General features: G+C 45.9%; 3 protein-coding genes and 1 pseudogene across 17 annotated transcripts; 3 read left to right on the top strand and 1 right to left on the bottom strand.

Moving 5' to 3' along the window:
* The first annotated feature begins 40494 nt into the window (after positions 1-40494).
* Positions 40495-57930, top strand: LOC119566066 (growth-regulated alpha protein-like). Of its 11 annotated transcripts, none has more exons than XM_043545659.1 (4): positions 40495-40622; positions 41155-41281; positions 41374-41457; positions 56810-57930. In XM_043545659.1, the coding sequence occupies exons 1-4, from the start codon at positions 40595-40597 to the stop codon at positions 56946-56948; spliced, it is 378 nt and encodes a 125-aa protein (XP_043401594.1). In that variant the 5' UTR covers positions 40495-40594; the 3' UTR covers positions 56949-57930. The 11 variants fall into 11 exon arrangements, with proteins under 11 accessions (XP_043401594.1, XP_043401593.1, XP_043401596.1 ...); XM_043545658.1 differs by lacking the exon at positions 40495-40622 and adding an exon at positions 40697-40863; XM_043545661.1 differs by lacking the exons at positions 40495-40622; positions 56810-57930 and adding exons at positions 40697-40863; positions 42754-42888.
* Positions 57931-66410: 8480 nt separating this feature from the next.
* On the top strand, positions 66411-70356 carry LOC122465456 (annotated as a pseudogene).
* Positions 70357-76195: 5839 nt separating this feature from the next.
* Positions 76196-78970, bottom strand: LOC119565987 (growth-regulated alpha protein). Of its 5 annotated transcripts, XM_037896420.1 has the most exons (4): positions 78328-78519; positions 77854-77980; positions 77678-77761; positions 76196-77158 (listed from the first exon to the last, which is right to left on the bottom strand). In XM_037896420.1, exons 1-4 carry the CDS (start codon positions 78407-78409, stop codon positions 77140-77142), a joined length of 312 nt encoding a protein of 103 aa, XP_037752348.1. In that variant the 5' UTR covers positions 78410-78519; the 3' UTR covers positions 76196-77139. The 5 variants fall into 5 exon arrangements, with proteins under 5 accessions (XP_037752348.1, XP_043401664.1, XP_043401661.1 ...); XM_043545729.1 differs by lacking the exon at positions 78328-78519 and adding an exon at positions 78918-78970 and having other exon boundaries at positions 76196-77761; XM_043545726.1 differs by having other exon boundaries at positions 76196-77761; positions 78328-78536.
* An 18651-nt stretch (positions 78971-97621) lies between these two features.
* Positions 97622-105814, top strand: LOC114020184 (interleukin-8). Its single transcript, XM_027825282.3, has 4 exons — positions 97622-97892; positions 100994-101120; positions 103703-103786; positions 105192-105814. The coding sequence occupies exons 1-4, from the start codon at positions 97835-97837 to the stop codon at positions 105214-105216; spliced, it is 294 nt and encodes a 97-aa protein (XP_027681083.2). The 5' UTR covers positions 97622-97834; the 3' UTR covers positions 105217-105814.
* The last annotated feature ends 30118 nt before the right edge of the window (positions 105815-135932 follow it).

Genomic DNA, 135932 nt, shown 5'->3' with positions numbered 1-135932 from the left:
AACTGTCCTGCAGCAGCTTCCCCACAATGCCCCAAACTGACCGTTCTGGTCACCATTGTGAACTCTGCTGCCCAGGGGTCACAGAGACCAGAAGCCCACCCTGCCCTTTAAAGCCCCACCAATTTTTGAAATTCCTTTTCCTGGTTGTCGGCTTGTTGAGCACATCCAGCAGCTCTCCATTGTTCAGTGCCACTGCCCAGCTGACCAGGCCGGTTACACGCTCCAGATGCGCTCCTGCCTGGAGTAGACAGGAGGTATTGGATCTCCTGGGCCTGTGGGGAGAGGAGGCTATGCAGACACTGCCTAAACCAGCTGTAGAAACATCGCCATCTATGAGCACATTGCTTGGGGGATGCAGGAGAAGGGGTACCACATGTACCCCAAACTGGTGGTATGTTCTATCATTAGACTTCACCAACCCAGTAACTCCTGGTTCACTATATCAGTTTTATCACAGAATCACAGACAGACCCCTTAGGGTCTCCAGTCTACTTTGCCACCCAGACAAGCTGGACTTAGTGATAAAAGGTCACTTACACCAAAATTCAGGTTGCTTCCAGTCCCAAGAGACCAGTCACTTACCCCACATCAGTTGGTATCTTAGATCTCACACCAGAGACAACGCTTGTAGCCAATTCTATAATAACTAACTGGAGGTGTATTAACTAAGAAAAAGAAATGAGTTATTTACACGTTAAAGCAAGCAAGCATATAATACAAATAAGTTGTAGTCTAAATCCTAAGAGTGACAGAGTTGTGATCTGTGACTGCAAAATGTCTTTCTTCAGGGCTAACCCATGCCAAGTAGCATGGGAATCTCTATGCTTATGTTTAGGAATCCTTGTATCTCAGAGTCCAGACAGCATAAAAGAGATTCAGTTTCTCCTTGTCAGGGATTTTTATCCCTTCCTTTGCAGTGTTCAAAAATGGTGGGATGAATTCTTATGTAGGTCTCTCCTTCCTAGAGGGAGTTAGAAATGCAATCAACAAAATCTCTGTCCTTTGATGTTACACAATATGTCAATTGTCTTCAACTGGCCATTCTTGTATGCAGGGCAAGCACTTTACCTGTAATCAGAACTTCTTTTTCTGTTTGCACTAGTTACACAGTCACAGAGGTTTACAATGCAAGCACGCAGTATAACTTTATACCATCTGGGATATAGAGATTATAAGTGAGATCAATACTTGCGGGATCCTATAGACATTTTATAATGTCTAAAATTAAACATGTTCTTATCAACTTCATCTATAATATCTATCTTGATGATGCTAACACACGGGTAAAAAAAACTTGTTCCAAGCTACGCATTCGTAAGAGTTCAGTGCAGCCTGGGACCTTGATATGAGCTGGCACCTGGTCTGCCAGCATCATGGATGCATGACAAGAGCCTCTGTGGTCGGTTTCCTGGCTCCAAATTGATTCCGAGCTGACCGGTAGCAATATGGTGCTGCAAATTTCCACAGTGTGATCACCACTCATTTCTCCACTGTCAGCGAGGCTCTCATTTTGGTGTCCCGGTGTGAGGCACCATTTGATCAGATCATATTCTTTAGGCCAGTGTTTTGGTAGGAGGTACACCTGTAAAGTCTGACAAAGACGGTGTGCAGACTGCACTAGCAGACATGTGGTGAACCTCTTTGGGGAGTTCACCAACCCAGAAGACAGCACCTTGTACTGAAAATGGTCTCTTCCAGACCTGACCCTGATGAACTTCCTATGTCTTTTCATTGTCAAGATGGGGAATGATGCATGACAAAGATTAAGGGATGGACAAAGGTCTCACTTGGTTCTAGAGTGGATTCAAACTCCCTAAAGCCCTTGAAACCATAAGGGAAGCTAGGATAGGGTGCTGAAAAAAAATTTAAATCTTGGAAAAAAAAGTAAACCCTTTCTCTAGATGGGTGAAAGAATTCTGCCTTACTAGGGACAGATGGCACTTAAACAGAATGAGCCCATACCTCTTCCTCAGGTTCCAGAAATATTAATATGGAGGGCTACTGTTAAATTACTCACAAGTGGAAAGCTCATCAGGACAATTCACCACAGTTGCCTCCCCACCGGGCAATATAGCTTCAACTTCCCTTTGTTACACAAACTTGTTAATAACTTTTTGTTGTCTTTTCTTATACATATTTATTAGTCTTTCATCCCTATGTTAACTTTCCTCCACCAGTCAGTACAGGTTTAGTGTTAGTCCAAACCAGTCCTTTCTAGCTGTTTAGTTACTTTATTTTGCTTTCACAACGATGATGACTCTACAGTTTCTTACCCACGCACAACACGAAACATAATTACTCTGCAATTTCTTACACATACTCAGCTCTACTTATGCTTACACTGTTAAAGATTATCAGAAGAGAGTCTTAACATCTACAGTAGGCTTCTGTCAGGCCTAAATATGCTTTTGCTCCCAACATTGGGGGCTTTAAGAAAAACTACCAAATATCTCGAGATTCACAATACAGTCATGAGAATTGTAAATCTTCCAGTTTTATTAGTTCATATTAAAAATCAAACCTTTCTTTTGGGGTTGAGTATCCAGACTTATTTAGTTCTAGTTCAGATACCTTTAATCCAATGATATTACAAACTTTCAGAAACATTCATAAACTGAAAGCAGTGCAGCTTAATGGAAGGTGTACTGGACTGGGACCCCAAAGACTTGGGATCTATTTCCAGCTTGGCTTCCTGGGTGGCTTTGAATAAGTCACCTTCCCTCTCAATGTGATGAGTTTCCCCCCACTTCTTTGGGGTGCTGACTGGGATGCCACTGAGCCCGCCTGACCCCCAGCCTGGGCTCCCTTTACACTGCATGGCTGAGCCAAGCCCTCCCGCAGGCTTCAGACTTAACCAGCACACATACAGGTAGGGACACACCCAGCTGCAGCTTTACACACAGATGCTGAGATCGGCTCAGCTAAGGAACTGCCCAGTACTCAAATGCCCACCCCCCCTCTAGAGTGCAAACCCAAAATTGTACCGTCTTGCACTGCTCGGAGACTTGTACAGCGTAAGCTCATGAAATTTGTCCCCTTCCTCAATTTGGAGAGAGATACGCAACAGCTTTTTGCCCACCCCCATCCCAGTTATGAATTCCACACACTGGGTTTTAGACAAAATAAAACCAAGTTTATTAACTACAGAATAATAGCTGTTAAGTGATTATAAGGTATAGCAAACAGATCAAAGCAGATTACCCAGCAAATAAAGCAAAACACAATCTAAGCTTAATATACTAAAGAAACTGGTTCCAAGTAGCAAATTCTCACCCTAAATGGTGTTTTAGGCAGACTGCAGAGACTTGGTTGCAGTTTAAAACTTCAGATAATCCATGCACAGCCTAGCCAATCTTCTAGCCTGGGTTCAGCCCTTCCCCTCCCCCTGCCCCAGCTCAATCTCTTTGTTGCTCAGGTGTTTCCAGCAGCCTTCTTTCGTAGGTGGGGAGTTAATGAAGAATGAACCACAATGATGTCACTCCCCTGCCTTAAATAGTTTTTCTATATGGCGGGAATCCTTTGTCTCCCAGTGTGATTCCCACCCTCGGTCAGTGGAAAAATACTAGTATTATCCTGGAGTCCAATACCAGGTGACGTGGTCACCTGACCTTGCAGCCATAACTCAGAGGCTGTTTGTAGCCTCCCCAGGAAGACTTCTCAGTGGGTGATTAGCATCTTCAAAGACCTACTGTTTTCCCTAATGACCGTTACCAACCAGCCCTCCAGACTGATTGCATTCTGTCTAGTGGGCGTTCTCCAGACGTAAACACATTTGTAATAGGTGCATAGACAATATTCCTAACTTCAGATACAAAAATGATACATGCATGCAAATAGGATAATCATATTCAGTTCATCATAACCTTTTAAATGACACTTCACATGACCTATCTGGTATAAAAATATCATAGTTATGCCATTGTCATTTCATAACACTATTTCTATGAAGAATTTGGGGGCACAGTGTCACACTCAGTAACTCAGGCTCCCCATATGTAAAACGAGAGTAGTGATGTTTATCTGCTTTGAGCTCTACCAATGAAAAGCGCTAATAAGAGCTAGGGATTATCAATGGAGCAATGAGAATTTGCTTCAGCTAAAGATCTGAATCCCAGACCTTTATAGTCCTATGTACCTTTATACTTGAATTCATAAATTGTACAGACAGATTCCCCCAAAACATCACAAAGTCCTACTGGGTTTGGCTGTCTGGTGCTTCCCCGCAGGAGCTGTGACCAGTGGTGAATAGAAAGATTCCAAGCAGCCTTCTTAAGTATTGTTTAATCTTAACAGTAGGAACACAGCATAACAAGAGAAAAGGATTTTTAAAACAATGAACAGTCCTTATGCATATCTGAGCTGGGAACTTAGGCAGGCCTATCTTATCCCAGACTCTGGAGTCTGGGTGTCAGGTTGTTTCCCCAACAGCCTCTGCCTCAGTTTCCCCATTAACCATTTGACCCCTCCTTGAAAGAGTAACTGTGTCTTTATACCCTCCTGAGGCTTTTGATTCTTCCCCCACCTCCTCATAGGGACTGTCTCTCCTGGTGAGACTGTCTCCTACCCACGCCCAACAGGACGGATAAGCTAAGGCTCAGTGTGAATGGCTCCTAGTTGTCCTACAGGTTTTTGCAGAGAGGGACTGTCATAAACATACAGATAATGGTAGCATAAAATCCCTCCTGGACAGCTGTACTGAATCTTTACCTGTAAGGGGTTAAGAAGCTCAAATAACCTGGTTGGCACCTGACCAAAAGGCCCCATAAGAAAAGAAGATACTTTCAGATCTGGGGGTGGGGAGGTTTTGTTTGTGCTCTCTTTGTTTGGTCCCTCTCCGGACGGAGAGAGAAGCAAAGCAGGGACAACATCTCCTGAAAATATACCTGGAATAATCCCTCTAAGAATTACAGAAATTGTAGGTAAGGCAAGGAAATGCGTTAGGTTATCTTTTGTTTTAGCTTGTGAATTTTCCCTATGCTAAGAGGTAGTTTTATTCCTGTTTTGTAACTGTGAAGCTGAGTCCAGAGGGGAGTCCTCTGTGTTTTAAATCTTTTTATTACCCTGTAAAGTTACCTTGCATCCTGATTTTGCAGGTGTGATTCTTTTACATTTTTCTTTATAATAAATTTCTTCTTTTTAGAACCTGATTGATTTTAGTGTCCTAAAGATAAAGGGTCTGGTCTGTACTTATATTAAAAGCATATTGTTCTCAAGCCTCCTGAGGAAAGGGGGTGAAGGGGCTTGGGGGGATATTTTGGGGGACAAGGGACTCCAAGTGACCCTTTCCTGAATTTTTGTGTAAATCACTTGGTGGTGACAGCAATACCATCCAAGGACAAGGAAAGGAATTTGTGCCTTGGGGAAGTTTTTAACCTAAGATGGTAGAATATAAGCTTACGGGGTCTTTCATGCTGATCCCCACATCTGTATCCCAGAGTTCAGAGTGGGGAGGGAACCCTGGCAGGAACAAATCAGGATTCATTCATATTCCAAGGCTAGAAGGGATTACTCTGATCATCCAGTCTGACCTCCTGTGACACAACTCTATGACACAACTCATAGAACTTCCCCCCAAATAATTCCTGGAATATATCTAGAGGATTCATCTCTCCCTTCCTGGGTGCATTTCCTGACAAACCCACTAGTGAATTAACACAATAGCTGCACACAGTAAACAACACATTGATTCTCTCAAGATATGGTATTCATAAATGATGACAGGCAGCTCCAAATCTGTCACAGCACCTTTCATTATTAATTATTATTATTGGTATTACAGTAGCAGCCAGAAGCCCCAGCCACAGTCAGGACCCCACCGTGCACTGTACAAACACATAGTGAGAGGCAGTTCCTGGTCCAAAGAGCTCACAATCTACATATACAAGATACCAGTCTATCCACACGGATCACCAAACAGGAATAGGGTCCAAGGTCCTAGCTAGCCATTGTTCCGCAGCCCGGATTGAGTGGGACAAACCGCTCGAGATGAGCGGGTAGCTCAGTGTCTGTCCCAGACCACCCTCTAACCCAGGGCAGACAATAGGTGGACCGCGGGCCAAATCTGGACCACAAGATGCTTTTGAACAGATTGTGAAATCTTTTTATTTACTTATTATAATCATTATTGTTATTATTGTTGTATTATTTTATCTGGAGTCTGGACCTTGGCTATTCCTTGACCAAGTAATTTGGACGTTGAAAAAAAATAACTGATTACCCCTGATCTAGCCATTCCAAATCCACCCTCTGCATACAGCTGGCCTCTCAAACATTCAGTTCACATACACAGGAACTCAAGGCCTCTCTTGAACGCACGGAGTCTTTAAGCAAGGAACGGGTGATTTCTACCTTTAAAGGCACAATCTGCCTCAGTGCTGGATAAGCAGCCAGGCCTCAGTTTGAATCATATGGCTAGACCAGTGCGTATGCGCAAAACAGAGATATGTTTGAAATGAAATAATGGCTTTGAGTTCTGGATCCAAACACTTCATACCTCTGTAATGAATAGAATCAAATCCCTGGCTCTGAATTCTTCCTAACTTTGTGGTTCAAAATCTGGATTCAAATCCAAACTATCCAAACATTTGGGGCATTAGCTGCTAGAATCACAGAACTGGAAGGGACCTTGAGAGGTCATTTAGTCCAGTCCCCTGCACTCATGGCAGGACTAAGTATTAGTGTTTGTCTAACCTGCTCTTAAAAATCTCCAGCGATGGAGATTCCACAACCACCCTAAGCAATTTATTCCAGAGCTTAACCACCTTAACAGTTAAGAAGTTTTTCTTAATGTCCAACCTAAACTGCCCTTGCTTTAATTTAAGCCCATTGCTTCTTGTCCTTTCCTCAGAGGTTAAAGAGAACAATTTTTCTCCCGCCTCCTTGTAACAAAATTGTATGTACTTGAAAACTGCTATCATGTCCCCTCTCAGTCTTCTCTTTTCCAGACTAAACAAACCCAGTTTTTTCAATCTTCCCTCATAGGTCATGTTTTCTAGACCTTTAATAATTTTTGTCGCTCTTCTCTGGACTTTCTCCAATTTGTCCACATCCTTCCTGAAATGTGGCGCCCAGAACTGGACACAATACTCCAGTTGAGGCCTAATCAGCAAGGAGTAGAGCAGAAGAATTACTTCTCATGTCTTGCTTACAGCACTTCTGCTAATACATCCCAGAATGATGTTACACTGTTGACTCATATTTAGCTTGTGATCCACTATGACCCCAAGATCCCTTTCTGCTGTACTCCTTCCTAGGCAGTCATTTACCATTTTGTATGTGTGCAACTGATTGTTCCTTCCTAAGTGGAATACTTTTCATTTGTCCTTATTGAATTTCATCCTATTTACTTCAAACCATTTCTCCAGTTTGTCCAGATCATTTTAAATTTTAATCCTATCCACCAAAGCACTTGCAACCCTCCTAGCTTGGTATCACCCGCAAACTTCATAAAAGTACTCTCTATGCCATTATCTAAATCATTGATAAAGATATTGAACAGAAGCAGATCCAGAACTGATCCGTGCAGGACCTCACTTGATATGCCCTTCCAGCTTGGCTGTGAACCACTGATAACTACTCTCTGGGAACGGTTTTTCACCAGTTATGCATCCATTTTATAGTAGCTCCATCTAGGTTGTATTTCCCTAGTTTGTTTATGAGAAGGTCATGTGAGACAGTATCAAAAGCCTTACTAAAGTCAAGATATACCACATCTACCACATCCCCCCATCCACTAGGCTTGTTACGCTGTCAGAGAAAGCTAACAGGTTGGTTTGACACAACTTGTTCTTGAGAAATCCATGCTGATGTTTGGATTTGGCCCATTACAGAAATAGGGGTAAGCTGCCAACCAAACTCAGATCTGGATGGGGAGAAAGAATGGGAATTGCATCACGCCCATGTGAACTTCATATAATTTAAATGAAAACGGCTAGTATTTGCAGTTGTTCCCAAAGAATATTCACTTAGTCTAAAAGCAAACCTTTACGGAAACAAGCATGGTTATTATAAGCACATTAAAGAGTAGATTCTATCCAGGATAAATCCAAGGGAGAGATTACAGAAATACCACCCACTTCTGATCTTTGCCTCCCACTCAATAAGCAGCAGTCACACCCATCACTGTTTCCTGCACACACATCAGGTGCTAAAATTAAAATGTCCCTTTTCTCATCAGCCTGGAAGATGTGGCTCTCAGGCAATTGAACACCTTGAATGACTCATCGAACTTGTTTGTGAAAACCATGTGCAACTCATTGAGTTTCAGCCAGTCATGCTGGTCTTTTCCTTTTGCTTCTTGTTCCTTGAAGTCTTCTTTCCAAAATTGCTCACTGTTGTCCTACTGGTTGGCTAGTCATACGACGTAAGTGCCTTTTCTAACCCAGGTTGGAAATTCAGTTTTTCCCATAGCTTCCCTGAGTAAAAACATCAGCCTTCAGGGAAGTTATGTCCCAGAATGCCTTCTGTGACTGATTTATCTTCATTAATGGAACCGTTGCATAGCCTTGCTTTGTTTAACTCCACAGGGTTTTTTCTTACATAGACTATGAACACGGTATAAATACTCAGATAATCCATTGCCTTCCTGAAATGGGACAGTCTCTGTGGCTTTTCAGTCCTGAACCTTTCCTGAGACTGGCAATAAAGATGTCTATGACTGCCAAACCTGCTAACGGTTTTTGTGATGGATGCGTGCCCACTGGGAATAAGATTGAGACCACTAAACAGTAATGGTGGCCAAGGATCTCATGCTGTTTCCCTTGTGAGCAATTCCTGCTTCCAGGGGTGGGAGAACTCTCAGCTGCAGTCCTGCTCCTTCAAACAGCCATGCTGCATGGAGCAAGGATCCTCCCATCTCCTGTGACAGCCCCTCCCTGACTGGGAAGGGTGGCTCTCCCCCACCACGTACACTTCTTCCCAAGACGGAGCTCGGGATTCCATTGGTTGAGACTGACACCCCCACACTTCCCACAAAAGGATGTTCACATTGCTGTGTTTCTTTCCTGTGTGGTGCTAAACAGCCAGAAAGTTGAAGGCCAGAAGAGACCACCAGATCATCCAGTCTGACCTCCTGTGTACCACAGGCCACCAGCACCACCCAGCACCCGCACACTAAATCTAACCACCGAAATTAGACCGATGTGTGACAGCCTGCAGCAGACTTGATAGGTACCTCAGCAAGAGAATGGGAGAGGCCGAACTCCGCCAGTGCCTCAAGCCCCCACAATGGCTGGGAAGTAATTAAGTGAGATATACCCAGATAACGCTGGCAATTGTGGGCTATTTAACTGACACTGCTTCCTTTTCAATCAAACAAAAGGGCTTTTCCGTGGGGAACAGCTGTTGCCTTAGGGCACGTCTTCACTGGCAACGAGCACTTTAACCTGGCTTGTGTAGTCGCAGCTGAGCACTGGGAGAGAGCTCTCCCAGCACTCTAAAAAAACCCACCTCCACGAGGGGCGCGGTTCCCAGCGCTGGGGCACTGTCTACACTGGTGCTTTACGGCGCTGAGACTTGCTGTGCTGAGAAGGGTGTTTTTTCACGCCCCTAAGTGAGAAAGTCGCCATGCTATAAAGTGCCAGTGTAGACAAGCCCTTAGATACAGGACTGGGTGTTTCTTGCCAGTCATCTCTCGTGGAAGTACCGACCCCAGGCCTGTATCAGTGGCATCCGTCTGCAAAGTAAATTCTTGGAAAATCTGGATCGAAGAGGGCAGGCTCTGACTTCTGTGTGTGTTGAACTAAGTGAAAAAACCATTTACTGTGCAGCTGTCATCTTAAAAGTGATATGGTGTAATGCATGCTTTATGTAAACTTGTCATCAGTTGTTTGTCTTGGCTGGGAGGATGATAAGGCACTGGCAGTTACATTTGTTTTCAAGTAACTCCAGTGTTGTTCTTGACTGAGTTTTTCAGCCGATCGCTGAGGGTTTATAAATAACCCTGTTGCACTTTTCCCAACAAGTCCGAATTCATTTATTGCCAAGGGAAGGGCAATGCGGCCAATTAAAATCCATGACAGATTTCCTTCCCAGCAGGCTTCCAAAATCAAATTCTTCAAGTTACACTGAGAAACATTTCCTGTATATTCCACCCTCAAAATGCCCCAGCCTTTGAGACTAGAGAAGGGTGCACAGAATAATACTGCTGTCATGTCATGTCATGAGTCCTGGTGCCGTGTGGCCACCTGAATATAAACTAAATATCAATCCGGTCCTTTTCAGCTATCCAGGTCCCCTTTCCCCAAATTCTAGTACTTCTCCTGGGACTTCAACAACTCACCTTCCAAAAACAGTCCTTGGAAAAACCTTCCCAGACCTGTCAAATCTTCTGAATGGGCAGAGAGTGGCCTCCAATCCTCCTGCTCAGACATTTTAAGGTGGGGAGGTCAGGTGTCCCAGTCCCACCGATCCTCAGGTAACCTCATGGGCGGTGGGTGAAACTTTCCCTGGGGGAGGCGAGCGCCTTGTCCTGCCTCTTCTGCCCACAGCCCCGCCCACACTCCACCCCTGCTCTGCCCCAGGCCCTGCCCCCACCCACCGCTGACTTGCCACTCACCTCTTCACCGCCCTGATCCCCCCCTCCGCTCACCTCCTCGCCCGCCCGCCTGCCACTCGCCCACCTGCTGCTCACCACCTCCCCGCCAGACCCTTTCCCCACCCGCTACGAGACCCCCACCATCGTCTGCTCTGCAGATGGCTCGCCGCTTGCCTCCTCACCCTGCTGCTGTCCCCCCGCCCCGTGACACCCTCTCCCCTTTTCACCTTACAGCACTACTAACATTCCCCATGAGAACTGAACAGGCATCAGGGGTAGCTCAACTGCCAGATAGATTCTCCTCTGCGTGGCAGGGAGCTCGGCTTATGCTGTACAGAGAGAAACAAAATGCCAGGCTACCTGCGCCCACCTAAAGCCTAATCTCTCCTTTTGAAAAAGTGCTTGACGGTGACCGCCTGCATTCAGGCAGTAGTTCAAACGCTTTGCTTACACGGAATTCCCTGCCAGCCTCGCTTACTTAAACTGGGTTTGGATAAAATGACTAGTTCAAGAAATAAACTCGCTGGCTATGTCAGCTCCTCCTTGAGCCAGGTCAGCAGTTACTTCTGCTGGGTACAGAGAATAACTGAAGGGTCGTCCTTTGGAAACTGTGGGGCATTTGGCAACTCCCAGGAAGCCTTTGGCCACAGGCTTCCTGGGAGTTGCCAAATGCCTGTCAAGTGGCTTCATGACCACTTTAAAGGCTCTTTAACAGTTTCAGTGATCTCTGCTACTAGGTCTCTGGAAGGCTTTTTCACTGTGTAAAGTTACTCAGGGATCCCCTCCACTTGCCTCCTCACTCCCCCACGTCTGCCACTGACTCCCTGCTGGCATTCTCACACACACACACACCCAGCAGGGAAGGGGGATGAGGAGAGACACCACCGGCAGCTGCAGGGACCTCCGAGAGGGGAAGGGGATGGGGTGGAGGAGAGGAAAGGAGGAAGACTCCAGGCAGCAGCCTCAAGCCATGGGAGCCTCGGGGAAGGCTCAGAGCAGGGAGGGGAAGAAGCCGGGGGGGGGGGGGGGCACCATGGTCCAGGTGTCGGGCATCAGGGATGGCTGTGCTGGGGAAGCAATGCCTTCCTTTGCCTGTTATACCCGCCACCCATGGGTAACCTCTCTCCACACCTTGTGTCCTCAGGAGGGTCACCTTGCAGGGATGCTTCTCCACAATCAGGTTTTCTAGGAGTTTAGAAGCTGTCAATGCCATAACCTACAGCAGCAGGAGTAGGAAAATAGACCAGCCTCACTGCTGCTATAGGTCTGATAAACCCTTAAGCTCCATTGGCATGTAGCTACAGACATTGTGGAGATTCTCTGGCTACCATGCAAGGGCTTCTGGGACGTTCTTCTGAGTCGGAGCCAAGCCAGCCATCGGCAAGGGTGTAGAACCAATTCCTGCACCCAGTTCTGCAGGGATAGGCAGCCTCCCATCTCCCCGTCGGTCAGCAAACTTACCAGACAAGCCATCTGCATAGCTGTAAGATGAAGGAAGCTACTTTGACCTGAGAGAAGTATCTCTCCAGCTCCCTGAACCAGATTCTAAGATTAGGTAGTGGAGGTGTGGGTAGAAGTCACTAGGAAGTCCACTCCTGTCACCCAGAAGACTTCAAAACTCAAGGGAGATTCCAGGGGCCTCTCTAGGATGCCAGGGCCTGAGTATGGAGAAAGGGAGATCCTATAAGGGGGCAGGAAGAGGAAAAGAGAGAGGGATGGAATTTGGACTTGTTGGTTAAATACAAAATCTGGGAGGAGGTAATGGTCATGGAGGACTGACAACAGGGCTGAGTTTAGGGGCAGGTGTACCAGGCAACCACCTGGGATGCTAGGCTTGGGGGGCGCTGGGCTCGGGGTGCTGTTTTTGTTGTTAGCTACAAAAGGGAAAATAGAACGTTTGAAGTAAAATGTTTCAGGTATGCCGTACATGGATTCATTTTTCACTAAACCTCCTAGAATGTTTCGAACCTTTGTAGAATCTTGTGGAGCCTTCCAGACTTTCTGAGAGCTACATTTTCCTTGAACCTCCTAGAATGTTGTAGGCATGCCCCTGCGGATATACAAGGGGCGGGGCATCACCAGTCAGTCAGTGAGATATAAGAATGAACTGAATGAGCATAAAATAAAGCTTCAGGACTGCCAAGGCACAAACATGAAGGGAAGAAATAGTGGCCTCCAGGTAAGGATCCTTGCGCCGAATCCAAGAGCTTTCTTCATGCCTTGTGGCTGCCATTCCCTCAACCTGGTTGTGTCAGATGCAGCATCATCTTCTTTGGATTCAGTATCTCTCTTTGGGGTACTGTAAAGGATATACCTCCTGTTTTCAGCATCAACTATCAGGTGGAAGACCCTCATGGACAATATTACAAATCTGACCATGAAGCTAAATAAGTGACACTAGTTGGGAGAGTCGCATTGACAGCGTAAGGCCAGCGAGGTACCAAGTGGCTGAGGTTTACAATGCCCTGATGGAACTAGCACAGTCGAATAAAGCTGAGGCTGGAATCTGACACGAGGCATAAAGCCTGGCAAACCAGCTCACTGACTTCAAATTTCTGGTCTCAGTTGTGGTTTGGCAGGATATCCTGTTCCAAGTAAATGTTGTAAGCAAGGAATTACACACTCAGTTGCTGGGCATCGTAACTGCTACTACTTTGATGAAAAGCTGCCTTGATTTTGTTGTGGCCTACAGAGACAACAGATTAGAAGATGCCATCACTGCTGCCAAAGAAATACTGGAAAATTTAGGAGTTGAGCCTGTCTTCAAGGAAACTTGTACTCACCGGAAAAAGAGACAGTTTAGTTGTGAGGGCAGATATGAGGTGATGGGAAGCTCAGAATAAAAATTCAAGAGAAGTATTTTTGCTCACTCATTGACACTGCTTGAGTGTCCATCGAAGACAGGTTTGCACAAATGAAGCACCACAAAAAGACCTGGGGGGGTTTGTGTGACCTTAGTAAGCTGCCAGTGGACAAGAAAACACTCTTGAACAATTGTACAGACCTTCACCAGATGCTGACGCATGGGGAATGTTCGGATGTCAATGACAAAGATCTCTATGTCGAATTGGACAGCATCCATCACATTTTGCCATCTGGGAAGCACTCTCCACTCCAAGTTTTCCAATTCATTCATGATGCAGAATGGTCCCCCCAGCCCCAATGCCCCCAGCCCTCCCAAACACAGAGAGGGCAACCCTAGTGCCTCCATCACCACCACCCCCACAAGCACTGGGTGGCACAGCCCCAGTCTCCCCAAGTCCCAGCCGCCCTAGCCCCAGCACGCTTCCCTGAAGAGGAGCAACCTGCCTAGGCTGGGGCCAAGGGGGAAGGGCAAGCAGGAGGGGGTTTTGGGGAGAAGCATGGGCAAGGCAACGCCAGGCTGTTTGGGGAGGCACAGCCTTCCTAGCCTATGACAATAAGGTATTCAAAAGGCTAACAGATGAAGGGTGGAAGGCATTGAAGATGCTCCTTGGCTAGGACACCATTTGGTCGAGGGCTGGCCCTGAATGTCAACCAAAAATGACACAGCAAACAGAAAGGAGAGACCCTTATCTCAGTGTTTAGTTACCATTTATTGAATAATCCACTAAAGGACACTCCCCAGATCAAAGTACTTAACCTCCTTTTAACTACTACATTGGGCGAAAGTAACAGTACAGCTGACTTGATGATGACCCTGCGGAATACATGACAGTGTGCCACTGTAGCTCAAATACTACAATATAACACTGGAACATTTTTTATAACCTTAAATGACATACATCAATTAAATACACATGCATCTTCTGTCCACAAAGCAAGCAGAGACAATAAAGGTAATTTTCCAGCTTTTTACATGAGTTTACTGCAATATACTGTGCACCTTTATGTGATGTACCTAACAAGTATGTGGTGGTATACTCTATTTGAGAAACCCCATGCAAATGAAGACTGTATCATGATGCATATACACAGGGAAGCAGAGTTTGGGTGTGTAGTGAGGCCGGGTGGCCTCCCTCCGAGCGGCAGAGTGAGGGACCGTTACAGGGTGATGTCTGCATCAGCCCTGCTGCAGCCTTTTGACCTCGGGATTTATTATTCTTTGTTATTAATACTCAAGCATCAGCAGCACCCAGAGCCATGCATTGCAGCAAAAGTACTGTTAACATTTTTATGAGGATGCTAACACATTTTTTCCCGACTTCACTAAATCTGGTTTCCGTATGCAGTTGCCTGAAACATAGCTCCAAGTTTGTCAGTCCAGATGGGGATCTCTAGCAAACAAACTATTGCATAAAGAGATTCAGCTTTTGACTTAGAGATTGCCAAAGAAAACAGTTCTTGTGGATTCAGATGGTTCTTGAAGAGCTCTGGGTGATTGTGACCCCAGGCATCCCTATGTTCAGACCCTACATGCTACTGCTACACTATTTTACAAAATATGGCTGTGATGGTTGTGACACTGCATCCCATATTCTTCACAGTGATATTATTATGATATGATTATGGCATAATTATGATGCATTTTGTACAAGACGGGACATGTGAGGTGTCATTGGAAAAGCTACAATTTGTTGAATATGATTATCCTATGTGTATGCATGTATCATTTTTGTATCTAAAGTAAGGAATATTGACGATGTAGCTGTATTTCAAATGTGCTTACTCTGGGTGACATCCACAACTAGCCTTTCCGGTACAACAATGAAGAAGCCAGACCATGCTGATGGCCCATCCGCAAAGACAATGGACCTTGGAAGAATTTAACCTTCCTGTGAATGTTCCAGACAGCCTGTAAGTAACGGCTGCTATGACTCAGCAAGGTATGCAAGGGCATGTAACCAGGCCACATGACTCTGGACTCCATCTTGGGATGTCTGTTTTTCCACAAACTGAGTTTGGGAGAAAGGGTTCTCGCCCTATGTTAAAGCTGTATAAGGCAGGGAGTGACATCATCTGTTGTTCTTCATTCACCACACAAGAAAACTCCTGGAAACACCTAAGGAATGGGAGACCAAACTGGGGGAAAGTGCTGGACTCAGGCTAAAGGGATTTCTAGCCTGTGTATGAAAACCCGGGGAAACCCAAGCTGCAAAGCAAAGGTAGCTTGTATCTTAAAAATCTGCAAGCCTGCTTGTACCATCACTTAGGGTGAGAAACTACTAATTTATATCTAATCTATATTAATCTTAGTTTGTGTTTTTGTTTATTTGCTAGGTAATCTGCTTTGATGTGTTTGTTATACCTTATAATCACTTAACATCTATTTTTTTGTAGTTAATAAACTTGTTTTATGTTTTAATTTAAACCCAGTGTGCCTTTAAGTGAAGTGTCTGGGGGGAAATCTCAGCTTGGTTTAACACAGGCTTGTTGCATTTCTTCTCCACATTGAGAGGGAGGCGAACTGGATAATAAATTAATACTGGTTGGGGTTTGAGCCAGGGCAGGATGGTACAGCTCTGGGGTCCTAGGCTGGGAAGCTGATGGTTATTTTGGCTGTAGCCTCTCTATTGTTGGTTTATGCAGTGGCTGGTCACAGAGACTGCATGTAACTGCAGTTGGGTGCGTCTCTACCTGGGTGAATGCTGGAGGAAGTGGAGGACAGGGAGCACAGCCGCATGGAATGGTGTAACACGGCAGCCTTCTGGCTAAGACCAAGGACCTGATAATGCATTTCTTACATACCCCAATCTCCCACGGAAGTCAGCAGAGGTGTGGGTTAAATACAGAATACAGGACAAAGCCATAAATGTAGTATCAGTTTAAAGTTATTATGAATTATATTAGAGGAATACCTAGTGGCCCCAACCCAGGCTGTGGCTCCATTCTGCTACAAGCTGTGCAAATACGTGGTGTCTGTGTAAACAGGTGTCTGTGCACCCAGACCCGTGCTTTCCAAGCTCACCTTTGGTCGTCTACGCCCCATTGCCACACATGCCTTGCATCTGCCCTTAACCCAGGCTAGCACGTTCATACTGTGATATGCAGATGTGTCTTGTCTTGTGATTTCTAGGGACAGATCTCAGGGTTCTTAGCACCCTGGCTAGCTGCAGCTGCTCTAGGGCTTGGTTCATGGTGTATTGTGGGACAACGTGTCTGTCCATCCCGCAGCACTTGCCTGGAAGTGCTCTTAGCACACCAACACATCCAGCTGAGCCACTTTAGGGTCTGCATGCTCCCGGCAACCAGTGTCAGCAACATGGATCCAGCACAGGTGAAAGATCTTTTCCTGCTTATGGTTTCACTGCTATTTCAGGATTCCAGCACTGCATCTGTGAGATGCTGTCGGACATTTCAGTGGTAGTCTCTGTCCTTTTGAAGGCTGCTCTGAGGGGACACTGCCACGGCATCCACCACCCAGCTGATGCCTGCTGCCACCATTGCAGATTCTCCTTATGTAGATTGGCACTTCTGGAGCCGGGCTCCTAGCACAGACTGATGGGACCACATTATTGTGCGGACCTGGGATGCCCAGCAGTGGTGCCAGAGCTCACACATGAAGAAGCAGACATTCCTGAGCCTGTGTGAGCCGCTTGCCCCCACCGAAAAGCAAAAAAAGCGCAAAACAGGCAAACTATCTACCTTGGCACAGCTAGTCTCACTGGTAGTGGAACTGGATGAATTGTTCAGTGCATGGCTCATGGACCAGCCAAGCACAGAATATTGTCCAATGGCTGCATAGGTTGCAGGACATGATAGCTTGGTGGGGACTCAATGAACACCCCAGATCGATCTTGGCCGGGTGCTGAAGCTGCAGCTGGGAGTGGAGCTGGCTCTGGGGCCTGTAGCCTGGTGACCATAAGGACAAACAATCTCTCAAAAAGAGCCTTCTGCTGCACTCTGTCCCCTCTGTCAGCCTCCAGCCACCAGAGTCCCAAGCTCTGCACAGCCTTTGCCTCCTTGTGCTGAGCTACCTCCCTCTCCCTCTGCAACCTCCCCTTCTCCTTGGAACTGGGGCTGCTCATCCACCTCAGCTGCATTTTGTCCTGACTTTTCCCTTCTCTCATGTAGCCTCCCCCGGGCTCCTGGTTCCTTGTCCCCACCCAGCAGATGTGGAAGGCCCTGCCAAAGAAAATCAAGGCGTGCATTAGTGTTTGAGTACGAGAGAAAAGATTTCTACCCTTTTTTTAGGGGCTGCATAACGGCAAGGTTACAAGTTGATACTTCTTAATCATTTGGGGTTTTTTTTTTATTTTATCCTTTATTCAGCAGCCTGGTCAGAAGCTACCACAACCTACAATGCAAGCCCAGACACATTACGGTGAGCATAACACAATACAAACATTTTAAGCCCTTTTGATTCCCCCGCCCCCATTACTAGGGGCAAAGTAGACAAAGGAGGATTCCTAGCTTTGGTTTTTGCCATTGTTTCAGGCAGGACAAGCTCTGGAGGTCCCTGAGTGGTGGACAGAGCTCCTGTTTCAGGCCAGCGGAGGAGAGCCATCTGTCTATGCAAAGGAGATTTTTCCTCCTCTGGTGGCTGACCAGCATATCTATGAATGGAGTGGACATGTGAGCTACAGAGGTCATGATAAGTATGCCGTGCCCTGGAATCTAAGTAAGTGGTACAGCCTGCCTACTCTGGGAGAAGTTTGTTTGCAACACCAGTCAGGAATGGGGGAAAATTTGGGGCAAAATTAATGAGATGCTGATATAGGGTGGCGACACGTCACAACTACCTTGCAACCATGCTCAACAGAGAGCAGAATGGACAGCCCAGCTAGCATGCCATGATCAGACAAGGACCCCAGAGACTAAATACATCCACCACTGCCAGTAGGAATGATAGCCAGGCAGCCCGGGTCACTGCGGCTGTTCCAGGAGGGCGTTTTGGTGCGGCCAACTTATAAGCAGCGCTATACATGCTGAAACATGAATCTGTGCTTGATAAGGCTAAGGCTCCAACCCTCTTTCAAACGTGTTTCTAATAAAACGTTAATGTTTGCTGTCTGTTGAATTTGTTTGCCAGTCCCAGATCTTGGATCTCACATGGTGTCATGTAGGGAGGGGTTAGGTTCAGAGAAATGACGTGGCTTCCATCCTCAACAGAAGCAATATTCACCCCCAGCACGTAATTAGAATTGTATTAGTCATGATTATAATCATTTCATTTCAACTTTTTCCCCCCAACTAATTAATATACATAACACAACAGAAAAGTCAGAACAATAAAATCAAAATGGATTGTTCTGACCTCATCTAAACAAAATGTTTTGACCTTATTACAACAAAAAAAATTCAATAAGATCAAAACAAAATATTTTAGAATATTATGTTTTGTGACAAAAATTGATATTTCAATTTTTCTTCTGGATTTAGGACTAGACCAACTTTTGAAACCTCCAAATAACAGGAAATTTCAATTGGATCTGCGATCTTAAATGTGGGGAAGGTTATTTCCTGCCAGTTAAGCAATATATACTGTGTGCTGGTATCAGCCATATGCTATTAATCTTGTTGCCTTCATAGCTGTTTGTAAGTTTCCTGTTATTTTCAGCTGGAGAGAGATGCACGGGTCCTAGCACATAATGGGCAATTTTAATCTTAAATCATAATTTTAATTTTACCTTTAATGAAGATGAAATGTAAGATAGTATTGTAAGATAGTATTGTAATACTTAGCAGTCGCCTTTCTGATCATGGTCAGATTTATTTATAATATCTGTATTTTTTTCTCAAAACCCCAATGAAACCCTTTGATTCCACCTAACTAAACCTCATCTAAACCCATCCCTGTAGCAGTCTGAAAGGAATTCTCCACTCTCTTTGTCAAGGCACCACTTTGTATAATGAACAGAGTGCATTATAGGGAACTTTTCCCTTCCTCTGAAGCATGTGTCATCAGTCACTGCTGGAGGCAGGTTGCCACACTAGATGGGCTGATGGTCCAATGCAAATGAACCTTTGCTACATTCCAGAGGGTGATCTCATGTGCTCGATTTACAGTAGATACCTTACCTTCTCCAAAAATGGCAAAGTCATTTTCTTATAATATGTATGAGTCCAAGTAAAGGTATGTTTCCCTGAGGCAACTCAGCTGTTCCTTCCCTATAGCAAACCACACTCAATGACATGAACATTGTCAAAGGATGAGGGCCGTGCTGTGGCTTGCATCTCACAGGGCCATCGGTCATCAGGCAGTTCAGCTGTGATATTTTAGTACCTCATATTAAGTGCTGAGCACCTCTCAGGATCCAGCAGTATATGAGCCCCAGTGTAGACACAGCTCAATGCAATGACATGCCATCGCTTATTCATAGAAGACGTATTTGTGTCACAGTTTCTCCTGTCAAGCCTACGCCACTGAATGAAAGACCTGTCACTGCAATCACTAACCTGTCTAACTCTGGTGTACAAACTACCACTCTGTCCCCACCTCCACACAGCTAGAACTCTTGCCTAAGCCCTCATCTTCTGACATCTCGATTACTGCAATATTCTTCTTCTGGCCTTGAGAAATTCAGTCGTGCCCTCACTCCTATCCATTCAGAATGCTGCTGCAGTGGTCGTTTTCCTAGCCCGTCGTTTCGATCTTGTCACTCTTCTCTTTGAATCTTTCCGTTGGATCTCTCTTCTCTATCCCATCAAAAATAAGCAGCTTGTAGTCACTTTCAAGGCTGTTCAAAATCAGTCCCCACCCTACCTCTCATTTGCTATTGAGCTTTCAAAGCTTGCCTTCGATCAGCCCATGAAGCCAGCCGCCATCACCCACTTGTTAAATTTTCCAGCAAGCCCCTTCCTGCTGTCTCCCATGCTGCCCCCCACGCTTGGGAGGTGCACCCCATCAGTATCTGCAAAGCCGCTTCATTTCCTTCAAATCCCTCCTCAAAACTCTTCTTTGCCATGAAGCCTACAAAAAAACTTGACAAGAAGTGAAGCAGATGCTGTGCTGAGATCACAATTGTCTCATCGTTTACTTGTACGCCCCATCTGTCTGTAACCTTCTGTTGCCTCTTGTCTTATACTTAGGATGTAAGCTTCTTGGGGTAGGGACTGGCTTTTTGTTCTGTGTTTGTACAGCACCTAGCACAATGGGATCCTGGTCCATGACTGGGTCTCCTATGTAGCACAGTAACACAAATAAATGACAACACAGTTCAAACTCTGACCCGTGGCAGCCTGCACAGTGAGGGCCCCTCAGTAGCTTCATGATGAAGACAGGCACCACTACCATGGATGTTTTCACAGAACCTGAGGGGAGGAAGTTTACTCCCTTGGGGTCAAAACTGCAGGGTGGTGAGGAACTCCTGAAGGTGCTGAGCACCTTCAGTGCTCATTAAAGTCCCCGAGGGCAGTCAGCATCTTGCATGTGTGCTGAGGACCTTGGAGGTTTGAAGCTTATGCAGTTCATACACAATCACCAACCTCTCCCCCTCACTGTGGGCTGGGTTTATGACTGTCCAGCCTGAATGCGATATGTGGGGTAACCGCCGTAGCTCTAGTAGGTTGGAATGAGTGGGTTAAGCTGCACAGAGACTCGGGCACAGTGGAGGGGAACTGCTCGTTTAAATGAGTTCTTCCCGAGCCAAGCAGCTCTACATCATCCGCCTGCAAAATGGGTATGAGTTCCCCTCCTCCTCTTTACCCACCATGCCCAAATATACCCGGTCAGCCCTCTATGCAGCCTGTGTGGGCAGCCATTGGAGGTTATTATACCCCTAAACAGCCACAGAAAGCAGGGTTAGGATTTGGCTTTGACAAAATCCCATTTAACTACCTTTGTGAAGAAAAGAGCAACACTAGGAACAGAAAGGTGTAAGATGAGGGTCACCACAGGAATTTTAATATTAGCCTTTTATCTTTGCTAAGGGAATGCTAGAGCAATGTTAGCATAAGGTTTGAGCTGGTATTAGAAGCACTTGGGTGTGTTTGCTGCATGTTTGTTCAAACTCTTATTCACACGCCAAAGCAGTAATGTTATTTGGGGTTTCTGCTAAACCCCTGTTCCAAAGGGCAGTCATAACCTCTAGGATTTCCAGTGTGTTGAAAATACAGGATGATATGAGGAAACTGCCAGCATTTTCAAGGGAAATTTCAAAACTCATCACCATTTACAATAGCCCAGACATTAGCCTTAACTTCACAAAAGAGATATGAGAAAAACGAGCACGAAAAGCTTTGTAATATGTGAGCAAGTATTTGACAAAATTGAGCCAAGATCCTTCGCAATATAAATCAGACAGATGGGAAATTGGTATTTTCTTACAATTAAGGTGTTATTTACAAAATAATAAGAGTTTGGGACAGATCAAACTAGATTTATCCCCAATATGTAAGGGAATTGCAAAGTAATCAGATTTCTGGTTAAAAAAACAACAACAAATAGTCATGTTGCATGTCCTTTCATAGGTGCCGACTCCCTGGGTGCTCCGGGGCTGGAGCACCCACGGGGAAAAATTAGTAGGTGATCAGCACCCACTGGCAGCCAAGCATCCCTTGCTGCCTCACCTCCGCCTCCTCCCCTGAGCATGCCGTGTCCCCGCTCCTCCACCTACCTCCCAGCGCTTGCCACCACCAAACAGCTGTAGCAAGCTCTGGGAGGCAGGGGGGAGGAGCGGGAACGTGGCGCACTCAGGGGGAGAGGCGGGGCCGGGGCGGGGATTTGGGGAAGGAGTCGTAATAGGGGCAGGGAGGGGGCGGAGTTGGGGCGGGGACTTTGGGGAAGGGGTTGGAATGGGGGTGTGAGGGGGCAGGGTAGGGGTGGAGTGGGGACAGGGCTGGGGGCAGAGGGGGGTCGAGCACTCACCGGCACCAGTAGATGTCTGCGCCTACGTGTCCTTTCTCCTACAGAATTGCAGAGCAACGTTGAGGCCAGGTTGGGAAGAGGAAAAGAACAGGCAAATCTCTCCAGATGACTGGAATGAGACAATGCCGGCTCTTTGGGTCAGGGACTGGCTTCTTGCTGTGTGTTTGTACAACGCTCAGTACAATGGGGTTCTGATCCATGATGAGGGCTCATAGATGGTAGGTGCTACCACAGTACAGATCAATATAATAAAATAATTCTAGCCATTCTGAGCGGTACTAACTCCCCTTCAGGGAGAGAATACCAGTGGGTAACAGTGCTTGGATATTTTCATAGGCCTGTCTTGCAAAACTAAACAGACACAAAATTCACATCAAAGTGGTAGAGGGGATTCCTGGCTATCGGGAACCATCTTTGTATCTTCTGAGACCATCCCAAATTGAAAGGGTTTTCATCTGATTTTAGAAAACAGACACAAGAGTTAATTCAGGGATATATCCCTCAAACTCTTATTACTAAGCTGTTAGGAAAATGTCCTGATTTGGTGAAATTAAAGAACTGATACCTCTTTAGTGGTTCCATGACTGCAGCCAATAAATGTATATCGCTATGGATGAAAAAACAAATATCACCTGTAGAAATGTGGTTGATCAAAATAAAAGAATGACGTCAAATGGAATGACTTACTGCCTGTAAGAGATTAACAGCTGAACAACTTGAAGAAAGATGGGTCAAATGGTCTTATTCAAATAAAATTATGGATCTAACTTTAACAAACTCTCTATATACCTAGTGTGACTCATAACCTCCTTCCCTGGGGACAGCATCTTGACACAGGGGGAAGGCTTGTGTGTAGCAAAGGCCCTGAGAGCTATGCTGGCTGGAGTTTTAACTCACAGTAAGGCCATCCATGCTGGACAGGTCAAAGGGTAAAGCCTTTGGGACATGGACTGCCTTTTTGTTCCTTGTTTGTACAGCGCCTCACACACTGGGGGCGTGGTCCATGACTAGGTGTGATTGCTGACAGCCAGTAGCTGACTCAGCACTCTGATCATGTAATCATTAATTAGTTCCCCCAGAAAAGGCCTAGTGGAGAAGTGGAGTACTCATTATCTAATCAGAGGGCTGATGAGCTAAAGAACTAATAATCCCATTAGCTGAGAGGGTAGTTCAAAAGCCCTGGAAGGAAGTGCAGTGGGGAAGCCAGCAGCGCCCAGAGGAAGTAAGATCTCAGGGTGATGAGATCTTCCCCCCTTCCTCGAGGGAGCCCGGAGGACAAGAGAAAACCGTAGAGCTGCTGCACAGGATTGCGATGGTGGTTCGGTGGAGGCAATGTAACAACAGCTCATGGAGGTGTTAACAAACCAGAACACGTCCAAGGTTGTTTGGGTGGGATCTCAGGACAGGAGGGGAGCCTGACCTATTACGCTGGTGCTGTGGTAATACAATTAATAAAAAAAAGTGGTAGGGACCCGATGAAAAGCAGGGCACCAGTCCTCCAGGCTGGGGGTTGAGCGATAGGCCAATGATCGATCCTCACAAAGCTAAGGTACAGAAAACCAAGGCAGCCATTCCAGCAAACAGCATGATAGGGATGGCAGAGCCTCTTTCATGCCCTAAGGGTACGTCTACACTGCAATTACAAACTTGTGTCTGGCCCGAGCCAGCTGAGTTGGGCTTGTGAGGCTCGGGCGAAGGGGCTGTTTAACAGCAGTGTAGATGTCTGGATTAGGGCCTGAGCTCTGCAAGTCTGAGAGCCCGGTTTCCAGCCTGAGCTTGAATGTCTACATTGCTATTAAACAGCCCCTTAACCGGAACCCCATGAGCCCAAGTCAGCTGGCACAGGCCAGCCTTGGATTTTTAATTGCAGTGTAGACATACCCTAAGTGGCATCTGATGGGGCAGGAAGAATCCAGATTCAAATCTCACAGTTTACTGTAAACTATGCTGTCTTCCCTTACCATTTGTATATGCCACTGTTTTAATACTGATGTAAGAAAATGATGTGTACTGTTCTTAGTTCTGTTTACTTTCCATAAAGTTCCTAATTCAAAAGGGCATGAGGCAGACACTTACGAGTAACTTGTCTGACATCTAGTTACCTGTACTCAGACTGAAAGAGAACTACTAATTGTATGTTGTTTTGTTTTCTGTTGCTTTACAGATGGAGGGTTTTTAATATTGCAAATGCAAATTAATACCCACTGGAATTAGTCTAGGTTAAGGATCTGCTCCCATCCCCATTGATGTCAATAACATAACTCCCGTCAGGTGAGATTTTGTCAAAAGTGCTCAATGCTGACCTAACCCATTAACTTCAATGGGACCAGTATCACGCCCTAGACTGAGGAGACAAATGCCTTCAAAAGCAAGTATTTAAACTGAGAAACAAAGCTAAAACACGCAGATCTCTGAATGCCAAATATCTGACTGTAGAAATTACAGGGTACTAGGACATCATGGTCAGGGTGAATGCAAGACTGTCTTTATTTCCTGTTTACATAGACTCTGACCTTATTATATGCTCTCCAGTAGCCACCCTGAGTAGCATCTCTGATCATTCACAACTAGCCCCACACTGGCCTAGCTGACAGAATAATGGCAATGAGTCAGGTGAGTATGAACATTCTGACTAAGAAAATGAGTAAGTATAAAAAAATTCACTGCAATGAGGAAAGGGAAGAAATAACCAAATTTCTCCGGAAAATAAATGGAGCCTTTAATTGCTGAGAGCCTGGCCACTAAAGAACAGAACTGGGCTTGGGCAAGTGGACTTGGGCAAGTCTCTTAGGGTTTTGGATGCTGCTAATTTTGGTTGTCCTGTTCTTGGCGCCCAAACTGTGACATGCTGAGCCTGGTTTCCAGAAGTGCTGAGCACTCACGACTCAAGTTAAAGTCAATGGGCCGATTCTCAGCTAATGCAGCTCCATGTCACGTACGTGGTGCAGAGAGGCCTTAAAGCCGGTGTAGATGACCAGTGGAGGATTTACGCTGCACTGGGGCACTCTCCACTGACTTAAATCTGGCTGAGGTGATTCCAGCCTCTCCTGCACCACCAGCTACCACCTGGGTAAGGTGAAAGACAGGGCATGTTGAGGGTGTTGTAGGGGTTGGGCATGCAGGGAACAGGGACCAAAAGGTAAAGCTCTGCTACACTTGCTACTCCACTGCTACTATGACAGTGATGAAAGTTAGAGCGGCTCCTGTACAGCCTGAATTTGCACCAGGGCCACGGAGCCATAACCAATTCTCCATCCAGGCAGAGTTTGAATGGAGTGGAAAATCAAGGCTGATTGGAATACTTGGTCTTACTGAGCCAAGTCAAAGTGTGTTGTATCACTGTCATCAGATATCATCCTCAGATACTCAGAGCGCCTCTGATGGGGTCAAAGGGATATTTTTACTAATGGACAAATTTGAGGTGAGACTTAACGTTGTAGCATATGTGATGTGGCTGGGCTGCCCCTTTCCTCTACTTCTCTTTCCTACAGTCACCCACTTCCAGGCAGCCTCTGTCTCAAATACTGCACAGTGCTGCAGAGATTTTAAGTGGGAAGAGAAGAGAAAGTAGCCCTAAGTGCAGGCCATATTCTGCTTTGCAGTGCCTCTCCTATTGGCTCCATTTGCACCAAGCTCTCAGGATACAAAATTAACTGTAGGGAATGAGAAACCATCTAAACACTTATGCAAATACAAGAATAATTAGAGTCATGATTTCTTTTCACGTGAATTCCTCCATCCCCCCACCAAAACACTGGAAGCACCTGGACCTTGACTTAATTTTCATCCCAGAATTTTTATTCATGCTCTAAGGGCTTGTCTTCACTACGGTGCTAAGTTGATGTAGGTTACATTGCTTCACTTAAAGCTTATGCTCAAATAAATTGGTTAGTCTCTAAGGTGCCACAAGTACTCCTTTTCTTTTTGCGAATACAGACTAACACGGCTGTTACTCTGAAACCTGTCATTATGTAAACTATGCGACTGAAGTCAATGTAACCTACACTGACTTACTGCAGTGGCTACACCATGATGTTGATGGGAGACCCTCTCCCATCAACTTAGCATGTTTTAGACTTGCTAAATCGATGCCGCTGCATCGATCGCAGCCGCACTGATTTAGCCCATAGTGAAGACAAGCCCTAAGTGTATATTGCCCCTGTCTAAAATGAGACTGGGAACCAGGATCTGGGAACACTTGCCATAGCAACGATAAGATTGGTGGCGTGTGGTGGAGACAAGGAGTGTGTTATGTGCTGATCACAGTGCCGAATGTTCTAATCTATAGACGTAGACACTGTTAAAGACATGTAATACCCTTCTTGCCTTGTGTCATTTGAATGAAGATTACTTACCCACATTCTCCAGATGTAGGATGGCTATTTGGGGCTCCCAACCTCTCCACCTTTACTCACTCAAGCAGTCTTTACTCATGTGAATAGTCCCATTGATTTCAGCTGGGGCTTTCACACATGCAAGGTGTATTCACATGAGTACGAACTTGCGGAATGAAGGTCTGTTATGGGGCATCCCCTGCTCCCGTCTTCTTTGCTCTCACCCAGACCATTCACAGACCCTCCTTTTGCAGCAACCCACGTGTAGTCTATTCACAGTGCTTCACCTCACCACCTTTTACATACTCATGCAGCCATGCTATTTACAGAGTCATTCAGCTTAAATACCCCTTCTCCCAAGGACTGGGGGTGGGAAAGGACTCTCCACACAGAGAGCTCCCTTTATCAGACCTTGGTAGCCTATTTATTTCCCCCACTTGCAATGTCTTCCAGTGCTTCTTCATCCAGTCTCATAATGGGCTAATTAGCCACCCAGCCCCAATTTGTCAGGTAACCAGGAACTCCTCTCCTTATTCAGGTCCTGCACCGGGGCCAAATAGGTTAGGCGGTGAGCAGAGTGCTGATTTAGTTGCTCTCTGTGCACTCTGTCACAAGCCCATATCCCGATTTGCCACTCCCTTATCACTGATCTAAATTGCAGCACGATTAAGGAACTGACTGACTGTGAGGCACCTCCCTGTAATGCTGAGCAGGCTACAAAGTCTTTCAGTTCATGCTGTTCTGTTTCCAAAACACCAGCCTCGTGCCTTAAACGCTGGGAGACTGTGGGGGAAATTCCAGAAACAGTAACAGCTAAGGAATTACTGCAGCTGTTCAGATATCATGAATGGTCAGCCAGGCATGAAGCACAGCACAGTAGTCCTAACCCATGTGGGCAGTCGAAAAACAACTTTTTAATTGCGGTCCTCGTCTGGAAAGTGACGATGTACAAATGACAGCTTCTTGTGCAACTGATCTGTGCTCTGTGTTTATTCAGAATCCTATCTCGAGATGTTAGCGACAAAGGCTCATGGACAATTTGTGAGGGAGCGGCAGCTCCCCCGCTACAGGACTGAGGCCGAAACATTTTTAGTGTTTTTTGGTTTGTTTTTAACTATATTAGCCCTGCAGAGGCAACACAGCTAAAAGGGAGGGAAGCAGAATCTAGTTCTTCTTGTGCATCATCGAGATCTAGGGCTGGGAGGGCCCTCAAGAGACTAGCTTGCCCATTCCCCCGTGAGGCAGGATAAGTATACCTAGACCATCCCTGTCAGATGTTTGTCTAATCCTCTAACCTGTCCTTAAAAACCTCCAGTGACAGGGATTCCACAACCTCCCTTGATAACCTGTTCCAATGCTTAACTATCTGTCTATCCTTATAATTTAAGCATTTCCTGATATCCAACCTAAACCTCCCTTGCTGCAAACTGAGCTTTCTCCTTCTTGTCTCACCCTCAGTGGAAATTAATTGTTCCCCATCACCATCCCCTTTGTAATAATCTTTTACATTTTTGAGGAGTGTTATCAAGTCCCTGCCTTCCCCTGCCCCCAAGCCATCTCTTCTGAAGACTAAACATGTCCAATTAGTTTAACTACCTTTCCTCATACGTCACAGTTTATCATTTTTGTGGCTGTCCTCCGGACTCTCTCTGATATGTCTGCATCTTCCTTAAAATGGGGTGCCCAAAACTGGGCACAGAAAGGCCTCACCAGTGCCCAATACTGTGGCGCAATCAGCTCCTGTGACTTACCCCTGACAATCCTATTAATACAGCTGTGAGTGGCATTTGCCTGGCATTTGGCATCATCGTCACTATTTACGACGTGCCGCTCAGTTACACCTGTGCGAACTTGCTGCAGGCAGCAGGGCTGCACGTATGTTACTGAGAACACGTAGCTTGGCCTGCAGCACCTTTCTGACGGCTGATGATGCACACAGCTGTGTTATTGCCGTAGCTCGTCGACAACGTGCATAACATTGCCAGACTACTTAGCCACAGGTCAGCCTGTCTAACCACCATTTTACACAGGTAAAAATCAACACGCGAATGGCAGCAAACGGCATAACGGCAAGACAAAAACAAACTGGTAAAAAAAAAATGGAAGTTACACAGCAACTACAAATTGGGTAAACAATTTCCCTGGTAGTGCCAGTCGTACTTTGGATTCGTGACACAGCATCCTAACTGAGGCACGTGTTATTCAAAACAATCGTGTTCAGCGTCTGGGTGCCAATGCTGCACCCTGACACAGCAAGATTTCAAAAAAATTGGTTACTGTCCATTCAGTAGGTGATGTGGGAGACAGCATGCAAAAGAAGCAACTGGATCTACGTCAACTACTGGTGTATCGCGGAGCAATGCAACCCATGAAACAAAAAAGCTAGCCGTTCCTGTTCCCTGCCCAGTAAAGCTGATCAGAGAGTAACAACCAGCAGTAAGGGTAACCTAGAACATGGATGGACAGTCCTGTGTAATAACTAATTACAAAACATTTATATATAAAGGCCTCAGTGGTAGTGTCACCACTCCACACTTCTGTTTTACTTCTCCTGTGCATAGCACTGTGGGGCACATTGCCACAACCCCTAGCCCAGTATTTCGAAACACTCAGCCTGCTGCTACTACTAATACAAATGGTAATTGTAATTGCAGGCCCTATATTAAAATGTTACATTGTTTGTTTTATTTAATAATTCCTCCATCGGTGAGTTTTTGTATTATTGATATAAAACCCTTAAAATGCAAGGGGACTGTAGAAATTGTAGTGTGTTGCTATCGGCAATACCACAAGGGCTAAACTACAGCAGCAGATTAAAAAAGGATTGTTATGCTGGAATATAAGGTGGTGTCATATGAACACATACATGCTATATATATATATATATATACCCATATACACTACAAATATATGCACCCTATCCATATACTAATTATGTGGGAGTGCCCCAAGGCTCAATCATAAAACTACATTCCTCAATCAAGGTCCCGGGCCTAACATTCCCAGGCCCACTATAAGAGCAGACGGAGCACAAATGGTAAAGTAAGGTAACCACATAACAGTGTTTAGCCCACTGGGTCATCTTCAGTCCATGCATTATGCTTTTCTGGGACAATGGGTAAACATCCTCCCCATAAAAAGACAAAAAGTAGGGGGAATGTACTAGGAAGAGGGCCTGAAAGATAAGCCCATGTATTAGAGGCCTGGTATGAGGCCTGAGGCCTGGGTTAAAGTAGTCAAAACTGCCGATATACAACAAAGTTAAGTTGTGAGCAAGAGGCAGGCCCTGCTCACAGAATTTGGCAAGCATGGGGCTGATGTTGCAAAAACCCCATATTCCTAAAAAACGCTAGGCACAAAGCACTCATGCAAGCACATTCCAGAAGGGTGGTACCAGAGCACCCCGATAAACACATTCCCAGAGAACAGGAACCTGCTGACCCACTTCAAGGATAAAGTCTGGATGACAGCCTAACGAATAAAGATGTTTTGATCGAACCTACAGGTACAAGGCAATGGGTGGCACCCCATTATGTCAGAGGGTGGCACCCTGATACATCAAGGGTAATACGTAACCTGTTTGTATTGGTGTATAAAGATGTATCTCAAAGGAAGTGTCCTTGTCCAGCCTAGGGAGCAGTGGAAAGTCCCACCACTGACTGAGCTGTGTCCATTGTCACGGGCACACATAGCCATTGAGCCAGGGTATTAGCACCGTGCTTTGTCGGCAATAAACCTGGCTGGGCGCCTTCGTTACTAAACCAAATCTTGTGGTCTTATTGGGCAGTTCAGTCGGAGCCTGCTGTACCGGCTATCTGGCCAGAGCCAGTGCAGCACGCAGAAAGAACACACTCGCGCAGCCGAACATCTAACAACACGGGAAAGAACCCAGACTGATTTTCAGATTAGCTATTCAGTTCGCAGGGACAGCCGTTACAAAAAGGCATCTTCTCATCTGTAAAGTGAGCCCATTTGTGGAGGTGATTCACAGAACCACACAATGCCATTTCTACAGTCCCTTTGCATTTTAAGGGTTTTATATCAATAATACAAAAACTCACCGATGGAGGAATTATTAAATAAAACAAACAATGTAACATTTTAATATAGGGCCAGATCCTGCTACCCTTTCTCAGATAAAATTCTGGCATTTCCTGCCTGATATAAATCCAGTATTGAAATTTTTTGTCTAATGAAAACATTTGAAATAATACAAGCGATCTCATTCCAGTTTTGGGGGGGGGGCAGCAGGGGACAAAACAGAGACAAGGAAAGCATATAAAACCCCAGAAGGCCTGACTTTTGAAATTAAGCCTGGACAATCTAAGAAACTGGCTGGGTGAAGATTTATGTGCCCCTATAGCTTGTGAACTTCCAAACCAGCCATGGGCACATGCCAACAGACAATTTGTGCATGTGGATTGTGGCACTTTGCTTACATATGTTAGGCCTGCGCAACTGTGTGTGTGAAAACGCAGGCACGTAAACCATCTGTCCCCATCAGTGTCCTCTTGCAGAGAACCCAGTGCAATTAGGAGAGGGAGCAGCAGCCATGTAGAGTGGGCAAGGAGCTTATGCTGCTAACCTCGTAAAGACGGAGGATCTGCTAGGAATGGTTCCAGCCCTTCGAGCTAGGATGTCCATAGGAAGCAACCTGTCTTCTGGGTGATTTCTGGTTTCCCTGCCAGCACAGGTGCCTTAGGGATTGTGGCACCATTAGTTCCCGCATTGAACCTGTGGGCTGGTGCTTGCTCTCAGCAGCAATAACTCTGCTGTTGTTTCCACTGGCAAACAGTCACGCTGCAGAGCTCAACTCATGAACTTTAACAGAAGGGTTTCAGCCATCTGAGAAGTGAGGGTTGGGGGTGATCCTTTTTTAGGAGTCTGTGTCTCACATCATGGAGTCGTGGGGCCATATAGGTCTTCAGTTTTATGTCAACGGGGAGTTAATTTTACTTAAAAGCTGATGGCATTGCATGGTCTGTAGGGAGGAAATACAGGATGGAAGTTGGTTTCTAGTCTAACCCCTATTGTTGGTCATCCTCCAGCTTTTGAAAAAAAAACTTGCTTGAGAGAACGACAGCATTGACATGCCAGAAATGAAAAGAGGGGGGAAAATATTCATTAGCTACTTCCTGGTTAGCTAGGAAAATCACGGACTGTCTGCAACAAAGCTTTTTCTTGCACGATTGATGTTTTCCTGAAGTGAAGAATCCACCACAAGGGGTTTTTTGGGGGGGCGGGGGAGTGTGGCTGGAGTCATGTGAACAACATGACCACTCAGGAAGTGTTGGAAATTCCTTTGGAGAATCAAGCCATGCCACTACTGCAGTTCAAATTTTCCGTGATTCACCAGGATTGAAAGACCTGCTAAATCTCAGACATTCTGAGCACCTTGGATTTGTTTTCTGTTCATTTTTAAAGAAAATTCTTCTTGGTGGGGAAGGACGATTCCATGAGGTATTAAAAATCACCCTCCCTGTTTTAACACCTCCTTTAGCTTTCTATTTTGGCAGCCCTTGGACTTAGAATGCAGTTCATTCATCCTGCTGATTATACATAGATTTCCTGCATTCTTTTGAGTACAGAACACGCTAAAATCACACAAGTGTGTACATTTCGCCCCCGCGAGGCAAACATGGCCTCTGAAAACATACGTGGAAGGGTAAGAAAACTCTTCTCAAGAGGAAACTGAAGGTTTGGTGTTTTGAACGGGCTTGATTGATTTATAGGGGAAGAGGGTCAGTGAAACAGGCCTCCTTTATAGGGGAAAATAGTCATTGTATCAGGAATTCATCAATGCCTCTCTCCTTCGCAAGCTTGGACTATTCTATTGTAAGCAGAATGTACGTACCTAGCTTTGGGTCAGCTCATACAAATAAGGCAAATACTTACATACTGCAGCGTAGCAATACCATTCCATCATACCATACAGAGGAAATAAAAATCAATAGACAGACAAGTGACGGCTAACTTAAAATTCCGGAACAACTATCAGAATTTCATAAGCTAAAGAAACACCTGGTACAACTGTCAGTACACAGGTCCTAATTCCAAGGTGAAAGGGCTATAAACTGCAGGTTGTTGGTAAGTGGGGATAAGGAGGCCTAGGCCCTGATCCTGCAGTAGACTGCACAGGCCCCATTGACTTCTTGCGGGGGGTAGGGCTGAGTGGAAAATGGAATTTCCATCTCCAGGGAGATTCCAACATTTCAAAATTTGTTTCCCTCCCCCGAGGAATTATTTGGCATTATCAACATGAAACAAGAATGTGAAAGAGAATCGCTTAGAAATGTTCCATAGAAAATGTAAATGAAATCAGCACTTTCTTATGCCTCCTTCTGAGTTCACCAAAACTGCATTTTCCAATGGAAAATTGTTCCCCCGAGAAGTTTTAATCTCTAGGGTGCAGGTGGTGCTTTGCCTACCCAGAGCGGCTTGTAGGACTGGAGGTTAAGTGAGTATAAATCGAAATGAAGGGGTATGATCCACTAAGTCATTGGTGTCCAAAGTTTTTACTAGGGTGACCCACCAACTGCGTTTTGTCTTTTTTTGCAACTACCTCCTCCACTGCCACCTTCTCCTCCTCACCCCACCCAGTAATGACCACCCGCAGCAGCACCCCAGCACCCCAGTGCTCATCCTAGCTCAGTGTGGAGCGTGTAAGGGGCGTTGGAGAGCAAGCTCAACCCACTGCCATAGCTCCTGTCCTGTGAAGCTGGGCCCACTCTCCACTCCGGCATTGTGGCCTGGTGCACAAGGTCACAGCACCGTTTGGGGCAACCTGAGTGGTGCTGCAACCCTGTGCACCAGGCTGCAATGCCCAGAGCCTGGAGCTGGGCCCACCCTGATGGGACAGGACCTGCCATTGTGGGATGAGTGTGTGGGGTGGGCTTACTCTCCAGCCCCTCCCCACATCATGCTGGGAGAAGTGTATGTTTGCTTAGAGTCCTGGTGGTGACCTGTATACAACCTTCCTGCAACCGACCCACCATTTGGAAAACAGTACACCAAGGTACTCTCTTGTGGATCATTTCTTGGGTAGGCAAAAGTTGCATTGGTTTTGTGACACAGACCAAGTGCCAACTTATGCCATGGCCCCTAGGACTCTCTGAACACTGACAGATGCAAAGCTGGAAACCAGTCTGGCTTACCTGTGTGTTAGCATTGTTAAACAGATGTTAAGTTCATAAGAATGTGTTTAGTGTTTTGACTTTATGAAATGCTGGCAAATTGCTGCATGCTTTCATCTCGCTTATAATAGCTGTATCCCATGTTACAAGGTAATATGTAAGTGTTTGCTCTGTAACTATGAAAATGTTTGCTATAAAACTGGATAATCCACAGTCAGGAAAGAAGCATTACAAAGTGTGAAATACTAGTTTACGACAGAAGGTGTCACCTCCTGCCCAATGAAAGGAGGCCTGTAGACACCAGACCAGCCACTGTGGAACATCAGTGAACAAAGGACTTTGTTGAAGAGGGGACATGCACGAACGCTCATCATATCACAGCTGGAGCTCTTTGAGAAGGGGGTAAAGATCCCCAACCAGAAGGAATTTTATCCCTATGCTGCTTGAACTCTGAGGGGAAAAGATTTCTAAGTATAAGCAAGGGGTCCCCAGCTTTTTAGCTTGGATTAACCCTAAAGGTCATATAGAGCTTTCATATTACAGCAGTGTCTATTACCTTTTTGAAACCTAAGACTCTACTCATTTGTGTATGTTTACCTGCTTCAACCTTGTAAGGAACTCTCATTTATTTTCTTATTTAATAAACCTTGTGTTCGTTTATTATAGTATTGGCTACAGGCTTTGTCTTTGGTGAGAGATCTAAGGTACAGTTGCCCTGAGGTAAGTGACTGGTCCATTGGGACTCAGAGTAACCTGATTATGGTTGTGATTTTTGGTGTAAGGGACCATCTATCACAAAGACAAGTTTGCCTGGGTGGTGAGATGGATCAGAGTACATAAGGGGAGTGTCTGTGATTCCCTGTTAAGGCTGTTACAGTGCTTGAGGAATTCACACTTGTTATGTGGTTGGTGAAATCTAGGTCTAGACCTCACAACCAGTTTGGGGTTCATGCCCTGTTTCTTGAAAATTCTGCCCTAAGGTTGGCACACATGGTGATGAGCCACTCTAGACAGCTTGACAGGTTTCACTGGAAGTTTGGGTTTGTAACATCAGGCCTCCTTAGACTCCTTCACACTGCCTTGCACATCATCTCTGAACCTGAGCCATATTTCCTCACTGATTTTCCTTAGTCACCCGTGCACTAGGATGTACAGCAAATATTACAGGAACTCCTACAGCAGAGAAAAGATTGTCTTTACCTGCCAACTTCCACTTCTTTTCAGCAAAAGGGTGGAATAAAATTCACAGGTTAGCAGATGACCCTTAGGGATATCTTCCCAAGAAGTTAGGAGCAGTGCTGGATTAAGAGGGGGGTGAAACTGAGCGTGCTGCAACCCCAGGCCTTTGCTTTCCCGGGGGGCCTCCAATCCTTGACATATACACTATAAACAAGGGAGATTTTGATTATATTCCTCCTAACGCTAAAAAGAAAAGAGCAAAACAATCATTCATGCCCCCTGCCAACACTGATTTTGTCCCAGCTTCTTAAGCTTTCACAGCTGAAGTTTAATCAATTTCTTTCAGACTTTCAGTTGCTGGTGATGGGGGTGCAAACTGGTGATGCTAGTTACTCGTTGCTGGCTGCTAATTACAGCACTGCAATAGTATTGTTTTCAGCTCACTCCAATGAGATATCTGGTTGACAATTTCCAATCAGAGGATCGAAAAGGAAAGCTACATTAGAAAGAGAGAAAATTGTAAGCCAGTTTCCCACACTTATTAACTTTCTCTGCTGGTCCTGCTTCAGACTCATCTTCCAAAGATGCGGACCATCTTTCTTGGAAAACAATCATTAAAGTGAAGATATGGATATGAACTTGTTCCCTTAGGAGACGGCAGAAGACAAGACAAACATTCCTGAAATCCAGGGCAAAAGCAATGCGGAAAGGGTTGACCCACTTTTCCTACCTCTTGACCAAACAGAAGGTGGAAAGAACAACAGTGAGAAAGAGGATAGAGTTGCCATTAACATCAAACAAGACCTGTCTAAATGGCCTTCTTTGAGGAGGATTTTCATACTCAGGGTATTGAGAAAGGTTTACTCTATTTTCAGAATTGTAACAACAAACTTATAGCTTCCGAGCTGCAGTATAAACATCAGAAACAATCTCTCTCCCCTCTTTTCAAACAAAAACTACCAAACAGAGAATGTTATCTGAGGCATCGGTTGATGTATTCTAGACCCACAAGAGCGGAAATCTGTTTTATGTGAAAACTCTTCTCATTGCCTAGCAATCTTAGTGCCGTCATAGCCCAGGCTTTATTGATAGGAAAAAAGTAGTGGAGAGGATTTGTTCTCATGAAAACAGTGTGGAACATTGTGATGCAATGGTAGCTTGGCTAGCACATTCGCAAGGCAAGAACCACATGGACAGGGCAAGGACACAGCTAAATGGTTGGAAGAAAGTTTTATGGCATATTGTGACAGTTGTTAAGCTTCTTGCTGAACACAGTTTAGAATTTAGAGGAAGGGAGGACGCTATCAGCTCTCCTCAGAATGGAAATGATCTAGGTATTCTTGAAGCCATAGCTGAATTTGACCCTTATCTAAGTAAGCATATTAAATGCTATGGAAACAAAAGGAAAGATCACCCATCCTACTTGTCAGAAATAATCTGTGATGAGTTATCAGGGCTGAATCCCAACTCTGGCACTTCGAGTGCAGAAGGTGGAGGCCTGCAACGTTTCTAAAAAATTAATTATCAGGGGGTAGCCATGTTAGTCTGTATCCACAAAAACAACAAGGAGTCCGGTAGCACCTTAAAGACTAACAGATTTATTTGGGCATAAACTTTCGTGGGTAAAAAACCCACTTCTTCAGATGCAATTTTTTTTTTTAAAAAATTAATAACCACCACTCCAGGCTTGTATTAAACTCCCAAGGCTACATCTTCTCTCTGACCTTGGTTTGGTAAATGCTGCCACCACCCAAATGCAAAAAGCCCCCTTGGACCCAGGAAGGAGCACTTGGGAATTCCTCCCCGTGGGGTACCCTCAAGCCCTTTCACCCCTCCCCCCTGGGGAAGAGCTGAGAAAGAAAACAAAGAAAATTAGCTGTTGCCACCAGCTAATCAAACAGCATATGCACAAACCTCTTAGGACACCAAAAATCCAATCCTGTTCTTAAAAAAAGGTAAATTTTATTAAAAACAAAAAGGAAGAAAATACATCTGGAATTTAGGCTTTTGTTAAATTTTAAAAGAGCAATTCCAAAATTTAAGCACCCAAACTAGCTTTCTTGGGGGTTCAGCTTAAAGGTTACAAGCAAACAAAAACATCTGCGGTTAGCACAGAGGAGTTCCACAAACCAAAATAAAGAAATAAACCTGATCGCATCTACCTAAACATTCCCTATCCCAATGATTCCTTCTAGGTATGGAAAATAATTTTTCATACCTGGTTCAAACCTTACACATCATTTCTGCTTATAGCATTGCTGCTCCATGTCCCTGCAACCCAGAGAGAACAACAGACAAAGGTAAAGTTTCTTTCCCAATTTTTAAAAAGTTCTAGCCTTCCCATTGGCTCTTTTGGTCAGGTGCCCACTTTCTTTTCTTTACCTGAGGGACTTTTTAACCCTTTACTGGTAAAGCAAGTAGAGAACAGCTACCAAGAGGGATTTTACAACTAACTGGCTGTCTGGGTGTCCATCAAAGGGAGTTACCCCCCACCCCCTTCATTTATCACATGAGTTCTTTGAGCTAATGAGATACAAGGGTTTAGAATTCATTGTAACTGAAGTCAAACAGGTGAAATATTACTCTTTGATAGTAGACTCAATTTCTGATATCACTCATGTTGATCAATTTTCTGTCGTTTTATGTTACTGCTTACCTGGTGCCATGAATGAGTTAGGTTTCCACCAACTGAAAGCCACACAAGCAAGTCACTCTTCCAGGCCATGAAGTCTTTATCAGACGCAAACAACACTGGTATTGAAAACTGCAGAGGTCAGTCATACAATAATGCAAGTAACATGTCTAGAATGTATGAAGGTCTTGAAGCTCAAAACAAAAGACTAAACCCACTAGCTCTGTGCGTGCCATGTACAACTCATTCTCTGAACTTAGTTGGAACTTACAGCATTGATTCTTGCATGGAAGCCATAAACTTTTTCAGTTTTGTTCAGAAACTATATGGTTTTCTTGCAGCCTCACTTAGGCGATGGAAGCTTTGTGCAACAATCTTACCAAGAGCGAACAAGAAACTCTCCTTGTCCTAGAAACCCTGTCAGATACGAGAGGGTCCTGTCATACTGAATCTTGTAAAACAATTGTAGTGAACTAGGAAGACATTCAACATAGTTTGAAAGAAGACTTCCTTGTAAGAGTTTGTCACGAGCTCTCAGTCTGCACTGGAGGATTTTGAGGAGTAAGCAAAACGACTGGGAAGTGATGTTGATGATCTAACGCTGGTGCCACTCTGTACAAGGCCACAGGCATCAGCTAAAAGCTGACAAATTCACAGCTAGAAGCTGGACCAGCCCACTATGATTCAAAGTGGATGATAAAATGTATAAGAATGCGTTTAGTGTTTAAATGTCATGAAAAACTGGTGAGATGTTGCATGCGTAGTTTTCAATTATTTGTACCCTTTTATAATGTAATAGCAAACACTTGTATTGTATATACCCCTGTAACTAAGTAACCCATCAAATGAGAAAGAAGCCTTGTGTAATGCAAATGAAGAACTTTAACAGAAAAGTGCTAAATCCTATGCATGGGAAGCAAATGGTTATTGTGTGTGAGATCGAAGACTTTGAAGTGCATTCCTTCCCTCCCATCCTCTACCATGAAGAAGAGACCTGTGTGGGAACTGTTGCTGTCAGCTTGGGTTCTGTGAGAAGCTATAAATATGGACACAAGGAAAAATTCTTTATCTCTGAACTGTTTGGATTCTTACAGGGCAGAATAATGGAATGAGAAGACAATCATCCCCAAAGTTACTCTGGTTAGCCATAAAATACTTTTGGGAAACTGGCAGATCACTACATCTCTGCCACCTTCTGAAATTATAGACTGTGATTCACCTGTACATATATTTTTATCTGCTTTAACCTCTCAATAACTCTCATTCCTTTTTCTTAGCTAATCAGCCTTTAGTTGGCTTACTACAGAACTGGCTACCAGTATTGTGTTCGGTGTGACATCTAGGATGCAACTTGCCCTGGATTAGTGACTGGTCTCTTGGGACTGGGTGTAACCTGAATACGTTGTGATTTTGGGTGTAAATGACCATTTGTCACATAGTCCAGCTTGCCTGGGTGGCAAGATAGACTGTCTGCAACTCCATTTAAGTCTGCTGTGGTACTTTGGGAGTTCACATTTGTTACTGGGTTGGAGAATCTAATTATAGAACATACCACCAGTTTGGGGAGTTTGCCCTGATTGTGACAGTCTGCCCTGAGGCAGGCATTCATGATTGTGAGCCACTCCACACAGCGTGACAGATGAGTCCTACCTGAACACAAACATACTGGAAAGCAAAATCTTCCCAATGGCAAAAGTGACTTCCTTCCAGGACGAAGGAAATGTGAGGTTGAGTAGTTCTATGTTATTTAACCTTGACAAGCTAAGTACGGAACTAAAACGAATACATCTGATGTTATGCTGAACTAGCCACAAGGTCTGGCTTCCTTATGTCTCTGGATCAAGTATGAAGTGAAGAGAAGATGAAGACATGCACCCAAGAGTTGTTCTGTGCTCCTGGGGATGATCTAGAACCTGAGCTTTTGGCTACAGTGTATCCATCTTCAACACTGTTAAGATATTGTGACATGCAGGATTAGAGTGCAACTGTAGTCATCAAATTTTTGCATGACAGAGCTTAGAGTAATGTCCTCCTGAATGTTGTCATTGAGATGAGACGGTATTTGGCTGTACCCGTTGACAGCTGCGAAGCAGAGAATTGTTCTCGAAGTTTGCCTCAGTGAAAACCAGTCTTTGGTCAAGTATGGTAGAAAAATCTTCATGCTCTGGCTGTTCAGTTAGTCCAATGTGATTTCCTTTGTAAACTGTTGTTTGAGCAAATAACAACAGAATTAAAGTTTGCAGGGTGGCAGTTTAAACGTGCAGCATTTCAGGACTCTTCATGGTTTTCCTTTGTATGTTTGTCCAGCCAGCATACACTCTGTTCCCTGTGTTCAATTTCCGGTTTAGTCAGTAATATACATGAGCTTGATTTTCATAAATTAGTTACTCTTTTGCGTTCATTAATACCCTGTTCACATGAAAGGGGACCTCCAAAAAACATTAGCCCAGGGGTCTCCAATCTCTCTAACTGGGCCCTGCTTAGAAACACTACATCAGGGGGGTCCATCTGTTCTGACCGTTTTGCATGTTATCAGTCTTTACATATGATTTCGTGATTGGAGAGCAGGGGTAGAGGGGAGTTTAGAGATGGGAACCGATGGCTTCATAAAGGGACATAATTAGCTGGGAGCTCAGAGCTGGTGGCTCGCCATTGCACTGGTTCTGTATTAAAGGATTGTTAATCATAATACAGATTCATGAATATTAACTAGCTATGCATTAGCTATCCAGCTTGGAACCTGAGCGTTACATTTACTTGTCAACTGGAACCTTTGAAATGCTCATTCATGCTATTTCCCCCGGGGGAGCCCCGGGCCCTCCTGGGGCGCCGGGTGCCCAGAGAACACGACTCACTCCTACTCATGATGACCTGGCTGCTTCTCAGCACGCGGGGCCGGTGACCCCCCCGGGCAGCATGACCCCACCTGGGAAGGGCCGCGGCGGGTGAGCCCCAGGGCAGGGTGTTATTTCTCTCTCACACACACTCACAGCCTGACTCTGAGACGAACCGCGCCTGACCCATCCGCGGCCCATGTGAGCCAGGGCATGGGGAATGGGAACTCCCCGCCTCCCCTCCGCAGGTGAGTGAGCCGCGCACCGCGGGGTGGGGTTCCCATGAATTCCCCGCGGGCTCCGGGTGCTGACCCCGCGGGGATAAAAGCGACTGCGGGGCGCTGCGGTGGCTCAGAGCTGAGCCGAGCCCAGCACCCCAGCACCAGCCTCCGCCGCCAGCCCGCACCATGAGCCGCCCCCGGAGCTTCGCCCTCGGCCGCCCCCTGATGATGCTGCTGCTCCTGGCGGCCTGCGCCGCGCTCTGCCGGGGTACGGGGCTCGCTGCGCCGGGCTGGCCTTGGGATCCGGGGTGGGGGGGTCTCGCTTCCCACTGGGGCTTGGAAGGACGGATGGGAGCCAGGTGTCCGAGAGCCGGCCGGATGCGGAGGGTGTCCGGGGTGGGTGGATGGCACCCAGGTGTCCGAGAGCCGGCCGGATGCGGAGGGTGTCCGGGGGGATGGATCGGACCCAGGGTGTGGGACGAGGGATGTCCTGGGCCGCCCCCCTGCAGAGTATGTGTCCGCCGGCAGGAGCTGAGTCTTTCTCCCCCTCCCCTGACAGGGGCCCCCATGGCCGTCGAGCTGCGGTGCCAGTGCGTGCAGACCGTGTCCGAGGTGATCTCCCCCAAGCTCATCGCCCTCGTGGAGCTGATCCCCGAGGGGCCCCACTGCGGGGTGCCAGAAGTCATGTAAGTGTCCGGGCCCTGCTGCCCCCTCCCAGCCCGCGCCCCCTCCCCGCCAGCCCCGCGCTCACCCCGCTCTCCCCTCTGCCTCCCCGCAGAGCCACCACGAAGCAAGGCAAGAAAATCTGTCTGGAGCCCAGCGCGCCCTGGGTCAAGCTGATCGTCACCAAGATCCTGAGCAGGTACCTGCCCTGGGGGTGTTCCGGGTGCTCTAATCTGGGCGCTGCCTGTTGTCTCAGGGGGTGTATCGATTCAGTGAGCCGCCCAGGGGGCTAAAAGGAAAATGGGACTTGCTTCCAGCAAAAACAAACCCAAATCCCAGGCTTGGCTTCCTCATGGATTTAACAGCCCAACCCGGTGCATTAGCTGGGAGCAGAAAATAGGGTCTGGGCTGGCCCAGCGAAGACTGTTCTTTACAGAAATGTTTCCCCTCCACTTAATCGGCTGCCATCATTCCAAAATTGTCCTGTGACTTGATTCAAGTTTATTAAGAGGGGAGCTGGATTCACCCTGGGACAGTTTATGAGATGTCTAGCCTTTACAAATGTTGTGATGAGCTGCCCTGTATCATCACATGCAGCTTGATATTGGCTACCAGGTTCTCCAAAGCCATGATATAGACACGCAAGATTTTTCTCCCACCATTGTGCTGGATGAAAAATATTAACTACATTCACAAAACAATAGAAAGAAAAGTAGGAGTCTTACAAATCAGGGCTTTCTATTAATTTTCAGATATCCCCAAATCTGATTCCTGTGACTTCTTATGATTTAAAGAGCCCATTCCAGCAACCTGGTGCTGGACCCAGTTCTGCAAACTCTTACACCTCTATCTTAGTTACTAGCTTAATGAATACAATTACAAGCATATTAGCCTGTGCATTGCAGAACTGGGTCCTAGATTGCTTTCTTTGATGCTACACTAACCTTATGTATTCCTGTTCTGTTCCAACACAAATGAAGGTAGTTTTAATGGTGGGGATTAGCATATCTATATTGGTAGAAATTCATTTCCTAAAATTGACCTTATGTCTCTTGTAAACATAAAAACAAACCAAAAACAAAGAACCTTTTAATATCCAAGTGACTTGTCATCCATTCCCATTTGGGTCCAGATTCTGCCACTCTTACCCGTCCTGTGTAGTATCTCATTCCCCCAGAAGTATCACTGAAGTGAGCTAATACTGGTTCATGTTACCTATTTCCCTTTGTCAGTCCGGCTGACACAACCTTTACCAAATAAGGGACCCCATGAATTCCATGTGAGAAAGCCTGGCTCCGAAACACTCATTGTTCAAAGCAATATATAGCTGAGGGTTATCAGTCATTTTGGAGTTCTCCTTTCAGTTTTCAAAACACTAAGTGCTGAGATAACCCCATTCTTAGCAAGAACTATTTTCCTTTAAAGCAAGTCTGGGTGTTATCAGCTTGGCTGAGTGGATAAGTGCTGATCTCAACTCATTTCATTTTCCTTTCAGTGCAACATCAAAAAAATAATGAAGAAAACCTCTGGATTTGCCTGCCAAGAAAATGAGCCAGGGACTGCAAGAAAATAATTTTATCTGTGTGTCACACTGAATTTGTGCTCATCCTATTTATTAAATATTTGTTTGTAGTGCAGCAAGATTTTACTGTATTTATTTAACTATTACAGCATGCTTTGTCAGTAAGGTGGCTACATTAACTCCTCACTCAGAGGAAACACAATCAGAAGTAGGATTCATTGTGTGCTCGTAGCGCAGTGCTTTTACAAGCCTTCCTTTTGTGGACCACTTCAGAAGATGATCTTAAGGACACTCCCATCCCAACACTCTGATGATGTCCACGATTCGGTTATCTTTCTGCACACCATCAGGAAGAGTTCTGGACCATAGAAAAGAGGTTCAGAACCACTGTATTCATGTATTTCATGAAGGCATCCACTGTCTCCAGTGTAATACATGACATCCCAGTGTTCAAAAGTAAGAGATGGATTTTCGTTTAGATTTTCATTTTTTATATAGCAGCCAAGGGAAGACAATTTGGATAGCTAATCCCCAAAACATCTGATCAGTTATGTTCCGCACAGCACGCCTGACTGTGATAGGAAAAATCTTTCCTAGCTAATAGAGCAGAGTTTCTCACACTGGGGGTCCTGACCCAAAAGGGGGTCACCAGCCTATTGTCGGGGGGTTGTGAGATCACAACAATGTCACTGGGGGAAATAGGAGCTGGGGGTGGGGGGTGGGGTACAGCAGCCATTGCTCTCTGGCTGCTCAGTTCTCAAGGCAGCGCCGCCACCAGATAGCATGAGTATGCCCCAGTGGGTATGTCCAGTAATTTGCTGTCACCTTTTGGGGGAGGTCGTCACAGCCTGAAATCTTTTCAAAGAGGGGCCCAGCAAAAAGAGAAGTTTGAGAACCCCTGTCATATGGGAAACCTGCCGGAGAGGAGAGGCTTGATCCTGACTCCAGTGGGAGTCGGACAGAGCCCAGAGTGAACCCAGCGGTCGTTTTTTCCCATCGGCTTCAAATTCACCTTCCCCCAAAGAAAAGCTCATGTATGGACCTTGTTCCTTACACGTGGATGTTGCTTCTGTCTGCTCTCCAATGCTCAGACCTTAAGGGAGCGAGTGTATGTTGCTCCCTGCAACCTTAGACGGGCCATGTCCTTTAGGTGTGGCACAGTGTCAGGTTTTCTATGAAAACTGCTGTGGTGCCAATGAAGGGTTCATTTATTATGGACCGAATTCTGTCTTTGGGTCCCATGTGCGCAATTTCCCCTCTCCTTGTCCCTGTCTCTGCCCAGCAGAAACATCGACACTGCAATGAAGTGGAATCTAAACTAATATTATCAAGGCCAACTGTTGCAATCCTTACTAGTCAAAACTGACATTCAGACGAGGAAGGACTTTAGGATTTGGCCCAAATGACTGATGGGATCCCTTTTAGGCGAGGGCATAGTCATTAGGACTGGGACGCTGGTAAGCCAAGGGCCAGCTCCGGCCAGGGCCGAGTCAGCTGAGAACTGACAAACATAGCTGGAAGCCAGGCCAATAAGGTCAATGTATAAGAATTGTATAAATGTATTGTTCAGTGTACCAGAATGTATTTGGGGTTTAAACTTCATGAAAACTAATGGGATGCTACTTGCATTATTTTCACTTATGTGTATCCTGTTATAATGGAATAGCAAACATTTACATTGTACATATCCCCTTTCTAACTAAAACCCCATCACATGAGAAAAAACCTGGGTGTAATGCAAATCAAGCACTTTAATAGGAAAGTGCTAATTCTCACACATTTCAAAGCAAGTGGTCATTGTGCGTGCTCAGAGATCAAAGACGCTCAATGCACTCCTTTCTCTCCGCCATCAAAGAAAGAGCCCATGTGGATAGCCAAACTGTCCATTTGTTTTTCTGTGAGAAGAAGCTATAAGTATGGACACAAGGAAAAGTTCTTCATCTCTGGACTGTTTGTATTCTAATAGGGCAGAATAACTGAACAAGAAGAGGGAGATCCCCAGAGTTATTCTGGGTAGCCCTAAAAGGCTTCTGAGAAAATGGCAGATCACTACATCTCTGCTACCATTTGAAATTATAGACTGTGACTAACCTGCACATATATTTGTACCTGCTTTAACCTCTCAATAACTCTCATTCCTTTTTCTTAGCTAATCAACCTTTAGTTCGCTTACTACAGAATTAGCTACCTGCATTGTCTTTGATGTGAGACTAGGATGCAAATTGACCTGGATGAGTGACTGGTCTCTTGGGAGTGGGTGTTATCTGGAATCTTTTGTGATTTTTGGTGTAAGTGACCGTTTATCACAGAGCACGACTTGCCTGGGTAGCAAGACAGACACTTCAATAAGGGGACTGTCTGTGACTCCATTATAAGACTGCTGTGGTACTTTGGGAGTTCACATTTGTTAGTGGGTTGGGGCAATCTAATTATAGAACATACCACCAGTTAGGGGTGTCTGCCCTGCTTTTGACAGTCTGCCCTGAGGCAGGCATTCATGGTTATGAGTCGCTCCAGACAGCATGACAAGGACTTCAGATGGTACAATTTAAAAAAACAAACAAGCAGAATTGAAATTTACATAATGCCATTTCTGAATCTCTTCTTCTTCCTGCCCTTGAATTCTTGTCCTGTTTAGATCATCTGATTTCCAACTGTAAACTCTGTAAGGCAAGGCCCTTATATTGCACACATTTTGTATTGTATCTTGCATTTTAAAGCACTAGATTATTACAGCGATGCTTACAAAATATGGAAGAAATCTAATCACCTTCAAAGAAGAATTCACCATAGTCAGATAACGTGGTCCCTTTTAAAAATTGCACCAGAGCATAAATATAATGAAAGATTGTTGCAGGAATGTTTTGGTGATTAAATGGACTTTTTGATTCTGGAATTTCCATTGTATGATCCTTGTAGGTTTATTCAGTTTTTTTAAATAAATAAATGTTTCCTAAAATTTACCTGGCCTTTATTTCCATTCATTGTCATAGATTACATATCTTGGTCTTAAATTATGCATGCAATTAAATCCTGTGAATTTGACCAAAGGCTCAGCTACGCTGCCTAAATTTGCACTGTTATGGAGTTATGGGCCGGAGCGTTTAGGCTGAACTTCTAACCAGCTCATTGGGAACTCTGCACTCAGTCGGGGCACGGTTGGGCCCTATATTGCTTAAGTTCCATTTCAAGTGAAACAAAAGGACATGGGAAGTTGATACTTAACAACAGCTAAATTATTAGGAATATCCACCCCCCTCTGGAAGATAAATTTGTTTACAAGCATCAAAAAGAAATAACCTCCTATCTCTGAAATAAATATTAAAAGTATAGTTTGTAACCACGCCATCTCAGAACATGTTCCCAGATGTAAATTGTGAGTTAGCATGACAATATATCTTATATGGAATGGGGAAAAAAAGAGGATTCTTGCATAAGTCAAAATAATTTCCAGGTCAAATCCTGATTAGATGGGCCTTTACTTTAGAGAAGTAGGGGAAAGCACATTACAAGGTAGCGCCTCACTGTTCTTAAACCGAATGGATCACCTAAATTGGAAAGGCACAGAGGAAGTTTGGGTCTGGTCCTATTCAGTGGACAGAGGGAGATAAAGACCTGGGGAAAGCCTGAATCCAAGGGAATTTAAGGTGAGTGAAACTACAGGTGGTCTAAGTATGATCTCAGCATCACCCGTGGGGTACATCAAAGGGAATGGAGTTCAGAAGTGAGATGAAAATCAGATCCCCGCTGTCTCAGAAGGCTCGGAAACTCAGCTGCAATTCCAGCTCTCCCACCTACACCCCTGCTTCCATTCTCTCTGACACAAACACTTCCAATGCTGCGCCCAGTTCAGCAGAGCTTTACTTTCCCTCCCTGAGCCACAAAACATTTTCTTTAAATAAGTCCAACTCCTACACATAAGCAAGGTTGTTAACAGAACTGGCTTTGGCCAGGTCCAATATGAATAAAGGAGGGGCAAACTCTGCCTATGCATCTCAGCCCTGCCATGCAACACATCTGCTCTTCAGGCTGACTCTCTCCGGAGCAAACCACCAGCTGTGCCAAATTACAGGGTGGTTTCATAAAGTGGGTCAAGCAACCTCCCGGGGGCTTCTGACTTGAGGGGATTGTTTTTCATGATGTAAAGTTCACTAATTTTAGAACCCAATTAGCAGTGCCCATGGGATTGTCTCCTGAATCATTTGTTCATAAACTCAGGGCAGCCAGACATTTGACTGTCCCAACAGGAAAAGTGGCCTATAGACAAGCTAGTCTAGCAGTCTGCCTTCGTTACATCACTGGTTGGCAATGTCACTGTGTTTACTTTTCAGGTATCTGTGACTGTTTTGCTGTACTGTACATAACGTTTAACACTAATGAATTATGGGAACAGACTACATAAAATCTTTGGAGCAGCGATTGTCTTCTTGTTTGTACACTACCTGGCACAATGGGGTGCTGGTCCATGATTGGGGTTCCTAGACTTCATCTCAGTACAAATAATTAAGAGTCAGACTGTAAGAGCCATCTCCCCCAGAAAGCCCCTGCACTGGAGGAGGAAAGGAGCATACACTGTATCTCTCTATTCTTGAACACATTGGCCAAGGAAAGACGAGCTGAACAGTAGAGGACAGACACTTTGCAGGCAGTTCTGTCCATCAGCAAGAGAGGAGGGATGCAACAGGAGAACATGGATACCACTTTAGGGATCATCCTGTGAAACAAGACTAAGACCTTCAGTGAAAGCAATGGTCTAACCACCGCAAGGGAGAGAACACAATAGAGGGGGCTGCAATAAGCTGTGTGGCTGCAAACAACAGACCCTGCCGGCATCAGCTAAACGACACACAGGTCGTATCCCAGACTGAAGCCAGGAACTTTGACTTCAACACCACAAAGCCCCTGTCTCTGGTAGCTAAAGCAGAGCGTTGGTCAGCTGTGGTGTTCATACTATGGATTAGGCCTTCTGGGGTAGCAGTCATGAGCGAGCGACATAGTTACGCGCACTTGAGCAGGTCTGACATGCAGATGGCATCAATACACATACACACTTAGCCAATGAACTACACATTGCAGAAATTAAAAGGGGCACCTGTTAGTGCCCAGGTCACAAAGACCACCAGCAATATTGACTGTATCTGCAAAAGAAACTAAGGCTGGATTAGACATGGAGCCTGTCCTCTCATCCCTAGAGATGCTCTTTTCAGATCAGCAAAAGGAGAAGTGTGTAGAAGCTGACCTGATCACTGGGTAAAGAGAGGGCTTTGGTCCACTGAGCTATCCATCCAGTTTTTTCTTATGAACACAGGATTTTAAATGTTTGAGTACATTTGGGAACAGATGGTTATCACAAACTGTGGCTTTTTGCTCTGTTTGCAGGGCCTGGGATGGCAGCTCTGTTAATGGTGGACAGACCAGGATGAAAGATTCCAACCCAGGCTGGAGTGCAGCGGCTGAGGAGATCTCTATGAATAGAAGACTGGAAGAGATGCCTATCCACTGCGCTGTTGGTGTTGCCATTCAGCACCACACCTGAAAGAAATAGAGGACTTCGGGCCTACTCTGGAGTCAACTGAAGTCAATGCTGGGTGTTGGGTGCTCACTCAGCAATTTTGAAAACCAAGTTACTTAACACAGGCAACTCAGTATGTATTTAGGATCATAATTTTAGGCACCGTTAAAAAAACCCATGGCCTGTATTTCAAAGAGCTATGGGCCACCTTTTCAATGGAGTTCATCACACGACAGCTCCTGTTTGGAAAATCTGGGCACTCCCTTTGTGTTTAAAGTACCCATTATCCAGTAGCTCCTGTGGATACGCGGATGGCAGAACTCTTTTGGAAATCTGACCATCTAGATGTTTAAGTGGGAGCTGAGCGGTTTTGAAAATCCGCTTTCTGATGCCCTTAAAAAGAAAAAGAATGTCTTCATTCCCCATCCAAAGTGTGATAGCGACATGAAACACATTGCTGGGAAGTGGAAAATGTGGCTCGCACATTTATCCTTCAATTACAACATTCATTTTGTCCCTGTGTCATCATTTCTAGCAGTTGACACACTATCCCCCGACTAAGACGCATGCTTGTGCAGTTACTCCCATTCCTGTGGTCTTCCCTGTTTCAAACACTTCAGCATGTCTGAGCATGAAATCTGATCCATTGACCTTTGCTGTGCCAGTTTTACCGATACAAGAGATTAATGTATTCACCGCTGCTCACCGCTTTAATAGGCATTGAACCACCCAGTCTCTCTCATATTTCACCACCTCCTGGCTGTGTAACCAAGCATTTGCATACATTGAGGCTTCTACTCATATAGTGGAAGAGTCTAGCCATGGGCTCATCGCAGTTTTGGAATCTAGATGGTGTGCAGATCATTTTCTAGAGTCATGCAGCTCTGACCCTGCAAGGAGTTCACTCTTTCAGGATGAGACTCAGTTCTGACTTTGTGGACAGTGCCTAACCCGAGGTGTGAGCATGGGTTACATTGGGATGAGTGAGTCTCAAATGATTTGAAGGTTCCTTATCTGAAAACTCTTCTTATTAATTAATTATTAATCATTATTATTATTGCAGTAGCACCTCGAAAGCATAGTCAAGGGCCCCATTATGGTAGGTGCCATAGAAACATGGAGTAAAAAATAAAAAGGCCACCTTTCTGGCCCCATGGAGCCCTCCTGGGTTGGAATCCAGGCCCCAAGTCAACAGGAGTTTTGCCATTTGCTTCAGTAGGGCAGGATTTCACCCTGATGTGTCACGAAAATGTACACAAATGCCTTGGGAGTAGAAAACGCACAAGATCAGATTCCAGCAGACTTGAGGGAAGCTGGGGGAAGGACTGGGTATCTGCCTCCGGGGAAAATGGAAAGACAATAGCTCCATGTAGGTGTCCAGCATAAAAAGTGCTGTTGGCCCCTCTCAGATCCTGTTCCCCACTTGATAGTGAAGATTGTCTCCTCTTCCCACCCCTTGTCCCCATGACTGATCCTTTGCTAGGGCATGCAGAGGTGCCGTGACAGTCAGCTGTGAAGTGGAGGGGTAACAAGAGGAGCCTGTCTGCGTTAAGTAGGTTGTCTTGCCATGCAGGAGCAGCCCCACCCGGGGTATTTCATGAGGCTCCGGGGAAGAGATCTTCACCTTGCTCTGCTATCAGGCAGCTCAAAATGTAGCACCCAGTTAACAGGAAGGAGAGGCATGTGTAGGGCTCTTGTGTGATGGGGAAAGAGCACATAACTGGGGGTGGACAGGGCGGAGAAGGGAGCAGGTTAGTAGCACAAATGGGAAGGGGTAGGGAGAACCATGGACGAGTGGATTGGAGAAGAGAACAAGCCTGGGCCCGGGAGAAGGAGAAGGGGGACCCAGCTAGGGATGATCATACGTGGAAGAATGGGAAGAAGGCAGTGAGAAGCAGATATGGAGAGTGTGGAGACCAAAGGAGATGGGAGGGGGACAGGCAGGGCAGGGATGATGTGCATGAGACAGAACAGCAAGGGCAAGGGAAGCAGAGGAGGGGGAAAAAGGAAGAATGAACCGAAAATAGGGAAAGAGGGGGAGACAGAAGCAAACAAGCTTCCCAGTCAGGCAGGAGATGTTCCCGCTACAAGAGCTTATTCAAGTTTCAGAGCTGGAGAAGCACCGGGCGGCTCAGCCACCTGAGCTAAGGCCAGAAAGCTGGACATGGGGTGGGAAGACAGAGGAGACACCTATGAGGGAGGGGATGTGGAGAGATCTCCTTTCTCTTGGCATGGAGAGATTCCTTGAATGCATCCCTTTATCCAAACCCAACTTCCCCGCTTGGCTTGGCTTTCCTTCCCCACCCCCATTCCCTCACCCATTGCATTTGGAGAAGCTGTGTCACCTCTGCCTGCCTACAACTCCCTGGCAGGCTTCAGGCACTCAGCCTCCCTTTGGCTACTAGCCGGCCCGTGCTGGATAGTTGTGTAACGTTACTATTGCTGGCTCTGGCTCCAGGGTAATGTGCTCATTTTATTTTCCGAACTGTGGTTTAATAGTTGGTGTTTCTTGGTGGCTAACTGCTCTGGGTTCTGTGGTTGCACACCGTGATCCAACTTAGGTGGAGTGATCTAGTTACTATTATTAGCTCATTCTTTCCCTCCCTTTCCTTTTCTCATCACTGGAATCATTTTGGCGTCTCTCCCACAAGGACGTTATGTTTGTTGCCTTGTGTTGGTTCACCACCTAGCTGTGCAACTGGGATGCCTTCTCCTTGGTTCGGTACGTTTTGTGGGAGGACACAAAGCACAGGGCCTGCTCGTGTTCTGACCAGTCAGTGGGCCACACCTCCTCCTCAAAAGGGCTGTCTGTGTTAAGTAGGTCTTGCCATGTAGGAGCAGCACCACCCAGGGTATTTCATGTGGCTCTGGGGAAGGACTCCTCACCTTGCTCTGCTATCAGGCAGCAAAATCGCCTTATGCGCGATACTGTTGGTATCCTGACTCCAGTCCATCTGGCTCAGTGTGGGGAACAGAGCTGTGGAGTCCTATCCCCAGACACTGCATCACTCCACTCTCCTGACTCTCAGATGAGCGGTTTTGGAACCGTGCTCTAGAATACCGTCGTACTTTCCTATACAAGGGATGGCACCTGCCTGTCCTCGCTAGCCAGGGAGAAGATATCAGGACCTTGCCGTATGATTAGTTTGTTATAGATCCCCACTGTGCCTGATCCACAGAGGTAATGAGTCTGTTATTGCCTCCACTGGAGAATCTGGCTCTGATGTGACAGCCACCATCTTGGCTGACAAAACCGGTGTTGGACCTGGGATCTTCAGAGCTAATAACCATGAGCTGCTGCAGCTTGAGCTAAAGCCCCCTAGCTAGGCCTGGAGCAGACTCCTATCCTATGTAGATGGGGCATGGCCAGGGGGGACCTGTAACATACACTCACTACTGGATTACACAAGCCCTACTGGCATAAATATCCCCACATCTCAAATTCTTCTTAGATGCACATCAGAAAAATCTGCAATCTTGTTGCTCCAACAGTCATGGAAAGTGAACGCAGAATGGGCATAAACCTGACTGAAGGGAATTCAGTTCAAGCAAATGTTTATACACCATTTTTGCACTCTCAGTACATCTCTAATTTCTCTGTCATTCAGTGTGTGGTAGGTGTTCGTACAAGGCATCAAAACTAGTTCAGGGCAGATTTAACTTTCAGGCCAAGGTCCAGGTTAATTCTTGGGCAAGTTAGACACTTCGGTCACAGGATTAAGACATTCTGACGCGTCATAATTGTCCTTCTGCCTTGCATTACAACAAATGGGTTTAGTTAGTTACAACACAGGAAAGTGAACTGGAAGTGACTGAGGAAATAGGCTCCTACTCCCTGAATAATATTGCTAGGTTACATGTTGGGTGACAAGTCATGTTTGCTGATCAAGGAGGACTTCCTTCTAGATGTAATTAAGCAATTCCCAAGGGTGTCTTTTAGCTCCTTCATGCAATGAGTTGCTGCTGCCTCTTTCGTGAGTTAAGATTACCTCATTCCCGGAGGGCACCTGAAACTCAACTTCACCTTTAAAAAATAAATGTATCTTAAACAGAAGCTCTGACGAACCAATGCTGAATCCTATTGGAATTCACCAAAAGGCAAGTTAGTGTCACCATTTTTTCAGGATGAGCGTTCTAGTAAGTAAGTGTCAGCTGACGTAGTAAGAATGATTTTTCCTCAAAGAAATGCACTGGCATATTTTGCCTCACATGGGATGGGAACTGTTCAGCAAGGACTGTACCACACGTCAAAATAGGTCTTGCCAACTTTCCGTTCAGCTGTGTGAGACTTTACCAAGCTGTTGCTGGAAATACAGTTAGTCCATGGAAAGACAAAGTCCCATACTGCACTCTGGCATCACTCGGGAATATCCCATCATCCAAGATTTGGAAGTAGGATGGTTATTTTCTTAAACGTGACTGAATGTTTCACAAAATGAGATTTCACTGCAGGTGGTTTGCTTATAGTTTTGTTTCGACTTGAAGAGCATTTTGTCATAGATTAGAATTCTCAGCTATTCTTTTATCACAAAATATATCACTTGCTAAATGCAAAGAAATAGTTTTGCTTGATGCGTTCGGTGAATTCAGCTTTTAACAAACTATTGCCCACGCTTGACAAGGTGGCAGAAAATTAATTGTACTTAAGAAAACACTGCTGAAGATTTCTGTGTGAAACCAATGGAATTGGAGGTACCTAAAAGAGGTTCTTATACTCCCCAGAGAAGCAAAACACGAGGATAAAGAACTTGTCACTACTGTTGTATGGTTTACATTAGTCCATTAGCTAAGTTAGCTAATGCAGTAACTATTATTCATTTCTGACGTACTTTTGTCACAATACCTGCTATGGGGTATAAACTGCTGCTTACAGGACTTTACAGTCCTGTTCTCACTACAAGGCACAAATCATTCTGTATGCCAAAATTCCCTCTCTGTAAGAAGCAGATAAGAAAGTGGGCTACCACTGCTCTACCAGCTGTTGCCAGAATAGGCCCAGCATGTATCATTCAAAACCTTTCAGGAAAGTAAACTAAAAATAAAACCTGCTCCATTTAAGCATCAGTTGGTTCTGCATTCTTTGTCCACCTAAAGCACCAACTAAAGTCAATGGTGAAACCCTCACCCCACTGATGTCTATGAGAGTCTTGCCACTGATTTCAATGAAGCCGGGATTTTGCCCACTGGCCTATCTGCTCCTACTAAAACCAAAGGGAGTTTTGCTGTTAATTTCAATTGGACCTGGATTGAGTCTCAGAACAGACCTGCTGTTAATTTGTTATTTTGAAACGGGAGAAAAGACGTTCACACAGCCTATTTGCTGCATAAAGAAAATGAAATTGAAAATGTTACCAAAGGAACAAACTTGACACACGTTGCCAAATATTATAAACAGGATTAGCAGAAAGACCCACACAATTCTCAGAATTGCTCTAGCTTTGGAAGATGCATCATAGCATCATTCCTGGGGATTTTTTAGTGCACAGCTACGTGTGTGTGTGTGTGTAAAACTGTTCCCCCAGTTTTGAATGTCTGGTCATTTTCAGGTGTTGCTGTAATTTGTCCATAAGTTTGCAGAGCAAGAAATGTTTAGGGGTGCCATAGCTATCAGATGAGACAGACTCACTCACTGGTAAACTACATTTTAGGCATTACTGTCATATAAATAAATAATAAGGTTGTGTCAATGACCTGGAAAGAAGGATTTCCCCCCTTCTACTATGTGCTTCCAGTTATTTGCAATAAGCCAGATGTGGAGTTTTAGCTTCAATAGATAACAGTGAAATCTGAGCTCCTCATCAGATCCCGGACAAGACTCCTGGATTAATGTAACAGCTAACTGTGCTTGCTGGGCTCATAAATACATGACCTCCTGAATGTCACCAACATGTTTACATTCTTAGCTTCCCCTTTCCTGTAAAAAAATTTGCAATTATGGAGAGCGTGAGCCTGCAGATGTAAAAAACCCCCTGCACAGTCATCTTAAAATACAGGGCCCCCACTGCTTAATAGCAAATACTGCTGATGGTGCAGATTGATCGTGCTGATGCTGTTGGCGAGTGTTAGAATAAGTGAGGTAGTTTCATAAAGGGAGCATTAGAGGTCTAATAAAAAGCTATGCCACTGAATGGAGCAGCAACAGGAACTAAGATCCCACGAACTAGCCTGAGCAGGGAGTTAGATGGAGACAGTACATTGAACACGAGGGACAAAGCTGCCCTCTGCTAAACCTGTTCACCCAGACTGGCTTCACTGTAACCAAGGGCAGATCTGACAAATGGTGTCATCCCCTTTAGCCTGATGCAGACAGGCCAAACCCTGTGTGCACTATGGGCTCTGCTCCTGCCCTCATTGCACAAGGGGTACAAGGTCTGCCTCTCTACACTGCAAGGCAGCCTATCTTCTTGTAATTACATATTCATCCAGTCTAAAATGACTTGTGTATAAGGAAATACTAACCCCAGAGCTCTCCTCACCCCCACGAGAGACGTGAGACTTTGCTCAGGGTTGACACCGATTCTGGAATTGAAGGAGTTTGAAAGACACAAACGCCAGCAGGATTCTGGGCTGACCTGTGTCTTCAGTCCCCCCTCAAGCTTAGAAATAATAAGACTGGGCATATTTCAGACCCCCCAGGCTGGTGGCCGTGCCCAGTTTCCGTCCCCTTCCCCTCCCACAGGGCGATTCACTGGCTAGGACAGGGGTGGCCAAACTTCCTGACCCTCACAGCCGCATGTGACAATCTTCAGAAGCCCAGGAGCCAGGTGGCTCCTGCCGGGGCCCAGCGCTCCACCCCCCAGCAGCGCCTGTCAGGGCTTGGGGCTTCAGCCCTGCGGGGGGGGGAGGGTTCAGCAGCCGTGCTGAAGCCCCAAGACCCCCCACCTCTCCGCTGGGCAGAAGCCAGGGGTGACACAGGAGGGCACGTGGGGGTCACATACCCCCCCACCCACCCCGACTTTTGCCAGGGTTTCCTGACTCTGCTCGGTCCCATGGTGCCACCGGGTTCCCTCCCTGCAGGGCAGCGGCTGGAACCAGCGAGCTGGGCGCTGTGGCCCGGCAAGAGGCGGCTGCAAACAGCGGGGCGCTGCAGGGACACCCGCTGCCTTCCCCCGTGGGGCGAGAGCAGCGGCCCCTCCCTGCAGCTTCCCGCTCTTTGCCGCTAGCTCTCCGCTTGCAGCCAACACCTGGGAGCCGCAGGGAGGGGCCCCTGAGGGTAAGACCGCGCTGGCAGAAGCCCCTCGCCCACCCACCGCAGGGCAGAAGGCCTGTCCAGTCCGGTAGGCACAGAGTGAGCGGGCCTGGGGAGGGGGCCTCGACCGAGCCTTTCCATCACGCGGGTCAGCCCCGGGTGGCCCCCCGGGATCCGAGACCACGCGCAGCTCAACCCCCCCCGTGCACGCTCCTCCCCTGGCTCCCCCGCTGCTGCTCGGCCGGCCCGTGTGGGACCCGGCGGGCTCCGCTCCCCAGCGGCGGGCGCTGGCCCGGCTGAGCGGCAGCGGGGCGCTGGCTGCAGGGATGGGAGCCGGGAGCTGCGGCCGCACCGCTCGGGGACTTGCGGGCGGGGATCCCGGCCCCCGGGCGGGTCCCCGAGCCCAGCCCTTGGCGCGGGGCCGGGGCAGGCGGAGCCCGGCTGAAGCCGGTTTCTCCGGCCGCTCCGCCCCCTCTGCCCCGGGAATTTCCCAGCCGGGTCCCCGCGGGGATAAAAGCGACTGCGGGGCGCTGCGGTGGCTCAGAGCTGAGCCGAGCCCAGCACCCCAGCACCAGCCTCCGCCGCCAGCCCGCACCATGAGCCGCCCCCGGAGCTTCGCCCTCGGCCGCCCCCTGCTGCTGCTGCTGCTCCTGGCGTCCTGCGCCGCGCTCTGCCGGGGTACGGGGCTCGCTGCGCCGGGCTGGCCTTGGGATCCGGGGTGGGGAGGTCTCGCTTCCCACTGGGGCTTGGAAGGACGGATGGGAGCCAGGTGTCCGAGAGCCGGCCGGATGCGGAGGGTGTCCGGGGTGCGTCGATGGGACCCAGGTGTCCGAGAGCCGGCCGGATGCGCAGGGTGTCCGGGGTGGGTGGATGGGACCCAGGTGTCCGAGAGCCGGCCGGATGCGGAGGGTGTCCGGGGGGATGGATCGGACCCAAGGTGTGGGACGAGGGATGTCCTGGGCCGCCCCCCTGCAGAGTATGTGTCCGCCGGCAGGAGCTGAGTCTTTCTCCCCCTCCCCTGACAGGGGCCCCCATGGCCGGCGAGCTGCGGTGCCAGTGCGTGCAGACCGTGTCCGCGGTGATCTCCCCGAAGCGCATCGCCCTCGTGGAGCTGATCCCCGAGGGGCCCCACTGCGGGGTGCCAGAAGTCATGTAAGTATCCGGGCCCTGCTGCCCCCTCCCAGCCCGCGCCCCCTCCCCGCCAGCCCCGCGCTCACCCCGCTCTCCCCTCTGCCTCCCCGCAGAGCCACCACGAAGCAAGGCAAGAAAATCTGTCTGGAGCCCAGCGCGCCCTGGGTCAAGCTGATCGTCACCAAGATCCTGAGCAGGTACCTGCCCTGGGGGTGCGGCTCTTCGTGTTGGGCCAGCCCTAGTGCCCCTTGTCCCGGCTCAGGGGAGCGTGGGCGGCAGACTCAGGCTGAAGCAGGGCTCCGGGTTGCGGGGACAAGGGGCGAGATGGGCCACTGAGTCTGAACCAGTGGATACTTCTGATTACAAACCGCTGGCCCAGCTGGCCCCATCAGTCCGGCTCCATTGTCGGGGGAAACTCAGCCCAGGTGTCATGTAGCTAGACGAGTTCAAATAAGTGTCTGTATCTTCGCCCTTAAACAGGGCTGCTACCTGTGGCTGGTGGGGTCCCTGCCACTGAATGCCACTGATCGGAGCTGGAGCAGCCCTGGCCGCTCTTCCTTGTGGCACACCCAGCTCCCGGGGGGCGGGCGCAGGCTCGCGCGGGGAATGCAGGCTCCGAGCCTGCGGAGGGGGAAGGCCAGAGCAGAAATGAGTCCAGCCGAGGTCTGTCCGGATGTCACTTGTAACGTGCTTTCTGTTGTCTGCCTCTTGCAGTAAATCTAACAAGCTGTGAGGGGAGAAGAGGAAATGAACAAGGAACTACAACACAAACTACCTGTGTGCAGGAGGGGAAACCAGGGTGAGAGAGAATGGGGACCTGAGGCCGGACAACTAGCCAGGGCGAACTCTCTTCTTTTGAAGATCTCATAGAGCAGCCCGCGCTCCCTTCAACTTCAGCGGTTCCACCAAGTTCTTCCAACCTGCGCTTATTTATGTATTTATTAATACAGCTCTGTAGAGCTCTTCAACAGCTGGGTCTTTTTGTTCAGCACCTTAGATCTTTCCGGTCACCTGAAGGGGCCAGGCGGCAGCCGTGGCTCAAGAGATGGCTTGTTGTGAGTGGAGTCCACATTCTCAATAAGCCATCACCTCAGATACTCTGAGCAGCTCAAGGTGATAGTGCTGTGAAGCTGGGCCTTTCACACTGGGGATGTGCAGGATGCCTGCTGGCTTGTGAATAACCAGAGCTTCGGATTCTGGAGCTGCCAAGCATTTAGCCTTTGTGCCCACAACTCTGTAGGATTACAAAACGAAATCCCATTGCAACAAGCACAGTCACTTGCTCCTGTCCTGAAATGTGTTGCCAAGACGCATGCCCCTGGGACACACAATCGTTTGCTTGGTTAGGTGAAACAGACTAGCAGCTATTCTCCTTTCCTAGAAAAGCAATCTTTGTGAAAATGTGGCTTCCAGTCACTAGCTGCAGTTTCTGCAAACTCTCTAGGGCTCTCTTTTGATGAGTGTTAAATTATTTCTATGCAATTTAAATATTTGCTATTTATGCTGAAGGTTTAAGAACAGTAACGTTCTGAACATCCTTGGACATTTTATGTCTTCATGGTATGACACACTGTCATGTTTTGTGTAGAAGTGGTATTGTAAATTGTACGGTACTAAAACGCAGTAATTGTAATAATGGCAGCAGTTACACATTAAATAAATATTTTCTGATGAAAAGCGGTTGAGTCTTCTACTCCGTTAAGTGTTCATGTACATGTATGTGTCACAGTGAGACCCCTGGAAAAGTGTGGTCCGGGTGGGAATTGGTAGAGGATACACACCTGCCTTCAAGCTTCTTCCACTTCCCTATTTTATTGAATGTTTGCTGCTTTTAACAGACTCTTGGGTCCAGACTTGCAATAGATAAACTCCTCATCTGCAGACCTCATTGTGAAGGGAAATTCAGCCTCAGAAAGTGGTTTGTGGCTATGAAAGCTGCGAGGACTTGCACATTTGCTTAACTTTCCATGAGATGACTCATGTGCTTAAAGCACCCTGCAAGATCAGGCACATAATGATTCGTTGCTGCTATAGGAAAGAAGACAGCTCCAAGGAAAAAGCCTAGAAGACACTTGCTTTATATATAAAGTAATTTTCAGGGCATGTGCAGAGCTCTAGCTGTAAAAAAAAAAAAGGGGGGGTGGGGGAGTGTTTGTCGAAATTTGTAAAAGTGCAGTATCCCTCTATCTAGTTACATCCTAACTAAGTGTTAGACCTATAGGCACAGATTCACTACATTGTCCATGGACATATAATTTAGTGGGTGGAAAGACCAACTGCTGCTTCCTTATGGAATTTGGGCTGGACCACACACCATGGGGGCCCTATCCTGCTCCCACGGAAGCAAATGAGAGGCTTGCTGCTTCCTTATATTAGCCTGTGAGATGGTGGGGTATCAAGCCTTACAACCTGACCCACACAGGACCCGACTACAAGTGTGAGGTTTGGGCTGGATCTGAACTTGCCAACCTGAGACTTTCAGGCTTAGGGCCCGCTGGCCACCTCCCAGTGCCGAATAGCCCCAGCACCGCTGGGTTGGCTGCATCAGTTATTACAGGGGGAAAATTGCTGGAACCACGGTACCTCTTTCATTACAAATTAAGCACTGCCACCGCCTTGCTATGCTGAGCACCCAGGTGTGAGTGCCTCTCACTTCGCAGCCCCACCAGTGCAGGGTGGGGGCTGCCTGCAAGAGTGGGGCCCACCGTTTGGGCTGGTCTCCCTGCCTTGCAAATCAGCCCCAGTGAACCCTTAGAGCTACACGCCACAGTCATGTGATCCAGGCTACAACCTACAGGCAAGTTCCCCTCCTTGAGCTGCTTTGTTGTTATTCCTCTGTGTCTCTACCCTGGAGAGCGACCCTGCCTCGGCAGGATGCAGCCAACTTCTCAGGCTCAGAGAGGATAAATTCTAATGACTGGTGGGGGTTTCTTTCCAATGACCACTGGCTTTTCTGTAGGTGACATACTTTTAGGATCCACTATTGTAACATAAGAACATTCATATTGGGTCAGACCCAAGGTCCACCTAGCCCAGAGTCCTGTCCTCCGACAGTGGCCAATGCCAGGTGCCAAGAGGGAATGAACAGAACAGGTAATCATCAAGCTTGGCTTCACATTGAAATCCTTGCTGATCTTAAACACAAAAAAGGAGCTTACAAGAAGTGGAAGATTGGACAAATGATCAGGGAAGAGTATAAAAATATTGCTCGGGCATGTAGGAGTGAAATCAGGAAGGCCAAATCCCACCTGGAGGTGCAGCTAGCAAGAGATGTTAAGAGTAACAAGAAGGGATTCTTCAGGTATGTTAGCAACAAAAAGAAAGTCAAGGAAATTGTGGGCCACTTACTGAATGAGGGAGGCAACCTAGTGACAGAAGATGTGGAAAAAGCTAATGTACTCAATGCTTTTTTTGCCTCTGTCTTCATGAACAAGGTCAGCTCCCAAACTGCTGCACTGGGCAGCACAGCATGGGGAGGAGATGACCAGCCCTCTGTGGAGAAAGAAGTGGTTCGGGACTATCTAGAAAAGCTGGATGAGCACAAGTCCATGGGGCCAGATGCGCTGCATCCGAAAGTGCTAAAGGAGTTGGCGGATGTGATTGCAGAGCCATTGGCCATTATCTTTGAAAACTCATGGAGATCGGGGGAAGTCCCGGACGACTGGAAAAAGACTAATGTAGTGCCCATCTTTAAAAAAGGGAAGGAGGAGGATCCTGGGACCTACTGGTCAGTCAGCCTCACCTCAGTCCCTGGAAAAATCCTGGAGCAGGTCCTCAAGGAATCAATTCTGAAGCATTTAGAGGAGAGGAAAGTGATCGGGAACAGTCAGCATGGATTCACCAAGGGCAAGTCATGCCTGACTAATCTAATTGTCTTCTATGATGAGATAACTGGCTCTGTGGATGAGGGGAAAGTGGTGGACATGTTGTTCCTTGACTTTAGCAAAGCTTTTGACACAGACTCCCACAGTGTTCTCGACAGTACGTTACAGAAGTATGGGCTGGATGAATGGACGAGAAGGTGGATAGAAAGCTGGCTAGATTGTCGGGCTGAACGGGGAGTGATCAATGGCTCCATGTCTAGTTGGCAGCCGGTATCAAGTGGAGTGCCCCAAGGGTCAGTCCTCAGGCCGGTTTTGTTCGATATCTTCATTAATGATCTGGAGGATGGTGTGGATTGCACCCTCAGCAAGTTTGCAGATGACACTAAACTGGGAGGAGCGGTAGATACGCTGGAGGGTAGGCATAGGATACAGAGGGTCCTAGATGGGTGAGCATGAGCAAGTTTAACTTGACACACTGAGTAGTTCCATTGAGTCCACTGGGATTAGTCACAGTGCAGAAGATTAAGTCTGTGCAGGATCACAGTCTTAGACTAATAATTTGGAGACTGAACCATGCCACTGAATGAAGTTTTTCATTTAAACTTCCCACAACTCATGTAAGTCTTATTTTAGGTGAGCTTTGCTTCTTACTGCACCACCGTAAAGCAAAAGAGGTAATTCAGTGCAGAAGAGAACAGTAATTTAAGGGCTTCAGAACCCTCTGTTTCACTGCTTTGACATACCACCATATTTGTAAGAAAGCTCAGGTCTTGGATAATGATTCCATTTGCTATTTCTTCTGCAATAATTATGTGGGCAAAGCCACATTGCAGTGCTGTTGAACGCACACAGAAAAAAGGAGACAGAAACACCACAACACTGGTGGGCAAACACTTTTCACAAAGCGATCACTCCATAGCTGACCTCTCAGTTCTCAGCCTCAAAGGAAACCTGTACAACACCTTCAAAAACATGAGCCTGAGCGGTTACATTCATCACTTCACTAGACACTACAAATCACAGTCTTGATTAAGACACTGATTTATTATAATAATTTGCCTTCTTTATGTCCTGTGGTCCCTTACAATATGCAAACTACTGATGCTAAACAATCCTTCCACCTTGTAGTTAACTGTGACACTCTAGTTACCTTTCCCAGACCGGTAGAGTTCTGTGTAGCTCAAAAGCTTGTCTCTCACCAGCAGAAGTTGGTTCAGTAAAAGATGTTACCTACCCCCCTTGTCTCTCTAATATCCTGGGGCCAACACAGCTACAACACACTGCAAACATGTATTCCCCTGGCATCTTCTTTCATGGCATCTATTCCACCAGTCATGGGCACTGATTCTCTTCTCACTTACACCAGTTTTACATCAGGGTAATTCCACTGATTCTACTGGAGTGACTCCTGAATCACATCCGTGAACAGGGCCTAAGATGATATCAGGTCCATGCTGTTCAGCTCTCTGTATAGAAAACAGCACCAAGTTCATTCCCTTTCATCATAGTATTTTACTATTTTCTTAGAGCCAAGAAGGAGTTAAAGCAAGCAGAATATAGCCACTCTGTCCAGTAAAGATAGGACTTGACATTTCTAGGCTCATCCAGGAAACCTGCACACCACTTTCAAAAGACAAGCCTGGGAACTTAAATTCATAACCGCTGGATACTAAAAACCATCCATTGAACAGAGACGCTGGTTTCACGGTCCATTTTACAACAGCTTGGAACCAACCTGCTGCCTAAAATAACTCTCCATAGTCCTAGGACTGCAGAAGTGATATTGCCCACTTCATTTTAAGCTCTTACAACATTGTGCTCAAGGATCTGTCCCACCTTGTCTTTAGCGTGGACACTCTACTTTATTCTCGAGACCCACCGACAGAAGAGCTCGCAGAAGCTCAGAAGCTTGGTCCTTCCACCGACAGACCTTGGTCCAATAGAAAGCTGTAGCTTTACCAAACTTCTCTCTTTCCTACCCCGGGACCAGTCCAGCTACACCAACCCTGCAAACACCGCACCCGGGCCGGGAGTCTGTGTGTTCTCCAGTGATTCTGAACACGGTTACTCTAATCGCAGGGCAGCCGTGTGTTACCTGTCGCGAAGGAGGAAGCTCGGGCTAACCAACAACACAAACATGCCCCCTTGAGGAAGTCGCAGGGAAGGCACCTGAACTTACCAGAAGTTCAGAAGGCGCTCAGAGCCCTGGTTCAGTCCCCAAGCAGAGTCAGGAAAGCAAAGGTCCCCAGGAGCCTGAGCGTGCGAGCAGCCCAGCCTGGCTTCCTTTTGCTTTTGAAACAGCCCAGCCCCCGGGCGGGGTAGGGGGATCCTTCATTGAGCCCGGACTTGCTTGAGCTGTCAGCGCCGGTGCTCCTTAAAGGGGTAGGACCCCCCACCACTGCCCCCTCCTACCCAATCCAGTGGTACTAAAGGGTGTGCCATACCGTGAAACCAGCTGTGATTTCAACAAGCAGCTTTGACACCCTTGCCGGGATCCTTCAGAACCTTTCATGAGCAGCACGATATAGGTTATGCATGATACAGGCTGGGTACATATATAGACACCTGCTACATTTAAGCAGCAGTTGTTTCTGTGTTCCTGAAAAAAGAAAAGGAGGACTTGTGGCACCTTAGAGACTAACCAATTTATTTGAGCATCCGATGAAGTGAGCTGTGGCTCACGAAAGCTCATGCTCAAATAAATTGGTTAGTCTCTAAGGTGGCACAAGTCCTCCTTTTCTTTTTGCGAATACAGACTAACACGGCTGTTACTCTGAATTCTGTGTTCCTGGTCCACCTAAAACACCAAGTGAAGTCAACGGTGAAACCCTGGCCCCCCGGCAGTGAAAGGGAGTTTCGCCCTTCCTTGCACCTGCCGCAGGCCGGGGTCTCAGAACAGAGCTGCTCTTGGTTTGTCATTTTTAAAGGGGGAAAATGTATTTGCCCAGCCTACTTGCTGCACAAAGAAAAATAAACTGAAAATCAGCTGGCTGAAAGTCTCCCTTTAATGATGGCACTTTTTCTCCTCCTGCCAAAGAAGGCGAAAGAGGGAACACGGGGACTAGTGGAAAACACCTACCCCAAGACTATGGGTTTTAAATGTAAAACGGATCCTTATGGCTCTTTGTGCCGGTGACAGCGCTGGCCCATCCCTGGCTTTCCAGCGCTGGCCCATCCCTGGCTTTCCAGCTCTGGCCCATCCCTGGCTTTCCAGCGCTGGCCCATCCCTGGCTTTCCAGCGCTGGCCCATCCCTGGCTTTCCAGCTCTGGCTGCTCTGGCAGGAGGAACGGGATTGTCGGGATCACCTTCCCCTGGAAGCAGCAAACTTGACACCAGCTCCACACCCCCCACGCAGCGCCCTCCCTCAGTTTCGGAGTCCTGGCCAGAGGATGCCTCCTTTGCGCCAAATTTTTATTTCCGAAGCTTGGCTGGTATGGGGCTAGATCTCGCAGCCCTGCGGGAAAGCTCCCACCAGCTGCAGAGGGCATGTTTGCCTACGGGCTGCACAATCAGGCTCCGTTTCTGATGTGGGCCGGGTTGGGCGAGAGGCGCTTCTCTGTTTTGCTCCTGTGCTCGCCAGAGCGGGAATGGTGCCGCAGCGCTCCCACTGGAGCTTCCACACTGGAGAGACAGCGGGTCTCCCTCACTCGCTGGTGAGTTCCATGGTAGACGTTAGCTCGTGTAAACAACTCATCAAGAGCCTCCCACGTCATGAATGTTTAGTCCCTGGCCTTGTTTCCCCTCGGATGAAATAAACCAGAAGCAGAGTTTTGGCGCCGACGGTCAGCAGTGAAATGGGAGTTCATCCTCGGATCCGAGGGGATTAATTTGTAAGCAGTGTCAGGATGAGCTCCACCCTGACATCTGGTGGTGAGGTGTGGCAAGTTGTGAAAAAAAAAACTTCAGGGGCTGATCTCATTTGCATAGGCACACCCACCCCGCCTAGACTGAGGCCATAGCTGCCCAAATGGTCACTTCGGCTGCTGTGGGATCCCCAGTGTCTCTGTTATTGGGGCAGGAAGAATAAATTGTTATTACCCTGATTAGGGGAACTGTGCTTGGAACTGTACTTGGCCTTTTGCTATGATGGAGGGACTCACCATCAACTAAGTAGCACTCGCTAGGCAAGGGTCATGGGTTCCAAAACTGTGTGAAAGGAGAGAGACTTGAGACAGGTATTAGTACCTGGTGGTGTGGGCCCCTTTGTGAGGGCCTGAAGCACCAATTGCACCTCTGTCTCTCTCCACTGTGGAATGTCAGAGCTAATTTTGGGTCTATTAAGAGTCTTGCTACAGGTACTGTGCTGCATTCACTTTGGCCTTATGGTGCACCAGCACTAAGGCCCCCACTACTATGAGCTGAAATCACTGAGCACTGTGTCAAGTAGTGGGGAGCCGGAAGATCTAGAGTGCAGTGGTGCTGTTCGTGAGACGGTGAGCTGTGCAGAGCGGAGCCGTTCGTGAGACAGCGAGCTGTGCCGAGCAGAGCCGGTCGTGGTGGAGCGGAGCCGTCCGTGAGACAGCGGTGTGTTCGTGAGACGGCGAGCTGAGCAGAGCTGTTCGTGAGACGGCAGCTGTGCAGAGCGGAGCCGTTCGTGAGACAGCAGCGTGTTCGTGAGACGGCGAGCTGAGCAGAGCTGTTTGTGAGACAGCGAGCTGTGCCGAGCAGAGCCGGTCGTGGTGGAGCGGAGCCGTTCGTGAGACAGCGGCGTGTTCGTGAGACGGCGAGCTGAGCAGAGCTGTTCGTGAGACGGCGAGCTGTGCAGAGCGGAGCCGTTCGTGGTGGAGCAGAGCCGGTCGTGAGACAGCGGCGTGTTCGTGAGACGGCGAGCTGTGCAAAGCGGAGCCGGTCGTGGTGGAGCAGAGCCGTTCGTGAGACAGCGTAGCAGAGCAGAGCCCTGTGGGGCAGTCAGCTTCAGGACACGTAAGGTGCCCCTTACCCCTTTCCCCCACACACAGGCACATTTTAGCCAGACTGGGGGAGTAACACTATGCAGATGAACTTTTGAACTCTGGGGCTGGACCTTTTGGACTTTGGGTGATTTGTGGATTGCTGGACTCAAGAGACGTTTGGGTGCTGGGACTCAAGAACCCGAGGGAAAGGGGCATGCCCCAATTTGCTTGGGGTGGTTTTTTTTTGCTCATGGGTTGTGTTATGAATCCTGTTGGTGGTGTTTCCCCAACATAATGCCACATTGTTTCTCTCTGTTATTAAAAGGCTTTTTGCTACACTCAGACTATGTGCTTGCGAGAGGGGAAGTATTGCCTCTTGGAGGCGCCCAGCGGGGGTGGTATATATTTGTCCCAGGTCACTGGGTGGGGGCTCGAGCCGGTTTGCAGTCTGTTATTGGAATGGATCCCCTAGATATTGAACCCGGCCCTTGTTGCTGCCAGCTCTGATGGGCAGAAGGGTTACAATTTAACAGCTAACTGCCAAGTTGCTGTCTTTGCTTCCCCTTGATTGGGAACGTTTTCCAATGATTGTTTCGTAAGCCTGCACATTTCTGGCTCCTGCTGATAACCCCCCGAGAAAGCAGGGCCCCTACTGCTTAGCGTCAGAGATCGCAGCTGGGGCTAATGCTGCGGCGCGTTTTCCGATAAGGGAGCCAGGCTCCTCACGGGAGCAACCGCAGCACAGGGCAGAGCAGGGTCCCTGCTGCCCGGGGGATGGTTGGGACCCAGGTGTGCGAGAGCAGGCCTAAGGCGGGGAGTGGCCGGGGATGGACTGGACCCAGGTGTCCCAGAGCCGGCCGGATGCGAGAGGTGCCCGGGGGGAGGAGGGGGGAATGGGACCCAGGTGTCCGACAGCAGGCCGTATACGGGAGTCCCCGGGGGGGATGGATGGGACCCAGGTGTGCGAGAGCAGGTCTAAGGCGGGGAGTGGCCGGGGATGGACTGGACCCAGGTGTGCGAGAGCCGGCCGGATGCTGGGAGTTCCCGGGCCGGGGGGAATGGATAGGATCCAAGGTGTGCAATGTCCCCGGGACGCCCCCCTGCACAGTATCTGGCCGGCGGCAGGAGCTTGAGTCTTTCTTCCCCTCCCCTGGCAGGCGAGCTGCCGTGCCAGTGCGAGCAGACCCTGTCCGCGGTGATCCCCCCACCCCCCCACGTCCCAAGCGCATCGCCCACGTGGAGCTGATCCCCGAGGGGCCCCACTGCGGGGTGCAAGAAGTCATGTAAGTGTCCGGGCCCTGCTGCCCTCTCCCCACTCCGCCAGCCCCGCAGGGATTTCCTGGCACCCCACCCAGGGGGTGTTTACCCCCCCCCGAATTTCCCCAACACCCCCCCTCCCAGTTTTGTGAACTAGTTACATGCAGTGTTGCCTATTTATTGATTGTTTAGACATTTGAATTGAAATTGAAACATTGCTACACACTTTAAAAGCATATACAGTGTATGATAAAATAGGGGTGTCTGAGAAAGTATAATAGATTTGAAAAGTAGGAAGATGGAAGAGATTCCTTGGACAGCTGTTGTTTTTATGACCATGTCAGTGCATTCATTTTGCTGATGTTGGCCAACCTCATAATTTCAAATGATGATTTGTAAGCAAAGTCTAAATGAGCTCTCCCCCACAGCCAGTGATGAACGGGGGGCTGGGGGGAAAGGTTTCCAGACCAGATTGTATTTACATTCACACCTCATCTACCTAGGGACCCAGCAAATAGAGCTGTGTTGCCCAAGTGATAGATTTTGGCTGGGGTTGGATTACAAATCACTTGAATGCTGGGGGTAAAGAAATGGTGTTGTTCTTATTGTAGGAGTAAAGGGCAGTAGAACTGTACTTAGCCGGTGCTGATTGAGGGTATCAAGAGAGGGGGTGGGGGCAGGTGTTTTGCTTGATGGTCTCCCTGAGTCACAAGTACAATTTGACCTGCCCCCTCCACTGTTTAAAGACAGAGGTGATTAGGCTCCATAGATAGTCTTTGTTTTGTTAAGTGATCACTACAGCTGAAATCACTGATAATCAGGTCTAAGTGCTTAGACCTGCTGGGGGACAGTGTTTCTGTGGAAGAGACGGCCCAGTCTGCACTAGCAGCGAGGTTCCCCCACTGAGAGCTCAGCTGAAATCACTGAGAGCTGGTGAAACCTCAAGAGACCAACTCGCAGAGGTCACAGTGGCAGGTGGCAGCAGAAGGTGATGGCACAAGGCCATTGGCAAGAGAGTGATGGAGTGAACGGTGGCACAATGAACAACAGTGGCCAGAGCGAACAGTGAGCAGCTGGAGGAATGAGCAAGGTGCCTTCTAGCCCCTCACCTGGGAGGTGAACTCATGTGAAAGCACCTCTGAACTCTGAGTCTCCACTGACCAAGGACAACACCGGTGAGTGTTAATGAGGCTGTTAAGAATGCTGGAGACACAACACAGTTCATGCAAACAAACGTGGCTGTGGCATCCTACTTGCTATTTAAGCAAGAGATACCGCACACTACAAACTGGAGGCCAATGTTGAGTGCATTGTCACTTGTTCACCCTGAAGTTGAACACTGGTTCCGAACAAGACCAGCAAATGCTCACTATCTTTCTGCAAGAAACTCAGCTGATGGGCTAGACATGTGTGGTGCCACAGTGAAAGACTCAACAGTTGAAAAAGTGAAGAACTCTCTCACCACATTCAAAAAATTTTCATACATGGCTCATGAATGCACCAATGCAAATGGTCATCAAGTATTAAGTCATTGTGTACATTATCTTGATGTCTGTGGTAGTCCAGTAGATGCATTTCTAGATGTTCAAGTTTATAGAAGACAGATTGGCTGCATCTGTGACAACCCACATCTTAGAAGAGTTAAATCCTTGTCAATGGGGCCCCAAACAGATGGCTCCGCAGGGCTGCAAACTTCTCTGGAAGACATGGAGGAGCACAACCTTTGCTCAGAGAAAAGTGTAACCCTAATCTCTCCTAAACACACTGCAGAGGCCATCTACTCCAACTAGCGCTAGTACGAGCTGCAGACTCTTCAAAAGACATTTAAAAATCTATAAATTTAATGTCTTCATTATATTCTTTTTTTCAGCAAGAGTCCAAAAAGACTGAATATCTTGGAAAATATAGAAGATCTACTGGAACTGAAGTTCAAATTAGTCCAACCTGGGAAAACCCTCTGGCTTTCTCATGAGTGATCCTCGGCTGTTGTCTTAAAATTACTCCAGCCATTATTACTGGCTTTGGAAAGTATCTACCAAGATGGGATGGATCTAAGTAGTGAGGCTGGTGGATTACTTTTGCTACTACATTCAGAGAAGACCATTGCCATTTTCTCTTGTAAGTCTACAGTTGAAACCACTTAGGTCATTAAACAATGCCATCCAGGCATCTTCTACAACAGTAGTAGATCTTTGTCCAGCAATAGAAGCTATATTTGGATCAATCAGAGAGCTATCCCTTGAAAAAGTACTGGAAGAAGCAAAGACTTCAGTCCAGAAGTTGACTAATGAAGGCATTTATATTGAATCCTTAAGTGAAGAGGACAAGAAGTGTTTGTTAAGACAACTGAAAAAGCGCACAGACTTGATTCTTAAAAATCTACAACAGCAACTTCTAGATTCTGCTCAATCTCTACGTAGCTTTTACAGATCCCTGTCTTATAAAACACCAACAGTTGAGTTGAGTGAGACACTACCAGCAATGGGGCTGCCATGTGCTCAGGACAGAATAGAGAATTTGAACACAGAGCGGGATATCGTACGACGAATGAATGAAGATTTGACTTCAACTTCTTGTTTATCATCACTAGTGGCTCGACCCGATTTTTGTGTTACATTTCCTGGGCTGAAAGAAGTAGGAATTCATCTCTTGCTACTCCCAGTCACAACAGCTACAGCTGAGCGTTCTTTTTCATCATTGAATAGAAGTTTGTGTTTTGAAAGAGGTCTCCTTCTGCCTGATCATGTGAAAGAACTAATGAGCATATCAATGGAAGGAATGGAAGTACCGGACACACGAGAAGCCACCAAAGATGAACGCATTGCATTCAAGAAGTTCATTAACAGAGTTGTGCAAAATTATAACAAGAAACCAAGAAGGATGTAGACGTCATGCTTCATAGAAGGCTTGAGTAGCCAACTTTAATTTATATGTTGGAGTTTAAAATCTAATAAAATGGTCATGAAACATTTTTCAGTTTTTACTATGGTGCCATACAGCCCACCTTCACCCTCACGGTCTCACCCCTCATTGGCCCTGACCCCCGCCCCCTGCAAATTTGAACACCCCTCCGCCCCGCAATTTCAATTCCTGGGGAAAACACTGCCTCTGCTCACCCTGCTGTCTCCTTTGCCTCCCCGCAGAGCCACCAGGAAGGACAGCGAGAAAGTCTGTCTGGAGCCCACCGCACCCTGGGTCAAGCTGATCGTCACCAAGATCCTGAGCAGGTACCTGCCCTGGGGGTGTGGCTGTTCATGTTGGGCCAGCGGCCAGGGCCCCATCGGTCCAGCTCTTTTGCACGTGCTGTCCAGGGTCAAGGGAGCGGCAGACTGAGTCTGAAGCAGGTGTGGGTGTTGCAGTGACAATGGTCCAGATTTTATCAGAATTATCCATTGGTTATGATGCAGTGGCCCTATGTGGCCCAGGCTATATTATGGGGTGAGAAACCCTGAGAGTCATCCAGCATAACAGTTTACATATGATCTCTGTACTCTTACCCTTACCCATCAAACTGGGCTGCAACCTGTGGCTGGTGGGGTCCCTGCCACTAAATGCCATTAATCTACCTGTATCATCACTGTCCACTATTCCTTGTGACCCGCAGAGCTCCAATAGAGGTCAGCTGGAGGCTAGTGCACAGGGAATGCAAGCTCCGAGCCTGTAGAGGGGAAAGGCAAGAGCAGAAATTGGTCCAGGTGAGGTCTTTCCAGATGTCACTTGTAACGTGCTTTCTGTTGTCTGCCTGTTGCAGTAAATCTAACAAGCTGTGAAGGGGGGGAGAGGAAATGAACAAGGAACTACAACACAAACTACCTGTGTGCACAAGGGGAAACAAGTGTGAGGCTAACAACTAGGGATGATGAACTCTCTTCTCTTGAAGGTCTGATAGACCAGCCTGCGCTCCATTCAACTTCAATGCGTTCCACAAAGTTATTACAACCTGTGCTTATTTATGTATTTACTAGTTCAAGTGTGTGTCACTATTGAATCTATTCAGCAGCTAGATATTTTGGGTAAGCCCCTGCCCTGGGTCCTGTTACAACTCAAACAATTCAGGTACTCTCGGTCTTTGGAGAAGTTGTCCCTATACACATTTGTCTGATCACAAGAAGTGATTATGAGCAGTAGTAGGTCAAGAGAGGGCTCATTGTTAATCCAATGCACATTCTAAACTACCCATCACCTCCGGTAGTCTGAGCAGGTCAAGATGGGTAGCATTGTGTGCAATGCTTGGCTTGTGAATAACCAGGACTTCAGATTCTGGAGCGGCCAAATATTCAGGATTACAAAATAAGCCATCTGGAGCAAGTACAGGAACTTGCTACAATCCTGAAATCTGTTGTCTAGGTATAAAAAGATCTTCTACACTTTCCACAGTATGCATCCGATGAAGTGAGCTGTAGCTCACGAAAGCTTATGCTCAAATAAATTGGTTAGTCTCTAAGGTGCCACGAGTCCTCCTTTTCTTTTTGCGAATACAGACTGACACGGCTGTTACTCTGAAACTTGTCTAGGTACGTGTCTCTGGACACAGAATCAGCTGTTTGATTCATAGTCTGTTTCACAGAACTATGATAAGGAGATACTAGATAAGTGATCTTCATGGAAATGTGGCTTTCAGGCAGTAGCTAAACTGTTATAGCCATAAAAGACCGTCTTTTGATATGAATGTTCTTCAGTATTTTATATGAAATTTAAATATTTGGTATTTAAGCTGAAGGTTTAAGAACAGTAATGTTCTGAACATCCTTGGACATTTTATGTCTTCACTGTATGACACACAGTCATGTTTCTGTAAAATAAATGGCATTGCTAATTCTACTGTACTAAAATGCAATATTTAAGTAATGATGGTATTTTAAAAAATAAATATTTCCTTTATTAAAAAATATTGACTAGACCGGCAAGGGTGTCAAAGCTGCTTGTTGAAATCACAGCTGGTTTCACGATATGGCCCCACTTTTTTATTTGTCTGGACAGCTGCAAAATGTTGTTTAGCATTCTAAAGGTGTGAATTATAACATGCCTGTAGGGGGGAAGCATAGCTCAGTGGTTTGAGCATTGCCCTGCTAAACCCAGGGATGTGAGTTCACTCCTTGAGGGGGCCATTTAGGGATCTGGGCCAAATATTGGGGATTGGTCCTGCTTTGAGCACGGGGTTGCACTAGATGATCTCCTGAGGTCCCTTCCAACTGTGCTATTCCATTGGTGTTTCTGTACATCGCGGAAAATACCGTGTGGATCATACATTAACTGAAACCAGATGGCTCCCATAAAGAAGTTTGCTCTGTAACCGCTGTGAAGGGAAGAGCTTGAAATATCCGAGTGGGTATGTGCGCCCTGGGGCTGGCAGCTGTGATTTCCAGTTCCACCAGATCACCCTGCTAGTTCTGCTCAAGCCAGTGTGCTGGCAATAGACATGTAGACTGTGGGGCAAGCTACTAGCCACCCACCTACGTGCCTGTGGGTGTCAGTGTAAAGGCACACCCTTTGGTACCACTGGATTGGGTAGGACAGGGGCAGTGGTGGGGGGTCCTACCCCTTTAAGGAGCACCAGCGCTGACAGCTCAAGCAAGCCCGGGCTCAATGAAGGATTCCCCTACCCCGCCCGGGGGCTGGGCTGTTTCAAAAGCAAAAGGAAGCCAGGCTGGGCTGCTCGCACGCTCAGGCTCCTGGGGACCTTTGCTTTCCTGACTCTGCTTGGGGACTGAACCAGGGCTCTGAGCGCCTTCTGAACTTCTGGTAAGTTCAGGTGCCTTCCCTGCGACTTCCTCAAGGGGGCATGTTTGTGTTGTTGGTTAGCCCGAGCTTCCTCCTTCACGACAGGTAACACACGGCTGCCCTGCGATTAGAGTAACCGTGTTCAGAATCACTGGAGAACACACAGACTCCCGGCCCGGGTGCGGTGTTTGCAGGGTTGGTGTAGCTGGACTGGTCCCGGGGTAGGAAAGAGAGAAGTTTGGTAAAGCTACAGCTTTCTATTGGACCAAGGTCTGTCGGTGGAAGGACCAAGCTTCTGAGCTTCTGCGAGCTCTTCTGTCGGTGGGTCTCGAGAATAAAGTAGAGTGTCCACGCTAAAGACAAGGTGGGACAGATCCTTGAGCACAATGTTGTAAGAGCTTAAAATGAAGTGGGCAATATCACTTCTGCAGTCCTAGGACTATGGAGAGTTATTTTAGGCAGCAGGTTGGTTCCAAGCTGTTGTAAAATGGACCGTGAAACCAGCGTCTCTGTTCAATGGATGGTTTTTAGTATCCAGCGGTTATGAATTTAAGTTCCCATGCTTGTCTTTTGAAAGTGGTGTGCAGGTTTCCTGGATGAGCCTAGAAATGTCAAGTCCTATCTTTACTGGACAGAGTGGCTATATTCTGCTTGCCTGAACTCCTTCTTGGCTCTAAGAAAATAGTAAAATACTATGATGAAAGGGAATGAACTTGGTGCTGTTTTCTATACAGAGAGCTGAACAGCATGGGCCTGATGTCATCTTACGCCCTGTTCACGGATGTGATTCAGGAGTCACTCCCGTAGAATCACTGGAATTACCCTAATGTAAAACTGGTGTAAGTGAGAAGAGAATCAGTGCCCATGACTGGTGGAATAGATGCCATGAAAGAAGATGCCAGGGGAATACATGTTTGCAATGTGTTGTAGCTGTGTTGGCCCCAGGATATTAGAGAGACAAGGGGGGTAGGTAACATCTTTTACTGAACCAACTTCTGTTGGTGAGAGACAAGCTTTTGAGCTACACAGAACTCTACTGGTCTGGGAAAGGTAACTAGAGTGTCACAGTTAACTACAAGGTGGAAGGATTGTTTAGCGTCAGTAGTTTGCATATTGTAAGGGACCACAGGACATAAAAAAGGCAAATTATTGTAATAAATCAGTGTCTTCGTCAAGACTGTGATTTGTAGTGTCTAGTGAAGTGATGAATGTAACCACTCAGGCTCATGTTTTTGAAGGTGTTGTACAGGTTTCCTTTGAGGCTGAGAACTGAGAGGTCAGCTATGGAGTGATCACTTTGTGAAAAGTGTTTGCCCACCAGTGTTGTGGTGTTTCTGTCTCCTTTTTTCTGTGTGCGTTCAACAGCACTGCAATGTGGCTTTGCCCACATAATTATTGCGGAAGAAATAGCAAATGGAATCATTATCCAAGACCTGAGCTTTCTTACAAATATGGTGGTATGTCAAAGCAGTGAAACAGAGGGTTCTGAAGCCCTTAAATTACTGTTCTCTTCTGCACTGAATTACCTATTTTGCTTTATGGTGGTGCAGTAAGAAGCAAAGCTCACCTAAAATAAGACTTACGTGAGTTGTGGGAAGTTTAAATGAAAAACTTCATTCAGTGGCATAGTTCAGTCTCCAAATTATTAGACTAAGACTGTGATCCTGCACAGACTTAATCTTCTGCACTGTGACTAATCCCAGTGGACTCAATGGAACTACTCAGTGTGTCAAGTTAAACCTGCTCATGCTCACCCATATAGGGCCCTCTCTATTCTATCCCTACCCTCCAGCGTATCTACCGCTCCTCCCAGTTTAGTGTCATCTGCAAACTTGCTGAGGGTGCTATCCACACCATCCTCCAGATCATTTATGAAGATATTGAACAAAACCGGCCTGAGGACCGACCCTTGGGGCACTCCACTTGATACTGGCTGCCAGCTAGACATGGAGCCATTGATCACTCCCCGTTCAGCCCGACAATCTAGCCAGCTTTCTATCCACCTTCTCGTCCATTCATCCAGCTCATACTTCTGTAACGTACTGTCAAGAATAGTCCCGAACCACTTCTTTCTCCACTGAGGGCTGGTCATCTCCTCCCCATGCTGTGCTGCCCAGTGCAGTAGTCTGGGAGCTGACCTTGTTCATGAAGACAGAGGCAAAAAAAGCATGGAGTACATTAGCTTTTTCCACATCTTCTGTCACTAGGTTGCCTCCCTCATTCAGGGGCCCACACTTTCCTTGACTTTCTTCTTGTTGCTAAATTACCTGAAGAAACCCTTCTTGTTACTCTTAACATCTCTTGCTAGCTGCACCTCCAGGTGGGATTTGGCCTTCCTGATTTCACTCCTGCATGCCCGAGCAATATTTTTATACTCTTCCCTGATCATTTGTCCAATCTTCCACTTCTTGTAAGCTTCTTTTTTGTGTTTAAGATCAGCAAGGATTTCACTGTGAAGCCAAGCTTGATGATTACCTGTTCTGTTCATTCCCTCTTGGCACCTGGCATTGGCCACTGTCAGAGGACAGGACTCTGGGCTAGGTGGACCTTTGGTCTGACCCAATATGAATGTTCTTATGTTACAATAGTGGATCCTAAAAGTATGTCACCTACAAAAAAGCCAGTGGTCATTGGAAAGAAGCCCCCACCAGTCATTAGAATTTATCCTCTCTGAGCCTGAGAAGTTGGCTGCATCCTGCTGAGGCAGGGTCGCTCTCCAGGGTAGGGACACAGAGGAATAAGAACAAAGCAGCTCACGGAGGGGAACTTGCCTGTAGGTTGTAGCCTGGATCACATGACTATGGCGTGTGGCTCTAAGGGTTCACTGGGGCTGATTTGCAAGGCAGGGAGACCAGCCCAAATGGTGGGCCCCACTCTTGCGGGTAGCCCCCGCCCTGCACTGGTGGGGCTGCGAAGTGAGAGGCACTCACACCTGGGTGCTCAGCACAGCAAGGCGGTGGCAGTGCTTAATTTGTAATGAAAGAGGTACCAAGGCTCCAGCAATTTTCCCCCTGTAATAACTGATCAGCAAACCCAGCTTTGCTGGGGCTATTCGGCACTGGGAAGTGGCCTGCGGGCCCTAAGCCTGAAAGTCTCGGGTTGGCAAGTTCAGACCCAGCCCAAACCTCACACTTGTAGTCGGGTCCTGTGTGGGTCAGGTTGTAAGGCTTGATACCCCACCATCTCACAGGCTAATATAAGGAGGCAGCAAGCCTCTCATTTGCTTCCGTGGGAGCAGGATAGGGCCCCCATGGTGTGTGGTCCAGCCCAAATTCCATAAGGAAGCAGCAGTTGGTCTTTCCACCCACTAAATTATATGTCCGTGGACAATGTAGTGAATCTGTGCCTATAGGTCTAACACTTAGTTAGGATGTAACTAGACAGAGGGATACTGCACTTTTACAAATTTCGACAAACGCTCCCCCCCCCCCCCCCGTTATTTTACAGCTAGAGCTCTGCACATGCCCTGAAAATTACTTTATATATAAAGCAAGTGTCTTCTAGGCTTTTTCCTTGGAGCTGTCTTCTTTCCTATAGCAGCAACGAATCATTATGTGCCTGATCTTGCAGGGTGCTTTAAGCACATGAGTCATCTCATGGAAAGTTAAGCAAATGTGCAAGTCCTCGCAGCTTTCATAGCCACAAAGCACTTTCCGAGGCTGAGTTTCCCTTCACAATGAGGTCTGCAGATGAGGAGTTTATCTATTGCAAGTCTGGACCCAAGAGTCTGTTAAAAGCAGCAAACATTCAATAAAATAGGGAAGTGGAAGAAGCTTGAAGGCAGGTGTGTATCCTCTACCAATTCCCACCCGGACCACACTTTTCCAGGGGTCTCACTGTGACACATACATGTACATGAACACTTAACGGAGTAGAAGACTCAACCGCTTTTCATCAGAAAATATTTATTTAATGTGTAACTCCCGCCATTATTACAATTACTGCGTTTTAGTACCGTACAATTTGCAATACCACTTCTACACAAAACATGACAGTGTGTCATACCATGAAGACATAAAATGTCCAAGGATGTTCAGAACGTTACTGTTCTTAAACCTTCAGCATAAATAGCAAATATTTAAATTGCATAGATATAATTTAACACTCATCAAAAGAGAGCCCTAGAGAGTTTGCAGAAACTTCAGCTAGTGACTGGAAGCCACATTTTCACAAAGATTGCTTTTCTAGGAAAGGAGAATAGCTGCTAGTCTGTTTCACCTAACCAAGCAAATGATTGTGTGTCCCAGGGGCATGCGTCTTGGCAACACATTTCAGGACAGGAGCAAGTGACTGTGCTTGTTGCAATGGGATTTCGTTTTGTAATCCTACAGAGTTGTGGGCACAAAGGCTAAATGCTTGGCAGCTCCAGAATCCGAAGCTCTGGTTATTCACAAGCCAGCAGGCATCCTGCACATCCCCAGTGTGAAAGGCCCAGCTTCACAGCACTATCACCTTGAGCTGCTCAGAGTATCTGAGGTGATGGCTTATTGAGAATGTGGACTCCACTCACAACAAGCCATCTCTTGAGCCACGGCTGCCGCCTGGCCCCTTCAGGTGACCGAAAAGATCTAAGGTGCTGAACAAAAAGACCCAGCTGTTGAAGAGCTCTACAGAGCTGTATTAATAAATACATAAATAAGCGCAGGTTGGAAGAACTTGGTGGAACCGCTGAAGTTGAAGGGAGCGCGGGCTGCTCTATGAGATCTTCAAAAGAAGAGAGTTCGCCCTGGCTAGTTGTCCGGCCTCAGGTCCCCATTCTCTCTCACCCTGGTTTCCCCTCCTGCACACAGGTAGTTTGTGTTGTAGTTCCTTGTCCATTTCCTCTTCTCCCCTCACAGCTTGTTAGATTTACTGCAAGAGGCAGACAACAGAAAGCACGTTACAAGTGACATCCGGACAGACCTCGGCTGGACTCATTTCTGCTCTGGCCTTCCCCCTCCGCAGGCTCGGAGCCTGCATTCCCTGCGCCCGAGCCTGCGCCCGCCCCCCGGGAGCTGGGTGTGCCACAAGGAAGAGCGGCCAGGGCTGCTCCAGCTCCGATCAGTGGCATTCAGTGGCAGGGACCCCACCAGCCACAGGTAGCAGCCCTGTTTAAGGGCGAAGATACAGACACTTATTTGAACTCGTCTAGCTACATGACACCTGGGCTGAGTTTCCCCCGACAATGGAGCCGGACTGATGGGGCCAGCTGGGCCAGCGGTTTGTAATCAGAAGTATCCACTGGTTCAGACTCAGTGGCCCATCTCGCCCCTTGTCCCCGCAACCCGGAGCCCTGCTTCAGCCTGAGTCTGCCGCCCACGCTCCCCTGAGCCGGGACAAGGGGCACTAGGGCTGGCCCAACACGAAGAGCCGCACCCCCAGGGCAGGTACCTGCTCAGGATCTTGGTGACGATCAGCTTGACCCAGGGCGCGCTGGGCTCCAGACAGATTTTCTTGCCTTGCTTCGTGGTGGCTCTGCGGGGAGGCAGAGGGGAGAGCGGGGTGAGCGCGGGGCTGGCGGGGAGGGGGCGCGGGCTGGGAGGGGGCAGCAGGGCCCGGATACTTACATGACTTCTGGCACCCCGCAGTGGGGCCCCTCGGGGATCAGCTCCACGAGGGCGATGCGCTTCGGGGAGATCACCGCGGACACGGTCTGCACGCACTGGCACCGCAGCTCGCCGGCCATGGGGGCCCCTGTCAGGGGAGGGGGAGAAAGACTCAGCTCCTGCCGGCGGACACATACTCTGCAGGGGGGCGGCCCAGGACATCCCTCGTCCCACACCTTGGGTCCGATCCATCCCCCCGGACACCCTCCGCATCCGGCCGGCTCTCGGACACCTGGGTCCCATCCACCCACCCCGGACACCCTGCGCATCCGGCCGGCTCTCGGACACCTGGGTCCCATCGACGCACCCCGGACACCCTCCGCATCCGGCCGGCTCTCGGACACCTGGCTCCCATCCGTCCTTCCAAGCCCCAGTGGGAAGCGAGACCTCCCCACCCCGGATCCCAAGGCCAGCCCGGCGCAGCGAGCCCCGTACCCCGGCAGAGCGCGGCGCAGGACGCCAGGAGCAGCAGCAGCAGCAGGGGGCGGCCGAGGGCGAAGCTCCGGGGGCGGCTCATGGTGCGGGCTGGCGGCGGAGGCTGGTGCTGGGGTGCTGGGCTCGGCTCAGCTCTGAGCCACCGCAGCGCCCCGCAGTCGCTTTTATCCCCGCGGGGACCCGGCTGGGAAATTCCCGGGGCAGAGGGGGCGGAGCGGCCGGAGAAACCGGCTTCAGCCGGGCTCCGCCTGCCCCGGCCCCGCGCCAAGGGCTGGGCTCGGGGACCCGCCCGGGGGCCGGGATCCCCGCCCGCAAGTCCCCGAGCGGTGCGGCCGCAGCTCCCGGCTCCCATCCCTGCAGCCAGCGCCCCGCTGCCGCTCAGCCGGGCCAGCGCCCGCCGCTGGGGAGCGGAGCCCGCCGGGTCCCACACGGGCCGGCCGAGCAGCAGCGGGGGAGCCAGGGGAGGAGCGTGCACGGGGGGGGTTGAGCTGCGCGTGGTCTCGGATCCCGGGGGGCCACCCGGGGCTGACCCGCGTGATGGAAAGGCTCGGTCGAGGCCCCCTCCCCAGGCCCGCTCACTCTGTGCCTACCGGACTGGACAGGCCTTCTGCCCTGCGGTGGGTGGGCGAGGGGCTTCTGCCAGCGCGGTCTTACCCGCAGGGGCCCCTCCCTGCGGCTCCCAGGTGTTGGCTGCAAGCGGAGAGCTAGCGGCAAAGAGCGGGAAGCTGCAGGGAGGGGCCGCTGCTCTCGCTCCACGGGGGAAGGCAGCGGGTGTCCCTGCAGCGCCCCGCTGTTTGCAGCCGCCTCTTGCCGGGCCACAGCGCCCAGCTCGCTGGTTCCAGCCGCTGCCCTGCAGGGAGGGAACCCGGTGGCACCATGGGACCGAGCAGAGTCAGGAAACCCTGGCAAAAGTCGGGGTGGGTGGGGGGGTATGTGACCCCCACGTGCCCTCCTGTGTCACCCCTGGCTTCTGCCCAGCGGAGAGTGGGGGGTCTTTGGGCTTCAGCACGGCTGCTGAACCCTCCCCCCCGCAGGGCTGAAGCCCCAAGCCCTGACAGGCGCTGCTGGGGGGTGGAGCGCTGGGCCCCGGCAGGAGCCACCTGGCTCCTGGGCTTCTGAAGATTGTCACATGCGGCTGTGAGGGTCAGGAAGTTTGGCCACCCCTGTCCTAGCCAGTGAATCCCTCTGTGGGAGGGGAAGGGGACGGAGACTGGGCACGGCCACCAGCCTGGGGGGTCTGAAATATGCCCAGTCTTATTATTTCTAAGCTTGAGGGGGGAATGAAGACACAGGTCAGCCCAGAATCCTGCTGGCGTTTGTGTCTTTCAAACTCCTTCAATTCCAGAATCGGTGTCAACCTTGAGCAAAGTCTCACGTCTCTCGTCGGGGTGAGGAGAGCTCTGGGGTTAGTATTTCCTTATACACAAGTCATTTTAGACTGGATGAATATGTAATTACAAGAAGATAGGCTGCCTTGCAGTGTAGAGAGGCAGACCTTGTACCCCTTGTGCAATGAGGGCAGGAGCAGAGCCCATAGTGCACACAGGGTTTGGCCTGTCTGCATCAGGCTAAAGGGGATGACACCATTTATCAGATTCTGCCCTTGGTTACAGTGAAGCCAGTCTGGGTGAACAGGTTTAGCAGAGGGCAGCTTTGTCCCTCGTGTTCAATGTACTGTCTCCATCTAACTCCCTGCTCAGGCTAGTTCGTGGGATCTTAGTTCCTGTTGCTGCTCCATTCAGTGGCATAGCTTTTTATTAGACCTCTAATGCTCCCTTTATGAAACTACCTCACTTATTCTAACACTGGCCAACAGCATCAGCACGATCAATCTGCACCATCAGCAGTATTTGCTATTAAGCAGTGGGGGCCCTGTATTTTAAGATGACTGTGCAGGGGGTTTTTTACATCTGCAGGCTCACGCTCTCCATAATTGCAAATTTTTTACAGGAAAGGGGAAGCTAAGAATGTAAACATGTTGGTGACATTCAGGAGGTCATGTATTTATGAGCCCAGCAAGCACAGTTAGCTGTTACATTAATCCAGGAGTCTTGTCCGGGATCTGATGAGGAGCTCAGATTTCACTGTTATCTATTGAAGCTAAAACTCCACATCTGGCTTATAGCAAATAACTGGAAGCACATAGTAGGAGGGGGGAAATCCTTCTTCCCAGATCATTGACACAACCTTATTATTTATTTATATGATAGTAATGCCTAAATTGTAGTTTACCAGTGAGTGAGTCTGTCTCATCTGACAGCTATGGCACCACTAAACATTTCTTGCTCTGCAAACTTATGGACAAATTACAGCAACACCTGAAAATGACCAGGCATTCAAAACTGGGGGAACAGTTTTACACACACACACACACGTAGCTGTGCAATAAAAAACCCCAGGAATGACGCTATGATGCATCTTCCAAAGCTAGAGCAATTCTGAGAATTGTGTGGGTCTTTCTGCTAATCCTGTTTATAATATTTGGCAACGTGTGTCAAGTTTGTTCCTTTGGTAACATTTTCAATTTTATTTTCTTTATGCAGCAAATAGGCTGTGTGAACGTCTTTTCTCCCGTTTCAAAATAACAAATTAACAGCAGGTCTGTTCTGAGACTCAATCCAGGTCCAATTGAAATTAACAGCAAAACTCCCTTTGGTTTTAGTAGGAGCAGAATAGGCCAGTGGGCAAAATCCCGTCTTCATTGGAATCAGTGGCAAGACTCTCATAGACATCAGTGGGGTCAGGGTTTCACCATTGACTTTAGTTGGTGCTTTAGATGGACAAAGAATGCAGAACCAACTGATGCTTAAATGGAGCAGGTTTTATTTTTAGTTTACTTTCCTGAAAGGTTTTGAATGATACATGCTGGGCCTATTCTGGCAACAGCTGGTAGAGCAGTGGTAGCCCACTTTCTTATCTGCTTCTTACAGAGCGGGAATTTTGGCATACAGAATGATTTGTGCCTTGTAGTGAGAACAGGACTGTAAAGTCCTGTAAGCAGCAGTTTATGCCCCATAGCAGGTATTGTGACAAAAATACATCAGAAATGAAAGCAAACCACCTGCAGTGAAATCTCATTTTACTAGGAATTGTGAAACATTCTGTCACGTTTAAGAAAATAACCATGCTACTTCCAAATCTTGGACGATGGGATATTCCCGAGTGATGCCAGAGTGCAGTATGGGACTTTGTCTTTCCATGGACTAACTGTATTTCCAGCAACAGCTTGGTAAAGTCTCACACAGCTGAACGGAAAGTTGGCAAGACCTATTTTGACGTGTGGTACAGTCCTTGCTGAACAGTTCCCATCCCATGTGAGGCAAAATATGCCAGTGCATTTCTTTGAGGAAAAATCATTCTTACTACGTCAGCTGACACTTACTTACTAGAACGCTCATCCTGAAAAAATGGTGACACTAACTTGCCTTTTGGTGAATTCCAATAGGATTCAGCATTGGTTCGTCAGAGCTTCTGTTTAAGATACATTTATTTTTTAAAGGTGAAGTTGAGTTTCAGGTGCCCTCCGGGAATGAGGTAATCTTAACTCACGAAAGAGGCAGCAGCAACTCATTGCATGAAGGAGCTAAAAGACACCCTTGGGAATTGCTTAATTACATCTAGAAGGAAGTCCTCCTTGATCAGCAAACATGACTTGTCACCCAACATGTAACTTAGCAATATTATTCAGGGAGTAGGAGCCTATTTCCTCAGTCACTTCCAGTTCACTTTCCTGTGTTGTAACTAACTAAACCCATTTGTTGTAATGCAAGGCAGAAGGACAATTATGACGCATCAGAATGTCTTAATCCTGTGACCGAAGTGTCTAACTTGCCCAAGAATTAACCTGGACCTTGGCCTGAAAGTTAAATCTGCCCTGAACTAGTTTTGATGCCTCGTACGAACACCTACCACACATTGAATGACAGAGAAATTAGAGATGTACTGAGAGTGCAAAAATGGTGTATAAACATTTGCTTGAACTGAATTCCCTTCAGTCAGCTTTATGCCCATTCTGCGTTCACTTTCCATGACTGTTGGAGCAACGAGATTGCAGATTTTTCTGATGTGCATCTAAGAAGAATTTGAGATGTGGGGATATTTATGCCAGTAGGGCTTGTGTAATCCAGTAGTGAGTATGTTACAGGTCCCCCCTGGCCATGCCCCGTCTACATAGGATAGGAGTCTGCTCCAGGCCTAGCTAGGGGGCTTTAGCTCAAGCTGCAGCAGCTCATGGTTATTAGCTCTGAAGATCCCAGGTCCAACACTGGTTTTGTCAGCCAAGGTGGTGGCTGTCACATCAGAGCCAGGTTCTCCAGTGGAGGCAATAACAGACTCATTACCTCTGTGGATCAGGCACAGTGGGGATCTATAACAAACTAATCATACGGCAAGGTCCTGATATCTTCCCCCTGGCTAGCGAGGACAGGCAGGTGCCATCCCTTGTATAGGAAAGTATGACGGTATTCTAGAGCACGGTTCCAAAACCGCTCATCTGAGAGTCAGGAGAGTGGAGTGATGCAGTGTCTGGGGATAGGACTCCACAGCTCTGTTCCCCACACTGAGCCAGATGGACTGGAGTCAGGATACCAACAGTATCGCGCATAAGGCGATTTTGCTGCCTGATAGCAGAGCAAGGTGAGGAGTCCTTCCCCAGAGCCACATGAAATACCCTGGGTGGTGCTGCTCCTACATGGCAAGACCTACTTAACACAGACAGCCCTTTTGAGGAGGAGGTGTGGCCCACTGACTGGTCAGAACACGAGCAGGCCCTGTGCTTTGTGTCCTCCCACAAAACGTACCGAACCAAGGAGAAGGCATCCCAGTTGCACAGCTAGGTGGTGAACCAACACAAGGCAACAAACATAACGTCCTTGTGGGAGAGACGCCAAAATGATTCCAGTGATGAGAAAAGGAAAGGGAGGGAAAGAATGAGCTAATAATAGTAACTAGATCACTCCACCTAAGTTGGATCACGGTGTGCAACCACAGAACCCAGAGCAGTTAGCCACCAAGAAAACACCAACTATTAAACCACAGTTCGGAAAATAAAATGAGCACATTACCCTGGAGCCAGAGCCAGCAATAGTAACGTTACACAACTATCCAGCACGGGCCGGCTAGTAGCCAAAAGGAGGCTGAGTGCCTGAAGCCTGCCAGGGAGTTGTAGGCAGGCAGAGGTGACACAGCTTCTCCAAATGCAATGGGTGAGGGAATGGGGGTGGGGAAGGAAAGCCAAGCCAAGCGGGGAAGTTGGGTTTGGATAAAGAGATGCATTCAAGGAATCTCTCCATGCCAAGAGAAAGGAGATCTCTCCACATCCCCTCCCTCATAGGTGTCTCCTCTGTCTTCCCACCCCATGTCCAGCTTTCTGGCCTTAGCTCAGGTGGCTGAGCCGCCTGGTGCTTCTCCAGCTCTGAAACTTGAATAAGCTCTTGTAGCGGGAACATCTCCTGCCTGACTGGGAAGCTTGTTTGCTTCTGTCTCCCCCTCTTTCCCTATTTTCGGTTCATTCTTCCTTTTTCCCCCTCCTCTGCTTCCCTTGCACTTGCTGTTCTATCTCACGCACGTCATCCCTGCCCTGCCTACATAGGACAGGAGTCTGCTCCAGGCCTAGCTAGGGGGCTTTAGCTCAAGCTGCAGCAGCTCATGGTTATTAGCTCTGAAGATCCCAGGTCCAACACCGGTTTTGTCAGCCAAGATGGTGGCTGTCACATCAGAGCCAGGTTCTCCAGTGGAGGCAATAACAGATTCGTTACCTCTGTGGATCAGGGACAGTGGGGATCTATAACAAACTAACCATACGGTAAGACTGGCACATTAAAGATGCAGTCAGGACTAGAAACAGGAATAGTTTCAGAAAAGCTATGAAGGTGAAACCCAGCCCTATTCTTTCACAGGTGTGGAGGCTTGCCAGGCAGAATTAGCGATGTGGTTGTGCCATGTGATGGTGGAACTGGGTGTGAGGGGTCAAAGCAGAGTATTCTCACCACTGCATGAGATGCAACAGAGGTGGTGGGAAGGCCTGGACAAGCAGGGTGATGGGGAGAGTCCAAGGATCCCTTGTTATATGGATCCTTCTTCCATCCCTGCAGAAGACAGTGCAAAGGACCTGTAGAGGATACTCCAGGCACTGGGTTTGAGTAGCACAGCTGGCCTGATAGAAGAATTCTTCCCTCATAGCTGCACATCTACCCAGCTTCTCAACTCTGGCATCGGGTTCAAGATTTGGGCTTCAGCACTCAATGCCCTTCACATCTGGCCCAGACCAGAATGGGGTCAAAATCAGCCCCAGTGGAAACCATTTAGAAATAGCAAGACAGGAAATGTCTGATGATAAGCATCATCCTCTCTGTCCCCATGAACCAAAACCAGCATGCACTGTCCACCATGGTTTTGAAATGGTATTAGAGAAAAGCCTGAGATTACATTGCAGGCTTTAAAGGAGCTGTTAGTGGAAGCAGAGGTCTGTGCATAATGTTCTTTAATGAGGCTTGTGCTATGAAGGAGCTGACGCCGGAGACGGAAAGGTTTGGGGGCGCTTTGGTTTTTTTAAGATCTGTTCACTATGTTTCGTCTAGGTTTTGCCAAAAGATGAATATGCTTAGCACTTGTGAGGCGTTTAAAAGAAGTTGAAATGAATTGCTGCTGGCAAGGTCCTGATATCTTCTCCCTGGCTAGCGAGGACAGGCAGGTGCCATCCCTTGTATAGGAAAGTACAACGGTATTCTAGAGCACGGTTCCAAAACCGCTCATCTGAGAGTCAGGAGAGTGGAGTGATGCAGTGTCTGGGGATAGGACTCCACAGCTCTGTTCCCCACACTGAGCCAGATGGACTGGAGTCAGGATACCAACAGGTTTCAGAGTAACAGCCGTGTTAGTCTGTATCCTCAAAAAGAAAAGGAGTACTTGTGGCACCTTAGAGACTAACCAATTTATTTGAGCATAAGCTTTCATGAGCTACAGCTCACTGCATCGGATGCATTGGTATGCATCCGATGAAGTGAGCTGTAGCTCACGAAAGCTTATGCTCAAATAAATTGGTTAGTCTCTAAGGTGCCACAAGTACTCCTTTTCTTTTTGAGGATACCAACAGCTTCCCTTGCACTTGCTGTTCTGTGTCATGCACGTCATCCCTGCCCTGCCTGTCCCCCTCCCATCTCCTTTGGTCTCCACACTCTCCATAGCTGCTTCTCACCGTCTTCTTCCCATTCCTGCCTATGATCATCCCTAGCTGGGTCCCCCTTCTCCTTCTCCCGGGCCCAGGCTTGTTCTCTTCTCCAATCCACTTGTCCATGGTTCTCCCTACCCCTTCCCATTTGTGCTACTAACCTGCTCCCTTCTCCGCCCTGTCCACCCCCAGTTATGTGCTCTTTCCCCATCACACAAGAGCCCTACACATGCCTCTCCTTCCTGTTAACTGGGTGCTGCTTTTTGAGCTGCCTGATAGCAGAGCAAGGTGAGGAGCTCTTCCCCGGAGCCTCATGAAATACTCCGGGTGGTGCTGCTCCTGCATGGCAAGACAACCTACTTAACGCAGACAGGCTCCTCTTGTTACCCCTCCACTTCACAGCTGACTGTCACGGCACCTCTGCATGCCCTAGCAAAGGATCAATCATGGGGACAAGGGGTGGGAAGAGGAGACAATCTTCACTATCAAGTGGGGAACAGGATCTGAGAGGGGCCAACAGCACTTTTTATGCTGGACACCTACATGGAGCTATTGTCTTTCCATTTTCCCCAGGAGGCAGATACCCAGTCCTTCCCCCAGCTTCCCTCAAGTCTGCTGGAATCTGATCTTGTGCGTTTTCTACTCCCAAGGCATTTGTGTACATTTTCGTGACACATCGGGGTGAAATCCTGCCCTACTGAAGCAAATGGCAAAACTCCTGTTGACTTGGGGCCTGGATTCCAACCCAGGAGGGCTCCGTGGGGCCAGAAAGGTGGCCTTTTTATTTTTTACTCCAGGTTTCTATGGCACCTACCATAATGGGGCCCTTGACTATGCTTTCGAGGTGCTACTGCAATAATAATAATGATTAATAATTAATTAATAAGAAGAGTTTTCAGATAAGGAACCTTCAAATCATTTGAGACTCACTCATCCCAATGTAACCCATGCTCACACCTCGGGTTAGGCACTGTCCACAAAGTCAGAATTGAGTCTCATCCTGAAAGAGTGAACTCCTTGCAGGGTCAGAGCTGCATGACTCTAGAAAATGATCTGCACACCATCTAGATTCCAAAACTGCGATGAGCCCATGGCTAGACTCTTCCACTATATGAGTAGAAGCCTCAATGTATGCAAATGCTTGGTTACACAGCCAGGAGGTGGTGAAATATGAGAGAGACTGGGTGGTTCAATGCCTATTAAAGCGGTGAGCAGCGGTGAATACATTAATCTCTTGTATCGGTAAAACTGGCACAGCAAAGGTCAATGGATCAGATTTCATGCTCAGACATGCTGAAGTGCTTGAAACAGGGAAGACCACAGGAATGGGAGTAACTGCACAAGCATGCGTCTTAGTCGGGGGATAGTGTGTCAACTGCTAGAAATGATGACACAGAGAGGACAAAATGAATGTTGTAATTGAAGGATAAATGTGCGAGCCACATTTTCCACTTCCCAGCAATTTGTTTTATGTCGCTGTCACACTTTGGATGGGGAATGAAAACATTCTTTTTCTTTTTAAGGGCATCAGAAAGCGGCTGTGCTAACTTTGTTCATCCTTGACACGGGACAAGGTAGGACCTGTCCCTGCTCCCAGTAAATGAATGCCGTTGTAGCAGACACTTCGGGTATCCTTAGAAGAATACAGCCAAAAGCAGAATTGGGCTGGATTTTCAAAACCGCTCAGCTCCCACTTAAACATCTAGATGGTCAGATTTCCAAAAGAGTTCTGCCCTCTGCGTATCCACCGGAGCTACTGGATAATGGGTACGTTAAACACAAAGGGAGTGCCCAGATTTTCCAAACAGGAGCTGTCGTGTGATGAACTCCATTGAAAAGGTGGCCCATAGCTCTTTGAAATACAGGCCATGGGTTTTTTTAACGGTGCCTAAAATTATGATCCTAAATACATACTGAGTTGCCTGTGTTAAGTAACTTGGTTTTCAAAATTGCTGAGTGAGCACCCAGCACCCAGCATTGACTTCAGTTGACTCCAGAGTAGGCCCGAAGTCCTCTAGTTCTTTCAGGTGTGGTGCTGAATGGCAACACCAACAGCACAGTGGATAGGCATCTCTTCCAGTCTTCTATTCATAGAGATCTCCTCAGCCACTGCACTCCAGCCTGGGTTGGAATCTTTCATCCTGGTCTGTCCACCATTAACAGAGCTGCCATCCCAGGCCCTGCAAACAGAGCAAAAAGCCACAGTTTGTGATAACCATCTGTTCTCAAATGTACTCAAACATTTAAAAACCTGTGTTCATAAGAAAAAACTGGATGGATAGCTCAGTGGACCAAAGCCCTCTCTTTACCCAGTGATCAGGTCAGCTTCTACACACTTCTCCTTTTGCTGATCTGAAAAGAGCATCTCTAGGGATGAGAGGACAGGCTCCATGTCTAATCCAGCCTTAGTTTCTTTTGCAGATACAGTCAATATTGCTGGTGGTCTTTGTGACCTGGGCACTAACAGGTGCCCCTTTTAATTTCTGCAATGTGTAGTTCATTGGCTAAGTGTGTATGTGTATTGATGCCATCTGCATGTCAGACCTGCTCAAGTGTGCGTAACTATGTCGCTTGCTCGTGACTGCTACCCCAGAAGGCCTAATCCATAGTATGAACACCACAGCTGACCAACGCTCTGCTTTAGCTACCAGAGGCAGGGGCTTTGTGGTGTAGAAGTCAAAGTTCCTGGCTTCAGTCTGGGATACGACCTGTGTGTCGTTTAGCTGATGCCGGCAGGGTCTGTTGTTTGCAGCCACACAGCTTATTGCAGCCCCCTCTATTGTGTTCTCTCCCTTGCGGTGGTTAGACCATTGCTTTCACTGAAGGTCTTAGTCTTGTTTCACAGGATGATCCCTAAAGTGGTATCCATGTTCTCCTGTTGCATCCCTCCTCTCTTGCTGATGGACAGAACTGCCTGCAAAGTGTCTGTCCTCTACTGTTCAGCTCGTCTTTCCTTGGCCAATGTGTTCAAGAATAGAGAGATACAGTGTATGCTCCTTTCCTCCTCCAGTGCAGGGGCTTTCTGGGGGAGATGGCTCTTACAGTCTGACTCTTAATTATTTGTACTGAGGTGAAGCCTAGGAACCCCAATCATGGACCAGCACCCCATTGTGCCAGGTAGTGTACAAACAAGAAGACAATCGCTGCTCCAAAGATTTTATGTAGTCTGTTCCCATAATTCATTAGTGTTAAACATGATGTACAGTACAGCAAAACAGTCACAGGTACCTGAAAAGTAAACACAGTGACATTGCCAACCAGTGATGTAACGAAGGCAGACTGCTAGACTAGCTTGTCTATAAGCCACATTTTCTGTTGGGACAGTCAAATGTCTGAACTTTACATCATGAAAAACAACCCCCTCAAATCAGAAGCCCCGGGAAGCTGCTTGACCCACTTTATGAAACCACTCTGTAATTTGGCACAGCTGGTGGTTTGCTCCGGAGAGAGTCAGCCTGAAGAGCAGATGTGTTGCATGGCAGGGCTGAGATGCGTAGGCAGAGTTTGCCCCTCCTATATTCATATTGGACCTGGCCAAAGCCAGTTCCGTTAACAACCTCGCTTATATGGAGGAGTTGGACTTATTTAGAGAAAATGTTTTGTGGCTCAGGGAGGGAAAGTAAAGCTCTGCTGAACTGGGCGCAGCATTAGAAGTGTTTGTGTCAGAGAGAACGGAAGCAGGGGTGTAGGTGGGAGAGCTGGAATTGCAGATGAGTTTCCGGGCCTTCTGAGACAGCGGGGATCTGATTTTCATCTCACTTCTGAACTCCATTCCCTTTGATGTACCCCACTGGTGAAGCTGAGATCATACTTAGACCACCTGTAGTTTCACTCACCTTAAATTCCCTTGGATTCAGGCTTTCCCCAGGTCTTTATCTCCCTCTGTCCACTGAATAGGACCAGACCCAAACTTCCTCTGTGCCTTTCCAATTTAGGTGATCCGTTCAGTTTAAGAACAGTGAGGCGCTACCTTGTAATGTGCTTTCCCCTACTTCTCTAAAGTAAAGGCCCATCTAATCAGGATTTGACCTGGAAATTATTTTGACTTATGCTAGAATCCTTTTTCCCCATTCCATATAAGATAAATTGTCATACTAACTCATAATTTAGATCTGGGAACATGTTTTGAGATGGAGTGGTTACAAACTATACTTTAATATTTATTTCAGAGACAGGAGGTTATTTCTTTTTGATGCTTGTAACCAAATTTATCTTCCAGAGGGGGTGGATATTCCTCATAATTTAGCTGTTGTTAAGTATCAACTTCCCAATTCATTTTGTTTCCCTTTAAATGGAACTTGAGCAACATGGGGCCCAACCGTGCCCCGACTGAGTGCAGAGTTCCCAGTGAGCTGGTTAGAAGTTCAGTCTAAACACTCTGGCCCATAACTCCATAACAGTGCAAATTTAGGCAGCGTAGCTGAGCCTTTGGCCAAATTCACAGGATTTAATTGCATGCATAATTTATGACCAAGATATTTAATATATGACAATGAATGGAAATAAAGGCCAGGTAAATTTTAGGAAACATTTATTTATTTAAAAAAACTGAATAAACCTACAAGGATCATACAATGGAAATTCCAGAATCAAAAAGTCCATTTAATCACCAAAACATTCCTGCAACAATCTTTCATTATATTTATGCTCTGGTGCAATTTTTAAAAGGGACCACGTTATCTGACTATAGTGAATTCTTCTTTGAAGGTGATTAGATTTCTTCCATATTTTGTAAGCATCGCTGTAATAATCTAGTGCTTTAAAATGCAAGATACAATACAAAATGTGTGCAATATAAGGGCCTTACCTTACAAAATTTACAGTTGGAAATCAGATGATCTAAAAGGACAAGAATTCAAGGGTAGGAAGAAGAAGAGATTCAGAAATGGCATTACATAAATTCCAATTCTGTTTGTTTGTTTTTTAAATTGTACCATCTGAAGTCCTTGGCATGCTATCTGGAGTGACTCATAACCGTGAGTGCCTGCTGTGATGTTATTGACATGAACTGTGACCGTATAGATCACTGTTGCAACCAGGGTCCTATGGTTGCACCAGTTCTTGTGCAGAGGAGGCCAAGTGGGGTGTCTATGGAAAGGTTGTAGTTTGATGGTTATAATCATGCTGTCTGTACGTGTATATAATTTTTGTATTTGAAGTTATGACTACTGGCTATATACTTGTTTGATTCTAAGTAGCCTCAGTGAAGTATTTGGTCAGCTTCTTGAGAAAGGACTATTCTCAGTAAGTGCCCAATCAAGAAACACTTAACTGCCAATGGACTTTGGGAGATGCCAATCCACATCTGAGCTTTCCTGGGAATGTTCAAGCTAACATGTAAACAATGGCGTCGGCCTGAAAAAAGCTGAATCATCCATAGACATGTGACTTGCCCAGGTGGCTACAGACTCCATCTTGTTGCTGAATCTTGCACAGGAGAACAAAGGTGTTTCTGCCCACAAGAGAAAGAATATAAAAGGCCCTGGAAACCCTTCCATTTTGTCTTCAGCTGGCTCAAAAGATAGTCTCTCCACCCCTAGGAGATGCCTGAAAGAAACTGGAACCAAGGACAGTAACTACGGGTGTGTGACTGATTGCTGGACCCAGACTAGGTAGGGGTCTAGTCAGTGAAAGAAGCTTATTGGAACATCTCTGAGGGTGAGATTTTACCTACATTTAATTTCCTACTGTATTAGGCTTAGACTTGCGTGTTTTGATTTATTTTACTTAGTAACTTACTTTGTTCTGTCTGTTATTACTTGGAACCACTTAAATCCTACTTTTTATACTTAATAAAATCACTTTTTGCTTATTAATTAACCCAGAGAAAGTAATTAATACCTGGGGGAACAAACAGCTGTGCATATCTCTCTATCAGTATTATAGAGGGCGGACAATTTATGAGTTTACCCTGCATAAGCTTTATACAGCGTAAAACGGATTTATTTGGGGTTTGGATCCCATTGGGAGCTGGGTATCTGGGTGCTAGAGACAGGAACACTTTCTAAGCCGTTTTCAGTTAATTCTGCAGCTTCTGGGGGACGTGGTTCAGACCTGGGCCTGTGTTTGCAGCAGGCTGGCGTGTCTGGCTCAACAAGACCAGTTTCTGGAGTCCCAAGATGACAGGGAAAACGGAGGCAGAGGTAGTCTCAGCACATCAAGTGGCAGTCCCAAGGGGGTTTCTGTGACCCAACCCATCACACCTGACTCAGGGCAGACTGTCAAAAGCAGGGCGAAACACCCCTAACTGGTGGTATGTTCTATAATTAGATTGCCCCAACCCACTAACAAATGTGAACTCCCAAAGTACCACAGCAGTCTTATAATGGAGTCACAGACAGTCCCCTTATTGAAGTGTCTGTCTTGCTACCCAGGCAAGTCGTGCTCTGTGATAAACGGTCACTTACACCAAAAATCACAAAAGATTCCAGATAACACCCACTCCCAAGAGACCAGTCACTCATCCAGGTCAATTTGCATCCTAGTCTCACATCAAAGACAATGCAGGTAGCTAATTCTGTAGTAAGCGAACTAAAGGTTGATTAGCTAAGAAAAAGGAATGAGAGTTATTGAGAGGTTAAAGCAGGTACAAATATATGTGCAGGTTAGTCACAGTCTATAATTTCAAATGGTAGCAGAGATGTAGTGATCTGCCATTTTCTCAGAAGCCTTTTAGGGCTACCCAGAATAACTCTGGGGATCTCCCTCTTCTTGTTCAGTTATTCTGCCCTATTAGAATACAAACAGTCCAGAGATGAAGAACTTTTCCTTGTGTCCATACTTATAGCTTCTTCTCACAGAAAAACAAATGGACAGTTTGGCTATCCACATGGGCTCTTTCTTTGATGGCGGAGAGAAAGGAGTGCATTGAGCGTCTTTGATCTCTGAGCACGCACAATGACCACTTGCTTTGAAATGTGTGAGAATTAGCACTTTCCTATTAAAGTGCTTGATTTGCATTACACCCAGGTTTTTTCTCATGTGATGGGGTTTTAGTTAGAAAGGGGATATGTACAATGTAAATGTTTGCTATTCCATTATAACAGGATACACATAAGTGAAAATAATGCAAGTAGCATCCCATTAGTTTTCATGAAGTTTAAACCCCAAATACATTCTGGTACACTGAACAATACATTTATACAATTCTTATACATTGACCTTATTGGCCTGGCTTCCAGCTATGTTTGTCAGTTCTCAGCTGACTCGGCCCTGGCCGGAGCTGGCCCTTGGCTTACCAGCGTCCCAGTCCTAATGACTATGCCCTCGCCTAAAAGGGATCCCATCAGTCATTTGGGGCCAAATCCTAAAGTCCTTCCTTGTCTGAATGTCAGTTTTGACTAGTAAGGATTGCAACAGTTGGCCTTGATAATATTAGTTTAGATTCCACTTCATTGCAGTGTCGATGTTTCTGCTGGGCAGAGACAGGGACAAGGAGAGGGGAAATTGCGCACATGGGACCCAAAGACAGAATTTGGTCCATAATAAATGAACCCTTCATCGGCACCACAGCAGTTTTCATAGAAAACCTGACACTGTGCCACACCTAAAGGACATGGCCCGTCTAAGGTTGCAGGGAGCAACATACACTCGCTCCCTTAAGATCTGAGCATTGGAGAGCAGACAGAAGCAACATCCACGTGTAAGGAACAAGGTCCGTACACGAGCTTTTCTTTGGGGGAAGGTGAATTTGAAGCCGATGGGAAAAAACGACCACTGGGTTCACTCTGGGCTCTGTCCGACTCCCACTGGCGTCAGGATCAAGCCTCTCCTCTCCGGCAGGTTTCCCATATGACAGGGGTTCTCAAACTTCTCTTTTTGCTGGGCCCCTCTTTGAAAAGATTTCAGGCTGTGACGACCTCCCCCAAAAGGTGACAGCAAATTACTGGACATACCCACAGGGGCATACTCATGCTATCGCCACCCTTACGCCTGCACTGCTGCTGGTGGCGGCGCTGCCTTCAGAGCAGGGTGGCTGGAGAGGCGGCAGCTGCTGGCCGGGTGCCCAGCTCTGAAGGCAGCACCGCCGTACGGTCCTGCCACCCTCACGTCTCTGCTGCTGCTGCTGACGGCGCTGCCTTGAGAACTGAGCAGCCAGAGAGCAATGGCTGCTGTACCCCCCCCACCCCAGCTCCTCTTTCCCTCAGTGACATTGTTGTGATCTCACAACCCCCCGACAATAGACTGGTGACCCCCTTTTGGGTCAGGACCCCCAGTTTGAGAAACTCTGCTCTATTAGCTAGGAAAGATTTTTCCTATCACAGTCAGGCATGAGAATTAAATAAGATGGATGAGTTGCCTAATTATCAAACTAAGGCCATGACCCTACTAAGGCTTAAGCATGTACGTAACTATATGCACTGTGATTAGTCCCAGTGGACTTTGTGGAACTACTCTCTGAGCAAATTTAAACATGTGCGCGACCAGGGTATAGCTTCACACAAACCGAGACCATCAATGGCAGGTGTTTGTTTAACCTGTTCTTAAAAACCTCCAGTGACTGGGATCATAATAAATAATAGCATTAATTGATAACTTGCTCTTATGGAGTGATTTTCATCTCAAAGCACTTACAAAGGAGTTTAGAATCATCATCCCCATTTCACAGATAGTGAAACTGAGGCACAGAGAGGTGATGTGACAAGCACAAGGTCACCCACCAGCCTAGTGGGAGAGCCAACACTAGAACCCAGAGCTTCAGAGGCCTAGTCAGGCCTTCTAACCAATAGGCCACAGTGTCTCTCATAAGTATTGGGATAGCACCTGGAGAGCCCCATTGTGCTAGGCGCTCCACAACCATACACTAGAGAAAAGGGCCCAGCCCCAAAGAGCTCACGCTCCAAGTATAGGAAGAGAGGTAACAGTAGGATAACAGACGATAATAGTAACTAATAATAACAAATAACAGTAGCGATGTCAATGGGCGCTGTGAGTTTTCAACCCCTCTGAACATCAGGCCCTGTTGCAAAAGAGCATTTATACATGTACATACATTTAAGCATGTAGGTCAGCATGGTAAGACACCTCATATAAGTGGGGGTGATAGCTATCTGATAAATAGCACTGGTCATGCACCTTTCTCCAACCCACCTGCACTCTGCCCACTGGACTTTCTGCTGTATCTACTTCTTTCATTAGCAGCTTCAAACAGACACTAATTGTGTACTCCTTTCCTCCCAAATGGGGAATTTATACCACTCACTCTATGATCACTGTGGTCTAGGGGCGGGGGATCAGATAAGCAACATGAATTCTTGCACCAGGGTTAGGACCAGAAAGATTCTTCACTATGACGGGAATCAGGTTAGGAAAAGAAGGCCTAGAAAAGACACCTGTTTATATACAAAAATAGTTTTCAGGGCCTCTGCAAACTCTAGGTATAAAAATGCCATTTTTTTTAGTCTAGACATTATTTTAAGAGGGTAGCATCCCTCCATCTGGCTACATCTTTACTGAATTCTATAGGGGGTATTTTCAGAAGGAAGTGTTAGACCTATAGACACAGTACATAATAAAAAAATGACCTTTTTTTAGTGGGTAGAAAAACCATTTGCTGCTTGTTTATGGAATTTGAGTTCTATCAAAATACATGGAAGGAAATGGGAGTCTTGATGTTTTATCTCATATTACATTAGAGAAACCACATGATGGTGTGATACAGAAACCTTTGTCAGCATGAGTGTGGGACGGTCACACAGCATTGCAAATCAGTGCCAGTAAATCCTCTAGACTCCACCACCATGCAGTCTTGGACACAAATACAGGAAAAATGAACTAGCGTGGAGATGCTTTGTTCTTACTCATTCTGTGTATCCCTGCGCTTGGAGAGCTAGCCTGCCTTCTCAAGATTGAACAGAGGAAAATTCTAACTGGTGTTGGAAGTTTCTTGGAGTGATATAAAATAGCTTTTCTATAAATAACATGATTTTAAGGTCAAACACTTAGGAGCTTTCTAAGGTTACAAGTAAATGCTCACTCCTTTAGAGGGGGTACTCCCCTTTTTCCAGTGACGTATGGTTCACATTTCCAGCCCTGATAGGTAAAATGCTTATTGTACCTTAAATCTGTCCCTGGTGCAAGAATTCATGTTGCTTATCTGACCCCCCTCCCCCAGACAACTGTGATCATTGAGTGCGTGGTATAAATTTCCCATTTGGGAGGAAAGGAGTGCACAATTAGTGTCTGGTTGAAGCTGCTGCTGTTAGAAGTAGATACAGCAGAAAGTGCAGTGGGCAGAGTACAGGTGGGTTGGAGAAAGGTGCATGACCAATTCAATTTATCAGATAGATATCACCCCCACTTATATGAGGTTTCTATACCCACATAGCTATATGTCTGGTCACTTTGCAAGCCGCCATCTGCAGACTGTTCAGATATCATGACGGAATAAATTAGGAGCATTGATTTCAAGATTAGTTGTGAATATCTGGAGCCCTGTTAAAATCAGCAGCACTATATTATGAATATCTGTCTGCCTTTCTGGAGTGCCATAAAGAAGGAAGAGAAGACTTTAAAAAGAAAAATATTCAAAAGGGTTAAATTCAGAGCACATTTAGAGCAATATTCGTGCTGATCTGCAGTTGGAGTCAAGATCAGGTCAATCCCTTTTTGACACCCACTTCAACCAGGGAGTCTATGGGGCTTGCAGCAGAGCATTACGAAACTAGCACTGAGTGAGGAGAACAGCATCCACAGAGAGGAAGCGTGTTCCTGCCGTTAGCACACCACAGTGTGGGGTGAGCTGAAAGAGAACTGGCTTCTGTTCCCAGGTCTACCAGTCTTCCTGTGTGACAGGGCCAGTTGTTTGGGCCCTGATTCAGCAAAGCACTTAAGCACATGCTTAACTCCCACTGAAGTCAGTGGGAATCGATGGGCTTACCATGCTGACCTACATGCTTAAATGTATGTACAGGTATAAATGCTCTTTTGCAACAGGGCCTGATGTTCAGAGGGGTTGAAAACTCACAGCGCCCATTGACATCGCTACTGTTATTTGTTATTATTAGTTACTATTATCGTCTGTTATCCTACTGTTACCTCTCTTCCTATACTTGGAGCGTGAGCTCTTTGGGGCTGGGCCCTTTTCTCTAGTGTATGGTTGTGGAGCGCCTAGCACAATGGGGCTCTCCAGGTGCTATCCCAATACTTATGAGAGACACTGTGGCCTATTAGTTAGAAGGCCTGACTAGGCCTCTGAAGCTCTGGGTTCTAGTGTTGGCTCTCCCACTAGGCTGGTGGGTGACCTTGTGCTTGTCACATCACCTCTCTGTGCCTCAGTTTCACTATCTGTGAAATGGGGATGATGATTCTAAACTCCTTTGTAAGTGCTTTGAGATGAAAATCACTCCATAAGAGCAAGGTGTCAATTAATGCTATTATTTATTATGATCCCAGTCACTGGAGGTTTTTAAGAACAGGTTAAACAAACACCTGTCAGGGAGGGTCTCAGTTTACTTGATGACCTAAGTATATCTCAGATTAGCAGGCTGGACTAGATCCCTTCTTGAGCTCCCTTCTAACCCGACATTGGTGTCATTCTATACCCTGGTCGTGCACATGTTTAAATTTGCTCAGGGAGTAGTTCCACAAAGTCCACTGGGACTAATCACAGTGCATATAGTTATGTACATGCTTAAGTCTTAGCAGGGTCATGGTCTTAGTTTGATAATTAGGCAACTCATCCATCTTATTTAATTCAATTCATGTATATCTTATTTTAGGTGTGTTCTACTTATTCCTGCACCACTGTAGAGCAAAACAGGTAATCAAGTGCAGAAATGACAATAAGTTCTTAAGAACCTGTTTAATTCACTGCAGTGACATACCACCATATTAGAAAAAAGCCTCAGATTTTGGGGAGTGATACCATTTACTTTTTATTCCTCTGTCATTGTCTTGCATCGCATCTACTCCACTTCAGTCGACAGGTCTGATCATCCTGTCACATACCCCCCAGTTAGGCATCAGCGTGTGCAATCCCCTGGATTTAGTGGCGGTTTCTCCTGTATTACGTCAGTGAACCAGGAGTGAGCTGAGATTGGGCGTATGAAATTCAGCAGCTGGTGAACAATGCAACACCGAGCTCATTCCCTTTCATCATATCATTTTACTGGTTTCTTGGAGCCCTGAAGGAATTAAAGCAAGCAGAACAAATCCAATTTACTTCTGGGTTGTTAGTCTGTAAAAACTCTGTAATCTCAGCCTCATCTAAGATCCTCCCTCACACACCACACTGTATAAGAGTGTCAGTGCTACCACAGGGGTCTGTAGTTACCACAGAGTTGATTTTAAGTAGCTGTTCACCACAAGCAAGGCAAGAAACAAACCAGCAAAGCAGCCATGGACAACAAGATCACATTGTCCCTCCTGCTGCTTACTCTCACAGGCTTCTGTCATGGTAAGCAATTCAAAGTACTTTTAGCCTTTTTCCTTGTTACTGTCTTTTATAGTATTGGCAGACAAAAAATAGTGTTTTAATGTAAAGGTGTATTCAATTACTGAACTGCTTTAAACTCTCCACACACACTGGCTAAGATAACAAAGCACACAGAACGTATGCATAGTTTAAAAGAATGCCAGCTATGGCTTCACTTCTAAGCTCAGACCAGTTTTAAACGGATGGAACACCACTGACTTTGGTGACGTGATACCCGATTTACATAGATGCAAATGAGATCCGAATCAGACCCTGAATACAGGAACAGTGTAGTGTGCTGCATTTCTGGTACTCCAAGTCTTTCCCCTGCTTGAGGTGTCCATGATCTCCGCTGCTCCAGGAGACACAGAACCTCATCTCAGCTGTTAGCTGGTTATTAAAGGGGGAACTGATTTTCAAGTCTGTTTTCAGACAGTTATTTCAGCCGATCTACTCCAGTCTTTTAGGGTCCTAGACTCCGTTCCCTTGTGATGTGCGGTGGTGAGCAAATCAAAGAACAATAGGACAGGAAAGCCTCACCGGTGGGGGAGAGAGAAGAGCAGAACTAAGGAAGATCGGTCCCCATCTCTTCTGTTAAGGCTGCGGAAGACTTTAGGCTGACGTGGGAATTCCATGGGGACAGGTCAAGTGTAGAGCCATGGAGCAGCTGCTGTGTGCTGCTGGCTAGTCGAGTGGATGTTTGCATAAAAAATTAACTAGGCAGCGTTCGTTTCTGCCTCGCTCCTGTGCGGCTCTCAGACCGGGAGGTAGAAGAAGAGCTCGGTGTAGCTTGAAAGCTTGTCTCTTTCATGAGCGGAAGTTGGTCCAGTAAAAACCTCACCGCCTTGTCCCTCTAACATCCTGGGACCAACACAGCTACAGCAACGCTGCAAACAGGGAGATATTGGTCAGGCGTGGACAGAGGAGCCTATGGCAGGATTGTCTCCAAGGGATCTGTGAAGGGGAATAGGGGGCTGGGCAGCACCATGCAGGAACGAGCACATGGTACAGTAAGAGTTTACTTTCCTTGCTTCATCAGTGTCCCACTCACCCAGCTCCTCTCTCCTGAGGGGAGCCGCTATTGGTCGTGCCACACGACAAGGGGAATCTCATTGGACTTCCTGGCGCCTCCATCCCACTCTGGCAGGCTCTGCTAAGAGCGGGTACCACATGGCCCTTCCTGACTGGGATGATGAGGTTTGTGTCTTGTATCAGAGAACGTGAGCTGATCCATGAAAATATAAGTCTGAGTGTCCTTATTTAACTCTCCTTTTATACAAGCCTCTGGATTGTAGCCCTGTGATTGTGAGGGGAGGAGGAAGAGTAGGGCGTGGAAAGCTGCTGTGGGCCAGCACCGCCATGAGCAGGAGGACGAGGTTTAAGTACAGCAGGGTAGTCAGTCTCCAGCCCCTTGAAACCTCCACATGCAAACGTGCTACACTTCCCTACACACGCCTCACTCGGGCTGCCCTCCAGTTGCTAGCCACGAGTAATTGGGCAGCTGTGTAACAGCATGCTTGTTCCTGCGTGCTCTCTGTCATGCTCGTCCTTTTGCTTACAGCTTGCACTCCCAAGCCTCTGTCACTGCACTATGCAGCATCAAGCCCCCTCTGCCTTCCCTTTCCTTTGTGTCAAAGACATTTCATTTGTTCAAATGGTGGGCGGTTAAAGGTGGAAGAAGTAGTGTATCGCTGTTCATAGGCACAACATAGAAACAGCCATGACTCTAGAGCTGTGGTCCGTTGCACCCAGTGCTGGCCTTGGAACTGAAAGACCTGGGGTCAAGTCCCTGCTAGGCCAGAGACTTCTGGTGTAACTTCTGTTCCTGCTCAATTTAAGGCAGCCTGCCTATACCCTACCAAGGGCTCAAGGTGTGACCTGGCCAGTTAAGGCACCTCCACCCTTTCCCTTCCAAGGGCTCAGGGTGTAAGGCACCTATCCTTACCCACGGGGCTCAGGAAGAAACCTGGTCAATTTAAATACCTGCCCTTTCCCTCAGGGGTCTACAGAAGCTTTTCCCAGTGAAAGAGCATTACACAGTTGTGCTCTAAACATCTATTTATTAGCAACACACACAGAATATGTATACCCAGCAAATCTCTCATGCTCACCACTCCCAATATACAGACAAATTTCACCCCATGGCCAGTCAGGAGTCATTCATCTGCGGGTTCCTGGCAACGCCTCTGCAGGTCACAGCGGGGCCAGAGTTCCAGCAGCTTGATGTTGAACTGCAGTCCAGAAATGGTTCCCAGAGAGCATTGTTTTACATTTACATTATATAGATAAAACTAGCTCCTGCCTTCAAATTTACTAAACCCATCACATTATCCCACACTCCTAAATAACAAAAATTGTAACCAATTATGCACTGGCACTTATGTGTCCTCCTTCCTTCCCAAGTCCTTTACATTTTCTCTTTCATGCCCAAATTTTAACTTAGTCGTGACTTTCTCTATTTGTGCAGAGGATCAGCAAAAGACACTGGTCAGAGCTTATCTTACCATTTGTGGAGTCTCGTTCTGTATCTTCCCTAATTTCCCAGCGTCTTTACAACCTGGGTGGTTATAACTCTCCTGAGGGACATTCCTGAGGTGGGGGTGCTTTATCAGCAGCAGGACATTTCTTTTTTCAATGTGGGTGGTGAACTAACTCCCTGAGTTTCACCCAAGGCTGCTTTAATATGGGGGGTGGGAGGGTTTGATGAGGTCTCAGGCCTACACTTCAGACTAGTCACTTCGTCTTTCTGTGCCTCAGGTCCCATCTGTACAATGGGGATACTCTACCTCACAGGGGTGTTGTGTGGAAAAAGCCATCACAGATTGTGAGGTACTATGGTAGCTGGGGCCAAATAAGTACCTAAGATAGATCGTATCCTGTCTCTGACAGTATCAGATGCACAAACCCTACAGTTGGCAGATCTAGTATAATGGGCATCCTAAGAAGGTCTTGTCCTAATCCCCATTAGTTAGAGAGTGGCTTAAATCCTGCAGCAGGTTTTTCTCCCTTCCATACACTTTTTTGGAGCATTAACTTAGTTAAGTTCCTCACTCAGTGATGCCCCTCGCTTTCCTTCCTCACAGAGTCACTTCTGGGTGGAGAGCTGCGGTGTCGGTGTCTCCAGACGGCCTCGGGCTTGATGTCACCAAAGCACTTGGTACATGTGGAAATCATCCCCAAAGGCCCACAGTGCGGCACCGTGGAAGTCATGTAAGTTGAAACCACAGGATTTCACAAGCCATTAGCCATCCGAATGGCATGCTTGTGAAAGCTGCAAGATTGACCGCATTGGAGAATGAAACCCTCACTTTGTCCCCGGAAGACCATTCTCTTACCATTTCCGAGGTATTTGGTTTGCTCATCCATCGTTTTAGAAGTTCCACCACAGGCTGGAGAAGTGGGGCACCTGCAGGGCAAATATACACTGTTGTGAAGGCGGAGGAGGTACCTGACATGCAGAGCTCCTAAATCCCATAAGAGCAGAGCCCTGCTCCTGTATAGCTGAGGAGCGCACCTGCCACGTGGCATTTCCCTTTCAGTAGTGCAAGTAGAAATCGTTTCTTGCTGGTATGCTGCACTCATGGGAGGGACACAAAGGTGGGGGGGTGTATGTGACCTCTGCATGTGATGCCCCACGTGACACCTTCCTGCCCCCAGCCTGGGGTCCCGGAGCTCTTCCCGTCCCCTCCCCATGATCCGCATCCAACCCACGTTACTGGTGGGGTGGGGAGGACTTTGTCCTCCTCCCACTGCACAAAAGACTTCTGCTGTACAGACCCCAGGCAGGAGGACTCAGGAGATGCAGCTGCATGGAACCACTGGAGACGGGGCGGGGCTGGGCTCCTCCTGTGTCTTTCTAGTATACTGTACCAACTATAAATATCTTACTGGTACAGCATACTGGACCGTACCACTGTACTCGCACCACTGTTCCCTCTGCAGAGTGAGGAGCCTTGCATGGCAACCATCTGCTCTTGCAAGCCTTCGATTGTTCCCACTCCAGATTTGGTAGCCCTGGGTGAATCCTCCACAGGCCAGGATCAGCACCGAGGCCTACTCTCTTTGTTGCAGTTCCAAGTCTCCCTCCGGCTCCTTGAGAGCATGGTTCCTATGGAGTCACCCTGCCAGAGACTTCCCTGCTCACTCACGCCCCCAGGACTCCTCAGCCCACATCCCCACCCGGCCAAGCCTTCTGTAGCACAGAAGCTCTCGGCTGAAAGGCTGATGCAACCACTGGGTACCACCTCCTTCCAGCAGAGCCCTCACTGGTTGAGGTGGTGAGGGAAAACTGTTGATACAGACCGCACAGCTGGTCACCGGCCCCAGCACATCAAATTCCATATGTGCGTGGGCCACAGATAGCGCTACCCAGAGAGTTGACACCCACACTGTCAAGGTACACATAGGCACATGTAGCCTGAGGTTTCGGCAGTTCGCCTTTGTATTCGCCAGAGATTTTACCATAGGGTTATTCTAATTACAGGGGAGCTATATGTTACATGGTGGAAAGAATCCAGCCCAGAGGGACGCTAAAACAAGCTAACAAAACACTTATCTTCCCTTTAGGTCCGCCTCAGGGAAGGAGCAATTGTGAACAGAAGTTCATAAGGTCCTTACCGCAGAGCCCTGGTTCAGGGTTCTCAAATTGAATCAGCAAAACAAAGGTCTGTGGCCTTGGCCAGGCTAGGCCCTTAGAGCCTGAGAGAGACCACAGCCCATAACAGCCTGCACGGCTTCTAGTCCAAACCAGCTTCTTTCCTTTTTGAATTTTCCAGCCACAGGGGATCCTTGACTGCTTGCAGGCTTGTTTCAGCTCTAAGTGCCAGATGGTTCCTTAAAGGGGTAGTACACCCGGGGCACCTCTGTGCCCTACTCAGCAAGAGATACTAAGATTTCACAACTACTTCTTTCATAGACGTGATCAGGCAAAACTTCAAGAGCCACAGGCTGCCCCTTGAGCTTTAGCAGAGCTCTCCTTGTAGTTAATGGGAACTGCCTGAATTTATTTTGGGAAGTATCTGACCCTTAGGGTATTTTTTAGAGATAAATGGAAACACCAAAGGAAGGGCCATAGCTAAATGGTCTTTCATTATATATAATTTATACAGTTGAAATGCAACATCATTTTTTAAAAATTGTACAGACTTAGGGCCAGATTTTCAAAGTCAGGCGTACACCAATATTGGTATCATACGCTGCGGGAAGCGGCGCGGGCCGAGGGATGTGCTGGCCACCCTTCCTGCAGCCCCCATTGGCCTGGAGCGGCGAACCGTGGCCAGTGGGAGCCGCGATCAGCTGAACTGGCAGACGCGGCAGGTAAACAAACTGGCCCAGCGCACCATGGGCTTTCCCTGAACAAGTGGCGGCCCTAGTTTGAGAACCACTGCGTTAGCAAATAATTTTGAACATCCATTCCTGTGAGGGACTTTTTTATATATTAAAGTAGAAGGGCCTCCTTGTGCTCTCACTTACCCCGGTGTAAAGCAGGAGTGACGGTCCTAAAGTCAGTGGAGTTACACTGGTGAATAATTGGAGCAAATGAGATCAGAATCAGTCTCAGAGTGTAAGTCTAAGTTTCACATGAACAAAGTGTGCGTTTTCAAAGGGCGCGTATTGACGATTAACTATCTGTGCCAAATTTGGTGCTCACTTACAGCTGTGCCGCTCCAGTGACATCACTGGCGGGTGGAAGAGCACGAGTGAGAGCGCAAGTTAGCCTGCAGGCCGCTGTTTTTTGTAGACTCTCTCAAAGTGTTAAGATTATTTTAAACAAATTGTTCACTCCCTTCCAGTGCGACATTGAAGACGAGCCAGCAAATCTGTTTGGATCCCGAGGCCAAATGGGTGAAGATGATAATTAAGAGGATTTTATGCAGGTAGCTGTCGAAATGACTGTGTTACTGGAACTATTCTGCCAAAGGGCGGGTTGCCACAGGTCTTCTGAAGAGAAATAATCCCCAGATTCCTTTCAGTCTAAACACTTATGTGATCTTCAGTGCTCATTATCTGAAGGCCCATTTGAGCAATACAATGCCAGGAATCTAGAAAGACGGGGATTAGCAGAAGTCTTTGAATACAGCAGAAACGGGGTAATCCATAAATCTTAAAAATATCCCAGCGATATGCAGCATGTTACCAATGTACATGGGTAAGCCAGTGCTCTTCTGATTAGTGTTCTGCTCTGCCATGGGAGAGACCTAGGCTGAAGGTTTGGGCTCTGGTCTCTCCTAAATTAACAGGAGCTGACGCACCACAAAGGGAGAGCCTTGCATTTCTCTGCTGTATATTGTCTGGCCTGCCTCAGAGACTGGGCCAAAGAAGGGTCACTAGGACAAGGCTTCACTTGTGTGTGGGTGTGAATAACCGGTGGAGAGCTAATTAATATATCTGGTTGTGCAAGCTGTATTTGGAATTGTTTCTGACAACTTTTCATTCGCACAAACAAAAATGGACTCAAGTTCTGCCAAGTGGTCATTAGGAACCAGAAGACAATATTTCCTCCGCATAATCAAAATCTGTTTGCTAGCCATGGCATTTTGGCTGTATTGAAGTACTGCAGAAAGGGATCTGGGGGGTCATAGTGGATCACAAGCTAAATATGACTCAACAGTGTAACAGTGTTGCAAAAAAAAAGAGAACATCATTCTGGGATGTATTAGCAGGAGTATTGTAAGCAAGACATGAGAAGTAATTCTTCTACTCTACTCCAAGCTGATTAGGCCTCAACTGGAGTGTTGTGTCCCGTTCTGGGTGCCACATTTCAGGAAAGATGTGGACAAATTGGAGAAAGTCCAAAGAAGAGCAACAAAAATGATTAAAAGTCTAGAAAATATCACCAATGAGGGAAGATTGAAAAAAATTGGGTTTGTTTAGTCTGGAGAAGAGAAGACTGAGAGGGGGCATGATAACAGTTTTCAAATACATAAAAGGTTGTTACAAGGATGAGGGAGAAAAATTGTTCTTCTTAACCTCTGAGGCTAGGACAAGAAGCAATGGGCTTAAATTGTAGCAAGGGAGGTTTAGGTTGGACATTAGGAAAAACTTCCTAACTGTCAGGGTGGTTAAGCACTGGAATAAATTGAACAGAGAGGTTGTGGAATCTCCATCATTGGAGATTTTTATGAGCAGGTTAGACAAACACCTGTCAGGGATGGTCTAGATAATACTTAGTCCTGCCATGAGCACAGGGGACTGGACTAGATGACCTTTTGAGGTCCCTTCCAGTCCTATGATCTCTCTGTATTGTATATGTTGTGATTTGTTGCAATGTTTGCATTACAGCTCATCCGGCAGACTGCGCAAATAGGAAAAGCGGAGATAATGCATAACCCCATGCGGAATTCTCAGCCATGATGTATCTTCAAAGGCCAGGCTGTTCGTAGTTTGTTTTACTCTTTCATTCTCTGTCCACACTGACTCATCCCATATACAGACTGTTAGTTTGAGAAAGGAAGCTGCTGGAGTAAATATACTGTCACACAACCAGGAGACTTGTGAGTTTTATGGCATGATCATGCTGCACACTTTACTGTACACACCTGGGTGCAGTACAGTTAACAGGAAACACTCCCATTGATTTCAAAGGGTCAAGGATTTGGCCCTTATTGAATTGGCCTTTAAAGCAATGCCATCTGTGAGTTTCACGTTGAAAAGCTGTGCAGTGTCACATTTATTCGTGCAAGAGAAAAATGAATGAAGCAAAAGTGTAAGTTGGAGTGTCCTGGAATGCAAAAAAGAGTTTGTGTATATTGATACAATACTGTTAATAGCAAGAAGCAATGTCATTGATGACTGTGAAACAATTACACTACTTCGAATGTCTTCAGTATTTTAAATGCTGAACTCTTGATTTTATACATATTATCTTCATCACTAGTCAGAAAACTGCACACCAATAAAAAGAGTAATTCTATTTTTATCATCACTCGTCTCTGTCATTTTCATGTGGCGTGCTGTCACATTTTAAGATGTCAGCCAGGGTGAAGATGGTTTTTAATGCTTCCCCCCTCTTTTACTTCTGAAAGTTTGTATGAGTGGTTGTTACAATCATTCTATAAAATATTATATCTTTGTTAAAATGATAAAACATGCTCATAATTTGGCAGGTTGCATCCATGGCATTCTGTGCACCTATTCATGGGCTAAATGGAGTTGAAAACTGAAGATGAGTAGCTGATAGATGCAGTTCTAGGTGACTTTGTATACAATACTCAGAATTGCTGTGCCTGTTTTTCAAGGGAAGTAAACTTGGCTGCAATTTTTTTAGCAATAAAAAATATTTTGCTAAAATCAATTTCATTTACATCCAGAATCAATAGAGATTTGGTATGATTTCCTTCTTTTTCAAAAGGGCATCAAAGCCACTAAGTTCCTTTTCTGATGCCATCCACATCTGGTTCGCATTCAGTCCAATCCCGGCTATCTCAGCCAAAGACAACCACGACATCATACGTATTATGGATAGAAAACCAACATCACCTGCATACAGACATCATATAGGAGAGATTACTTCACAGCTGCTGGTATAAGAGATATATTCATTTTGAATATGCCACAGGTGTCATTACCTGGGTTCTTATGTAGCATCTGAGAAAATGTAAAGCCTGCTTCATGATTACCTGACAAAATTTTTTTTTAAAAAAGTGAATTTTCTGTAAAATCTTTGTCAGATCATCATGTGGTGATGGACTTTATTTTGGGACCTTGAAGATTGCTTGAAGTGTTTTTCTTATTAAACTAGTCCCAGGCAGGGGTGGTATTAGCCACGAGAAAGACTGCGTGAAGTTCTTAAGGGGCCCTGAAGAGGGGAAAGAGAGGCAGGGAGCTGCAGAGCCACTCCTGGCCACAAGGGGCACACAGGAGGCAGCTGCCCTGTTATACCCCTTGACAACGTACAGTTCATTAACAGGTTGTTCTTAAAACTCCCCATCAGGAAACAGCTCTCTGTGATCTGCGCTAAATTTAAAAATCCAAATGTAATTGAGAACATTATGGAAAAAAAATCATGTAGCATTACCAAAGTCACATCATCTCATCCCTTTCCACCTCTTCCCCAAGAAGGTGAGAACTTTCTCTGGTATTTGCTTAATATACTCTAGGATTTATTTATTTTTGGCATCCGGGAAGGTGGAGGTTGCAGCTTTGCTTATTGGTATCCAGGTGGCAGCTTAGGCTTTTGGCATTGAGAGGAGATGTGTCTCCCCACCTCAGCAACCCTTGATAGTACTAGCTGCCCTATTGCATTTCATCCCGATATCTGCCATTACATCCAGCAACAGTGGAAGGCCACTGGCTTGGCACTTCTGCTGAAATGATAGGACTGATGTAATTAAAGATGACATTTAGATTGTCATCATTAGGCCTCAGCGTTAACACCCCCATTGAAGTGAACAGGAGAGTTCACACCTCCTTGAGAGCTAGTTTGTGACTGACTGAAGATTCAGGCACACTTTGAGGGTTATTTTCATAACCAAATGAGTTAGATACTTTAAAAAAATAAAAGCTTAGATTCTGGAACAAAATTATGCAGTATGTTTTTTGAAAATCTAGAATTATGCGGTTGTTTGCATGGCTGCATAATTGCATTGCCCATGGGCTGGGCTATAAGAGAGAACAGCTATTCTTCAGGCATCACGTAATCTAAGCCTGGCACATCTTACTAATACAAGTGAAAAAGTTTTTCACTTTATTTTTGTGGTACACACATTTCCATTCTGTTGCAAGGGTTGCATCATTCTTTTGTGATGTGATTGACCTCTTGGTGCACCAAAACAAATATCACGCTCTGGCTGCAACAAGTCAGCTAATCTAGATAACTCTTCAGCAGAAAAACTGTGACACGACAAGCCTCTCATTTTCATAGGTGCTGGAACTAGGGGTGCTGCCACACCCCCTGGCTTGAATAAAAACCCAAATACATGATCTCCACCTTCAGCACCCCAACTATAAATATTGTTCCAGCACTACTGCTCATTTTACTGACGAGGGTTCCACAAAAAGGGCGCAGCTCTAGATGCATTTTTAGCTTGCAAGAGGATATGAGAAATGCAGGATAAATGTATTATGCCTTGGGCATACGTACCAGTATAGTGTCGAAAAAAACCTCAGCCAATGCAATTTCAGAGGATTTATTCCTCATAGATATCCCCATCCAGCAAAGCACTTATCTATTAACTTTAAACACGTAAGTAAGTCCCACTGAAGTCAAAAGTTAAACAGGTGCTTTAGTGCTTTCTTATGTTGGGGTCCTAACACCAATCACAGTGGCTCTGCTATTCTATGTTCTAGCCAGTAACGAAAGAGTAGGAAAGGAAACTTCATTCTGGATAGAGAGCCAGAATTACGTACCTGGAAGGCCAAAAATGCAGAGACCTATGTAAAAAAACACAGGTACATGTTTCAGAGTAGCAGCCGTGTTAGTCTGTATCCGCAAAAAGAAAAGGAGGACTTGTGGCACCTTAGAGACTAACCAAAGTATTTGAGCATAAGCTTTCATGAGCTACAGCTCACTTCATCGGATGCACAGGTACACGTGACACTTATTTGCCAAAAGCAGAAATATGCTGACCCCACCGACAGCCAAATCTGCTGAATCAAAAGGTGCAGAATATGATCTAACATGCCTCCTGCCTCTAGAGGGCCTACTTGTGTGAGTCATGAAAATCAAACCCTATTTGATTATTCTCCAATACCAGCATCCTGCATTGGCCCTCCATCCTCAGCAGCCCAGTCAGTGAGCACAGCATTGGCCTTCCTCTCCCTTGATGTCAAGAAATCCAGTCAGCCATTTTATTTCCTGTTGAGGAACACGTCTGCCATGATGTTGGGGAAACAACCAGTGACTGTTTATTTTTAATAGCCAGGCACCAAACAAATAAACATAAAGAAAGTGCAAGTCACAAAATCTATGGCCACAAAGAGAGAGAAAAAACATTACTTTGCATTTTGAGATTAGGTTATAAAATCCTGCTCCATTACAGAGATTTCCAGCAGAGGGCTCTAATGGGTTACATGTGACATATGCAGAAATAGATACAAGGGGGCAAGAAACAGAGCGTGTAAGGCAGTGATAGTCAGACCTCAGTGGTTCAGGAGCCAAACTGGTGATCAACATTATCCAAAAGAGCCACACTAGTGTGAATTCATAGTTTCATTTACTATAGTACTAGATATTCATATTTAAACAGTATGACAGGGGAAATATTTAGTTTTATGTACATTTTAGTTATTTTATTATAGTTTTATATATATATTATTCTCACAGCACGACTGGCCAAGTATTATTATTTGATCAACTACAATTGGTTAATAACATAGTAAACACATCCTGATTGGTTAATAACTTAAATTGGTTAATAATTAAATCACACTGTTTCATATCATCTGCTGCAGATGGCAGAGCAGAGGCACAGAGCAGTGAAATGACTTGATCCAGATCCCCCAGCTTGTCAGTGGCAGAGCCAGGAGAAGAACCCAGATGACCTGACTCCCTTTCTGGTGCTCTATCCACTGGATTATGCTGCTGGTTGGTAGAAGCTTTTTAGTGCAAAGGGGCCACCTAAATGGTATTGCTTTCCCTCTTAGCCAATGGTCATCTCCAGTGCATAACCATGGAGAAAAAAATCCATCCCCAGGCATAGGCGTGGGAACTGGGTGTGTGGGGGATGCTGCAATACCCCCAGATTTTACATGAAGCCTCATTATTTTCCCCACTAACTTCATTTTCTTTAGGCTTAGTACATTGCACACACATCCATTCCTGCCACAAGCTTCCTGTGTGCCACCCTCCCATCCCCCTCTATTTCAGGGATTCCCTGCACCCCACACATCATACCAGGGGCTCTGTGTGCCCCCCACTTTCCTCCCACACCAGGCCAGGGGCTCTCTGTCCCCTATTCTCTCTCACACACTGTGCCAAGGCCTCTGTGTATCCCCCATTCCCCCCATACACACACCATGCCAGGGGCTCTGTGTGTCCCCCCATTTCCCCCTACATACCATGCCAGGGGCTCTGTGTGTCCCCCATGCCCTCCCCACCGTGCTAGGGGCTCTGTGTCCCAAATTTCCCCCCACACAAACACAATGCCAAGGGCTCTGTATGTCCGACCCCCCCCCTCCCCCGCCGCCTGCCTTCTCTTTACCCTCTTTCCTCCCTGTAGAGTAAATGGGCCTATCTGAATTAGGCCTAATGCATAAACTTAACTGTTTTTACTTGTTTTGTAAACTCTGAATTTTCTTTACCTCAAAGGTTCATATTAATAGAGCTTAAGATAGCCTTTTTGCTTAGGGATCACCTTCTCACTCCAATAGGCTAAGCAAAGGAGAAGGTTACTCAGCCTGTTCAGTAACTGAGGTTCTTCGAGACATGCGTCCCTGTGGGTGCTCAACTTCAGCAGACTCTGGGACCCTCCCCTCTCGCAGGGCCTTAGAGCCCGGGCTCCAGCCCAAGTCCGAATGCCTACACAGCAATTAAACAGCCCCATAGCCTGAGCCCCACAAACCCAAGTCAGCTCGGGCCAGTGCCACAGGTTGTCAGCTGCAGTGTAGACATACCCTGTGGTGCCAGAGAGGGGCCCGGAGACAGGCCAAAGTAGGAAGAAGTCTGGGGAAGCAGCAACGGGTCTGAGGGAACCACCTGTGGCTGATTACTACAGGATCCTGGACTGGAACCCAGAGTAGAGGGAGGGCCTGCGTTCCCTTACTGGCCTCTGAGGAAGGTGGAGTGAAACCCCCTTGATTCAAGAGGTAAGGACTACTGGAATCCCTGAGGCCAGGCTTGCAAGGACCACTGGGGCCAGAATCAGGAGCTGAAGACCTAACACAAGATCACTGAACTGTTTGTTGGGTCTGAATGTGCCTTGGCTGTAGGGCTGAGTAAGCAGGCCAAGCTGACCCTTGCAAGGCTGGAGCAGGCGGCAGTAAGGGGAGAGCTTGCCATGCCCAGCCATGAGGGGACGAGCTGACCAGTGAGTCTCACATCTACCCCACCATTCCATTATCATGTTACATCCAGAGAGACTAAAGTTGCCAACCCTCCAGGATTGCCCTGGAGTCTCTGGGGATTAAAGCTTAATCTTTAATGAAAGATTATATCATGTGATGAAAACTCCAGGAATATGTCCAGCCAAAATTGGCAACCCTAAGATGGACAGACAGAGAAATGCCATCGTGTTATGTGTAGGGTTTTGCTTGGCCAACTAAAACTTCTAAGATCGTACAAATACAAATACGTACAAACTGACTCCTATATGCAATGAGGACATTGTACTAGCTAGGTAAGGAAACTAAGGTGGTTTAGGAGCCCCAAACTTCTGTTAATATAAACTTGTATTTTAGATTGATTAGACTTTTCATGCTGTTAGAATCCATATATTTACAGAGCTGTATTTTCAGATGTATTTTACACTTCTTCTATGACACAACTCTGGTGTGGAACTGGGGAGCGTGCGGCACCCGTGACTTATATCCTGGATTTCTTCATATATATATTTCATGTTTATTGCAAAGTCTTGCCTTTGGGGATGGGCCAAATATCACTCTCATTGAACATGGTCAAAAGCCTTTTCCCCTTGAACTGATAACCTGCATAACTTTCTCCAGGACTGTACTTCTGGGAGTGCAATTGTAGCACCCACTCACACTTCTTTTGGAGTCATTGGGCCTGATTCTCTGTTATACTAAGGCACTTTTAAACAACTATGACATTTATACCCAGTTGGAGGCCCCTTTTTTGCAGCTGGTGTCATGGAGAGGGGCCTTAATGTAACTGAGAATAAGGCTTTCATGTGAGTGAAGCTGGCGGAGTTAAATGGTGGCTACACTTAGTAGTATTGACCCAAACTCTGACCCTCTCTCACTGATCCTAGGACCTTAGGCAACATAAGGCACTTGCATTTACATCTATGGAAGTTCGACACACCAAAGGGGTCAGCATGTGGCTCCGATGTAGCTCAGATAGAGGTCCCTGCAATCCTTCTCCAGCACCCTGCTGCCACTCACTGTGTTTGGAATAACTTATCATCTGCTCTGTAATATGCAGCAATGTATTCAACATGCTTCAAGCCAGGGTGGATACATATTCCAGTATTAAGGTGTGTTTGAGAGGTGCAGCACAGTCTAATGGACACTCTGATAGCCCATAACTATGAGATCTTGTCTTTGCCACTGTCTTGCTGTGTGGCCTTGAGCAAATTGCTCAACCTTATCTGTGCCTGATCGTGCTCAGCTGTGAGACAGGGGAAAACAATACATTTCTCAGGGGTGTTGTGAAGGTCAATTTGTGTTTTTTTTTAACCATGTTTTGAAGATATAAAACCTGAGGTGAATATATTATTATTCTATTGATCTTAGATTTTATACTGCTGCCCATCTGCATGGGACCTGAACACCTAACACATAAAACCAACAACAAAGTCCCGAGTGAACTTCATAGAGTTTCTGGAACTTCTCCCCTTTGGGAAGTATTTTTATTTTATTTATTAATATTAAAGATACCAGTGTCCTAAGACTGGTAGTGTGAATGCTGGGCCACTGAGTAGCAAACACTGTTCTTTAAAGTGACTATTCATGATATAAGAATTGGAACAGTCTATAAATGTAGTCTAATATAATACAGGTTTCAGAGTAGCAGCCGTGTTAGTCTGTATTTGCAAAAAGAAAAGGAGGACTTGTGGCACCTTAGAGACTAACCAGTTTATTTGAGCATAAGCTTTCGTGAGCTACAGCTCACTTCATCGGATGCATCCGATGAAATGAGCTGTAGCTCACGAAAGCTTATGCTCAAATAAATTGGTTAGTCTCTAAGGTGCCACTAGTACTCCTTTTCTTAATATAATACACTGATTCAGATCCTCAGCCAGTGTACACTGCCGTGGCCCCACAATGAAGCGAGGCCACATTAGACTGGGATCTGACCAACGTTCTATAAATGTGATGCAAGAACTCGACTGTTCCTATGCAATGAACTTTCAGACCAACTGTCTCCTTTTCCCTTCTGAACTGAAAGGGCCAGTTATCCTTTATCTAAACCCAATCTCTAATTCCCAGGTGGTATTTTTACTACATTCCTGGGTGGTGCTGGAAAGAACCAGTTACATAACTATGATGAGGCTGGGGTATGCTGTAGGTGTCTCACATTAATGCTTAGCTTGTTTCTACAAGCTAAACCAAACGCTTTAAGGGCCAGATCTTTGGCCCTCTCTGAGTGCCTTAAGCACTGCTGGAGAGGTCCAGAGGACAATTAAAACTGCCTCAAGCAGGCAGCCAAGGACTCCCCCAGTGCAGGGGAGTCCTCCACCACTCTGCATAATGAATGTGCCAGGGCATGGAGATGAGGAGATGTGCCAGAGATGGGAGGGGGGTGGGGGGCTGGAATGCACAACAGTCTAGCTGATCTTCATATTTAGGGTGGCTTTTTGTTTGTGTGGGGACCCAATAAATAATGGAACTTTTAGAGGCCAGGTCTACATTAGAAAATTAGGTCAGTTTAACTACACTGGTCATGAATGTGAAAAATCCACACCCCTGAGAGGCATTGTTAAGCCAACTTAAGTCCCCGTGTAGACAATGTTAGGTTGATGGAAGCAGTCTTCTGTCAACCTACCTATGCTGATGGGAGAATCCCTCCTGTCAGCATAGGTAGTGTCTACACTGAAGTACAACAATGGTGTAGCTGCAGCGGCGCAGCTGTGCCACTGTAGCATTTCAAGTGTAGACAAGCCCTTAGGGGCACAACCCCATGCTCTGGGTGTCCCTAAACCTCTGACTGCCTGAAGCTGGGAGTGGGTCACAGAGGGTGGATGACTAACTGCCCTGTTCTGTTTATTCCCTCTGAAGCACCTGGCATTGGCCACTGTTGGAAGACAGGATAGTGGGCTAGAGGAACTATTGGTCTGACCCAGTATGGCCGTTCTTATGTTATGTTCATTATATCCTCAAAGTAACTGTCTGAGATATTCACATCTGGACTGACTCTGATTTACTACACACAGGATTTCATATATGGAAAGGAGATTCCCCTTTATTTGACTATAGTAAGAACTAGACACATCTTAATGCAGGCAAGCTTCTTTGGACAAATTCTGCATTGAGTTAGATGTCTGTAACCCTTCTGAAGTGCTTTAACACCCATAGGGCTGCATGATCCTCATGGAGAAATGCCCATCTTTGTATTGAAGGCAGCCTTCATAAGTGAACAGGAAAGAGAAGCTAGTTGATCTTGCAGGTTAGGATGGGAGACCTGACTCAGCACAGGCCAATCATGCTACTGCCTTCATATCCTGGATTCAAGGAAGTGAAAAGAGGAAGTTACAATTCTGCTTGTGGCAGGGTGATGTAAAGGGACATCATAATCTGATGGGCAAGAGCAATCAGCTGGTGATAGATGAATCTTCCGGCATTGCAGCACTGCTGTTGAATAGTGAAAGACATACTGGACACGTTTTCCTTGAAGTGATCATCTCAAGATAAATAATGAAGATATAAAGTTCCAGATACCTCCATCTACTGGCCTGATACCCTCCCTTGTTTCAAAGTCTTAGGCCAGGTCTACACTATAGACCTATATCAGTATAACTACATCACTCAGGGGTGTGAAAAATCCACCCCCTTGAGGGACATAGTTATACCAACCTAATCCCCTGTGTAAACAGCGCTGTGTCGAAGGGAGAAGCTACATCAACATAGCTACCACCTCTTGGGTGACGGTATGTTGATGGTAGAAGCTCTCCTGTCCATGTAGTAGCATCTTCACTAAAGTACTGCAGTGACGCGGCTAAGCTGCTGTAGTGCTGTAGGTGAAGACAAGCCCTGAGTCCTCATTCCTTTCTTCCTGACCGGTTCCTGATAACCTCCCTCATCCATTTACTCCCACTGAGCCAATGCCAGCCTTCCCTTTTTAGATTCAAATTATTTGTTATCTGGCCAACAGTGAAATTTGGGGTTCCCTTATCAGTAGTACTTGGTATATATAGTTTGCTCCTCCACAGTAATATCTTCAGACCCTATCCTATGTGATACTGCAGTGAAGTCATAACTAGCGATGGGAGAACCTCAGAGATATGTTCAGATGTTATTTAAACTACTTTGGGCTGTGAGACTCAAACCAGGATAGCCTTTTCTGTGTTTTTTTCCATCTATCATGCAGTAGCATTCAAAATTATTTTCCTTATTTGCTTTTACATACAGTATTTCTATACAATTTCTAAAAGTTATTTCTTTTAAAATAAAGTCTTTTAAATCAGTAAAACAAAAAAGCTTCCAAGGTAAATAAAGAAAACCCTTTGTTGATGTTTTCCATGTTTCTCAATTTACAGTAGCTTATAAAGTAGCATTGAGAAATGAATTTAAAACTTTTTTGGTATGCTACTAAAATCATTACCACGTCAGTATGAATGCTGCCAATTTTTGCCCCTCAAATTTAGCACAGTATTGCACAGAGTATCACTAGGTCTGCCCACAGAGACCCCAGTCCAATAAAGCACTCAAGCATGTGCATAACTTTAACATCATAAGAAGTCCCAGGGAAGTTAAGCCTTTGAGTGGTTTTTTGGATCAGGGCTGTTTAAAAACAAACAAACACAAAAAACCCCAACTGATAATTATAAATCACGTTGACAACTTTAAAATCTAATGCAGTGATGCTGACACATTCCTTTCCCTCTCTGCCCATTTCAAGGGAATTTACTCATATCCTATAGACTGCAATTGTATCCAGATGTCAAGAGTCAAGACCAAATTGTCAGTGTTGGGAACCTGCTGATGAACAGCAGTCTAGTACTTGAAGGTGACTAGTCACCGTTCCTTTGAAATCTACTATTGACAGCTTCTTCCAAGAGTGTGGAGACAAAACTTGCGTTACAAGTTACCACACTTAAAAAGAAAACTCTGGGGCTATCTTAACTATGGTGCTGTGAAACCCTTTACTGCCATGGTGGCCATAAAGGCTGGAGCCAGAGCAGTACTATCATGCATCATCACGCCTTAACTTTCTTGTACTTTGTCATGATTTTTCAGGGTTGTATCCAGTCTGGGGCAATACATGAGGTATTAACTTGGGTGATAAGCACTTGGGTCTGAGAGCCCAGGTTGGCCCCACTTAGGTTTGAGGAGCCACATTGCAAAGCTCTACCTGAATTTGTGTCCTCGCTGGTGTTGCATTCTCTATGTGTGTCCTTAGGACTTCAGGGGGCATAACCCAGGGTTCTTTGTGTTGCAGTAAGATGAACTGCTCTCTGATTCCAGTGACTTGTGGGAGAACTTATTTGTCCTTTTGGAAACACAAGGGGAATTGTGGGAAGGCATTGGAAGACTATCAGCACTCAAAACTTGCCCCCTTTGCAGCTAGGACTATCAGCCTGAGTGAAAGTGGGACCCACATCCCCAACTGAGCCAGCTAGCCCAGATTGCAAGCACCAGTAAACTCAGGTGAGACATTGTTGTATGTGGATGAGAGAGGGATTAGGGACAACCAGGGCCAGCTCCCGCTTTTTTGCCACCCCAAGCAGTGAAGGAAAAAAACCCAAAAAACCAAGCCTGGTTGAGTTGCCGCTGAAGTGCCACCAAAGAGGAAGAGAGGGACTGCAGGGTCCGCCGCCAAATTCCTGCCGAAGACCCGGACTTGCTGCCCCAATGATAGACGGGGTGCTGCCCCTTTCTATTGGCCGCCCCAGGCATCTGCTTCCTTCGTTGGTGCCTGGAGCCGGCCCTGGGGGCAACACCTAAGTAAGAGCCTGAATTAACAATGGAGTGAATGCAGACCCAGAGGGTATGTCTACATTGCACTCAAACCCTTGTGGCTGGCCTGTGTCAGCTGTCTTGGGCTCGGGCTACGGGGCTATAAAATTGCATTGTTGATGTTTGAGCTCAGTCTGGAGCCCAGGCTCTGTGACCCACGGGGTCCCAGAATAATAGAAGTATCTCTGAATACCAGGTTTTCTATAATCAATTATAAATCATTCACCAGGAACACATTGCTCCACTGAAACCACATGACACTTTTATTCTTTATGATTCTGGCAGCACGTCAATAAAGAATCACAGTTGACATTTCACTGTGCCTTATGACTATCATAGGAGATCAGGGCCCAGGAGTTAAAGCGCTTGTGATCAGGGCCCAGGAGTTAAAGCACTTCTAAGAGCTAAATGAAGAATTGCAATACAATGGACGAGAACAAAGAAATCCTATATCCTTGGTGTAATGAAAGCAGTCGTGTTGGAAATACATAGCAAAATAAGGAAAGGTGTAGGATTCATACAAGGTTCATGCACTTGGCAACATTCAGGGTACACCCGGAGTGTTGTGTAGGAGCAGTGCACACACGGCTCCTCTCAAGGGCATGAACCTTGGAATCTCGCCCAGACGACATGAACCGTGGGAAGCCTCCCAGGACTGGGCTCAAGGCCCGAGAGCAAGGAATGCGGTAGATAGAAATTGGTAAATAAGAATGTTAAACAAAGCCAGTGTATTCCTTTTATCTGTTGGAGAATGTAATGCGTGGGGGGAGAGAGAGAATAAAGGAGAGGGTGGAAAGCTGACAGGAGCAGTCCGTTGGCAGACCAGCCTGCTTGCTTGCTTAAAGCTTTGTGCTGTCTTGTATTTGAACCGCAACAGAAAGGTTTCAGAGTAGCAGCCGTGTTAGTCTGCTTAGAGACTAACAAATTTATTTGAGCATAAGTTTTCATGAGCCAATAAATTTGATAGTCTCTAAGGTGCCACAAGTCCTCCTTTTCTTTTAGCAAAATAAGGAAGAATATTAGAGAATACCCCAAAACATAGATTCCAGTTAGCGAACACAATGTCAGATTAGCTTCACTGTGATCCATTGAAAATTATGACTCTAGGTAACACTTGGCAGCAGGGTATTTATTAATGTAACTGAACACATAATGTACCTGCATTCTAGTACCAGCATTGTTTAATTAAACTGGGATTAATCGGATTTTTTTAAAAAATTCTTTGGTTTCTCTTATTTTGATCATTTAAAATGTTATGCATATAATACTAGTATCAATGATGTTCCTTTGTTTAAATGAATGCTATTATAATACTGCACTGTATAAGAGGAAGAGTGGTCTTGTGGTGGAGAGTCCTGAGTTGTATCCTGGTTCTGCTACAGATTTTTTTTATGTGACTTTGGGCAAGCCACCTAGGGTGTGACCCAAAACCCAATGACGTTAATGGGAGTCTTTCCACGGACTTCAATGGACTTTGACTCAGGTTCTTAATCTCACTGTGCTTTAGTTCCTCATCTGTAAAATGAAACTAATTCGTCCCTACCTTGTGAGGATGAAATCACATTTATAACGTGCTGTGATAATATGCTAAATGCCACAGAAAAACTAATATATGCATTAAAGAGTTTTTCCTTCGAGCAAAGCTGAGCTGGAGAATAACTGATAAAAGGGAAAATGGTTGGACAGGGTCAGAAGATTAGGGGGAAGAGGAAGAAGAATGAGGAATCAAAAAGGTAGGGAATCTGGAAGAGAGGAATGTGGGATTTAGCCAGCTCATGGGAGGGCGTGGAGTTTTTTTGTTTCTTTACACAATGGCCCTGATTCACAAAAGCATCTGCTTTAGCACTCTAGATAAGTTGTTCATTGAGTCATCAAATGTTGCAAGGAAATGTGGATTTTTTTCTCTTTGATGAAAGAAATAGTAGGAAAGCACTGATACACATGGGGGAAGGCGGGGGAATCAACGCACACTGAAACTCAACTGAAGAGCACCTGTCAGGTTCAATGAATGAAGAACTTTTTTCAGTGTTAAAAATGGTACATATTTATGATTCTTAAATGCACATTTGGGACCTTTAACAGTTTTTAACTTTATTTATGCTTACTAAAAGCTTGCTGTTTGGAAGGGCTACTTTTCTTCTTTGTAATGTGTCATTTTAGGTCAAAAGGAAGGAGTCCCTTTTTGGTATTTGCCATAACATTCACAAGGAATTTAATGATAATAAATAATACTGTGCACCCACTGTATACAAACCAGATTCTGTTCTCAGATACTCCAGTAAACCAATGGAGTCCTTTGTCTGGTGATCGCAGAGCACTTTACAAACATTCAAGAGTCAAGTTTCACAACATCTCTGTGAGGTAGGGAACCGTTCCCATCTCCATTTTACAGATGGGAAAACTGAGGCACTAAAAGGCTAAGTGCTTTTCCCAAAAGAGTAATGACCGGCACCCGTGTACTCTGTTTCCCAGTGTTAGGCAGAATCAAAGGACCTGCCTTCTCCTCTTTACTAAAACAGCAAATAGAATTCATATTACAAAACTCTGATATCTTTCCTGCCGTACCAAATACTCTCCACAACAATTTTATGGCATTTTGATTAAGAAAATATAGTGACCTTGCAAGGATATTTACCATTTTGTTTGTCCTGTATCTAACTAAAAACTTTTCATAGGATTTTTGTTTGTTTTTTTGTTGTTTTCTAGGGAGAAATTGCAAAACAGATCCCACAGGAAAATAATGCAACAAGATATAGTGCAAAATATCTAATTGTACTGATCTAGTGTCTCTCTTCTTCTAGTTTCTACTTTCCATGCTCAATATCCCAGCTTTTTTCTGAGTAGTGGCTTTTTAGACAGAAATCCTATCTTTCTGTGTCTTCTCTTCTTGTGCTCTGCCTTAGGGAGAGGGCGGGAATGTATATAAGTACCCTCTGTCTGTCCAGTTGCAGGCAGGCAGCTGTCTGAACAGGTGCTATCAGTGGCACTGAATAGTCTTTTCCACCTACCACACCACTGTCAAACAGTGCTAAGGAAACTGACATGGTTAAAGTGGGTAATGTATTTACTGGCAGAAATGTCCTCTGACCTCTCCTTTGTGGCTTTTGGCACAGCAAAAGATCACCTTTCTAACATGTTAATTTCTCATGATTAGAAGCATTTGTCATCTTTTCCCCAGCCTTCCTATTTCACTCACAAGCTATGATGTAGCTCTAAAGTTTAATAACAAATGTAATCTAAATAATTCCATTTTTCCATTAATATTAAACATGAAATTTTCCATGCTTGCTCTCAGCCCACAGGTGTGGAAAGTTCTGTGTGGAAAGTTGCAGCCAAATCATTTCAGTTATTTGAACACATATGTAATCCCCGGAGCTTCCTGTTAGGAATGTGGTGCTCGGATAGCTAAAAGAAGATGGCATGTTTTGCGAACCAAGTTTGAAGTAAGCCACATTTGAAGAAAAATATGTTCACTGGGGTAAAATTGTCAAGATGCCCAAGTGACTCAGGAACATTAAGCCCATTTTCAAAAATCCTATTGAAAGTCAACAAGATATAGGTGCCTAAATTACTGTCTTTTGACAATATTACCCTAAATTATAACCATCTGAGTTCAGTACATAAGATCTGAATTAGGACAAACTTAACAGCATCCTGAAACTTTCCAGGGGGCCCATAATTTAAGATTGCTGAAATTTGGGTGTTTAGCTGGATTAAAGAAGCCTTAGTTAAGGAGGATTGGTTTATACAGGTACTACAACCTAGGCTAATAGTTTAAAAAGCCAGCTATCTTCTGCAAGAGTACTCACCAGTATATTGAAATGGCACAGAAGTGCATTTTTGAAACATAAGTGCAGGCAATATATAAAATGGTGAAATAATAGAAAACAATATCTTAAAGAATGTCATCGTTCATCTTTTGTACAACATCCCAAAGTGTGCTAGTTGTTTATGAAACAAGATGAGTTTCTGCCCCAAAAATCTTAGTCTAGAATTTTGATATGACACAATATATAAAGGTAGGACAAAGATCACAATAACTAGATCATGTGGTTATGCAGTTTAGGCATGTGCACTCTTAAAAAAAAAAAAGAAAGAATGCTAATGTATCCTGCTTTGAGCAGGGGGTTGGACTAGATGACCTCCTGAGGTCCCTTCCAACCCTGGCATTCTATGATTATATTTACTATGATTCAACAAGAGAGCCAAATTCTGATTTTGATTATACCAGTATAATCCTCAGTAACTCTTTTGGCTTGAGTTGCTGTGGATTTAAACCTTTATAACTGAGATCAGAATCCGTCTTTGCAGTTTTATTTTAAAAAATTATATTTCCACCTATATCTGATGTTTTCTAACTTTCCTTCAGGCTTCCTAATCTACTTGCTGAGGACTGTAATATCTCATGGAGTTCACTGGTTCAGGAAGTCCTGCTTTTTCATATAGCTCTGCCAAACCTGGCAGTGAAGTGCTTTTCTAGTTTCTTTTTTCAGCAGGGTCTCCGTTATCCACTGCCAAGGGGCCTGCAGCTCAAGAGTTTGTGTACTGCATGGCCTTGGGAACATTGTGTTTATGAAGGTAAGTGCTCTAGAAAGTTGTGATAATGTCTCAAATTCAGAAATATCTTGTGGGTTTGAATACCATAAAATGTGTAATACATTTATAAATATTTTGTGGCTTTTTAGCTGAGGTTTAAAATAAACAAATAAACACACCCTTGTAACAAGACATTTAGCCTGATTCCCCTCTCCCTTGGCCGTAGTATAACATCCTCAACCTGAGTAGCATTACTCCTGATTATATTAGGTTTTCAGGATTCTGAATCTGCTGCAATCCAGTCTTGTTTCTCTAATCCGTCTGACCTAAAATAAAGACTGGCAAAAATCTTCTGTTGTGCATAGCCCAAGAAGAGGAGAGGAATGAAGTCAATAAATCACAAATAACTCATAGGGTTGTATCTTCACATTGGCAGGGTCCCTCTTGGTGAATTATCAGGTACCTTCTTTCCAGGGACCAAGTATAATTCCAGTTCTTGTTATCAGACTTTCCTAGTTATTTTAATGTTTGTGGCATGATTTGAGTTTTCTTACACTCTTAATTTTTTATCTCTTATGAGATTAAAAGATGAATTTGAGTCCCAGAGTAGATGGATGAAGTGTTAACTAGCTATTCCTAGCAAGCAGTGACACCAAACAAACCGGGCACGCTTGAATGCCAGTTAATGGTTTCAGACTGTGTCATATGGTGAGTGTTGAATAAGCAAAGGATGAAGACATCTGGGAACAAAGCGAGTGCTAATGTGGCAAACTTCATTTTTATGAGAATATTAGAAAAATGCACCCACTTCACAATGTGTGTGTCTGGAACTGGTGTGTGTTGGTATGTGGCAAAATTTTTTGTAAACCATAATTATCCACTATGGTCAAACAAATATTGTGTAAAGTTTCAATTTTAGGTCACTCATTTTGGAATGGATTCTATTGCTTCACAAAAAATGTCACAATTATGTTACATGTTTAAAAAATGTACATGTGTACAGTAACTGCTTTATGTAAAGGGAAGATGTATCCCTGTGGCTTTTAAATATGCCAGTTCACGTGGTAAACAATCCTTAAATAAATGCACGCAATGTATAAGAATAAAGTATAAAGTACAGGAGTACTTGTGGCACCTTAGAGACTAACACATTTATTAGAGCATAAGCTTTCATGGGCTACAGCCCACTTCATCAGATGCATAGAATGGAACATATAGTAAGAAAGATAGATAGATACATTCCACCTTCTCTGTAGGTGTGTATATCTATCTATCTATCTGTCTATCTTCTTACTATATGTTCCAGTCAATGCATCTGATGAAGTGGGCTGTAGCCCATGAAAGCTTATGCTCTAATAAATTTGTTAGTCTCTAAGGTACTCCTGTTCTTTTTGCAGATACAGTAACATGGCTGCTACTCTAATCCTAAGAATAAAGTGTTAACGTTATCCAAAATGTAACTTCACTGACTTCAGTGGAGTTATCCCAGGATATATGTTCCCCAATGCTTTTCATCATTATTGATATTTCCACCAGAACCTAATGCTGTTGAGAGATGATTCCGGAAAGCCCTTAACTCTGTACTGGTCTGTTGATGGGACTTAAGCATACACTTAAAGCTAAACACATGCTTAACAGTTTGCCTGCATAGGGATGTCTTCTTAAACTGGTGCCTTGGCAACCATCTTGCGCTAATGAGGATCCCAATGTCAGACATAAGCCTAATTCAAAGTTACTTTAATATTATCAATCATATGAAGATCTTTAATGCTTAGAGTAAACGCATTGCTTTAATGTTAAAGTTCTCCGTGTAAGTGTTAAACCAAAAGTAATACAGATTCAAGGCTTTGATTTTGTACATCGGGTTCTTGTGGTACCACTGATCTTTAGTAAGATGGTCACTGTTATGTTCATGGCATAAACACAGAAATTAGATGAAATGCTCTTGCTGGAAGGTTGCAATGTAACATGACTTTGTTTCTTAGGCCTTGTCTACACTACAGGGGAAATTCGATCTAAACTACGTAATTTGAGTTACATGAATAGCTTAACTCAAATCAATGTAGCTTAGATCTCCTTACTGTGGGGTCCACACTACACGATGTCGACTGGAGATGCTCTCCCGTCGACTCCCCCTACTCTTCTTGATTCGGTGGAATACAGGAGTCGACGGGAGAGCCTGCTAAATCGACCGCTGATGCATTGATCACCACTTGTCAATCCCCCAGTAAGGGTAGACAAGCCCTTAGAATAACCCAGAACCAGAGATAAAGCAGGCTGCTCCCTGAAACAGAGGCACAACTTGACCCCAACGTATTCTAGACTGGATGTACTCTGCCTCTAATCACATGCTTCCCTACAGAACCCTAGCTTGCAAGCAAGACCAGGAAAACACTTAAATTTAAAGTGATAGCTTACAATTTTAACAGTTGTCAATACACCACAGTCATCAGCTGCTGTTGGTTATTTCAATTAAGAATTTGTTAACATTCATTCCAGGTCAGAGGCTTATTCACCCATACACATGCAGCTCGCTGTGCTGAGGAACAGAGAACTATAGGCCAAATATCAAATTGCTAAACCTAGGCTCCTAAGTCCATGTTTAGGGACCTAAATAAAGTTCTGATTTTTCAAAATCACTGAGCATCCAGCAGTTTCTACTGCAGTCAAAGGTTGATTTAGGAGCCAAGCTTTAGGCATCCGATTTTGGAAATCTTGGCACAGTTTCCCTTTAAATATTAAAGATATACCGTCTGGCATAGGGGCTGTAAAGTAGATATAAAACGCAAACTGGACTAAGCGGATTACTGAAGATAGTTCTTAAGATTGAAGAGTCAAAGGACTTGGTTCTTATTTCACTTTCACCAGCCTCACGTCAATGTGCCTATTCATTTCAATGGCATTGCTCCTGATTTACAACTGTGTGAGAGACCAGAGGAGTCAAATTGTAGTGCTATTCCTGAATACAGCAGCTTCTCTATCAGAAGAAAACATTTCACCTATGTTATGAGGAGGAAATCGTCCCTCTTATGTTTGATGGTATCGTATAGCAGACAAAGGACTCTTGCATTGGAGAATTCAGCCCATTCTGCTTATCCATGTTGTGCCATGGACACTAGACAGATTCTAGCTGGAAATGCTGAATAGAGGTGGCTTCTGTGCCAGTTATACCCCACCCGGGGACAGAGGTGCCTTAGAGGAGAGGAGGTGTCAGGGCTGTGTGGAAACAATTCTGCGCTGGTGTAAAAGGGAGCAATGCCCATCTGCTCTAACTTCTGCTAGGGCTGGCCAGCACCAGGTCGGGGAACCATAATCAGGTGCCTGTGGCCACCTTACTGTCTCTGAATTGAGTTTGGGTGGAGTTGGGGCTCTAGCCCGTTCTTTGTGTGGTGTTTAATAGAGAGTAAACATAACTTTGCCTTTGGGCCTTCTTCTCAAGAGTTTATTGTAGCCATCAAAACGCCAGAGAAACTTACATCACCACCCAGGGCCTTCATTTGTATGCAATAAGGGAAAGGGCTCTATCTTATTTCTAGACAGCTATTTCATTTGGGAAAATGTAAGAATGTCGTTTGCATAGCAACACCAAAAACACTCAGAAATTAAAGCATTACGTTTAACTATTTTTCTTGATTTTTTTAAAAATGTATTTTGAAAGTAGCCAGTGTCCGTGCTTTTTTGTTTTAGATAAGAAATATTCAGTTTTGTCCTGGATGTCTCAGGCCCTGCAACAGGCCCCGTGACCAACCCAAGGGATATGTATCCCTAGATCCCTTAAACTTAATGAAAAGGGATAAAAGAAGCTAGTTAGATTGATCCCAGGTGTGTAATTTCCAAGACAAAGCTGGTAGAGATGTTCGGTCAAATCGGAATGATCGCTTGGCTAAACTTTCCATGACCTTCTGTAGCAGGGTTCACGACCCGCCCCTCTTCCTAGGGCCCGCTTGCTGACCCCACTATGGCTCAGAGAGGCTTCAGGATTGTGCAACACCTGTGTCTTTATTAACCTACAGTTATCCCACCACCAGTGTTTATCTATTTACAAGCTTTACAGGGTTATTCAACCTCTTTTACAGGCAGAGTTAGTCTTCAGCTAGGAGGCCTCCAGTTCCCGCCCTGACTGAGTTCTCCCTGGCTGCTCCTGGCCTTCTGGCCCCCTCCCTGCCTTTATAGCCCTTGGCTTGTCAGGCCAGCAAGTGTTGCCAATCCTCAGGCCAGCATCAAGCCTTTCCCATCAGCCCCAATCTGTTTCCCCTGATTGGAGCTGACTGGGCAGCAGCTAATTAGGTGCTTTTGCATCAGCACCTTGCTACCTCTTTTAATTGCATAGTAAGACTAGAGAGGTTATGCATTTCTACTTAATTACCGCAAGCCTAGGGTGCTGTTTGGTGCAGGAGGCCAAAGGCAAAGCGACTTTAACTAGCTGAGAAATGCAATAATTTCCATGAAATGCATTGCCTGGAATACCTTAGTGGTTTTACCATTGGAAATCTTGCATGATTAACCCTACGTGGGTGTTGAAATTTAATGGAAGTTGGCTCACGTTACCTGATCACTCTCATTACAGTGTGTATGGTAACACCCATTGTTTCATGTTCTCTGTGTATATAAAATCTCCCCCCCTGTATTTTCCACTGCATGCATCTGATGAAGTGAGCTGTAGCTCATGAAAACTTATGCTCAAATAAATTGGTTAGTCTCTAAGGTGCCACAAGTACTCCTGTTCTTTTTGTGGATACAGACTAACACGGCTGCTACTCTGAAACCTAACTGTAGAAGTCATTTTGGAAAATCCCAGGCTGCATGGTTAGATTAATGTCAGAGTGTGACTGCTTTAAGTCCACCAGGAGCTTCAGGGATGTTCTATGGGCAAAGACTACAGGCAGGGTGTGCTGAGTCAGCACATCCACAGCCGCTGTCGTCATGTCCCCTCTCTTGATAGTGCTGGATACACGGGAGTCTCATCCACAATAGAGGGGAGGTTGTGAGATCCATCACAGCTCTTCACTGCTGGGAACCCTTTGCCCAGGTCTATGTCACTTTCTAAAAGCACGGAACAGGAGTGAACCTGGTCCAGAGACTGCACATGGCATCTGGAATTAAGTTCAGGTTTCATGGGACTATTAACTAAAATGGATAAAAAACTCTCCTTGCATAATGCTTTGTTCTTCATGTTCTATGTTTGTGCATCGTACTACTGTGGTAATGACAAAGGCAAGAATCCATGAACTATTATGCAATCAAATACATTATCTATTGACTTTTAGGTATCTTGCAAATGTTTTTCTCTAACTGCTCATCTTCTGGCCCAGTTTTATGACCATTGCAGTAGTTTGCTGAAAAAGGATTAGGTAAAATAATCAAAGCATTGTGTGACGGTACACTCCATATGATGTTATGAAAATACACTAATGAGTGTGAATATAATGTAACTGGAATCTGCTTCATGCAAAAGGTCTCTTGTAAGGTATCATTACAAAACGTATAATCTACTGAGTGTGGTCATCCTATTTGTATAAATGTATCATTCTTATATCTGAAACTAGAAATATGAAATATAACTCTGAGGTCCTATTGTAATTATGCAAAGTGTGGGCCATTAATGGTGGCTTGGAATCTTGATGGCTCCCATTAACCAGGATAATTGGTTGTAAATGGCTCTGTTTACTTGTAAGTCTGCCTGTATACCTGTGGGCTGGCAAGTGGGTAATGAAGTCTTACCTGATGCTTTTCCAATTAGAAGGAGGGGTGGGAACCCAGAGAGGGACAAAGGATTCCCGCCTGGTGCAAAAGATATTTAAGGGGGTGAAACAGAACAAAGGAGGCTGCAGTCATGAGAAATCCCCAAGCTACCATCTGAGCTGGAACAAGGGCTGTACCGGGGAAAGGACTGGATCCAGACTAGGAAGGCATCCCGTCTGTGATAGAAGCTTATTGAAACATCTCTGAGGGTGAGATTTTATCTGTATTCAGTTTTCCTACTGTATGAGGCTTAGACTTGCATGTTTTATTTTATTTGGTTAAATAAATAAATATCTGTCTGTTATTACTTGGAACCACTTAAATCCTACTTTTTATATTTAATAAAATCACTTTTTAATTAACCCAAAGAGCTGTGCATATCTCTCTATCAGTAAAAGGAGTACTTGTGGCACCTTAGAGACTAACCAGTTTATTTGAGCATAAGCTTTCGTGAGCTACAGCTCACTTCATGAGCTATAGCTCACGAAAGCTTATGCTCAAATAAACTGGTTAGTCTCTAAGGTGCCACAAGTACTCCTTTTCTTTTTGCGAATACAGGCTAACACGTCTGCTACTCTGAAACCTCTCTATCAGTGTTATAGAGGGCAAACAATTTATGAGTTTATCCCGTAAAAGCTTTATACAGAGTAAAACAGATTTATTTGGGGTTTGGACCCCATTGGGAGCTGGGTATCTGAGTGCTGGAGACAGGAGCACTTCTTAAGCTGTTTTCAGTTAAGCCTGCAGCTTGTGGGGGACGTGGTTCAGACTTGGATCTGTGTTTGCAGCAGGCTAGCGTGTCTGGCTCAAACAAGGCAAGGTACTGAAGTCCCAAGCTGGCAGGGAAAATGGGCTCAGATAGTCTAGGCACATCAGGTGTCAGTCCCAAAGGGGTTTCTGTGATCCAACTTGTCGCACATTGCAACTACATGAGTTGATTATGATTCTCTTTAGCACAATGCACGCCAGTGGGATGAATGGCCTCTCTTGTTTCCAGTGCTAGTGAGCCTGAAATCCAACACTGTATTTGGGTTGAAATGACAAATAATGTTATGCTGAGTGAGGAGGGTAGCATCTTAAGTAAGATTCACAAGCACAAAACAATGGTACAGAAGATATTTGTACTGAGTGGCTACTGCAACAAATGGTCCATGTTCACTTTTTTGGTTCCCTATTGCCATATGATTACACTGATATCAGTCCTTTAAGAAGCTGCATTTGTGGGAACATATTGTATATGTGTACTGTGGGCCATTAGTGAATGAACTATTCTATCTGCTCGTGTATGTGTGATTTTGGGACCCTCTGGAGTTTGCAGCCTATAGCAGGTAGATCTGCAGACTATAGGCTCCATCTCAGGGCCTGCTCCAGCTCTGATTGAAGTTAATGGCTAAACTCGGTGATTTCAATGGTGCACGAACTGGGAAAAAGGAGGAAAACATTAAAATGAGTTTGCAGCTAACTGAATGATAGGGAGCACAATGTCAAAGAGAAGCAGAGGAATAATTCCTAATTCCTGTCCCAGGTTCATTTAAAAAACTGAGAAAGATTTGGGGGTTGGCAAAGCTTTATAACAGAGAACAGACTCAAAGTATAGATTCAAAGACCAGAAAGGACTATTATGAGTGGCTAGTCTGTCTTCCTGCATTACACAGGCCATGGAATGTCACCCAGCAATTCCTGTAGCTAGCCTAATAACTTGTGGTTGACTACGGCATATCTTTTAGAAAGACAACTCACTGTGATTTAAAAATGTCAAGAGATGGAAAATCTACCCTCACAGTTTAAAAATGTGTGACTAATTTCCAGTTTAAAATATGGTGAACAGAAATGTGATTTTTTTTTTTTTTTTTTTATTTAGAAGGTAGTACACAGACTGACCCCGCTTCTCCCTGTGTCGTTAGCTCACAGATTTACCCAACAGTCTGTAATGCCTAGCTTCACCACACAGGGCCTCGCTAAGCCCTCACCTGGCTTAGAAGTCTTAGAGACGTGACTTTTGACTGTGTTCCAAGGGCAGGCTCTTCTTTGATTCCAAACTCCTGAGCAGGTGTCATAAATATAAAGGGAAGGGTAAACACCTTTAAAATCCCTCCTGGCCAGAGGAAAAACCCTTTCACCTGTAAAGCTAGGATAACCTTGCTGGCACCTGATGAAAATGACCAATGAGGAGACAAGATACTTTCAAAAGCTGGGGGGAAAGGGAGAAAAAAAGCCCCTCTCTCTCTCTGCCTGTGTGATGCTTTTGCCGGGGACAGAACAGGAATGGAGTCTTAGAACTTAGTAAGTAATCTAGCTAGATATGCATTAGATTCTGATTTCTTTAAATGGCTGAGAAAATAAGCTGTCCTGAATGGAATGGATATTCCTGTTTTTGTGTCTTTTTGTAACTTAAGGTTTTGCCTAGAGGGGTTCTCTGTTTTGAATCTAATTACCCTGTAAGGTATTTACCATCCTGATTTTACAGAGGTGATTCTTTTTACTTCTATTAAAATTCTTCTTTTAAGAAACTGAATGCTTTTTCATTGTTCTTAAGATCCAAGGATTTGGGTCTGTCCTCACCTATGCAAATTGGTGAGGATTTTTATCAAACCTTCCCTAGGAAAGGGGGTGTAAGATTTGGGAGGATTTTGGGGGGGAAAGATGTTTTCAAATGGACTCGTTCCCAGTAACCGGTGTTAGACGTTTGGTGGTGGCAGCAATAAAGTCCAAGGGCAAAAGGTAAAATAGTTTGTACCTTGGGGAAGTTTTAACCTAAGCTGGTAAAAGTAAGCTTATGAGGTTTTCATGCAGGTGCCCGCATCTGTACCCCAGAGTTCAGAGTGGGAACAGAACCTTGACACCAGGGGTTATCCTTGGGATATTATGCAGCTATCAAAGATGGCCTGTCTGTCTTCTGGGGCTATCCTGCAAAGGCCATTTGCTCAGCCTCTCCGGCTGCAAAGCCCAGGGTTCAGAACTCTGCTATGCCAGCTAAGAGAATAGGGGAAGGTTCACGGCTACAGTGACATTTATTTGTAAGCTATTCATCACTGCAATATCTGTGCTCCACAACTGTTAATGAATGTATCCTTCTGTCACTCTTGTGAAATATTCTCTCTGTCTTACAAACAGGGACAGAGTATGGGCCAAATATCCCAAAGACATTAGGTCCAGATTTTCAAATACTCTGCACATCCAATTGTAGCTATATTTTCAAAAGAGCTCTGCTCCTGTTTAGGTATCTAAATAAGGGACAGGTTTTCAGTGGTGCTCAGTACCCAGAAACTCCCACTGAGACACTCATGACCAGATTTTCAAAACAACTCAACATGACCTCATCGCTTATTGTGGTACTTAATGTAGTAATGCCAGCCCCAAGATTTCCAAATTCACAAGTCAAGGTTCCAAATAAGATTAGCTTAAAAATATTATTTAAACAAAAATAACTATAGGATTTAGCCTTAGGCATCAAGTTTTTCTCTGCAGCCATGAGGGCCAGAAACTTACCTTTTTATAGTGAAAACTAAGACTCTCACATAATCACTTGATTCCAGGAGCTGGGGCTTCAGGAAAAAAACACCAAATATCACAAGGCTATGATATGGTCATTGAAGTTGGCAACACTTTCTTTTGAAAGCTCAGATCTTCTGAGTCCGGTGCAGTGCCTTCACCACACGAACATCATTCCTCTCATTAAATGATAACGTTTAGAACTAGGGCACTGAGCCATGGGGAGTAGTGACTAAAAATTTTCATGCAGAGGTGCCAGCCAAGGCTAGATTAGGGCTTGCCTACATAGGGAAATTGACTGGAATAGCTATTGCAGAATAGCTATTGCGGAATAGCTATTTCAGTCAATTTCCCCATGCAGACAAGCCCTAAGGAGATGCATCTGATTCCGCCATGAGTTCAAGTGATCACCGCAAAGCTCTCAGCATGACTCAGCTCCCATTCAATAATACTCAGCTCTGAAGCACGAACAGCAAAATATGAATTATTTATATAAAAGACACATCTCTGGACTTGTAGATCGCTTATATAAAGAACACCATCTACTAGCAAATGAAAATCTGTAGCATTGTTCATTGGTATGTAGGTTCAATAAAGTTGTTGATATGCGCTACAAACTGCTTCCTAAGGCAGGCCTTAACAAAGATCGTATAGAATTATAACAACCTCGGGGGTTGAGGCTGCAAGATTGGCAACTTTGTGTGGACTGGCCTGAGCAGCAGTAGTAATTATGTGGCTTTCAACATAACACATTTATACATGACTTGGTACTTCAAAAAGATGCCTGTACGTAAAACAGGGATCTTGTTGGGCAATGCGCTGATTAGAGACATGCTGGAGGGGGCACTCAGATCAAAGGGAAAGCAAGGCTGATTTTTCTGACTTTGGAGTCACCCTCTCTCTGGATACTGCCAAACCATTCCCACTAGAGATGATAAAAAATACTTCTGATGTTTTATCTTTGGCATAGGTCAGATTGCAAGAATTGCAACAGGCGTTTTTTGAAAAATGTACTGTGGGAGGATGTGTGTGGTTCTCCTAAAGCTCTTCCTCTCCTTCTCCATTCACATCGAATACTGCATTGTATCAATATATTCAATCTAGTTTTCTAGACTGTGACAAAGTTCCTCCTCTATCTTGGTGGGTCTTGCACTTATTGGTGGATTTGCTCACCTTGGAGCTTCACGGCAGCCCTCAGTTTGGCTGTTTTCATGAACCCACAGTCCAGGTCATCAACTCCTGTGTCTGACCAAGAGTTGGGAGGTTTGGGGGGAACCCGGGCCTACCCTCTACTCCGGGTTCCAGCCCAGGGCCCTGTGGAATGCAGCTGTTTAGAGTGCCTCCTGGAACAGCTGTGCGACAGCAACAACTCCCTGGGCTACTTCCCCATGGCCTCCTCCCAACACTTTCTTTATCCTCACCATAGGATCTTCCTCCTCGTGTCTGATAATGCTTATATGCCTCAGTCCTCCAACAGTCCACGTTCTCACTCTCAGCTCCTAGCGCCTCTTGCTCCCAGCTCCTTACACACTCACCACAAACTGAAGTGAGCTCCTTTTTAAACCCAGGTGCCCTGATTAGCCTACCTTAATTGATTCTAACAGCTTCTTGATTGGCTGCAGGTGTTCTAATCAGCCTGTTGGTCTTGATTGTCTCCAGAAGGTTCCTGATTGTTCTGGAAACTTCCCTGTTACCTTACCCAGGGAAAAGAGACCTACTTAACCTTGGGCTAATATATCTGCCTTCTGTTACTCTCCTGTAGCCATCTGGCCCGACCCTGTCACAAGACACATAAATACTTTCAAGGCAAGGCATCTTAAAAGCATTTCATTTGCCTTAGTGGTTGCCAAAACATATTTCTCTAATCCTAATATGCACTACACCTGTATTCTTGGTGTGCAGTGAGATTTAAATTTTGCAGCTGTGAATCTGTTTTATTTTTTCACATAGGTTTTTTTCCTTACTGATGTTAGAGTAGTTAGCGTTAGATGTGAACCAAGACTCCACATCCCTTGAAAGAACGTCAATGTCCTTGGTATCATGGCTCACTTAGATTGTACTGTGAGTAAAATGTTAGTGAATTTTTGTGAAATATGCCATTAGTCTCTAGGCATGGGTAAGCTGTATAACCCTGGAGAACACCAATTAACGGTGCCTCTTCTGAACCCCAACGGTGCTGAATGCTCCTTACTCATGTGAACAAAGGAAAAACCAATAAACTGCCAATATTTTTAAAAATATTGGCAATGTGGACTTGTTACTGTTGTAAGGTTGTTATATTTTTTGGTTTGTTTTCCTTTGCAGCTCCCACTTCAATATATGCTAAACCAGCATAAAGCCCATGTAACTCTTTAATCTCAAAGTATCAAATATTCCTGTTTGTATCACTTCCTATTTTCAATTAAAAGAAAGGTTCATAATTTAATTGCTATCACTTGCAGGCTAGAAGATTTTCTTTTCGAAGCAATAAGCCTCTGGCTGCTTACACAGAAGATCCAAGTGGAAAAAGGCTACTACAGGTACACCCACAAATGCTGGGATGTGCTGAGTAGACAGCATTCACTCCTTGGGGAAGTGCCTCACCCAGTTATGTAGAAACCTCTCTGTCTCAGAACAGGAGCGGCATTGATGGATTCCAGGGAGCTATGATTAGCCTTACTTGATCAGAGAAGTGATAAGTAGCAAATCTCAGGGGTCTGAGCGTGGGTGGACAAAGAGAAAGATGCTACCCTTTTCAATGTCATCTTCACATAATAAGCAGCAAAGTACCCGTGTTGTTCAAAAATAAAGGCAAAACAGAGCACAGATTTTTTTTTTTTTTAAAATAAGCATCAAAGAACAGCAAACAAAGAGAACAAGACAGGAAAACAGAGCTACTGGAGGAGACCCAAACTGACACATTTTCAGCACAAGCCCAGTGTGTGCATGCCCATCTTTGAACAGGTATGCTTTTGAGCATTATCACTTGCGCATGTAGGTAACAGGATGTACATGTGCAAACCCAACCTGTCCAAGGGATAATCTTTCAAGTGCGTGTACTGGCAATAGTTTGAGCCAAACATCTGAGCCAAAAGGTTGACAAAATCAGTCCTTTCTTGGTTCTGAAACACTCATTTTGCTTCTCTGAAGCTACTTTCCAATTATTTTTGTTATACTTTAAAATTGTGGCTCAATGATCATTCTTAGACATATTTTTTCCCTCCCCCATCTTGGTCAGATGTTCATTATTGCAGTTTAACAAATTAGTTTGGGGTCAGGGAGTATATTATTGAGCAAGTCTGGATTTGTCACCTGTTTTTCGGCAGTTATGTATTGTTGTTGCTGGAATAGGCGTTTATGACCCAAGAACAAAAATAGCTAATGGCACTAGAAATATTAACAAATTATCCCATTTATTAAGTAATTGTCTCTAACTGGTAAATGTTGTTAGTTCCCAAAAGTTTTAGTTTCCTTTTTCAAGGTGCATATCTGTATAATATATGGGGAAAGTGTTAAGCAAAAATATATAGGACATACATTTGAAATATATAGAAAACATACTCAGTAGCTTGTAAAGCCATTTGTGTCATCCGAAGATATTAACCTAGGCTAGGCCAAACGCAGGGATCATAGGGCTTTTGACCAGAAATCATTTGTTGCAGGTCACTTAACACTTATGGCCATTTTTGTTGGCCTAAATTTGGTGTAACTGGAAAGTGCGTTTCTGGTCAGAGTTCTGGTTTGTAGAGTTACTGATACAAATAGGGGCCATTCCTGGTTGGTCCCTAGGCACTATGGTAATAAATATGATTAATAATAAATACCCCTGTTTATAAAAAGGCTGTTTATAACATACAAAGATATGGAGGAATAACTGAAAAAAGCACTGGATTCAGTTGCCAACATTGGAAGCTGAAGAATTGTCTATAAATGACAAACTATTAATTGTGACCTCTACAAGGGATGTTTTGAGGGTGGATACCAATAATGCTGAGTACATTTTTTTGTTGCAATTATCTGAGCGAATATTTCTTTGCAGAAAAGAAGCTGAATTTCTTGAAACTCAATTGAAAAGTAAAAACGGAGGCATACCTGATGCTTATGAAAATCTCTCCAGGAAAAAAAATATTTGATTCATTTTTTTAAATTGAATTATCATTGAACGTTAATTTTTTGTCACCATTTTAAATGAAGAAAAAGTTTGAAGTGTTCCCAGGAAGGCCCTGACAAAGTCTCGAGTTCTTGGCCTGGGTGGGTTAAATAAGGAGGCGTATCAGACTGTTTCTTATTCCCTTCATTTACAGACAGTTGTGCTCAATATGCATAGAGGAAAAAATGCAGGTTTTCTGTGTAGAACATAGTTACTGTGGGTGAAATTCATCTACTGTTTTCAATGGAGCTATTCTGGGAATGGAACTATACTAGGGAGGAAGCTAGCCTTATGTTTTCTGGCCTTGCATTTCACATAGTAATGAGAGATATGAATTATATTTATAAAAGAGGGAGGCCTCACCCTTTCAGCAGCTTCCTTCAGGTTCCCCTTCCTGCCAATGGCATGGCTCTCTGCTCTAGTCCCTTGCCAGCTCCCATACACCCCAGCATAGATGATCCCGACTAATTTAATCTGTTTGGCACTTTCAAAGTTCCTTCTCATTAGCTGTAAATCCACCTGTGGTTTATTGATTTTTGCGTTTTTCATTTCCTGCCTGTCCTGAACAGATTCTTCTGTATTTGATAAGTGTAGGATCAGTGGCTTTTTGAAGAGAAAAAAAAAAAAAAAAAAAAAGCAAATTTCCTTATTTACCTAACAAAATGTAAATTTATCTAATTAGCATACAATAGCAGTATTATACAACACACTATTATATCAAGTGTTATGTGTTCTTATAAACTAGTGAATTGGCTGTTTCCCCTAAATATTAATTGAATTGTTATCTCTATAAGTTCATGTTAGGGTATTAAACTCTCTAGTTTAGAAAGGGAACAGGGTTTAATCATGCCAGCTATTAGCCAGGATGGGTAAGGAATGGTGCCCCTAGCCTCTGTTTGTCAGAGGGTGGAGATGGATGGCAGGAGAGAGGTCACTTGATCATTACCTGTTAGGTTCACTCCCTCTGGGGCACCTGGCATTGGCCACTGTTGACAGACAGGATACTGGGCTGGATGGACCTTTGGTCTGACCCAGTATGGCCATTCTTATGTTCTTATGATGCTGACAAGATGAAAAATAAATAAATCTTTACAACAACCAAATGCAAATGATGATGAGCATATTTCAAATACAGACATAAACAGAACTTACTTTCAAATGCCCTTTTTGTTATAATCTGAATCTGCAATCACTTGATGTTTCATTTTGCCCAGGGAAGCTTGGCTGTCCAAGAAAACTCTGGTCACCAATATCTAAGTTATTACACTTCCTTTCCCCTATCCCCACCCCAAGTCATATAAATAATCTGTTTGTTCTTTGTTACATATTTGAAAATATAGCTTTCAAAAAGAATTCTTCTGAAAATTCTTATTTTTCCAAAAGAGACAGTA

Source organism: Chelonia mydas, chromosome 4 (genome assembly GCF_015237465.2).
Source record: "Chelonia mydas isolate rCheMyd1 chromosome 4, rCheMyd1.pri.v2, whole genome shotgun sequence".
Taxonomy (NCBI): domain Eukaryota; kingdom Metazoa; phylum Chordata; order Testudines; family Cheloniidae; genus Chelonia; species Chelonia mydas.
Note: the sequence above shows the minus strand (reverse complement) of the source record. Positions and strands in the feature narration are given on the sequence as shown.

What these genes read in the sequence shown, in the direction of transcription:
- LOC119566066 (XM_043545655.1), top strand. Translation starts at nt 40,944, where the DNA reads ATGGGAGCCAGGTGTCCGAGAGCCGGCCGGATGCGGAGGGTGTCCGGG. An exon ending in TGCGGGGTGCCAGAAGTCAT is followed by an intron (nt 41,282 to 41,373) that starts GTAAGTGTCCGG and finishes GCCTCCCCGCAG; the next exon opens with AGCCACCACGAAGCAAGGCA. An exon ending in GTCACCAAGATCCTGAGCAG is followed by an intron (nt 41,458 to 56,809) that starts GTACCTGCCCTG and finishes GATCCTGAGCAG; the next exon opens with GTACCTGCCCTGGGGGTGCG.
- LOC119565987 (XM_043545728.1), bottom strand. An exon ending in TGCGGGGTGCCAGAAGTCAT is followed by an intron (nt 77,762 to 77,853) that starts GTAAGTATCCGG and finishes GCCTCCCCGCAG; the next exon opens with AGCCACCACGAAGCAAGGCA.
- LOC114020184 (XM_027825282.3), top strand. Translation starts at nt 97,835, where the DNA reads ATGGACAACAAGATCACATTGTCCCTCCTGCTGCTTACTCTCACAGGC. An exon ending in TGCGGCACCGTGGAAGTCAT is followed by an intron (nt 101,121 to 103,702) that starts GTAAGTTGAAAC and finishes ACTCCCTTCCAG; the next exon opens with TGCGACATTGAAGACGAGCC. An exon ending in ATTAAGAGGATTTTATGCAG is followed by an intron (nt 103,787 to 105,191) that starts GTAGCTGTCGAA and finishes TTTGCATTACAG; the next exon opens with CTCATCCGGCAGACTGCGCA.